Here is a 144,179-nt window from a genome sequence, read left to right as displayed (position 1 = left end):
AGGGAACCACTAGTTACTTAGGAGCTTGCTCACAACCCATGTACGTGTAGGGACATCGTTCGTACCAGAAGAGCACGATCACACCTGGTGTATGTGTATGGGCATTGCTAGCACCAGAAGAGCACTGTCAGATCTAGCATAGTTGATGTTGCAGCACTAGTAACAGAGGAGCATGAACATTTCTGGTGTAACTATGCATTACTAGTGGTACCGGTTGGACTCGATCATCTCTTGTATATGTGCAGTTTACCACTCGTACCAGAGGACAATTGTCATCGTTAGTGTAATTGTAGGGTACCACAGGTACTGAAGCATCATATATGTCTCCACTGTATTCCAGAGGAAAACTGCATTATCGAACCCAAGGATAGGGCACCACCAGTACCAGAGGAACATTTTTACTTCGAGTGTAAATATTGGGTTATCACTGGAACTGGAGGAAGAATGGTACCGTGAAAGTAAGTTTAGTATTGCACTCACATCGGGGTTGTAAGTCCATTTCCAATGTGAGTTGAGGTCACCACTTGTGCTGGAGGAGTATGGTCTCCTCTAATTCATGTGTGGGTCAACCACTCATACTAGAGGAAGGTTTTTTAGTGTAAGTGCAGAGTGCCACTAGGACAGGAGAGGCACGATCACCTCCAGTGTAATTGTGGTTGCTGCACTTGTACTGGAGTAGCACATACAACTTTTGTTTGTGAGGAGGACACAAAAAGACTGCAAGAGATAGAGACAGGTTAGATGAGTGGGCAAAGTGGTGGTAGATGGAGTATAATATAGGGAAGTGATAAGGTATTTACTTTGGCAGTAAGAAAAAAAAGCTGATCTTTTAAAGGTTGAGAAACTTCTAAATGTTGATGTTCAGACTGAGTTGGTTATGATCGTACAAGGAACGCCAACAAAATAGCATGCAGGAAGAGCAAGCAATTAGGAAGGCAAATGGGATGTTGGCCTTTACTGCAAGCAGATCGGAGTACTGTAATAAGGATGCCTTGCTACAATTGTACAGGGCTCTGGTGAGACCACTCCTAGCGTACTTTGCGTAGTTTCAGTCTCTATATCTAAAGGAAAATAGAATGGCTTTGGAAGCAGTTCACCAGATTGGTTTCTGGGATGAATGAGTTGTCCTATAATGAGAGGCTGAGTAAATTGGGCCTATACTCTCTGGAGTTTAGAAGAATGAGAGGCGATCTCATTGAAACAAATAAGAATCTGAAGGGGTTTGTTAGACTAAACGCTGTGAATTGTAATCCTGGGGAATCCAGAACATGTGGGGGCCACAGACTCAGGATAAGGGTTTAGAGCTAGGGTTAAGATTAGGACAGTGCTGAAGAGAGATTTCTTCACTCAAATGGTTGTGAATCATTGGAATTGTGTACTCCAGAGGAATGTGGATGCTCCATCCTTGAAAAAAATATATTTAATGCTGAGATAGACACATTCATAGCCTTTCATGGAATAGAACTATAGAGAGTGGACATAAAAGTGGCGTTGAGGAAAAGGGATCGCATTGAGTAGCAGAGCAGATTTGAGAGACATATGGCCTACTCCTTCTCACATTTCTTATGTTCTTTAGTTCTTATGTAAGTGTAGGGAACCATTAGTAACGGAGGAGCACTGTTACCTCCATTGCAATTATAGATAATCACATATCTTACGTAAGTGTAAGGTTACTACCATTGTACACCTCTACAGTAAATAAAGGGAATTACGAGTATCATACAATGGTTTTTACCTCCATAGTAAGTGTAGGGAACCACTAGTTTGGAGCAGGATGGTGACATTGCCTGCCAGTGTAGATGCTACTAGTATAGAGGAAGATGGACACGTTTACTTTAATCATAGGTGCCATTAGTATGAAAGGAACATGGTCACCTCTCGAGTAAGTGATGTCACACCACTATTACAGGGACATCCTGCTCATCTCAAGCATAATCGAAGGGTACCACTAGTTCTGGAGGTCTATGGCCACCTCTAGTGTGAATGTGGTGTCACTCTAACAAGGATAAGCATGTTTACATGTACTGGTCCCACTAGTCTCAGAAAACTATACTCCCCTGTATTGCTTCAGGACCATTTTTATCACAAATATTACAGGAGTTCTTCTGCTGCCTGATCTACAGGTGTTGAATCAATAGGTTAGAGTGAAGGTCAGCGTCAGAACAATTCATGCAAAGCGAGCGACATTGGCTGGTCCTGTGGGAATAGGACCCACAGTCATTCAATTTGTAAATAATGTTTTAATTCTGTGTTTTTAAAATTGCCTTAGTGTTAATCTTTTCCCTAATTCTGAAATGTCAGAAAACAACTTCCCGAGTTTATTTATGAAATGTTTGCCAACAATGTTAATTATGATTGAAGCTGATTAATTCCATGGAGGATTAAGGCGAATATAAATATAGGTTCCCTTGCACAAGCTCCGAAATGCACCAGTCTTTCAGCTCCTACAGATTCCATCCATTCTCACATAAAATGGGGAAACGAGTTATTCTGCTGATGAAAGACATTTACTACCCCATTCTCGCAGGCTTGGTTGTCCTTGGTGAGCCATTATAAACTATTAGCTTAGATTAGAGATACAGCACTGAAACAGGCCCTTCGGCCCACCGAGTCTGTGCCGAACATCAACCACCCATTTATACTAATCCTACACTAATCCCATATTCCTACCAAACATCCCCACCTGTCCCTATATTTCCCTACCACCTACCGATACTAGTGACAATTTATAATGGCCAATTTACCTATCAACCTGCAAGTCTTTTGGCAGGAAACCGGAGCACCTGGAGAAAACCCACGCAGACACAGGCAGTGTGCAAACTCCACACAGGCAGTACCCAGAATCGAACCCGGGTCGCTGGAGCTGTGAGGCTGCGGTGCTAACCACTGCGCCACTGTGCCGCCCTCATTGTTCGTAATCTGTGTCAACTATCACTTTGTTTATACTGCATGTTGAATAACATGGATGATAATCGAATGAAGGGTAGGTAGTTAGTTTGATCTTCGAGTAGGTTAAAGGGTCGGCACACATCGTGGACCGAAGGGCCTGTACTGCGCTGTACTTTTCTATGTTCCATTTTCTATGACCACTTAATTTGTTTAGTGCATGACGTAGTGTTTGGATTCTTCCTTCTCATTTGCGAGAAAGTCTCTCACTCAGAAGCTTGGGGATAAGTTAATCAATGGTTAATACATTGCATTCTTTTGATCCGAATTGAGTAAAATGCAACAGATATCATGAACTTAGTCAAACATTATTCATCCCTCCACCTACACTGGGAGGTAACCACACAACCCAACCGCCTCCCACCAATCGCAGACAATTCCTTACTCAGGAGTGAAAGAAGGGAATGTAGGATGTGTCGGATTTTTCAGCTGTTATCTTTCAGGATACCAAAACTCAGCTTTCTTACAACAGGATCTCCACAACTGAGGATAATACTTGGATTCACAGTACAGGATATTCCATGCACCTGTTGCAATGTATGGGTTCGGTAAAAATAATACGTCAGAATTCTACTATTTGAACTTCATTAAAGTGCAACTAACTGAGTTGTCAGGGTTTTCTTTTTTGATTTATTGAAGTAGGGACAGGTGCCACAGACTATCCCATTACAAACTGTCAGGATAATTTTTGCGAATTTCTGTAATACCGTTAAGCATTAGTATTCTCATTCTGTTCTTCTACACTGAAGTATATGTCCTGACAGGAGAATCCCTTTTCTAATTTTACATGTTGTCTCTCGTGGTGATTGAACTCCGTGTCACAGTGACGAATTCAATTCATTATCTGGGGCAAAACAGCTGAAATGTCACATTGATCAGTGTCGAGTTCTGACAGTTTCCTCCATTCGAAAACCTATCACGTTACAAGATCCCGGTTATATTTGTCAATGAGGAATGGTGCCTGACAGTGAGACCCACACTGGCAATATTCACACCAAGAGTCCGGAATGTTACCAATATCAACCATCGCAGAACCTGTTTCTGCACCAAGTGAAGCCCATCATTGTTATCTTTGAAACGTAAACTTGAAATGTGCAGATTTGACAGGAATAAGTTATGTTTACTCAATGAATGAAGGGCGAAGAAGGAATGTAATGCTGACATCAAACGTGTGCGACAAAATGGAAGAACAGTGCGCAAAAGAGCTCATCATATCTTCGCATTTCCGAAAGGAAGGAGCTTGTACGGTAGGAAATGAGTTGAAATTGAGCTTCAGATGTGAACAAGCTTTCTGTAATTTTATCCGCATTTTCTAACTAATCTCAAAAGTACTGGCCAGGGAGATTTCAACACATTCTTCAGCTCTTCTCTGTACTTTCTCTGGGTCACGACATAAATACATGGGTTTTGAATGCAACTCAAAAATTTAAGGCAAGTTCCGGTTTCATTGGCGATATATCCAGGGGCTGTGCGGTCACCACGGTAATTATTGGTGTTTGGCAGTCTGGTCGCCACGAAACTCACAGCAACGGTCAACCACAACAGGACAAAACAGCCCGAGACAGTGAACAATAAAATAATGGATTTCCTGCGGTTCTCCATTTCTGAATCACTGCGATTCTCACTCCTGTTACCCCGGAGTTTCCTGCGGGTTCTATTGGCCACTAAAATACGTCCAATGGTTGAACAATTAAATGAGACAATTAAAGTAAAAGGAAGCCAAACGAGCCAGGCGCTGTGAAACCAGACCCACGCTAGACCCAGTGTTGAGGAAAAAAATTCCACTCTTGCCCGACAGCCCCGCTGCACCTTGTTAATTATTTGCTGAGGTTCGAATGCAAATAAAAAGGGAATGTTCTTGAACAAATTCAATAAACAGAACACTGTTATAACCACACCTGCAGTTCTTGCTGTGCAGTATCTTGCTTTAAACTTCTGGAAGCAGACAGCTACAAAACGGTCAAATGTGAAGGAGACTGTGAACCAAACAGACAAATCAAAGGTGATAGTTGTCATGTATATAATAATCCTACACACAGGAGTGTAAGACAGGAATGAAAGTGGAAAGTGATAACTGAAAATACGATACACCATTACATTGATGATCATGACCAGGAGATCTGCTGTTGCCATGGCCACCATATAAACAGAAATACATTTGGAAAGGCCGCAGTTTTGTCGGGAGAGAATCACAATCGCCACCAAGTTCACTGTAAGAAAGGGAAACGAGATAAATAACGTTTTAGTGGCTGTTTGAAATATAAATGGTGATATCTCTTGACAGCATTTTACTCCATACAGTGTGATTATATAAGATTAGCAGTGGAGTAAGTTCCTGGGAAACCTATATTTAAATGAGCTGCTGTCGCGCTCCCTCTGCACGGGTGACACTTGATTCTTTATATGGGACCTTGTAGGAACATTATAACATCAGTAAGGCTGTCAGATTGAAGGAAACAGAGAAAGTGTGGGTACCCTGTTCACGAATTTCCTCCAGTAACCACCGGTTGTGTAATGCTGACATCGGAGAAACATGTTATCTTCTTCAACATGCAGTATAAACAAAGTGATAGTTAACACAGATTACGAACAAATAGTTAATAATGGCTCACCAAGGACACCCAGGGGTGCGAGAATTGGGTAGTAAATGTCTTTCGTCAGCAGAATAGCTGGTTTCCCCATTTTATGTGAGAATGGATGGAATCTGTAGAAGTAGAAAGACTGGTGCACTTCTGAGCTTGTGCAAGGAAACCTATATTTATACACGCCTTAAACCTCCAAGGAGTTAATCAGCTTTAATCATAATTAACATTGGTGGCAGTCATTTCATAAATAAACTCGGTAAGTTGTTTTCTGACATTTCAGAATTAGGGAAAGGGTTAACACTAAGGCAATTTTAAAAACACAGAATTAAAACATTATTTACAAGTTGAATGACTGTGGATCCCATTCCCACAGGACCAGCCAATGTCGCTCGCTTTGCATGAATTGTTCTGACGCTGACCTTCACTCTAACCTATTGATTCAACACCTGCAGATCAGGCAGTAGAAGAACTACTGCAATATTTGTGATAAAAATGGTCCTGCAGCAATGCAGGGGAGTATAGTTTTCTGAGACTAGTGGGACCACTACATGTAAACAGAGGTCTACATGCTTATCCTTGTTAGAGTTACACCACATTCACACTAGAGGTGGCCATAGACCTCCAGAACTAGTGGTACCCTTCGATTATGCTTGAGGTGAGCAGGATGTCTCTGTAATAGTGGTGTGACATCACTTACTCGAGAGGTGACCAAGTTCCTTTCATACTAATGGCATCTATGATTACAGTAAACCTGTCCATCTTCCTCTGAACTAGTAGCCCCTACACTGACAGGAAATGTGACCATCCTGTTCCAATACTAGTGGTTCCCTACATTTACAATGGAGATAAAAACCATTGTATGATACTCTTGATTCCCATTATTTACTGTAGAGGTGGTGAATGGTGGTAACCCTACACTTATGTAAGGTATGTGATTGTCTAAAATTGCAATGGAGGTAACAGTGCTCCTCCATTACTAATGGTTCCCTGCACTTACACAAGAACTAAAGAACATAAGAGATATGATCAGGAGTAGGCCATATGTCTCTCAAATCTGCTCTGCTACTCAATGCGATCACTGCTGATCCTTTTCCTCAACTCCACTTTTATGTCCACTCCCGATAGTTCTATTCCATGAAAGGCTATGAATGTGTCTATCTCAGCATTAAATATATTTTTTAAAGGATGGCGCATCCACATTCCTCTGGAGTACACAATTCCAACGATTCACAACCATTTGAGTGAAGAAATGTCCCTTCAGCACAGTCCTAATCTTAACCCTAACCCTAAACCTTTATCCTGAGACTGTGGACCCACATGTTCTGGATTCCCCAGGATTACAATTCACAGTGTTTAGTCTAATAAACCCCTTCAGATTCTTATTTGTTTCAATGAGATCTCCTCTCATTCTTCTAAACTCCAGAGAGTATAGGCCCAATTTACTCAGCCTCTCATTATAGGACAACTCATTCATCCCAGAAACCAATCTGGTGAACTGCTTCCATAGCAATTATATTTTCTCTTCGATATAGAGACTGAAACTGTGCAAAGTACGCTAGGAGTGGTCTCACCAGAGCCCTGTACAATTGTAACAAGACATCCTTATTACAGTACTCCGATCTCCTTGCAGCCAAGGCCAACATCCCACTTGCCTCTCAATTGCTTGATCTTCCTGCATGCTATTTTGTCAGCGTTCCTTGTACGAGCATACCCAACCCCGTCTGAACATCAACATTTAGAAGTTTCTCAACTTTTAAAATATTACCTTTTTTTTCTTACTACCAAAGTGAATAACCTTACACTTCCCCACATTATACACCATCTACCACCACTTTGCCCACTCACTTAACCTGTCTATATCTCCAGTAGTCTTTTTGTGTCCTCCTCACAAATGAAAGGTGTATTTGCTACTCCAGTACAAGTGCAGCAACCACAATTGCACTGGAGGTGATCTTGCCTCCCCTGTCCTAGTGACACTGTACACTTACACTAAAAAATATTCTTCCAGTATGAGTGGTTGACCTGCACATGAATTGAAGGAGACCATGTTCCTCCAGTACAAGTGTTGTCCTAACTCACACTGGAGACAGATTTCCAACCCCGATGTAAGTGCAAACCTAAACTTACCTTCGAGGTACCATTCTTCCTCCAGTGCCAGTGGTAATCCAACATTTACACGAGAGGTAAAAATGTTCCTCTGGTACTGATGGTGCCCTATCCTTGGGCGAGATAATACAGTTCTCCTATGGAATACAGTGGAGACATATATGCTGCTTCAGTACCTGTGGTACCCTACAATTACACTAACGATGACAATCGTCCTCTGGTACGAGTGGTAAACTGCACAAATACAAGGGATGATCGAGTCCAACCGGTACCACTAGTAATGCATAGTTACACCAGAAATGTTCATGCTCCTCTGTTACTAGTGCTGCAACATCAACTACACTAGATCTGACCGTGCTCTTCTGGTGCTAGCAATGACCATACACATACACCAGGTGTGATCGTGCTCTTCTGGTACGAGTGCTGTTCCTACACATGCACTGGTTGTGAGCAAGCTCCTAAGTAACTAGTGGTTCCCTGCACATGCATTATCAGTGACTGTGCTCCTCTGTTAATAGTGTGCTTGACAAACACATCTGCAGGAAGTGTCACTGGCTGCAGAAGCTTGAACTCCGGGTTTCAGAACTCTAGCGGTTGCTGGAGTCACTGTGGTGCATCCACGAGGCACAGAACGAGGTCTACCTAATCCCATTTGCCAGCACTTGGCCCATGGCCTTGAATGTTATGATGTGCCAAGTGCGCATCCAGGTACTTTTTAACGATGTGAGGCAACCTGCTTCTACAACCCTCCCAGGCAGTGCATTCCAGACCGTCGCCACCCTCTGGGTAAAAAAGTTATTCCTCAAATCCCCCTTAAACCTCCTGCCCCTCACCTTAAACATGTGTCCCCTCGTAACTGACCCTTCAACTGAAGGGACCAGCTGCTCCCTATCCACCCTGTCCATGCCCCTCATAATCTTGTACACCTCGATCAGGTCACCCCTCAGTCTTCTCCGCTCCATAACATTTAGATGCTTAATGAAAGAATTTAAATACATCTTGTGTTAAATGGTAATTTTCCAACTATGTAAACGCTTGTGACGTTAACCTGGTTTCTGTTTGAAAAATTATTTTGAGTGAGTAAGTGCAGAAATAAAACAAGATCAAATAAAGTCCGAACATTCATTTACAATTGAAAATTCCCTGAATAAGTTGCGTTGAATTCTTCATCACTGAAGTTATGACATCTCTGACTGTCCTTTTTGTGCTGTTATCTTCTCTACCATTAGTGAGAGGAATTGAAGTATTGATGCAATTGTCTTTTGAAAATGGAGATTAAATCTGCTTTCACCAAACTGTCAGACAGTGCATTCCAAACCAGAACAACGTGTGGTTGATTATTTCCCCTGATTATCTCCTCGCATCGCTGTCCCATTTTTATTCACCTTCATTCTGTGCTGTCTGGTTCCTGGCCCCTCTCGGCTACTGGAAACAAACTGTCCTCATTTATCCAAACTGAGTGAAAGAATTTCACTCGGTGGGCCGAAGGGCCTGTTTCAGTGCTGTATCTCTAATCTAATCTAATCTAATCTAATTTGAATGCTATTTGCTTCTCCAGGGCAGCTGCAGATTAACTAGTAGCTGCTGAATTTGGACAGTGATGAACAAGTGACAAAAATCCCTCTGAATCCCCCAGGGAAGCAGTGGATAGAAACAGTCAAGATGGAAAGTGAAACAAGTGACACTTTAATGCAGCAGCAAAAACGCATTGCCACATTTTCGAGGTAGTTATTGCTGAAGTTTATGTAAACTGGAGGTGAAAAGTGAAAGACCTTTCATAAAATTTGTGCAAAATGTCTGTTTCTCAACTTTGCAAATCCTTGTGATTTTACAGTGGTAAATGTGGAGAAAATTATTTTGAATGCTTACTGGCTAATGCATAAATGCAACAACATCAAGAAACGAATCGTTTACAGATACAAGTGTAAATATGGGTCAGAATTGTTCTGTGAAATGTCACCAGTTGTAAATGTTTTCTTGGCTGCATCATTTACCTGGCTGCAATTTCAGGAATTGTCATCCAGAGGAACTGAGAAACCGAGGAAAAATTGGCTGTTCCTCAAACTGCAGCAAAAAAGCCTCGCCAGCAAAACTCTTCACCAGAATTTCAAGTTATTGCTGCACTTTCTGTAAAATGGAAATGAATAGTGAAAGGCATTTCATGGAATTTGTCTAAAATGGCCATTTTCCAAACAGGCCGCTCCAGGTTTGACATTGCAGCAGTTTTTCTACATTCAGTTGTTAATGAGGGCTTAGGTGTGGTGGGGGTGGGGAGAGTGTGTAAGAGGAGAGGGAGAGAGAGATAGGGTCCTGAAATGATCCATTTTCAACATTCGCTGGAATATCCCTACCCCATTCCCACACCATTCCCATTGGAGCGCCCAAAATATCACTTCATTGAAGGTTTTTGTGTGCATATGTGTGTGAATGCCATTGCATCCTTCTGGTCTCTGTACAATGAGCTATGTCAACACAGATCCTGGAATTGGAACCTGGACGATTTCCCATCTCAGACTACCCACGAATCAAGCTCCGTTAAATTCTTGACAATCCATCTATGATAATATTGTTCTTTTCCCGAAATGTTTACAATCTTCAAGCGGCAAGGCTGTGACAACAAACTCCACTGGAACACTCTTGCATCATGGGTTTCAAACCCCTTGACGAAGGTTAATGGATTGTGGTCAGTGTATATCAATGTTGTTTTATAATCATGGTGGACATAAAGTTTAACAAGTTTAACAGCTAGCCATAAGCCTTACATTCTCTTTCCTCAGTGGAATACTTGTTTGGTGGTGCTTCAATTCTTTTGAAAAATTACCCTGCTGGCTGTTCTATGCCTGATTCGTCATCTTGTAATCGGACTGCACCGACCCACAGGTCATTAGCATCAATCAATACTTTGAAGGGCTTTGTAAAATTTGAAGCAGCCAACACTGGTTCAGTTTTCAAAACTGCCTTTATCTTTTCAAAGGATGCCTGGCATTCACCTGACCACGCTACCTTGGTTTTCTTTTTCTGTAGCAAATCAGTTAGTAAAGTGGCTACAGTACTGAAATTAGGTGCAAACTTTCTGCAGAAAACACACATCCCCAAAAACCTCATGATTTCACTCTTAGTATTCGGGATAGGAACCTCCACTAAGGCTTGTGCTTTTTCCATTTTTGGCAACACTTGCACCACTGTATGCAAGAGGTAGGTCATGCCTGCTTTTGCGAATTCACTTTTTGCCAGATTTGCCAACGAATTAGCTTCCTTTTTACATACATCGCTTCTAACTGTTTTAAGTGTTCTTTCTGAGTGTTACTGCAGAACCATAACACCATAGGAAAGTTGCAGCACAGAAGGGGACCATTCAGCCCATCGTGTCTGTGCCAACAGAAAAAGAAAAAGACACTAGGATCTCTACCTAATCCTACCTTCCAGCACCCGGTCCATAACCTTGCAGGTTACAGCACTTCAGGTCCATGTCCAGCTAACTTTAAAATGAATTGAGGGTTTCTGACTCCACCACCGGTCGGGCAGTGAATTCCAGGCACCCTCTCGGTGAAAAAGATTTTCCTGATGTCCCCTCCAATCCTTCTACAAATCACCTTAAATCTATGCCCCCCTGGTAGTTGACCTCTACACTAGGTGAAACAGATCCTTCCTGTCTACTCTATCTGGACCCCTTATAATTTGATAAACCTGAATTAAGTCGCCCCTCAGCCTCCTCTGTTCAAGAAAACAACCCGAGCTGATCCAAAATTTCCTCATAGCTGCAACTTTCAAACGCTGACAACATTCTTGTAAATCTCCTCTGTGGTGTCTGCAGAGGAATTCTGTCCTTCCTGTAATGTGGTGACCAGAACTGTATGCAAAACTGCAGCTATCGCATAACCAGAGTTTTATACAGTACCAGCATTACATCCCTGCGTTTGTATTCTGTACCTCGGCCAATAAAGGACAACATCCCATATGCCTCCTTCACCACTCTATCTACCTGTCCTGCCACCTTCAGGGACCTGTGGACATGTACTCCAACATCTCTCGCTTCTTTCAAACCTCTCAATTTCCTGCCGTGTTTGTGTGTTCCCTTGCTTTGTTTGCTCTCCCTAAATGAATTAAATCACACTTTTCCAGATTGAATTCAATTTGCCACTTTGCCACTCAAACCAACCATTTATGTCATTCAAGAGTCTACAGGATTCAACTTCACTATCGACTAGACGACCAATTTTTGTGACATCTGCAAATTTTCCAATAATGTCTCCGACATTTAAGTCCAAATCATTAATATATACCACAGACAGCAAGGGACTCAACACTGAGCCCCATTGAACGCTACTGGAAACCACTTTCCATTCGCAAACATATCCATCGGCCACTACCCTTTGTTTCCTGTCACTGAGCCAATTTTGGATCCAGCTTGCCACATTCCGCTGTATTCCATGGGCTTTCATTTTTCTGACCAGTCTGTCATGTGGGAGCTTGTCAAATGCCTGATTAAAATCCATGTGGACCACATCCACTGCACTACTCTCATCAATCTTCCCTGTTACTTCCTCAAAAAATTCAATCGAGTTAGTAAGACATGACCTTTCCTTAACAAATTCATGCTGACTATACCTGATAAATCTGTGCCTTTCTCCCTGGCATTTTATCCTGTCTCAAAATTGAATCTAATAATTTATCCACCACTGAGGTCAGGCTGACCGGCCTATAATTATTAGGCCTTTCCCTCACACCCTTTTTAACCAATGGTACAACTCTTGCAGACCTCCAATCTTCCAGTGTCTCACCTGTATCCAGTGATGATTTGAAGATGATCCTCAGAGCATCCGTTATTTCCTCGCTGGCTTCTTTTGACAACCTCGGACACAATCCATTCGGCCCTGGTGATTTATCCACTTTCAAGGATGTTCGACCCTCTCGCACTTCCTCCCTCATTATGCTTATCATATCTAATATTTCACACTCCTCCTGGTTAACTACAATGTTTGTGTCATCCAACTCCTTTGCGAAGACAAAGACAAAAGAACTCATTAAGAACACTGCCCACATCATCTGTGTCCACGCATAAGTTCCCTTGGACATCTCTGATAGGCCCTATCCTTTCCTGAGTTATCCTCTTGCACTTAATGCACTGAAAGAACCTCTTTCGGTTTTCTTTGATTTTACCTGCCAATAATTGTTCATGTCCTTCCTTTGCTTTCCTAATTTCTTCTTTTACTTCACCTCTGTACTTTTTTTTTAGAATTAGAATTAGAACATTACAGCGCAGTACAGGCCCTTCGGCCCTCGATGTTGCGCCGACCATCTGACCTACATTATTCCATTTTCATCCATATGTCTATCCAATGACTGCTTAAATGCCCTTAAAGTTGGCGAGTCTACTACTGTTGCAGGCAGGGCATTCCACGCCCCTACTACTCTCTGCGTAAAGAAACTACCTCTGACATCTGTCCTATATCTTTCACCCCTCCACTTAAAGCTATGTCCCCTCGTGTTTGCCATCATCATCCGAGGAAAAAGACTCTCACTATCCACCCTATCTAACCCTCTGATTATCTTATATGTCTCTAGAAAGTCACCTCTCCTCCTTTCTTCAACCCTGTAGATTTTCTACGATATTAAGTTTTTTTGTGACCTCCATAAGCTTTCTTTTTCTGCCTAATCTTATCCTATATGCTTCTACATATGCAGAGGGCTATAGAGTTGGCCGTACCACCCTTTATCTTGTTTGGGACATGCCTATAGATTCTCACTTTTGAATGCCTCCCACTGATTTGCCGCTGATTTTCCTTCAAGTAGCTGTATCCAGTCCACTTTTGCCAGATCACCTGTCAGCTCTGTAAAAGGTCACCAGCTCCAAAATGATAACCCATTACTATTTCATCCATTTGTCCAGCTTCATTATTGAGGACTAAATCTAGAATTGTGCCCCCTCTCGTTGGGCTTGTTACGTGCCAGTTAAAAGATTTCTCTTGAATGCAGTTCAAGAATTTTGTGCCCTCTGTGCCCTTCACACTGTTTGTATTCTAGTCGACATTAGAGTAGTTGAAATCCCCAACTATTATTGCCCTCTTGTTTTTGCTCTCAAATCTGTGCCTACATATTTGTTCTTCTATCTCCCTCTCTCTATTTGGGGGTCTATAGTACACTCCTAATAGTGTGGTTGCCACTTCAGTATTTCTGCGCTCAACCCATATGGCCTCATTGGACGTTTCATTTAGCATATCTTTTTTTTTATTTCCAAAATATACTTTATTCATAAAAATCTGTAAAAATTACATTGCCAAACAGTTTCCAAACAGCACCAAAAAATACAAACATTGCAAGGGAGATCAGTTTCCTTCAATACTGTCATCTGTTTCTTCCCAACCCTTCCGTTTCACAATTGTCATGTCAATTACAGTTTTACATTTACAGCAATTGAGAATATTAACGATACAGTTCGAGGGGTTTCCCAGTGATCCAGCCCCTCAGTCCAGCTTGGTGGGGGAACCTTACACTGTGGTCTTTCCCCATTGAGCCTTTGCTGCGGCTGCCCCAAGCTTTAGTGCATCCCTCAGCACGTAGTCCTGGACCTTGGAATGTGCCAGTCTGCAACATTCGGTGGTGGACAACTCTTTGCGCTGGAAGACCAGCAAGTTTCGGGCAGACCAAAGGGCGTCTTTCACCGAATTGATAGTCCTCCAGCAGCAGTTGATGTTTGTCTCGGTGTGCGTCCCTGGGAACAGCCCGTCGAGCACAGACTCCTGTGTTACAGAGCTGCTTGGGATGAACCTTGACAAAAACCACTGCATCTCTTTCCACACCTGCTTTGCAAAGGCACATTCCAGGAGGAGGTGGGCGACCGTCTCTTCCCCACCACAGCCAACGCGGGGGCACTGTGCGGAGGGGGCGAGACTTCGGGTGTGCATGAAGGATCTGACGGGGAGGGCCCTTCTCACCACCAGCCAAGCTACGTCTTGGTGCTTGTTTGAAAGTTCTGGTGATGAGGCATTCCGCCAAATGACTTTGACGGTCTGCTCGGGGAACCATCCGACAGGATCCACCATTTCCTTTTCCCGTAGGGCCTTGAGGACATTCCGTGCAGACCACTGCCTGATGGACCGGTGGTCAAAGGTGTTTTTCCGCAGAAACTGCTCCACGAAGGATAGGTGGTACGGCGCCGCCCAACTGCATGGTGCGTTCCGCGGCAATGTGACCAGGCCCATCCTTCGCAACACCGGGGACAGATAGAACCTCAGCACGTAGTGACACTTGGAGTTTGCGTACTGGGGATCTACACATAGCTTGATGCAGCCGCACACGAAGGTGGTCATCAGGATGAGGGCCACGTTGGGTACATTTTTCCCGCCCATGTCCAGAGATTTGAACATCGTGTCCCTCCGGACCCGGTCCATTTTAGATCCCCAGACGAAGCGGAAAATGGCTCGGGTGACTGCCACGGCGCAGGAGTGGGGTATGGGCCAGACCTGCGCCACGTAGAGCAACAACGTGAGCGCCTCGCACCTGATGACCAGGTTCTTACCCACAATGGAGAGAGATCGCTGCCCCCACATGCCCAACTTTTGTCGTACCTTGGCTACTCGCTCCTCCCATGTTTTGGTGCACGCCCCGGCACTTCCGAACCATATCCCCAGCACCTTCAGGTAGTCTGACCTGACGGTGAAGGGGACAAAGGATCGGTCAGCCCAGTTCCCAAAGAACATGGCCTCGCTCTTGCCGTGGTTAACTTTGGCTCCCGAGGCCAGTTCGAACTGGTCGCAGATGCTCATCAGTCTGCGCACGGACAGCGGATCCGAGCAGAAGATGGCGACGTCATCCATGTACAGGGAGGTTTTGACCTGAGTGCCTCCGCTGCCTGGGATTGTCACCCCTCTTATGCTCGCATCCTTCCTAATAGACTCAGCAAAGGGTTCAATACAGCAAACAAACAAGACCGGGGACAGAGGACAGCCCTGTCTGACTCCAGATTTGATCGGGAAACTTTCTGATTCCCACCCGTTGATTGACACTGCGCTACTGATGTTTGTGTAGAGCAGTTGGATCCAATTGCAGATTCCCTCCCCAAACCCCATTTTGGAAAGCACGTCCATCATGTAGGTGTGCGATATCCTGTCAAAAGCCTTCTCCTGGTCCAGGCTGATGAGGCAGGTGTCCACCCTCCTGTCCCGTACGTAGGCGATCGTATCCCTGAGTAGCGCGAGACTATCAGAGATCTTCCTGCCGGGTACAGTACAGGTCTGATCGGGGTTTCATTTAGCATATCATTCCTCCTCACAGCTGTTATTGATTCCTTTAACCATTAATGCTACACCACTTCCAAGTTTCCTTCCAAACCACACACCTTTCATTCACTGTTGCTGGGATAAAATACAAGAGCTTCACTGTGAACAGACCGTCGCAAATGGTCAGCAGCTGTTCAAAACCGGGCTCACTACCTGCTCCTCACGGACAATTAAAATGGACAACAAAAGCTGGGTTTTCCAGCCACGCCCATATCTCGTGAATGAATAAATAACGTCTCACCAATTTGTAACAGTAGTGTCTGGTTACTGTTGTGCTGAAAGCTCGACATCCTTTGATGCTGATTTATAATGATAAGTTAATTGTCTGGACAACCTTCGCTACTGAAGTTTGTGAAGTAACTCTACCCATCAGTGTTTTCGTACTCCATTGTTAGAAAAATCTTTTTATATGTGTTAATGCTTATTAAGCTCCTGTGTGCTAAACTTTAACTTGCAGCTCTGATTTGTGACTGCTTAATTTATTTAGTACTTGGGGGAGAGTTTGGATTCTTCCTGTTCATTTGCGAGAAATTCTCTCACTCAGAAGCTTGGGGATAACTTAATCGATGGTTAATAAATTGCATTCTTTTTTATCCCAATTGGGTAAAATGCAACAGAGATCGTGAACTTAGTCAAACATCATTCATCCCTTCACCAACAAAGAACAAAGAAAATTACAGCACAGGAACAGGCCCTTCGGCCCTCCAAGCCTGCGCTGATCCAGATCCTCTATCTAAACATGTCGCCTATTTTCTTAGGGTCTGTATCTCTTTGCTTCCTGCCCATTCATGTATCTGTCCAGATACATCTTAAAAGACGCTATCGTGCCCGCGTCTACCACCTCCAGTGGCAATGCGTTCCAGGCACCCACCACCCTCTGCATAAAGAACTTTCCACGCATATCCCCCCTAAACTTTTCCCCTCACACTTTGAACTCGTGACCCCTCGTAATTGAATCCCCCACTCTGGGAAAAAGCTTCTTGCTATCCACCCTGTCTATACCTCTCATGATTTTGTACACCTCAATCAGGTCCCCCCTCAACCTCCGTCTTTCTAATGAAAATAATCCTAATCTGCTCAACCTCTCTTCATAGCTAGCGCCCTCCATACCAGGCAACATCCTGGTGAACCTCCTCTGCACCCTCTCCAAAGCATCCACATCCTTTTGGTAATGTGGTGACCAGAACTGCACGCAGTATTCCAAATGTGGCCGAACCAAAGTCTTATACAACTGTAACATGACCTGCCAACCCTTGTACTCAATACCCCGTCCAATGAAGGAAAGCATGCCGTATGCCTTCTTGACCACTCTATTGACCTGCGTTGCCACCTTCAGGGAACAATGGACCTGAACACCCAAGTCTCTCTGTACATCAATTTTCCCCAGGACTTTTCCATTTACTGTATAATTCACTCTTGAATTGGATCTTCCAAAATGCATCACCTCGCATTTGCCCTGATTGAACTCCATCTGCCATTATTCTGCCCAACTCTCCAATCTATTTATATTCTGCTGTATTCTCTGACAGTCCCCTTCACTATCTGCTACTCCACCAATCTTAGTGTCGTCTGCAAACTTGCTAATCAGACCACCTATACTTCCCTCCAAATCATTTATGTATATCACAAACAACAGTGGTCCCAGCACGGATCCCTGTGGAACACCACTGGTCACACGTCTCCATTTTGAGAAACTCCCTTCCACTCCTACTCTCTGTCTCCTGTTGCCCAGCCAGTTCTTTATCCATCTAGCTAGTACACCCTGGACCCCATGCGACTTCACTTTCTCCATCAGCCTACCATGGGGAACCTTATCAAACGCCTTACTGAAGTCCATGTATATGACATCTACAGCCCTTCCCTCATCAATCAACTTTGTCACTTCCTCAAAGAATTCTATTAAGTTGGTAAGACATGACCTTCCCTGCACAAAACCATGTTGCCTATCACTGATAAGCCCATTTTCTTCCAAATGGGAATAGATCCTATCCCTCAGTATCTTCTCCAGCAGCTTCCCTGCCACTGACGTCAGGCTCACCGGTCTATAATTACCTGGATTATCCCTGCCACCCTTCTTAAACAAGGGGACAACATTAGCAATTCTCCAGTCCTCCGGGACCTCACCCGTGTTTAAGGATGCTGCAAAGATATCTGTTAAGGCCCCAGCTATTTCCTCTCTCGCTTCCCTCAGTAACCTGGGATAGATCCCATCCGGACCTGGGGACTTGTCCACCTTAATGCCTTTTAGAATACCCAACACTTCCTCCCTCCTTATGCCGACTTGACCTAGAGTAATCAAACATCTGTCCCTAACCTCAACATCCGTCATGTGCCTCTCCTCGGTGAATACCGATGCAAAGTACTCATTTAGAATCTCACCCATTTTCTCTGACTCCACGCATAACTTTCCTACTTTGTCCTTGAGTGGGCCAATCATTTCTCTAGTTACCCTGTTGCTCCTTATATATGAATAAAAGGCTTTGGGATTTTCCTTAACCCTGTTTGCTAAAGATATTTCATGACCCCTTTTCGCCCTCTTAATTCCTCATTTCAGATTGGTCCTACATTCCCGATATTCTTTCAAAGCTTCGTCTTTCTTCAGCCTCCTAGACCTTATGTATGCTTCCTTTTTCCTCTTAGCTAGTCTCACAATTTCACCTGTCATCCATGGTTCCCTAATCTTGCCATTTCTATCCCTCATTTTCACAGGAACATGTCTCTCCTGCACGCTAATCAACGTCTCTTTAAAAGCCTCCCACATATCAAATGTGGATTTACCTTCAAACAGCTGCTCCCAATCGACATTCCCCAGCTCCTGCCGAATTTTGGTATAGTTGGCCTTCCCCCAATTTAGCACTCTTCCTTTGGGACCACTCTCGTCTTTGTCCATGAGTATTCTAAAACTTACGGATTTGTGATCACTATTCCCAAAGTAGTCCCCTACTGAAACTTCAACCACCTGGCCGGGCTCATTCCCCAACACCAGGTCCAGTATGGCCCCTTCCCGAGTTGGGCTATTTACATACTGCTCTAGAAAACCCTCCTGGATGCTCCTTACAAATTCTGCTCCATCTAGACCTCTAACACTAAGTGAATCCCAGTCAATGTTGGGAAAATTAAAATCTCCTATCACCAGAACCCTGTTGCTCCTACATCTTTCCATAATCTGTTTACATATTTGTACCTCTATCTCACGCTCGCTGTTGGGAGGCCTGTAGTACAGCCCCAACATTGTTACCGCACCCTTCCTATTTCTGAGTTCTGCCCATATTGCCTCACTGCTCGAGTTCTCCATCGTGCCCTCCTTCAGCACAGCTGTGATATCCTCTTTGACCAGTACTGCAACTCCTCCACCCCTTTTACCTCCTGGGATATCCTGGGATATTTAGTTGCCAATCATGCCCTTCCCTCAACCAAGTCTCAGTAATAGCAATAACATCATACTCCCAACTACTAATCCAGGCCCTAAGTTCATCTGCCTTACCTACTACTCTTCTTGCATTAAAACAAATGCACCTCAGACCACCAGTCCCTTTGCGTTCATCATCTGCTCCCTGCCTACTCTTCCCCTTAGTCACGCTGACTTCATTATCTAGTTCCTTACAGTCTTTAGTTACTACCTCCTGACTGTCCACTGACCTCATTTGGTTCCCATCCCCCTGCCATATTAGTTTAAACCCTCCCCAACAGCGTTCGCAAAAGCACCCCCAAGGACATTGGTTCCAGTCAGGCCCAGGTGTAGACCATCCAATTTGTAATAGTCCCACCTCCCCCAGAACCGGTCCCAATGTCCCAAAAATCTGAACCCCTCCCTCCTGCACCATCTCTCAAGCCACGCATTCATCCTGACTATTCTTTCATTTCTACTCTGACTATCACGTGGCACTGGTAGCAATCCTGAGATTACTACCTCTGAGGTCCTACTTTTTAAACTTGGCTCCTAACTCCCTAAATTCTGCTTGTAGGACCTCATCCCGTTTTTTACCTATATCATTGGTGCCTATGTGCACAACGACAACTGGCTGTTCACCCTCCCCCTTCAGAATGTTCTGCAGCCGACCTGAGACATCCTTGACCCGTGCACCTGGGAGGCAACATACCATTCGGGAGTCTCGTTTTCGACCACAGAACCGCCTATCTACTGCCCTTACAATCGAATCCCCTATAACTATAGCCCTTCCACTCTTTTTCCCGCCCTTCTGAACAGCAGAGCCAGCCACGGTGCCATGGACCTGGCTACTGCTGCCTATCCCTGGTGAGCCATCTCCCTCAACAGTATCCAAAACGGTATACCTGTTGTGGAGGGAGATGACCGCAGGGGACACCTGCGCTGCCTTCCTGCTCTTTCTCTGCCTTTTGGTCACCCATTCCCTTTCTCCCTCAGCAATCCTAATCTGCGGTGTGACCAATTCACTAAACGTGCTATCCACGACTTCCTCAGCATCGCGCATGCTCCAAAGCGAGTCCATCCGCAGCTCCAGAGCCGTCATGTGGTCTAACATGAGCTGCAGCTGGACACACTTCCTGCATGTGAAGGAGTCAGGGTCATCAGCCGCTGCCCAAATATATAGGACTTACTTACTGTAAACTCACTTACCCAGCTGCCAGCTCGCTCTCCCTGTCGCCGTTGCAAAAAGACTGGAACCTAACCACCTAACCCAACCGCCTCCCACCAATCCCAGACTATTCCTTACTTATGAGTTAAAGGAGGGAATGTAGGATGTGTCTGATGCTTTAGCTGTTATCTTTCAGGTTATCAGAACTTAGCTTTCTTACCACAGGATCTCCACAACTGAGGAGAATACTTGAATTCACAGTACAGGATATTCCATACACCTGTTGCACTGTATGGGTTCGGTAAAAATAATACGACAGAATTCCACTATTTGAACTTCATTAAAGTGTCGTTAACTGAGTTGTCAGGGTTTTCTTTTTTGATATACTGAAGTAGGGACAGGTGCCACAGACTATCCCATTACAAACTGTCAGGATAATTTTTGCGAATTTCTGTAATACCGTTAAGCATTCATATTCTCATTCTGTTCTTCTACACTGAAGTATATGTCCTGACAGGAGTATCCCTTTTCTAATTTCACATGTTGTCTCTCGTGGTGATTGAACTCTGTGTCACAGTGAAGAATTCAATTCAGCACCTGGGGCAAAAGAGGTGAAATGTCACATTGATCAGTGTCGTGTTCTGACAGTTTGCTCCATTCGAAAACTTATCATGTTACAAGATCCTGGTTATATTTGTCAATGAGGAATGGTGCCTGACAGTGAGACCCACACTGGCAATATTCACACCAAGCTTCCGGAATGTTACCAATATCAACCATCGCAGAACCTGTTTCTGCACCAAGTGAAGCCCAAAGATTGTTATCTTTGAAACGTGAACTTGAAATATGCTGATTTTGCAGGAATAAGTTATGTTTACTCACTGACCACCTCCAGGCGCGTATCCATTGTCTCTCGAGATAAGGAGGCCCAAAAGAAAGAAAGAAAAAAAAGAAGAACTCAATGAATGAAGGGTGAAGAAAGAATATAATGTTGACATCAAACGTATGCTACAAAATGGAAGAACAGTTTGCAAAAGAGCTCATCTAATTTTCACATTTCCGAAAAGAAGGAACTTGTACGGTAGGAAATGAGTTGAAATTGAGCTTCAGATGTGAACAAGCTTTATTTAATTTTATCTGCATTTTGAACTAATCTCAAAAGTACTGGCCAGGAAGATTTCAACACATTCTTCAGCTCTTCTCCGAAGTTTCTCTGGGTCGCAACATAAAGGGCGGCACAGTGGCGCAGTGGTTAGCACCGCAGCTTCACAGCTCCAGGGACCCGGGTTCAATTCTGGGTACTGCCTGTGCAGCGTTTGCAAGTTCTCCCTATGACCGCGTGGGTTTTCGCTGGGTGCTTCGGTTTCCACCCACCGCCAAAGACTTGCAGGTGTAGGTAAACTGGCCATTGTAAATTGCCCCTAGTGTAGGTAGGTGGTAAGGAATATGGGATTACTGTAGGGTTAGTATAAATGGGTGGTTGTTGGTCGGCACAGACTCGGTGGGCCGAAGGGCTTGTTTCAGTGCTGTGTCTCTAAGTAAATAAATGTGCAATACAACTCAAAAACTTAAGGAAAGTTCCGGTTTCATCGGCGATATAATCCAGGGGCTGTGAGGTCACCTCGGTAATAATTGGTGTTTGTCAGTCTGGTCGACACGAAACTCACGGCAGCTGTCAACCACAAGAGTATAAATCTGCCCGACACAGTGAACAATAAAATAATGGATTTCCTGCGGTTCTCCATTTCTAAATAACTGTGATTCTCACTCCTGTTACCCCGGAGTTTCCTGCGGGTTCTATTGGCCACTAAAATACATCCAATGGTTGGACAATTAAATGAGACAATTAAAGTAAAAGGAAGCCAAATGACCCAGGCGCTGTGAAACCAGACCCACGCTGTACCGAGTGGTGAGGAAAAAAAATCCACTCTTGCCCGACAGCCCCACTGCACCTTGTTAATTATTTGCTGAGGTTCATATGCAAATAAAAAGGGAATGTTCTTGAACAAACTCAAGACACGACGGGTGTTACACGGGGGTGTCTGTTCACGGAGGAGAAGATACAGGGTGGGAATTAGTGGTGGTGAGGCTTTTCCAGCACAGGGAGGGTATTTAGAAAGGGGGGAGTGTTTACAGTGAGTGCAGGGGGAGAATTAGAGGGTGATATTCACAGAGGGAATTAGATATGTTAAAAATTGAAGGGGTGGGAGAGGATTCTCCAGGTTTAAAATGGGAGCGGGGAGGATTCTCCAGTCTGTTCCAGGGGGTTTAGATGTGAGACTGTTTACTGGGAGGGCGGAGGGCTAATTTCATGGGGGCCTGTCGACAGGAAGGGTATTAGATTAGGGTCTGTTCCAGGGATGGTATTTAGATGAAGGCCCGTTCCCGGTGGGGTGGGAGGAGGTATTTTGATGGGTTGTCTTTGAACGGGGGGAGGGGATAATTAGATGGGGTCTGTTCACAGTGAGGGTATTAGATGGGGGTGGGGGGTGTCTGTTCACAGGGGGATATTTTCCGGGGGGGGGGGGAATAATTTCCAGGGGAGGGAATCATTTGCTGGGGGAAATAATTTGAGGGGGAAATTTTGCGGGGGGGGGGGAATATTTTGCGGGGAGGGGGGTAATTTTTGCGCGGGGGGTAATTTTTGCAGGGGGGGGGGCAATCCAGAAAGAGAGAAAATGCCACAAAGTGAGAGAAATCCAGAGAGAGCCAGAGAAAGTAGAGAAAAGAGAAAAAAAGTCAGAAATAGTCAAAGGACAGAAAGAGACATACAAAAAGAGGAGGGGAAAAAAGTGGAGGGAAAGAACATAGACAGAAAGAAATTGCAGGCAGCAAAGAGGCAGACAGAAAGCCAGTGAGAGAAAGGCACACAGAATCACCGAGAGAGAGAGAGATTGAGAGACAGAAGGACAGAGAAAGCCATTAGACAGAAAGATACAATCACTCAGAGAGAAAGAGAGAGAGAACAGAGAGAGAGAAACACAAAGTGAGGGAGAGAGAGAGATGGGGAAACAGAGAGAGAGAGAAACACACACACACAGACACAGAAACACAGAGAGAGAGAGAAATAGACACACACACACAGAAACAGAGAGAGAGAGAAATACACACACACACACAGAAACACACACACACAGAAACACAGAGAGAGAGAGAGGGAGAAACACACGGAGAGAGAGTGAGAGAGAAACACGAGAGAGCTAGAGATACACGAGAGAGAGAGAGAGAGAAACACAGAAAGAGAGAGAGAGAGAGAGATTCTCTCTTTTTCTCTCCCTCACTGTTTCTCTCTCTCTCTCTCTCTCTGTCATACACACACACACACACTGTAATCTGCTTGCAATTCTCCTGGGCACTGAGACACAGAAACTCACCTTCACAAACCAGCCGCATGGAAAGAAAGAATGGAGTCTGATGTTGTCCTAATATATCCCAGAACCTGTCACTGAAAACACCAGTCCATCCAAAATACAGCTCATCCAACCAACTCTCAGCTTCCTCCATCTGGACCCTCCCTCCCAGGTATGGGACAGTCCAAGCTGTGTTTCTGTGTAAACAGGAAATGGGGGAGAGAGGGATATTCCAGCCATATCCCAAATGGACCATTCCAGACAGAAACCTGTCTGTCACTTTCCCCCACCCCCAAAAAAAACCTCATTAACAGAGCAGAAAAGCTGCTGTAATTTAAAGCCTGGAGGGGCCACTTTGGATAATGACCATTTAACACTAATTGTATTAAATGTCTTTCACTATTCACCTCCAGTTAACAGAAAGTTCAGAAAATAACTGAGAATGTCTCACTGCAGTTACCTTGAGTTTTTGCTGGAGAGGCCGGTTTGACTGCAGTATAAACAGGCAGTTTTAATTCGGATTTTCAATTCCACTGTGTGACAAAGACTGAAACTAGAGACAGGTTAATGGTGCAGCCAAGAGAACTTTTATAACCGGTGACATTTCACACAATAATTCTCACCCATATTTACAGTTATATTTGTCAATGATTTCTTTGTACTGTATTTGCTGCTGTGTTTATGTATTAGCCTGTAATCAATCAAAACAAACCTTCTTAACATTTACCAGTTTAATGTTACAAGGGTTTACAAAGCTGGGAAATGGCCATTTAACACAAATGGTATTAAAGATCTTCCACTTTTCACCTCCAGTTTTCGAAAGTTCACTGATAAAGACCTCCACATTCTGACAAAGAGTTTTCACTGCTCCAATAAAGTGCCCCTTGTTTCCAGGGTCCACACTAACCTATTTCATTGGAACAAACCTAACTGTAACACAATATGTTTCCTTCTTCATCTTGTAAATGTGCATCAGCTCACCCTGAAATCTATCTTTCTCTGAAGTATAGAGTCCTGTCTCTTTCAGTATATCTTAAAACAAAGATGCTCCAAAGTGGAAATCTGTCTCTTTTGCCTATTTATTACACTACCCACTAAAGTTGCATTTTAATCACTCCTAGTCAATTTTAATCACTATAAAATTGTTGGCCATTCCTTGAAACCTCTCCCCTTTCTCTCTCACATACACACACAGTCTTCCTTCGAGACTGGTAAACCTCCTCTGCACTCTCTCCTAGGCCTTGACATCCTTCCTAAAGTGTGGTGCCCAGGATCGAACACAATTATGCAGTTGAGGCCTAACCAGCAGTTTGAATGAGGCGATTGATTTTAATTCCTTGTCTTAATTATGTTTAAAAAAATCATCTGAAGTAACAGGCTTGCTGATGCTCTTTACTCTCATGGCAATGATCTTTAAATTCCTAGTATTTTATGCATTACTGCAAATATCTCCTTCAGTCTGGAGGAGCTCACAGTTGTCTGGTGAGAACACTATGTGTCAATGGAAGGGAATGAGATATAATAAAATAAGGGAGCTCGGTTAGTGGTTACTCTGAGATGGGAAAGGGTCCAGGTTCCAATTCCAGGATCTGTGCTGACAGAGCTGATTGCACAGAGACCAGAAGAATGCAATGGCATTCACACACATATGCACACAAACACACAAAAACCTTCAAAGAAGAGATATTTCGGGCCCTCCAACGGGAATGGTAAGTGAATGGGGTAGGGATATTCCTGTGAATGTTGCAAATGGTTCATTTCAGGACCCTATCACTCTCTCCCTCTCCTCCTGCACAACACCCCCGCCCCCACCCCCCCATCCCCAAGACCTCATTAACAACTGAATGTAGAAAAACTGTTGCAATGTAAAACCTGGAGTGGCCTGTTTGGAAAATGGCCATTTTAGACAAATTGTATTAAATGCCTTTCACTATTCATCTCCATTTGACAGAAAGGGCAGCAATAACTTGAAATTCTGGCAAAGAGTTTTTGCTGGCGAGGCCTGTTTGCTGCAGATTGAGAAACAGCCAATTTTTCTTAGGTTTCTCAGTTACTCTGGGTGACAATCCCTGAAATTACAGCCAGGTAAATGATGCAGCCAAGAAAACGTTTACAACTGGTTACATTTCACAGAACAATTCTGACCCATATTTACACTTGTATCTGAATATGATTCGTTTCTTGATGTTGTTGCATTTTTGCATTAGCCGGTAAGCATTCAAAATAATTTTCTCAACATTTACCACTGTAAAATCACAAGGGTTTACAAAGTTGAAAAACAGCCATTTCGCACAAATGTTATGAAAGGTCTTTCACTTTTCACCTCCAGTTCACATAAAGTTAGCAATAACTACCTCGAGAATCTGGCAATGAGTTTTTGCTGCTGCATTAAAGTGTCACTTGTTTCACTTTCCATCTTGACTGTTTCTATCCTCTGCTTTCCTGGGATATTCAGAGGGATGTTTGTCACTTGTTGTTCTGGTCTGGAATGCACTGTCTGACAGGTTGGTGAAAGCAGATTTAATATCCATTTTCAAAAGACAATTGCATCAATACTTCAATTCCTCTCACTAATAGCAGAGAAGATAACGGCACAAAAAGGAAAGTGAGAGATGTCATAACTTTAGTGATGAAGAATTCAACGCAACTTATTCAGAGAATTTTCAATTGTAAATGAATATTTGGACTTTATTTGATCTTGTTTTATTTCTGCATTAGCGCTTACTCACTCAAAATAATTTTTCAAACAGAAACCAGGATAACGTTACAAGCATTTACATAGCTATAAAATTACCATTTAACACAAGTTGTATTTAAATTCTTTCATTAAGCATTTAAATGTTGCATAAAGTTTCAGATTGAAACAAACATACATTCCTCTAACTTACAGCAAACTTTCAAACACTCATGAACAGAGAATCTCCCCATCAACAATGGCTCAGTACCTCCATCTGCTGGTGTCCCTCTCTCACTGCAGTTACTGCCTCCGCTCACCATCTCCATCTGCTGGTGTCCCTGTCTCACTGCAGTTACTGCCCCGTCTCACCATCTCCATCTGCTGGTACCCCGTCTCACTGCAGTTACTGCCCCTCTCACCATCTCCATCTGCTGGTGTCCCTCTCTTACTGCAGTTACTGCTCCTCTCACCATCACCATCTGCTGGTGTCCCTGTCTCACTGCAGTTACTGCCCCTCTCACCATCCCCATCTGCTGGTGTCCCTCTCTTACTGCAGTTACTGCTCCTCTCACCATCTCCATCTGTTGGTGTCCCTGTCTCACTGCAGTTACTGCCCCTCTCACCATCTCCATCTGCTGGTGTCCCTGTCCCACTGCAGTTACTGCTCCTCTCACCATCACCATCTGTTGGTGTCCCTGTCTCACTGCAGTTACTGCTCCTCTCACTATCTCCATCTGCTGGTGTCCCTCTCTTACTGCAGTTACTGCTCCTCTCACCATCTCCATCTGCTGGTGTTCCTGCCTCACTGCAGTTACTTGAAGCTGTCCAATGGACAAAACAGGCTCTTCAGCAGTTGGACAGTCAATAGTCTAGGTCCAGTTGAAGTGATGCTCTTCTTCTCCCAGCGGTGATTTCAGCAATTACAGTTCAATAGTTAAAGTAATTGATTATTTTCTTTTCAGAAATTAACCTGGCTTGACTTATCAGAATTCGGAGAGTATAATAAATAGGGTTTAAATAAACCGGGGGAGAACTCTCTTTCCTTCAGTACATGCTGGCAGAACAGATATCTGTGTGTCTGTTAACTGTGTCTGACAAAAGCCAGTTTTTTAAGCTAATTTTGCAAAAGGGAATCAGCAACATTGTTTCTTTGTCCTTGTTCTCCAAATGGCTGTTTCTGGGTAACCAGGATGCTTTCTTTGAATCTAGTTAGTTTCCTCTCCGTGTGGTTGCATCCAACGGCAACTAAAATGCATCTTCTTAGCAATTCCTGAAGCTTGTTTGTTCTTAAAGCAGGAATGATCCTTTTACAGCCTTAAAGGCACGCCGAATACTTCCCAGAAAAGACAAAAAAAACTGCAGGATCATAACAATGTAAACAGGTGGAGATGAGAAAAAAGGTAAAAATAAAAATTAAATATGGCTTAATTCGCTTCTTTATAATTAATTAAACAAACCCCAGTCAAAGGAAAGTAATGAGTGGTAGAATTTTTTGTTTATTTATAAGGCGTAACGTTTTTCAGTATTAGAAGGATGTAAGTTAGTAACGTAAGTGGATGGTGAGTAGAGGTATTAATTAAAATAATTAAGAAGATAATTAATTAATTAAGTAAAACACAATCGGGATGGCAGGGCTGGGGATATGTTGCAGCTCTAGTATGTGGGAGCTGCTGGACACGAGTGTGATCCACTGCAACCACAGCTGCAGTAAGTGTCTGCTGCTCGAGGAACTTCACCTCAGATTTGACGAGCTGGAGGCCAAGTGACAACACTGTGATGCATCAGGAAGGGGAAAAGTTACTTGGACACTTTGTTCAAGAAGGCAGTCACACCACTTAGGCTAGGGTTTGGTGATTTGGTCAGTGGTCAGGAACAGGAGGGTGTGACTGCGAGTGGGGCAGGTAAGGGGATTGAGAAGTTTTATGTGGAGGAGCCTCAGCACATGCAATTGTTCAACAAGTTAGAGGTTCTTGCAGTTTGTGTGGAAGAGAGTGGGGACAGGAGGGCGGATGAACAAACTGACATCAGCACCGTGGTGCAGGAGGCCACTCAAATGCAAGGAGTACATAGGAATGCAGTGGTCGTAGGGGACAGGACAGTCAGTGGGATCGACACTGTTCTCTGCACTCAAGTGTGTGACTCCAGATGGCTGTGTTGCTGGAGTTCGGAACATTTGCTCAGGGCTGAAGAGGAACTTGTAGCGGAAGGGAGAGAGTCCAGTTGTTGTGGTCCACCAGGGTACCAACGACGTAGATAGACTAAGATAGTGGTTCTGCTTATAGATTATGAGCAGCAAGGGGCTAAATTAAAAAGCAGAACCACAAAGGTTATCATCTCTAGATTACTATCAAAGGCACCTAAAAATTGGAATTGGATAAATAAGATGAGAGAGTTGAATGCGTGGCTCAAAACTTAGTGCTGGAGAAATGGGTATCGATTCATGGGACACTGGCAGAAGTACTGGGGAAAGACGGAGCTGTGTCTTTGGAATGAGCTTCCCTTGTGCCATTTTGGGATCAGTGTCCTGGCGAGTATTATAAATAAGGCATGAGAGGGCTTTATATAGGGGTGGGGCGGAGCGGGGTGGGGAGAAGAGAGATGTGTTAATGTAATATTCATGGGTGATTTTAATGTACATATAGATTGGACGAATCAGATTGGCAAATGTAGTCTGGAAGTTAAGTTCAAAGAGTATATTTAGTGCAATTTCTGAGAGCAGTAGGTTCTGGTGCCAATCAAGGAACTGGCCATTTTAGACCTGGGAATATGAAATGAGACGGGAGTATTGTCCTATCAGAAGCTGTCCCTCAGGTTTGGTCCACCTGCCAAAGTAGTTTAAACCATCCCCAACAGCACTAGCAAACCTTCCTGCATGGATATTTGTCCCAACCCAATTCAGGTGTAGACCATCTTGCTTGCTCAGGTTCCACTTTCCCCAGAACTGGTCCCAATGTCTCAGAAATCTGAAGCCCTCCCTCCTGCACCATCTCTCCAGCCACACATTCATCTGGTGTATTCTCCTATTTCTATACTCACTAGTACGTGGCCTTGTGAACAATCCAGAGATGACGACCCTTGAAGTCCTCCTTGCTAATCTCTTTCCTAACTCTCTGTATTCAACCTGCAGGACCCCATCCCTCTTCCTATATCGTTGGTACCAACATGGAACACGACCTCTGTCTGTGCACCCTCGCCCTCCAGAATGGCCTGTAGCCGCTCTGTGATATCCATGACCCTTGCAGCAGGGAGGCAACATACCAGCCTGGAATCACGTCTGCGACCACAGAAACACCTATCTGTTCCACTAACTATAGAATCATCTACCACTATTGCTCTCTTGCCTGTTCTAATCGTTCTCTGCACAGCTGAGCCACCCATAATGCTCTGGTCATGACTCTTGCTGCACTCTCCAGTGGAACCCTCTCTTCAATCGGTACTCAGAACTGAATACTGGTTAGGAAGTGGGATGTTCCCTGGGGTCTCCTGCCTTGACCTTCCTGTCTGCCTGGCAGCACCCAATCTCTCTCTCCCTGCAATCTCTTATGCTCTGGGCTGAATACTTCCTGAAATGCACTATCAACATCGTTCTCTGCCTCGTGGATGCACCACAGTGACTCCAGCCACCGCTCGAGTTCTGAAACCTGGCGTTCAAGCTTTTGCAGCCGGTGACACTTCCTGCAGATGTGTTTGTCAAGCACACTGTTAACGGAGGAGCACAGTCACTGATAATGCATGTGTCGGGAACCACTGGTTACTTAAGAGCTTGCTCACAACCAGTGCATGTGTAGGAACATCACTCGTACCAGAAGAGCACGATCACACCTGGTGTATGTGTATGGGCATTGCTAGCACCAGAAGAGCACGGTCAGATCTAGCTTGGTTGATGTTGCAGCACTAGTAACAGAGGAGCATGAACATTTCATGTGTAACTGTGCGTTACTGGTGGTACCGGATGGACACTATCATCTCTTATGTAAGTGCAGTTTACCACTCGTACCAGAGGACAATTGTCATTGTTAGTGTAATTGTAGGGTACCACTAGTACTGAAGCAGTATATATGTCTCCACTGTATTCCAGAGGAAAACTGTATTATCTAGCCCAAGGGTAGGGCACCACCAGTACCAGAGGAACATTTTTACCTCTCGTGTAAATGTTGGATTACCACGGGCACTGGAGGAAGAATGGTCCCTCGAAAGTAAGTTTAGGATTGCACTCACATCGGGGTTGGAAGTCCATCTCCAGTGTGAGTTTAGGTTAACACTTGTACTGGAGGAACATGGTCTCCTCTAATTCATGTGCAGGTCTACCACTCATACTGGAAGAACATTTTTTAGTGTAAGTGTAGAGTGTCACTAGGACAGGAGATGCACGATCACCTCCAGTGCAATTGTGGTTGCTGCACTTGCACTGGAGTAGCAAATACACCTTTCATTTGTGATGAGGACACAAAAAGACTACAAGAGATATAGACAGGTTAAGTGAGTGGGCAAAGTGGTGGTAGATGGAGTATAATGCAGGGAATGGTACGGTTATTTACTTTGGTAGGAAGAAAGAAAAGCTATTTTTTTTAAAGTTGAGAAACTTCTAAATGTTGATGTTCAGACTGAGTTGGGTATGCTCATACAAGGAACGCCAACAAAATAGCATGCAGGAAGAGCAAGCAATTAGGAAGACAAATGGGATGTTGGTCTTTACTGCAAGGAGATCGAGGTACTGTAATAAGGATGTCTTGCTACAATTGTACAGGGCTCTGGTGAGACCACACCGAGCGTACTTTGCACAGTTTCAGTCTCTATATCGAAGAGAAAATATAATTGCTTTGGAAGCAGTTCACCAGATTGGTTTCTGGGATGAATGAGTTGTCCAATGATGAGAGGCTGAGTAAATTGGGCCTATACTCTCTGGAGTTTAGAAGAATGAGCGGCGATCTCATTGAAACAAATAAGAATCTGAAGGGGTTTGTTAGACTAAACGCTGTGAATTGTAATCCTGGGGAATCCAGAATATGTGGGGCCACAGTCTCAGGATAAGGGTTTAGGGTTAGGGTTAAGATTAGGACAGTGCTGAAGGGACATTTCTTCACTCAAAAGGTTGTGAATCGTTGGAGTTGTGTACTCCAGAGGAATGTGGATGCGCCATCCTTGAAAATATATATTTAATGCTGAGATAGACACATTCATAACCTTTCATGGAATAGAATTGTAGGGAGTGGACATAAAAGTGGAGTTGAGGAAAAGGATCAGCAGTGATCGCATTGAGTAACAGAGCAGATTTGAGAGACATATGGCCTACTCCTGATCATATCTCTTATGTTCTTTAGTTCTTGTGTAAGTGCAGGGAACCATTAGTAATGGAGGAGCACTGTTACCTCCATTGCAATTATAGGTAACTACGTACCTTATATGAGTGTAAGGTTACCACCATTGGCCACCTCTACAGTAAATAAAGGGAATTACGTGTATCAGACAATGGTTTTTATCTCCATTGTAAATGTAGGGAACCACTAGTATTGGAACAGGATGGTCACATTTCCTGTCAGTGTAGGTGCTACTAGTTCAGAGGAAGATGGACACGTTTACTGTAATCATAGGTGCCATTAGCCCGAAAGGAACTTGGTCACCTCTAGAGTAAGTGATGTCACACCACTATTACAGGGACATCCTGCTCACCTCAAACATAATTGAAGGGTACCACTAGTTCTGGAGGTCTATGGCAACCTCTAGTGTGAATGTGGTGTAACTCTAACAAGGATAAGCATGTAGACCTCTGTTTACATGTAGTGGTCCCACTAGTCTCAGAAAACTATACTCCCCTGTATTGCTTCAGGACCATTTTTATCACAAATATTGCAGTAATTCTTCTGCTGCCTGATCTGCAGGTGTTGAATCAATAGGTTAGAGTGAAGGTCAGCGTCAGGACAATTCGTGCAAAGCGAGCGACATTGGCTGGTCCTGTGGGAATAGGATCCACAGTCATTCAATTTGTAAATAATGTTTTAATTCTGTGTTTTTAACATTACCTTAGTGTTAACCCTTTCCCTAATTCTGAAATGTCAGAAAGCAACTTACCCAGTTTATTTATGAAATGACTGCCACCAATGTCTCCCCTCAAATCTTTCTACCAATCACTTTAAATCTATGCACCCTCATCACTGACCTCTTTGCTAAAGTAAATAGGCGCTTTACCTTCACTCTCTCCAAGCCCGTCACAACTTTGTACATTTCCATCGGATCTCCCTTCAGCTTTCTCTGTTCCAAGGAGACAATCCCAGCCTATCTAGTTCTTTCCTCATAGCTGCAATTTTCCAGTCCCGGCAACATCCTGATAAATCTCTAAACCCTCTCCAATGCAATTACATCCTTTCTATTGTGAGTGACCATAACTGCACACAGTACTCAAGTTGTGGCACAACCAATGATTTATGCAGTTCCAGCATAACTTCCATGCTCTTATATTCTATATCTCGGCTAATAAAGGAAAGGATTCCATATGCATTCTTAGCGATCTTATTGACCTGTCCTGCTACCTTCAGGGATCTGTGGACATTCACTTCAAGGTCCCTCACTTCCTCTACACTTTTCCCATTAATTATCTATTCCATTGCCTTGTTTGATATCCCCTTCTCCAGGTTGAATTTCATTTGCCGCTTTTCTGCCTATTTGACCAGAACATCAATATCTTCCTGCAGCCTACAGCTATCATCCTCACTATCTACCACACGGCCAACCTTTGTGTCATCTGAAAACTTCTTGATCGTGCCCCAACATTTTTGTCCAAATCATTAATATATACCACAAAAAGCAGGTGAACCATTACTGAGCCGTGTAGAACACGACTGGAAACAGCCCTCCAGTCGCTAGAACACCCGTCAACAATTACCCTTTGTTTCCTGCCACTGAGCCAATTTTACTGCTGAATTTCCCAGGATCCAATGGGATTTTATTTTTTTAACCAGTCTGCCATGTGGGACCTTGTCAAAAATCTTGCTAATATCCATGTAGACCACATGAACCACACTACCCTCATCTATCTTCCTTGTTACTTCTTCAAAAAAGTTGATCAAGTTACTCAGACAAGATCTTCCCTTAACAAATCCATGCTGACTGTCCTTGATTAATCTGTGCCTTTTTAATTGACAGTTCATCCCTGTCTTTCAGAACATATTCCAATAATTTGCCCACTACTGGCCTGTCACTGTTCAGTCTATCCCTCACTCCATTTTTAAACAGAGGCACAATGTTAGCAATCCTCCAATCCTCTGGCAGCACAACTGTATCCAGTGAGGCCTGGAAAATGATGGTCAGACCCTCCGCTATTTCCTCCCTTGCTTCTTTTAATAGCCTGGGGTACTACTCATCTGGCCCTGGTGATTTATCAACTTTCAAGGATGCTAATCCCATTAATACTTCCTCTTTCCCGATGTTTGTCACATCCAATACTTCACACCCCGCTTCCTTAACTACAATACCTGCATCATCCTCCTCTTTTGTGTAGACGCATAGTTTTCGTAAAGAACCATGCCAACATCTTCCGTCTCCATGCATAAGTTACATTTTTGGTCTTATATGGGCCCTACCCTTTCCTTAGTTATCCACTTACTGTTAACGTGTTGAACATTTTTGGGTTCACATTGATTTTATTGCCAATATTCTTTCATGTTCTCTCTTTGCTTTCATAATTTGCTTTTTGATTTCACCCCTCCACTTTCTATAATCCTCTTGGCTTTCTGTAGTAACATTTAGACAACATTATAAGCCTCTTCCTTTTATCTAATAGTATATTTAACTCCTCTTCTTAGCCACAGTTTTTATGCCTTAGGAATGTATATTTCTAGCAAATTATCCATTAATTTTATTACATGCTACCCATTGCTTGCCCATCATCATATCTTTTAATGTAGTTTTCAATCTACCTTTACCAACTCGCCCTTCATACCTGTGTCATTTGCTTTGTTTAGATTTAAGATGCCAGTTTTGGACTTAACTAAATCACTTTCAAACCCAATATAAAATCCTTCTCAAGAAGCCTCTTTACTACAAGTTATCAATTAATTCTTCCTCATTGCACATTTATCGATCCAAAAAGCATGTTCCCTAATCAGTTCATCAACAGACTGATCAAGAAAACTACCTTGTATACATACCATGTACTCATGCTCCACATTATTACTGAATATGGTTTGCCCATTCTGTATGGAGTTTAGAATTCTCCATGATTATTGTATTAGCCCATTTATTATCCCATTCTCTCAGTCGTAGGAATTCCTGGTAATTTATTAAAACAATTATATGTTGAATCAGAACTTGCTGAAACTAAAACCTGCTGCTTGTGTCATTTTGAAGCATTTTTATCTGAATGTCTCCATTACGTAAGGTTAGTGTTTGATGTGGTTCAGTCAGATCTACTGATGGATGGTTGAACCAGTTGTGAACCAGATACATTTGAATCCCTAAGATGGAGGCCAGATCAGAAGGAATTTACTGGGATCCAGGTCATCACTGGGAGAGGGGTAGATCAACAGCAATAGAAATATCATGACAAATGCTGAGCCAATAGTTGGTAATTTAAAATTATGGTAGTAAATGACTCAGGGGTGAGTTTGGTGCAGTGACAGACACAAGAAGTGGTGTTGGAAGTGGGTTGTGAGGGATATGTGGAAGTGATTTTATTGTTTATTGTTGAGACAATAGTAGACAGGCCAGTGAGATGACCAGGTATAGAGGGAAGAAAAGTAACAGCAGGAGGTCATTTAGCCCCTTGAGCCTGTTCTGGAATTCAATGAGGTTGTAGAGGCATTTATGACACAGAAGGAGGCCATTCATCCAGCGAGTCCATGCCAGCTCTCCGCAGAGGGATCCAGTCAGTCTCACTTCCTGGCTCGATCCCTGTAGCCCTGGAAGTCTATCTAATTTAATTTTGAAATTATCTGCTTCCACCATCTTTGTGGGCAGCAGGTTCCAGGTCATTGTGTGAAAATGTTCTTCCTCACATTCCCTCAACATCTCTTGCCCCAAACCTTCAATCTGTATCCCCTAGTCATTGTACCATCAGTTAGTTGGAACAGCTTTTCCTTGTCTAACCTATCTAAGCCTGTCATAAGTACACCTCTATCAAATCTCCCCTCAAACTCCAAGGAGAACAGCCCCAGCTTTCCCAACCTAACCTTGTAACTCAAATCCCTGGAAACTTCTGGTAAATGGCTGATTTACAACCTAGCTCCATATGCCCGCCTTTGCTCATATCCCTTAATACCTTTGGATAACAAAAACATCTCAGTCTCAGTTTTTAAATGGACAACTGATTTGTCCATTTATCATCAATTGCTGTTTGTGGAATGAAGTTCCAAACTTCTGCCACCCTTTGTGTGTAGAAGTGTTCCTTAATTGTAGTCTTGAAAGGTCTGTCTCTAACTTTTAGACCAAGCTCCCTAATCCGAGACTCCCAAACAGCAGAAAAAGTTTTTATCAATCCTATGAGTTCCCCTTTATCTCTTGAAATCTTTGATCAAATCACCCCTTAATCTGCAAAATTCCAGGAAATGCAACCAGTTTGTGTAATCTCTCCTTGCAATTTAAACTTGGACCCAAGGTATAATTCTGGTAAATCTACCCTCCGCTCCCTTCAAGACAAATTTTTCTTTCCTAAGGTGTGGTGCCAGGAACTGCTCACAGTTCTCCAGGTGTCGTCTAATCAGGGCTTTGTATAGCTGAAGCATGATTTCAATCTCACTGTATTCTAGTCCTCATAATATAAAAGGTTAGCATTTGATTAGCTCTTTTCATTCTTTTCTGTACCTGTTTATGATATTTTAACGATCTTTGTCCATAGATCCCAAGTCTCTTTTGGCTTCAACCGTTTCTAGCTATTCTCAATTTATAAAGTATATGTTCTATCCTCTTTAGTCTAAAGTTGGTGACATTGAACACTCCCCTATATTGAAATCCACTTTCCAGAGTTTGTCCATATACTTAATCTATTAATAACTGTTGGTATTTTATAATACTAACAATGCTGATTACAATGCCACCTATCTTTGTGCCATCAACAACATTGGCTGTCGTCGGAATTTGGGGTAACAGTCAATTCACCCTTTAATCCCTCCCTAAATGACACAAACCTTATTGGTGACAGTGGTTATATTTTATTCAGGATAAGTAAGACTTGCTACATGCTAAAGTCTGAGCAGCAGTATCAAACCACAACAGCATTACCATTATGCCCTGTGTAGAAGCACAATGAGGCAGTGTTAATTAGTAATCTCATAGTAAAAGAACTGCTGGGGAAAAAGTGCTCACAATACAGTTGAATTCCATATTAAATTCCATATTCCCCCTGAAGTGAGTGGCTGAGGGAAGGCAGCGGTGAGGCGGGGGGAGCAGACGGGCGTAGCAGGGACCGGCGAAGAGAAGTGTGATGGCAGGAGGGAGTGGGGTAATGTTGGGAGTAAGATGGAAGCGGTAGTTGCAGCCATTGAGGGGGTTTGTGTTTAATTTATTTTTGTGACAAATTGAGCAGCGCCATCTTTTGTACTGGCAGCTGCCTGAGATGGCAGTGACGAGGCTGCATTTGCGCATGTGTCAGTACTGCACCTCCTAGTGGTTGCGTTGTCGGCAAACGCAGCCTAAAAAAAATAGGCTGATCCCTTAGAGGCAGAAACAGGAGAAATTACCCTGGGGAATGAAGAAATGGCAGAGACATTGAACAAATATTTTGTGTCTGTCTTCAGAGTAGAAGACACAAGTTACATACCAGACATAGAGGATAACCAAGGGGCTAATAATAATGAGAATTTAAGGGAATATCAGCACAGAAGTGGTACTGGAGAAATAGAAGGGACTAAAATGTGACAAATCCCCCGGACCTGATGGTTTACATCCCAGGGTTCTAAAACAGAAAGCTCCAGAGATAGTGGATACAGTGGCTATGATCTTCCAAAATTCCTTCGAATTGCCGATGACACCAAGCTTGCAGGTTTAGCAAACAGTGAGGATGATATGGACTGCCTGCAATAGGACATAGATAGGCTGGCAGAATGGACAGAGAGGTGGCAGCTGGAATTTAATATTGGCAAGTGTGAGCTGATGCATTTTGGCAGAATGAATAAGGAGAGGTAATATATACTTAATGACACAGTTCTAAAGCGTGTGCAGGAACAGTGGGACGTGAGAGTGCATGTGCATAGATTTTTAAAGGTGGCAGGACATACTGACAGCGTGGTTATTAAAGCATGTGGGATCTTGGGATTCATAAATGGATGCATTGAGTACAGAAGCAGAGAAGTTATGGTGAACCTTTATAAAGCTGGTTCGGCCCCAACTAGAGAACTGTGTCCAGTTCTAGTCACCACACTTTAGGCAGGATGCGAGGGGCCGTGAGAGGGTGCAGAGGAGATTTACTGGAATGGTTCCAGTGATGGAGAATTTTGTTACAAGGTTAAATGGGAAACGCTTGATTAGTTCCCCTTAGAACAAAGGAGATAGAAGGGAGATTTAATAGAAGCGTATAAGATTATCACAGTCTTAGATAAGTTAAATATGGAAAAGGTGTTCCCATCAACAAATGTTACAAGGACTTGGAGACACAGGTGAGGATCCAGATTTCCACTTTTCTTATTGGGGGAAGTGCTTCCTGACATCACCCTGATCAGCCTAGATCTGATTGTAACTTTATAACGTTGGTCAATAGTAAACTTCAACAGAGATGCAGTAGAGTGTGAAAACAGGTGACCTGCTGTGTGAGAAGTAAAAGATAAACACCTTAGCAGAATCTCAGAGGCTCAGATATAGGTAGTGCCGAGGCAAATTAGCTGGATGTTAAGGCCACATCATTTCTACTTGCTTTTACCAGGTGTTCACATTCGAGCTGATAGGAGTCCGAGTGTGGGAAGTCAGAGATTTTGAGATTCTGACCTGGTTCGGGTGGACAGATCGTTTCCTAATTGGACAATTCAAACAATAGTGAGGTCACGATTGAATGAACTCAGTCTCCAGAGGCTTTTCTATGACCAGAAAATATAAGAAGGGATTCCATGGTCAAAACTCTCTGAAACTATTCCCAAATTTGAAGTTGGTAAGAAGTCCTGAGATGTACTTGTTAAGATAATGTATCATTTAATTCAACATCACACAATAACAATTCTCATCAGTACTGTTACATCATCCAGGAGGCAGTGATACAGAGGTGAAGTTTAATAAAACATTTCCAAGTGGAAGTCATTATACAAATCCAGGTGAGTACAGGTAACAAGTCCGTTCATCGACCCCTCAGTTTCCTCAGGATGTTTCACAGGGTCATTGCACCTTTTCACAATCTCATGGTTTACAGTCTCAGGTGATTCCGTTTGAAAATTCAGTCCACAGTAAGTACACAATGTTTAATTTCCATGGTAACACCAGTACCTGCTCCCATGCTGGTGCCAGAAACACTTTAAATTCAGGATCTTTAAACACTACAAATGCTCACGATCACCCAGACAGAACAGTGGGATTCCCGACTGACACTTTCCCCATTTCTCGCAGTGCTGACCCATCCTGGGTGCATCAGTTTCAGGAACCTCCCCAATAGGATACTGTCTCTGGGTGACCCCAGACACTGGGTATTGGTATCTATTGGATGGTGGGATCTATCCAAGCTGAACAGAGCCTGTCTCCATCCTGAACACACACAGGTTCACTTCCCAGCAGGGTCACTGGGTCCTGATACTGAGTGTGAACCCTGGATAACGTAATTCCCAAACCCAGGGATATTGTGTGTCCCACTGCAGCCCAGACTGAGCCCCACCCTGGACCCTTCCTGTCTGTACATTTCCCCAGTGCCCCATTGGGGAACATTCAGTCCCGGATATCCTGCAGAAACAGCGCTGTGGGGCCGGGCGGCTGAGTCACGTGACCCTGTTGCTGGGCCTCTGATGTCACAATGGGAGATGACACTCGCTCAGCTCGAGCTGGAAACAGTGAAACAGCCAATAGGATTTAAACCTGGAGCGCGGCCAATTAAAGGGGAAGGACAGAAAATTGGCCAAAAATGTTCAGAGAGAGAGAACAGTGATGATTACAAACTGAAATGTTCACACAACCACAAACAGTTTGGGTCTTCTACCCTGCAGTGACTTCAGCTGATTCTTTCCGGTTGAACTGAATTGGTTCCCCCACAACCTGAAACAGATTAAAGATTAAACATGAAATAAACAGATTGAACAATAGTGTAAATAACAGGGAGACTGGGATTAATATTTCAATAATAATTACCGAGATATTACTGATAAGAGTGACTGAATCCCATTTCTATTTTATTTATTACATTAAACATTAACACAAACACTCACTCGATCTGCTCCAGACGTTGACAATTCAGTATGAGGCGGCGGAGAGTGGGGACTGATCGGTCTGTGAAGGAATTTAATCCCAGGTGCAGTAACGTCAGTGACAGGTTTGTACTGAGAGCAGAGGCGAGATACTTGGCACACAAATCTGTGAGACCGACATCCCATAGACTGCAGATCAGTGAAAGAAATAACAGGTATCAGTATAAATCGCCTGGGTTCATTAATAACACTATTACTGATACTAATAATAATGTACAGTGTTCATTAATAACACTATTACTGATACTAATAATAATGTACAGTGTTCATTAATAACACTATTACTGATACTAATAATAATGTACAATGTTCATTAATAACACTATTACTGATACTAATAATAATGTACAGTGTTCATTAATAACACTATTACTGATACTAATAATAATGTACAGTGTTCATTAATAACACTATTACTGATACCAATAATAATGTACAGTGTTCATTAATAACACTATTACTGATATTAATAATAATGTACAGTGTTCATTAATAACACTATTACTGATACTAATAATAATGTACAGTGTTCATTAATAACACTATTACTGATACCAATAATAATGTACAGTGTTCATTAATAACACTATTACTGATACTAATAATAATGTTCAATGTTCATTAATAACACTATTACTGATACCAATAATAATGTATAGTGTTCATTAATAACACTATTACTGATAATAATAATAATGTACAGTGTTCATTAATAACACTATTACTGATACCAATAATAATGTACAGTGTTCATTAATAACACTATTACTGATATTAATAATAATGTACAGTGTTCATTAATAACACTATTACTGATACTAATAATAATGTACAGTGTTCATTAATAACACTATTACTGATACTAATAATAATGTACAATGTTCATTAATAACACTATTACTGATACCAATAATAATGTACAGTGTTCATTAATAACACTATTACTGATACCAATAATAATGTACAGTGTTCATTAATAACACTATTACTGATAATAATAATAATGTACAATGTTCATTAATAACACTATTACTGATACTAATAATAATGTACAGTGTTCATTAATAACACTATTACTGATACTAATAATAATGTACAGTGTTCATTAATAACACTATTACTGATACCAATAATAATGTACAGTGTTCATTAATAACACTATTACTGATACTAATAATAATGTACAGTGTTCATTAATAACACTATTACTGATACTGATAATAATGTACAATGTTCATTAATAACACTATTACTGATACCAATAATAATGTACAGTGTTCATTAATAACACTATTACTGATACCAATAATAATGTACAATGTTCATTAATAACACTATTACTGATACTAATAATAATGTACAGTGTTCATTAATAACACTATTACTGATACTAATAATAATGTACAGTGTTCATTAATAACACTATTACTGATACCGATAATAATGTACAGTGTTCATTAATAACACTATTACTGATACTGATAATAATGTACAGTGTTCATTAATAACACTATTACTGATACTGATAATAATGTACAATGTTCATTAATAACACTATTACTGATACTAATAATAATGTACAGTGTTCATTAATAACACTATTACTGATACTAATAATAATGTACAGTGTTCATTAATAACACTATTACTGATACCAATAATAATGTACAGTGTTCATTAATAACACTATTACTGATACTAATAATAATGTACAGTGTTCATTAATAACACTATTACTGATACCAATAATAATGTACAGTGTTCATTAATAACACTATTACTGATAATAATAATAATGTACAGTGTTCATTAATAACACTATTACTGATACTAATAATAATGTACAGTGTTCATTAATAACACTATTACTGATACCAATAATAATGTACAGTGTTCATTAATAACACTATTACTGATACTAATAATAATGTACAGTGTTCATTAATAACACTATTACTGATACCGATAATAATGTACAGTGTTCATTAATAACACTATTACTGATACTGATAATAATGTACAGTGTTCATTAATAACACTATTACTGATACCGATAATAATGTACACTGTTCATTAATAACACTATTACTGATACCGATAATAATGTACAGTGTTCATTAATAACACTATTACTGATACTGATAATAATGTACAGTGTTCATTAATAACACTATTACTGATACCGATAATAATGTACAGTGTTCATTAATAACACTATTACTGATACTAATAATAATGTACAATGTTCATTAATAACACTATTACTGATACTAATAATAATGTACAGTGTTCATTAATAACACTATTACTGATACTAATAATCATGTACAGTGTTCATTAATAACACTATTACTGATACTAATAATAATGTACAGTGTTCATTAATAACACTATTACTGATACTAATAATAATGTACAATGTTCATTAATAACACTATTACTGATACTAATAATAATGTACAGTGTTCATTAATAACACTATTACTGATACCAATAATAATGTACAGTGTTCATTAATAACACTATTACTGATACTAATAATAATGTACAGTGTTCATTAATAACACTATTACTGATACTAATAATCATGTACAGTGTTCATTAATAACACTATTACTGATACTAATAATCATGTACAGTGTTCATTAATAACACTATTACTGATACTAATAATAATGTACAGTGTTCATTAATAACACTATTACTGATACTAATAATAATGTACAATGTTCATTAATAACACTATTACTGATACCAATAATCATGTACAGTGTTCATTAATAACACTATTACTGATACTAATAATAATGTACAGTGTTCATTAATAACACTATTACTGATACCAATAATAATGTACAGTGTTCATTAATAACACTATTACTGATACTAATAATCATGTACAGTGTTCATTAATAACACTATTACTGATACCAATAATAATGTACAGTGTTCATTAATAACACTATTACTGATACCAATAATAATGTACAGTGTTCATTAATAACACTATTACTGATACTAATAATAATGTACAGTGTTCATTAATAACACTATTACTGATACCAATAATAATGTACAGTGTTCATTAATAACACTATTACTGATACCAATAATAATGTACAGTGTTCATTAATAACACTATTACTGATACTAAAAATAATGTACAGTGTTCATTAATAACACTATTACTGATACTAATAATAATGTACAGTGTTCATTAATAACACTATTACTGATACCAATAATAATGTACAGTGTTCATTAATAACACTATTACTGATACTAATAATAATGTACAGTGTTCATTAATAACACTATTACTGATACTAATAATAATGTACAGTGTTCATTAATAACACTATTACTGATACTAATAATAATGTACAGCGTTCATTAATAACACTATTACTGATACTAATAATAATGTACAGCGTTCATTAATAACACTATTACTGATAATAATAATAATGTACAGTGTTCATTAATAACACTATTACTGATACTAATAATAATGTACAGCGTTCATTAATAACACTATTACTGATACTAATAATAATGTACAGCGTTCATTAATAACACTATTACTGATAATAATAATAATGTACAGTGTTCATTAATAACACTATTACTGATACTAATAATAATGTACAGTGTTCATTAATAACACTATTACTGATACTAATAATAATGTACAGCGTTCATTAATAACACTATTACTGATAATAATAATAATGTACAGCGTTCATTAATAACACTATTACTGATACTAATAATAATGTACAGTGTTCATTAATAACACTATTACTGATACTAATAATAATGTACAGCGTTCATTAATAACACTATTACTGATAATAATAATAATGTACAGTGTTCATTAATAACACTATTACTGATACTAATAATAATGTACAGTGTTCATTAATAACACTATTACTGATACTAATAATAATGTACAGCATTCATTAATAACACTATTACTGATAATAATAATAATGTGCAGTGTTCATTAATAACACTATTACTGATACTAATAATAATGTACAGTGTTCATTAATAACACTATTACTGATACTAATAATAATGTACAGCGTTCATTAATAACACTATTACTGGTAATAATAATAATGTACAGTGTTCATTAATAACACTATTACTGATACTAATAATAATGTACAGCGTTCATTAATAACACTATTACTGATAATAATAATAATGTACAGTGTTCATTAATAACACTATTACTGATACTAATAATAATGTACAGTGTTCATTAATAACACTATTACTGATACCAATAATAATGTACAGTGTTCATTAATAACACTATTACTGATACTAATAATAATGTACAGCGTTCATTAATAACACTATTACTGATAATAATAGTATTGTTCATTGTCCTGTTATTATAAACGTGATCTCACACAGTCTGGTACTTACTGTTCTACTCTGTAAATACTAAGTCCCTGCATTACAAGTACTGTACAGGAGAACAATTATCAGCCCACTGGAGGCCAGTGTGCTGTGGACTTTGCCTACTTAATACCATAAATTTGTAACTGATAATGAAAACATATATAAACTGTGCTCATTTGGTGGAGAAGCACCTGGAATGTCCAGCGTTGGCTCCGCGCATGCATAATAAAGACACCTCTTGACTATTACAACTGGACTCCAGGTGTTGAAATTTTAAAGCAGAGTATTTCTCAGACCTTTCAATACCACACGCTGGAAACATCATTCAGGCCATACGTGCATTTGTTTAGTTTCCATAGTTTCCCTTCTGCATCCGCTGTCTCTTTGGGAAGTTTCAGAAACACACCTCTCTGAAATGTATCGCCCTGCAGAAATACAGCTTTCAGGTCAATTGATCCCCACTCCCATGAATATGTTACCAAAAAAGCGAAAATGATTTTCGGAATTATTGTCCCAGGAGTGTGGGAGCCCACTGCAACTTCTGTATTTCCCAGCCCTTCTACAAAAACCCAAGAAACCTGCCTTGCTTTAGCCTTGTAAGTCCCATCTGCAAGAACCTTTTTAGTACAATTCAACCTATGTGACAAGGCTGCTTGCCCCTTATCTGGTATCACAGAGTAAACTTCAACGGTCTCAAACTATCTAATTCTCTTTGTTCTGCTTCTTTTTTTTTTAGATTAGAGATACAGCACTGAAACAGGCCCTTCGGCCCACCGAGTCTGTGCCGACCATCAACCCCCCATTTATACTAATCCTACACTAATCCCATATTCCTGCCAAACATCCCCACCTGTCCCTATACTTCCCTACCACCTACCTATACTAGTGACAATTTATAATGGTCAATTTACCTATCAACCTGCAAGTCTTTTGGCTTGTGGGAGGAAACCGGAGCACCCAGAGAAAACCCACGCAGACACAGGGAGAACTTGCAAACTCCACACAGGCAGTACCCAGAATCAAACCCGGGTCCCTGGAGCTGTGAGGCTGCAGTGCTAACCACTGCAGGGTTTTTTAACCTCTGACAAGCAGGGTGAGCAAATTGTCTACATTACTTCAAGCCAATATGCTCCTCTACTCTAAAATTCTTATCAACTGATGCTATTGATACTTGTCTAACACTCTGATAAGAAAGAAACAGTTTTTTTTTGAGGGGGCACAATAGTGTTCTGACAGGGTAAACTGCAGATCCACTGACTGTCTGAAAGTAATTGACTTATCACACTCCATGTCAAGTTTCATTTGTGCTTCGCTAGAGACATCAGTACTGATAACATGGCTTGCTCCAGCTATTTTATATGAATTATGACTCTTTTTAGTGACCTCAATGCTCGTCAGCACTAAACCTGAAGCAAGTAGTACTTTTATACTCTTTAACATTGCATCATTTCTCACGAATTAGTGAGTCTGGATAACATTTTAACCAATCTGTTGTACATACTGTTGAAATGCAAGCACTACTAGCATGACACAGTTAAACAAGTCTACGAATAACATATACAGTATAAGACTAAAACTTCTTGTGACCTATACAATTTGCTCGGCTTCATCAAAGTCTTCATCGTCTGCCTCAGAATTCTCTGTCCCATGTGTCATTTTGAGGACTCTGTCTCTACACGTTGTGCAGTTCATGGCATAATGTTACTTGGAGCCACACCTGATGAACCTATTAACTGTTCCTTAACCTTTGCTGGGATTCAGTCTCCTATTATTGCTGTTCCAACTTTGTCTTCGCTATAATAGCCAGATCTACTAAAGGTGCTTTCATCCTCATTCTGATTGTCCATAACAATTCCATTGTACTGACACCTGCATCCAGTATCTGGTCCATTTCGAAATCTGGCAATTATTGTGTCTTCTATTCTTTCTGTAACTGCGAAATGTTCCATTTGCTCCACCAAGGCCCCAGGAATCTTTTCAAGACAGCAGACATCTGATCCAACAGGGAATCTCTCTCTCAGTCCGAGAACTGGAAACCAGTTAGAACCAGGAGCATGCCCCTAGGCTACACCTTGGCACAATCCAGAAATATAAGTGTTAGCACTGAACCAGGGATCTCTAAAGTGAATTTTGTCAATCTTTTAGACAATCTGTTAATGGATATGATATATTCTTCCTTTGAATAACCATCTGTTTTCCAAAATGTATCAAACTCTGACCATGCCTCAAAGGCATTTAATAGATCACCTTACTTGCACATTTCATCCAAGAACTCCAATAGAAGATTCAAACCATCATCAGTTTTTAACTGATGGGGATTCATCTCACAAAGCATTTTACTTCTTACTTTACTTCTGGTCCGAAGCAACGCCAAGGCCATACCTTGTTTCCTTTCTCATCGGGACACAACCCATGTCCACATCTCCACTTCATTCTTCCACTGGTCATTTTTTATACTTATTTGTTTCGTGGGATGGGGCGTCGCTGGCAAAGCCAATATTTGTTGGCCATCCCTAATTGCCCTTGGGAAGGTAGTGGTTAGCTGCCTTCCTGAACCTCTTCAGTCCATCTGGTGTAGGTACATCCACAGTGCCGTTGAAAGGGAATTCCAGTATTTTCACCAAGCAGCAGTGAAGGAACAGCGATATATTCCCAAGTGAGGATGGTGTGTGGCTTGGAGGGGAACTTGCAGATGGTGGCATTCCTACACGTCTGCTGCCCTTGTTCTTCTAGGTGGAAGAGGTCACAGATTTCAAAGGTGCTGTTGAAGGAGACATGGTGAGTTGCTGCAGTGCATCTTGCATCTGGTACACTGCTGCCACTGTTCATCCCTGGCGGACGGAGTGAATGTTTAAAGTGGTAAATGGGGTGCTGATCAAGTGGGCTCCTTTATCCTGGATGGTGTCGAGCTCCCTGGCTGTTGTTGGCGCTGCACCCATCCAGGAAAGTAGAGAATATTCCATCACACTCTTGACTTGTGCCTTGTAGATGGTGGACAGGCTTTGCGGAGTCAGAAGGTGGACTACTTGCTGAAGAATTTCAAGCCTCTGACCTGCTCTTGTGGACACAGTATTTAAACTGCTCCTCCAGTTCAGTTGCTGGTTAATGGTAACCTTTAGGATGTTGATAGTGGGGGACCCAGAGATAGTAATGCAGTTGAATGTCAAGGGGTTATGGTTAAATTCTCTCTTGTTAAAGATGGTCACCGATTGGCAAATGTATTGCATGAATGTTTATTGGCATTTATCAGCCCAAGCTTGGATGTTATCCAGGTTTTGCCGCATGGGGACATGGACTACTTTCAGTTCCTGAGGAATTGAGAATGGCAGATAAACTATAATGTAGGGAAATGTGAAGTTGCTCTCTTTGGTAGTAAGAATAGAAAACAGAATAGTTTTTAAAAGGTATGAAACTTGCAAGCTGGCGGGCAGCCATAAAGACGGGGCTAAAGTGTGGTGAGTCGAAGAGACTTAGTAGTTGGCAGGAAAAAAGACAGAGGCGCAAGGGGAGAGCCAACTGTGTAACAGCCCTGAAAAACAAATTTCTCTGCAGCACCTGTGGAAGAGCCTGTCACTCTAGAATTGGCCTTTATAGCCACTCCAGGCGCTGCTTCACAAACCACTGACCACCTCCAGGCGCTTATCCATTGTCTCTCGAGATAAGGAGACCAAAGAAGAAGAAGAAGAATTTGCAAGTGTTGATGTTCAAAGAGACTTGGGTGTGCTTGAATGCAAAAAGTTAGCACGCAGGTACAGCAAGCAATTGGGAAAGCAATTGGCATGTTGGCATTTATTGCAAGGGGACTGGAGTACAGGAATAAAGAAGTCTTGTTACAATTGTACAAGGTTTTGGTGAGACCACATCTGGAGTACTGTGCACAGTTTTTGTCTCCACATTTAAGAAAGGATATACTTGCACTGGAGGCAGTACAGCGAAGGTTCAATAGATTGTTTGCCTGGGATGATGGAGTTGTCCTATGATGAGAGGTTGAGTAAATTGGGCCCATACTTTCTGGCGTTTAGAAGAATGAGAGGCATCTCATGGAAAATTACGATTCTGAAGGGATTGGATAGAGTAGACACAGAGATTGTCTCCACTAGTTGGGGAATCGAAAACACGGGGGCACAGTGTCAGGATTAGCGGCCGATCATTTAGGACCGTGAAGAAAAAAAATAGTCGACTCAAATGGTTGAGAGTCTTTGGAATTCTGTACCCCAGAGGGTTGTGGATGCTCCATCGTTGAATACATTTAAGGCTGGGATAGACAGATTTTTGGTCTCTCAGGGAATCAAGGGATATGGCGAGTGGGCAGGAAAGTGAAGTTGAAGTCTAAGATTAGCCATGATCGTACTGAATGGTAGAGCAGGCTCGATGGGTCATGTGGTCTACTCCTGCTCCAATTTCTTGTGTTCATGTGACACTGTACATTGTACAATCATCACCGAACATCCTCACTTCTGACTTTATGATGGAAGGAAGGTGACTGATGAAGCAGCTCAAGATGGTACAGCCTAAGACATTACTCTGAGGAGCTCCTGCAGTGATGTCCTGGAACTGAGATTATTGACCTCCAACAACCACAACCACCTTCCTTTGTGCTAAGTTTGACTTCAATGTTATGAAGGTGCTTCCAATTTTAAATATTTTTTGAGGGATGGTGTTCAAAAGACTGTGGAAATACCTGAGGAGATGCTGGACTTGTAATTTGTTTTTTGAAAGTAGGTCACTGGAACGACACTTGTGACTTTGTTTAATAACATTTACTGGAACTCACATGTCTCAAGCTAAGTAAACAACAGAGGCCTTGCTGACTATTGGAGTTGTTTACAGAGAAGTCACATGTCTAGATTTATGGTGGTCAGGAGTTGGTTTCATTTTGAACTGTTTGAATGGACAGTTGGGGTGTCAGCCTTCTAAGAGAGAGAGGTCACCAGTTCACCCTGTTCCACCTCTTTGAGAAATCTGAGAATCCAGTGTGAGAACTGGAGAAACTGATGCAGCATTTCTCCTGAGAAGTTTCTGCAAGACTTTTTCTTCACATCTCCTGAACGAACTGCTTCTGAAAAGATCCCAGTCAAAACTGCATGTGACGAGTGACTCCCGTCTACATGTATCCAGACACCAGTCTAACTGGAACATTCCATATCTTATACTTTTTCTCCAAGAATTAACAAACACTTGTCCAAAGTATTTTTTTTTGTTTTTCTTTTTGAAAAGTTGATCTCTGCAGAGAAAGCATCTTTATTTTTCCTTTAACTGGTGTGTGTGTGTGTGTGTGTCCATGTGTGTTGGGTTATTTCGATGGGAATATATTTGTACGTTCATATTTCAATCTGTGTGTGAAAAAGCTTTGCATCTTTATGAAATGAATCTTGTTTTATAATAAATTAATAATTTTCTTGATTATTAATGAAACTTTATTCAGAAACTAAAATAGATGAAGTTTCTAATTGGCTGTATCGGTAACTGGGTAAAACATTTAAATATATGTTGTGACCTGTGGAGAAGTGGAACTAGAGAAAGACCGTGCACTCCTCCATCCTCGGTCATAACACCAACCAGTGGAGAGTTTTCCCCTGATTTCCACTAACTTCAATTTGCCTGGGGCTCCTTGATGTCACACTCGGTCAAATGCTGTCTGGATATCAAGAACAATCACTTTCACCTCACCTGGTCATATGGTTCAGATTCCGAGAACATCGGAGGGTAATCAAAGTCCAACAATTACACTTGCTTTCGGCCATTTCTGATCATTGCTGCTAGGATTGTACTTTTTTTCATATCTTTTTTTCTGGAACATCTCCTGACAATGCAGAGCATGTGCAGAGCGATCGCCGACGTCATCACTGTGTCCCAACATTCTCCAGCTTGCCAGTATGGGTGTGTGCACGTGTGCGTGAACGTCACCATGTAACGGTGTCAGACGAAATAACGTCAGAGTGTTGCTTCACCCCTCAATGGCCGCAATTGCAATCTCTATCCCTCCAACAGTACCCCGCTCCCTCCCGCCATAGGCGCCTCAGTCACCTCTTTTCTTCCCAGCTCTCTCCCACTGTTCTCTCCTGCGCTCGCCTGCTCGGCGCTCCCGACTCTTTGCCACTCCATCCCGCCTTGCCACTAGCACCTCGCTGGCCCCCCTCCCCACCCCAACCCCCGCCAATTCTCTAGATGGTGAGGTGGGGATTGGGCAGGAGGGAATAGCGAGCAGACGCGTGCGGGAGAGAATAGTGAAATGGAGTGGTGAGCAGTCGGAAGCGGCAGGAAGGTGGGTGTGGGAGGGAGCGGGTAAGAGAAGCGGTGATTGCAGCGGGAGTGGGGTATGGGGGTGTGTGGAGGCGGTGATCACAGTCATTGAGGGGGGCGGAGGGTTTGGGTTAAATTTTTTTGTGTTAGATTGAATAGCCCCATTTTAATACTGATAGCTGCTTGAGAGTCATGGAGTTATACAGCACAGAAACAGACCTTTTGGCCCATCGTGTCTGTGCCAGCCATCAAGCACCTAATTATTCTAATCCCATTTTCCAGCACTTGGCTAGTAGCCTTGTATGCTATGGCGTTTCAAGTGCTCATCTAAATACTTCTTAAATGTTGTGAGGGTTCCTGCCTATAACACCTCGTCAGGCAGTGTGTTCCAGATTCCAACCACCCTCTGGGTGATTTATTTTTCATCATATCCCCGCTAAACATCCTACCCCTGACCTTAAATCTATGCCCCCTACAAAATGACCCCTCCGCTGAGAAAAAGTTTCTTCCTATCTAACCTATCAACGCCCCTCATAATTTTGTAACCTCAATCAGGTCCCCCCTCAGCCTTCTCTGCTCTAAGGAAAACAACCCTAGCCTTTTCAGTCTCTCTGAAATGCTCCAGCCCAGGCAACACCTGGTGAATCTCCTTTGCACCCTCTACAGTGCAATCACATCCTTCCTAGAGTGTGGTGCCACAGTACTCCAGCTGTGGCCTAACTAGTGTTTTATACAACTCCATCATAACCTCCCTGCTCTTATATTCTATGCCTCGGCTGGTAAAGGCAAGTATCCCATATGCCTTCCTAACCACCTTATCTACCTGTGCTGTTGCCTTCAGTGATCTATGGACAAGTACACCAAGGTCCCTCTTACCTTCTGTACTTCCTAGGGACTTACCGTCCATTGCATATTCCCTTGCCTTGTTAGTCCTCCCAAAATGCATCACCTCACATTTATTAGGAATAAATTCCATTTGCCATTGTTCTGCCCATCTTACCAGCCCATCTATATCGTCCTGTAATCTAAGACTTTCCTCCTCACTATTTACAATGCCACAAATTTTCCTGTCCTCTGCCAACTTGCTTATCATGCCTCCTATATTCATGTCTAAATCATTAATGTACACTACAAACAGGAAGGGTCCCAGCACCGATCCCTGTGGTACACCACTGTTCACAGATTCCACTCGCAAAAACAGCCCTCGACCATCACCCTCTGCTTCCTGCCACGAAGCCAATTTTGGATCCACTTTGCCAAATTGCCCTCAATCCCATGGGCTGTTAACATCTTAACCAATCTCCCATTTGGTACCTTATGAAAAGCCTTACTGAAGTCCATGTAGATTACATCAACTGCTTTACCCTCATCGACACATCTAGTGACCGCCTTGGAAAATTCAATAACGTTAGTTCGACACGATCGCCCCTGACAATGCCATGCTGACTATCCCTGATCAATCCCTGCCTCTCCAAGTGGAGATTAATCCTGTCCCTCAGAGGTTTTACCAATAGTTTCCCAACCACTGATGTTAGAATCCCTGACCTGTAATTACCTGGTTTATCCCTTCTACCCATCTTGAATAATGGCACCACATTCGCAGTCCTCCAGTCCTCTGGTACCTCTCCTGTGGCCAGAGAGGATTGTAAAATCTGTGAAAGAGCCCCTGCTATCTTCTCCGTTACGTCACATAACAGCCTGGGATATATCTCATCTGGGCCTGGAGATTTATCCACTTTTATGCCCACTAAAACAGATAACACTTCCTCCCTTTCAATGCTAATATGTTCAAGTATATGACAATCCCCCTCCCTGATCTCTACACCTAAATTGTCCTTCTCTATAGTGAACACAGATGCAAAGTAATCATTTGAAACCCCACTCATGTCCACCGGTTGCACACATACATTGCCACTTTGGTCCCTAATGGGACCTACTCTTTCCCTGGTTATCCTTTTGCCCTTAATATACTTATAAAATGCCTTAGGATTTTCCTTTATCATGTCCACCAGTGTTTTTTCATGTCCACTCTTCGCACTCCTAATTGCTTTTTTTTAGTACCCCCCCCCCCTACACTTTCTATACTCCTCTAGTGCCTCCGCTATTATCAGCGCTCCGAACTGCCATAAGCCTCCTTTTATTCCCTGATCCAATCCTCTATATCCCTTGGCATCCAGGGTTCCCTGAACTTGTTGGTCCTACCCTTCATCTTAATGGGTACATGTTGGCTCTGAGCCCTCACTATTTCCTCTTTGCATGACTCCCACTGGTCTGATGTAGACTTTCCGACAAGTAGCTGCTCCCAGTCTCCCTTGGCCAGATCCTGTTTTACAATATTGAAATCGACCTTCCCCCAATTCAATACCTTTATTTCGGGCCTGTCTTTGTTCTTCTTCCTAACTACCTTAAATCTTACTGAGTTGTGGTCACTATCCCCGAAATGCACCCCCACTGACACTTCTAGCACATGGCCAGCTTCATTCCCGAGGGTTAGGTCCAGTACTGCCCCTTCACTTGTAGGACCTTCTAAGTACTGGCTCAAAAAGCTCTGCTCTATGCATTTTAAGAATTCTGTCCCCTTTAAGCCTTTTACACTAAGAATATCTCAGTTATTACCCTATTATTTTTACACCGCTCTGATATTTGCCTACATATCTGCTCCTCTATCGCTCCCTGACTGTTTGGAGGCCTTTAGGACACATCCAGCCAAGTGATTGCCCCCTTCTTGTTTTTCAATGTACCTATATGGCCTCATTTGAGGAACCTTCTAAAATATCATCCCTTCTTACTGCAGTAATTGACTCCTTGATCAACAGTGTAATGCCACCTCCTCTTTTATCCCCTCCCCTGTCACGCCTGAAGATTCTTTACCCTGGAATATTGAGCTGCCAGTCCAGCCCCTCCCTCAACATTGTCTCTGTGATAGCAACAATATCATAATCCCATGTGCTATTCAGCGCTCTCAATTCATCTGCCTTACTAGTAAGAATCCTTGCATTAAAATAGATGCAATCCAGCCTTGCAATTTTCACTTGTGCCTTAACAGGTCTATACTTGCTCTGCCTTCCAGACTGACACAGTTTCTCTGCACCTCCACTCTGTATCCCATTCTGCTGCCAAATTAGTTTCAACTCCCCCCCCCGCTCCCCGCCCCCCCCCCACCCCCGCCACAATAGCACTAGCAAACCTCCCAGCAAGGATGTTGGTTCCGTTCCGATTCAGGTGCAACCCGTCCAACTTGTACAGATCACACCTTTGCCAGAAACATACCCAGTGATCCAGGAAACTAAAGCCCTCCCTCCTGCACCATCTCTTCAACCACGCATTCATCTCCTATTCCTATACTAACTAGCATGTGGCACCGGGAGTAATCCAGAGATTACAACCTTTGAAGTCCTGCTTTTTAATCTGCTACCTAGCTCCCTAAATTCTTATTTCAGGACCTCATCCCTCTTTCTACCTGTGTCGTCGGTACCAATGCGTACCACGAACTCTGACTGTTCACCCTCCCACTTCAGAATGCCCTGCAGCCACTCAATGATACCCTTGACCCTCGCACCAGGGAGGCAACATACCATCCTAGAGTCACGTTTGTGGCCACAGAGACGCCTATCTGTACCCCTTACGACAGAATACCCTATCACTATAATTCTTCCACTCCTTTTCCTATCTGCTGTGCGGACAGTGACGTTTCAGTCGCTGAGGCTACATTTGCAAATCTGCCCATACTGCGCCACCTAGTGGTTGCATTGACAGCAAACGCAGCCTTATTTTCATAGTCTTGGACCTTCACCTTGAGGCAACCATTTTCTGTTACCATATTCTACTCTGGAAAGGCAGTTGGTGAAGAATATTATTGGAGATAATCTTTACTCAGTCTTCTATTAATTTATAGAGTTAAGCATTACAAGCATACACCTTCCCACTCAATCACAGCACAATTTCAATAAGTGCCTCTTTATATGTGCTCATGTGAAACCCCAGTTAATGCGCTCTACCTGCTCACAATTAAACAAATCAATATACAATTAGCACTTACCGCAATTTCTGAATTTTACAGTCTGGGTTCTTCAGAGCTGCAGACATTAGTCTCAGTCCTGAGTCTCCCAGTGTATTATAACCCAGATCCATAAACGTGAGTGATTGGTTTGTGCTGAGAGCAGAGGCGAGATCATTCATACAAGAAGCTGTGAGGTCGTTATCTTCCAGTCTGGCATCAAAGATGGAGAAATATCAGGAGTCAGAGTAAATTTGCTGTGTTTATTAATAACACTATTACTGATAGTAATAATAATAATGGGCATTGTCAGACATTCAATTTTTATAAATACAATCTTACACAATCTGGTACTTACAGCAGTTCTTGTATTCTGCAGTGCGGGTTCCTCAAAGCTGCAGACAGTAGTTTCACTCCTGAATCTCCCAGTTTATTATCACTCAGGTTCAGAACCATCAGTGACCGGTTTATACTGAGAACAGAGGCAAGAACCTCGGCAGAAGAATCTGTGAGATTGTTTTCTTTCAGCCTGGTATAAAAGATGGAAAAATAACAGGAATCAGAGTAAATCCCGTGTGTTTATTTATAACACCATTACTGATACGAATAACGTGCAGTGCTTAGCAATAGCACTATTTCTGAAACTAATAATAATGCAGTGTTTATAAAAACATAGAAAAATACGGCATGTTTCTGTGCTGTATGAATCTATGACTCTATTAATAATTGTCTAACACTCTGATAAGAAAAAATGTGTTTTGCTAAGGGGATGCAATAATGTCCTGATTGGGCAAACTGTAGATCCACATATTTTCTAAGAGTAATTGCCTTATCACACTGTATGTCAAGTTCCATTTGTTCCTCTTTGATAGAAGGTTTATTCATCCGCACAGATATCTCACGAGAGACATCAGAACTGATAACATGGCTTGCTCCAGCTATTTCACATGGTATTCTGATTCTCCGTACTGTCCACAATGTGTTGTCATCACTAAACCTGAAGCAATTAGTCCTTTTATACACTTAAGCATTGCGTCAATTCTCACAACTTAGTAAACATGGATAACATTTTAACCGATCTGTTCTACACACTGTTGAAGTGCAAGCACTACTAGCACGACACAGTGAAACAGGCCTGTGAGCAACATTCAGTAAAGGACTAAAACTCCTTGTGACATGTACAATTTGTTCGGCTTCATCAAAGTCTTCATCTCAGAATCCTCTGTCCCATGTGTTATTGAGGACTTTGCCTCTACGCTTTGTGCAGATCATGGCATAATGGTATTTGGAGCCACACCAGATGCATCTATTAACTGCTCCTTTGCCATTGCTGGGATTCAGTCACATTTTATTGCTCTTCCAATTTTGTCTTTGCTATAATAGCCGGATCTGACTGTCCATAACCATTCCATTGTACTGACCCCTGTATCCAGTATCTGGTCCATTTCCAAATCTGCCAATCATTCATTCTTCTATTCTTTGTGTTACTGCGAATATCCCATTTGCTCCACCAAGGCCCCAGGAATCTTTTCAAGAGCAGACATCTGATCAAACAGGGAGTCTCTCTCTCTCCAAGAACTGAAGACCAGTTAGAACCAGGAACATGTCCCTATGCTACACCTTGGCACAAGCCAGCAATTTAAGTGCTAGCACTGAACCAGGGATCTCTAAAGTGAATTTTGCCAATCTTTTATACAATCTGTTAAAGTACATGATATATTCTTCCTTTGAATAAACATCTATTTTCCAAAACGTATCAAACTATGACAATGACATTTCATCCAAGAACTCTAATAGAAGATCCAAACCATCATCAGTTTTTAACTGACAGGGAGGCAGCTCACAAAGCATTTTACTTCTTATTTTACTTCTGGTCCGAAGCAACGCCAAGGCCATACCTTGTTTCCTTTCTCGTCGGAACACAACCCATGTCCACATCTCCACTTCATTCTTCCACTGGTCATTTTTTTATACTTATTTGTTTCGTAGATGTGGGCTTCGCTGCAAAGGCCAGCATTTGTTGGCCATCCCTAATTGCCCTTGGGAAGGTGCTGGTGAGCTACCTTCTTGAACCTCTGCAGTCTCTCTGGTGTAGGTACATCCACAATGCTGTTAGAGAGGAAATTCCAGTATTTTGACCCAGGAACAGTGAAGGAACGGCAATATATTCCCAAGTGAGGATGGTGTGTGGCCTGGAGGGGAATTTGCAGATGGCGGTGTTCCCACGCGTCTGTTGCCATTGTCCTTCTCGGTGGGAGAGGTCGTGGGTTTGGAAGATGCTGTTGAAGGAGGCATAGTGACTTGCTTCAGTGCATCTCTACTCCAGAGGGTTGTGGATACTCCATCGTTGAATACATTTAAGGCTGGGATAGACAGATTTTTGGTCTCTCTGAGAATAAAGGGATATGACGGGTCCGTGGGAAAATGAAGTTGAAAATAGGTCACTGTATCAGTAACTGGGTAAAACATTTAAATACATGTTGTGACCTGTGGAGAAGTGGAACTAGAGAAAGACAGTGCACTCCTCCATCCTCGGTCATGACCCGAACCACTGGAGAGTTTTCCACTGATTCCAATAACTTCAATTTGCTTCGGGCTCCTTGATGCCACACCCGGTCAAATGCTCCCTCGATATCAAGGGCAATCACTTTCACCTCACCTGGTCATATGGTTCAGATTCTGAGAACATCAGAGGGTAATCAACGCCCAACAATTTACTCTTGCTTTCTAACATTTCTGATCATTGCTGCTGGGATTGTAGTTTTTTATGGGGTTTTTCCCGGAAAGGCTCCTGACAACGCAGAGCATGTGCAGATCAATCACCGACGTCATCACCAGCTTGCCAGGATGGGCCCCTGCAAGCGCTCGTCAACGTCAGCACGTAATGACGTCAGACGTAAAATTTCAGAGTGTTGCTTCAGCCCTCAATGATCGCGCGATTGCAATCTCCATCCCTCCAACTATACCCCGCTCCCTCCCGCGATCGGAGCCTCAGTCGCCGCTTCTCTTCCCTGTTCACTCCTGTTTTCGTTCCCGCGCCTGTGCACTCGCTGCTCCAAGCTCTTCACCGCAGCATCCCGCCTCGCCGCTGAAACCCCGCTCGCACACATCACGCGCACCGGCTCATCTGCTGCTCCATCCCGCCACACACTTCATGCATCGTCGCTGGCACCTCGCTCGCATACCACACACCCCCTCCAGGCCGCTTCTCCTGGCAGCGACGCGGGGAGAGAGCAGCGGGAGGGAACAGCGAGCATACAGGTGTGGAAGCGGATGGTGAACTGGAGTGGCGAGAGGGGACTTACTCCAGTGTCTGTATTTTACAGTCTGGGCTCATGCCCACAATCTGCATACAATTAAAGATAATTAATATACATTTGGCACTTATCACAGTGCCTGTATTTTACAGTCTGAGTTCTTCAAAGCTGCAGACTGTAGTTTCACACCTGAATCTCCCAGTTTATTATCACTCAGGTACAGAGCTGTCAGTGACTGGTTTATACTGAGAGTGGAGGTGAGATGCTCAAGACAAGAATCTGAGACAGTGTTTACTTGCAGGCTGGGATCAAAGATGGAGAAATAACAGGAATCAGAGTAAATCCCCAGTATTTATTTATAACACCATTATTGGTATGAATAATGTTCAATGCTTAGCATTCACACTAATGATGATACTAATAATAATGTAAAGTGTTTATTAATAATACTGTTATTGATAATAATATACAGTGTCAGCTATCCAGTTATTATAAACACAATCTCACACAATCTGGTACTTACCTCAGTTCTTGTATTTTACAGTCCGGGTTCCTCAAAGCCGCAGACAGTAGTTTCACTCCTGAATCTCCCAGATTATTGAAACCCAGTCTAAACACAAACAGACAGAGAGTGAGAAACAAACTGAATCAAACCCTGGACCTGATATAATTCACTTTCTGTTGAATGTTACAGGAAACACTGAAAAAGACTTGAGAAAATTAATAACCAGATTTTCCCATCACTGACAATGAATCTCACACTGTAGAACTCCTCATATATTCAGGAGCTGTCAATAAACATCAAACAGGGAAGTAACAGAACAGAAGGTAGGTGATTGGTTGGTGAGTATTACAGTGTGTTTTTATCTCTCTAAGTGACAGCATCTGAATTAAACATTGCTTGGGGAAATAAATATACTACTTTATTAGATAAATGTAATACATAAAAGTAGCATTTTTTATTAATTGTTTTAAAAGACCTAATTACATTTATTCAGATTATCAATAAACAAATTAATTATAAAAGACTGGAGATGACAGGGCAGGCTACGTGTTCGGACTGTAGCATGTGGGAGTTTGAGGATAGTGAGACTGTCCCACATTCCCACACCAGCAGGAAATGTCTCCGTCTTCAGTCATTCCAGCTCAGAGTCAATGGGCTGGAATGTGAGTTAGAGACATTCCCAAACATAAGGGAGGGGGTGGAATGTCTTCACAGTTTTATCCAGAAAACAGTCACAGTTCAGAGAAAATCACAGGTTCAAGAAGAAGATGTAACCATTAGGGAGCAGCGTGGTGAGGACTGAGGAGAGATTGAGAAGGAGGTTCCTCAAACACAGGTCCTGTCCAAAAGGTACAATGTACTTGTTACCTGTGAGGACAAGAAGAAAGACTGTGGGGAGGACAGTCACAATGTAGACCAAGGCACTGTGGCTCAGAAGACTGTCCAAGGGGGAAAGAGCAGAATAGAATGTGGTAGTGATAAGGGTTTCTATAATTAGAGGGATGGATAGTGTCCTCTGCAGACATGAATGAGAATCCTGTCGGACGCGTTGTCTACAAGGTGCCAGGGTAAGGGATATCTTATGGTGGCAGGAGAGCAATTTGGAAGGGGAAGGAATAATCCAGTTGTCCTGGTCGATGTTGGAACAAACAACATATGTAGGAACCGGGAGGAGATCCTGCTGAGAGAATATCAGGTGTTAGGAGCTAAACTAAAAAAGCAGGACCTCAAGGGCAATAATTACTGGATTATTTCCCAATCCACATGCAAATTGGCAAAGAAACAGTCAGATCAGGAGATCAGTCAGATTCTGCCAGTTAATTTACATTTTTAAAGAACTCCCCCGCCCCAACACAATGCACCTAATCAAATTCTAATGTCCCTTTCCCACCCCCGAATAATAATTAAATATTTGCCCTTCCCCTCCCCACATAAGACTTACCTTGGGAATATGACCTTCCCCCTCCCGCAAACTGTACAAAATTTAAAGTTCACCCCTTCCCATCATCCTCTGCACCCATTATGTTTATTTGACCCCGACCCCCGCCCCACCCCCCTCACTAAAAATTTTAACTCCTCCCCTCCTCACCAGTGTCAGGCCTTCTTTCCCCAGATGGGGAAGTGAAGACACGGTAATGCCAGCTGCTGCATTGAAGATCACGGTGGGCCGAAAAATCCCAGGTAAGTTTATTTAAATGTATTCATGATGTTCATTGCCAAGCCGTGCCCCGTTGCCCGGGGGAGGGGGGGGCGCCATGGAGCCTCGCTGCCGCCAGGAAAATCAGGCCCAACCCTCCCGATGTGGTGGCCTCTGCCGGAACGATCTTCTGATTCTCCCCCACCAAGGAGCCTGACATCAGAAGCCCAGTAAAATCCAGTCCATGCATTCTGAACATGTCTTTGTATTATTCTCGATAGTTCTTCTTCATCAATTTCTGTAATCTCCTCCAGCCCCACACCTCTGCAAGTTACCTACACTCCTCTAATTCTGGCCTCTGGCACATCCACAGTTTTAATCGCTCCACCATTGATGGCTGTGCCTTCAGTTGTGTAGGCCCCGAGCTCTGGAAGACCCTCCCTGCACTGCTTTCCTCCTTTAAGACTTTTTTAAAAACCTACCTCTTTGACCAAGCTTTTGGTCACCTGATATAATATCCTTATGTAAATAAAAAGAAACACTTGCATTTCTAACGTGCTTTTCACGACCACCGGACGTCTCAAAACACTTTACAGCCAATAAAGTATTTTTGAAGTGTAGTCACTGTTGTAATGTAGGAAGTGTGACAGCTAATTTACACACAGTAAACTCCCACAAACAGCAATGTGATAATGAGCAGACAATCTGTTTCTGTGACATTGATTGAGGGTCAGGATTGGCCAGGACACCAGGGAAAATCCCCCTGCTCTTCTACAAAATAGTGCCATAGAATCTTTTACATCCACCCAAGCTGGTAGATGGGACCTCAGTTTAACATCTCATGTGAAAGACAGTACCTCTGACAATGCAGCGTTCCCTCAGTACTGCATTGCAGTGTCAGTCTTGATTTTTGTGTTCAAGCCCTGGAGTAGAACTTGAATTCAGAACATTGTGAGTCAGAGGCGAGATTGCGACCAACTGAGCCAGAGCTGACACATGCACGTGGTTCACTGTCGTACTTTGTTTTATAATACTCCTGTGAAGTGCGTTGGGTCATTTTATTACATCAAAGGTGCTATATAAATATCAGCTGTTGTTGTTGTCTGCTCCTATCTAATATGGTACTAATTCCTTCTCTAGTACTATCCAATACACTCACTACTTTAGGTACCTTATTCCTCTATTCTACTTCTATATACTAGTGCCCACCCCCTGCCAATTTAGTTTAAACCCTCCACAACCACACTAGTGAACATCTTCACAAGGACATTGGTCCCAGTCCTGTTCGGGTGGAACCAGTCTCTTTTGAATAGGTGCCTCCTGACCCAGAACTGGTCCCAATGCCCCAAGACTCTGAAGAACTCCCTCCTGCACTATGCTTCAAGCCACATATTGATGCTCCCTATCTTCCAATTTCTACTGTCACTGGTGTGTGACACTGGGAGTAATCTAGAGATTATTACCTTCGAGGTCTGATTTTTTAACTTCCGTCCTAGTTCCTGAAAATCTGATCGTAATACCTCAATATCCGCTCTTTCTATGTCGTTGGTACTGATGTGCACCACAACTTCTGGCTCACTTCCTTACCCCTGCAAACTATTCTGCACCCACTCTTTTACCCAGGCCAGAAGGAGGCAACACGCCATGTGGGACTCACAATGAGGGTTACAGAAATGTCTGACTATGGAATCTCCTATAACCACTGCATTTCTACACTTTGCTGTTCCCCCCTGTGCAGTCCCTTGCTCATGGTCTGGACTGCTCTCCAATGTGTTGTCATTATCAGCAGTCTCCAATGGGAGGAGATGTTTCAGGTACAGGTTCAGTCCATTCCAACAAGGGTAAAAGTTAATGGAACCAAAGCCAGGACTCCTGGGATGATGAACGAGGTAGAGAATATACTGAAACAAGAAAAGGGTGTATGATGCATGTCAGCTGCATTCTTCGTGACAGAACCAGGACAAATACAATATGTTGAAAGGGGAAGTGAAGAGCAAAATAAGACTGGCAAAGAGAGAATGTGAGAATAGAATGGCAGTTAATATAAAAGGGAATCCAAAAATCTTCTACTAGCATGTAAATGGTAAGCGGGTAGTCAGAGGCAGGGTGGGGTCTATTAGTAACTAAAAAGGTGATATATGCTTAAAGACACAGGACAAGGTTAAAATACCTAATCAGTACTTTGTATTGGTGTCTGCTAAGGAAGATGATGCTGACAAAATAACAGTAGAAGTGGAGATGCTGGAGGTAATAGACGGGTGAAAATTGCTCGGCCGGATGGACTGGAAAGACTGGCTTTGATTGGAGTGGATAGGTCGTCTGGTCCGGATGGCTTAGATCCCAGGTTGCTCAGGGAAGCGGGATCGAGATTGCAGAAGGGCTTGTCATATTCTTCTAATCTTCCCTAGTGACAAGGGAGGTGCCAGAGGATTGGAAAGTGGCAAATATGACACACTGACTCAAGATAGGGTGCAAGGACATTCGTAGCAACTACCGGACGAACAGTTTCACATCAGTAAAAGCAAAACACTGTGGATGCTGGAAATCTGAAATAAAAACAGAAAGTAGTGGAAATACTCCGCTGATCCGGCAGCATCTGTGGTGAGAGAAACAGATTTAGCATTTCAGATCTGTGACCTTTCATCACAGAGTTACAGAATTGTTTCACTGCAGAAGGAGGCCATTAGGCCCATCATTACTGCACCTGCTCTCTGAAAGAGGAACTCCCTCAGTTCCATTCTCCCATCTTCTCCCCATAACCCTGCACATTCTTCCCTTTCATATAACTGTCCAATTCCCTTTTAAATGCTTCAGTTGAACCTGTCTGCACCACATTCTCAGGCAGTGCATTCCAGACCTTAACCACTCGCTGCATGAAAAAGTGTTTTGTCATGTCACTTTTGCTTCTCTTACCAAATACTTTAAATCTGTGCCCTCTCAGACTCGATCCTTTCACGAGTGGGAACATTTTCTCTCTATCTACACTGTCCAGACCCCTCATGATTTGGAAAACCGCTATCAAATCACCCTCAGCCTTTTTCGCTCCGAGGAAAACAGTTCTAACTTCTCCAGTCCATCTTCATAACTGAAATTCCTCATCCCTGGAATCAGAACTGGCAAAGACTAGAAATGTAATAGGTTTTAAGCAAACAAAGTGGTGTGGGGGTAAAGAGACCAAAAGGGAGATATTGATAGGACAGATGGTCAGAGAGATTATCTGACAAGGAGGTCATGGGCCAAAGGCAAATGTAAAGCAAGTGTGCTAATGATGTGGTGAAAGACAGCATTAGTGCAGACAGAGTGGTAATAACAAAATAATGAATAGCCCTAGTCAAAAGCACAAACATGAAAAAAAAGCAGTGGACAGGCACATGATTAAAAAAAAAACATGATGAAACAAAATAAATTAAAAATAAAAAAGGGCCAGTCATACTCTGAAATTATTGAACTCGATGTTCAGTCCAGTAGGCTTTAGAGTGCTTAATCGGTAAATGAGATACTGTTCCTTGAGCTTGCGGTGATGTTCACTGGAACATTGCAGCAGGCCAAGGACAGAGATGTGGGGATGAGAGCAGGAGCGTGTGATGGAATGGCAAATGTGATGGAAGCTCAGGGTCATGTCTTTGGACTAAGTAGAGGTGTTCTGCAAAGCAGACACCCAATCTACGTTTGGTCTCCCCAATGTAGTGGAGACAGGAAAGTGGAATTGAGCCCGCGATCATCCATGATCATATTGAATGAATATCGATAGGCCATTTGGTTTACTTCTGCTCCTATTTCTTGTGTTCTTGTGCTCTTGAGACTGCATTCTGAGCAGTATACTAAATTGAAAGAAAAGTAAGTAAATCGCTGCATCACCTGAAAGGAGTGTTTGGGGTCTTGGATAGTGAGGAGTGAGGAGGTAAAAGGGCAGGTATGGGGACCTGCATGGGCACTAGTTAGGCCTGTCTTTTTGTCAGATATGTCGAACATTCCTTGTTCCAATCCAACTCAGGCCCCCTCCCCAACTCTTTTCTCCGGTACATTGCTGACGGTATTGGTGCAATTTCCTGCTCCCTCCCTAAACTAGAAAACTTCATCAACTTTGCTTTAAATTTCCACCCTTCACTCACCTTTACATGGTCCTTCTGCAACACTTCTCTTCCCTTCCTCAACTTCCCTGTCTCCATCTCTGGGGATAGGCTGTCCACTAACATTAATTATAAGCCCACCGACTCCCACAGCTATCTCGAATACACTTCGTCATACCCTGCCTCCTGTAAGGACTCCATTCCATTCTCCCAACTTCTCCATCACCAACGCATCTGTTCTGATGATCCAACCTTCCACAACATGACATGTCTTCCATTTTCCTCAATCAAGATTTCGCCCCCCACCAACCCCCGCCCCACTACCTCCCCTACTGTGGTTGACAGGTCCCTCAACCATGTTGGCCCATTTCCTGCACCTCTGCCCTCAACCCTTCCCCTCCCTACCAGAACCATTACAGGGTTCCCCTTGTCCTCACTTTCCACCCCACCAGCCTCCACATCCAAAAGATCATCCTCTGCCATTTCCGCCACGACTAGGGTGATGCCACGACCAAACGCATCTTTCCTCTCCCCTACCCTGTCAGCATTCCAAAGGGAACATTCCCTCTGCGACACCCTGGTCCACTCCTCCATTACCCCCGACACCTCGTCCCCGTCCCATGGCAATCGCAGGAGGTGTAATACCTGCCCTTTTACCTCCTCTCTCCTCACTATCCCAGGCCCCAAACACTCCTTTCAGGTGAAGCAGCGATTTACTTGTACTTCTTTCAATGTAGCATCCTGTATTCGCTGCTCACAATGTGGTCTCCTCTACACTGGAGAGACCAAACACTGATTGGGTGACCGCTTTGCAGAACGCCTCCGCTCAGTCCAAAAGCATGACCCCGAACTTCCAGTTGCTGGCCATTTCAACACACTCCCCCCTGTTCTCATGCTCACATCTCTGTCCTGGGATTGCTGCAGTGTGACAGTGAATATCAACACTAGCTCGAGGAACTGCACCTCATATACCAACGAGGCATCCTACAACCTACTGGACTGAACATTTTTATTTTATTTTGTTTCATTGATTTTTTTAACCATGTGCCTTCCCACTGTCTTTTCATGTTTGTTATTTTGGCTGGAGCTGTTCATCATTCTGTCATTTCACACCCTCTCTGCACTAATGCTTTGACTTTTATCACATCATTAACACTCTATTTGCCTTTGTCTTTGCCCCATGACCTCCTCGTCAGTTATTCTCTGTGACCCTCTGTCCTACCAACACCTCACCTTTGTTCCCTTTTCCCCCACCCCCACTTTATTTGCTCAAAATCTATTACATTTCTAACAATTGCCAGTTCTCTTGAAAGGTTACAGACCTGAAACGTTAAATGTACTTCTCTCTCCACAAATGCTGCCAGACCTGCTCTGGATTTCCAGAACTTTCTGTATTTGTTTCAGTTTAACATCAGTGGTGAGTAAGGTTTCAGAAACAATGATCATGGAGAAAAAATCGGGACTTGGAGAGGTTTGAGTCAATTAAGATAGCAAGCACGGATTTGTAAACAGCATATCATGTTTATCATTTTTTTAAAAATTGTGCATGTGTTGTGGGCGTCACTGAACTGGGCCAGCATCCTGAATTGCCCTCGAGAAGCTGGTGATGAGCTGCCGTTTTGAACAACGGCAGTCCATGTGGGGTGTAGGTGCACCAACAGTGCTATAAGGAAGGCAGTTACAGGATTTTGACCCAGCGACAGTGGAGGAACAGCTATATCGTTCCAAGTCAGGATGGTGTGTGGCTTGGAGGGCAATTTGCAGGTGGTGGGGTTCCTATGCATCTGCTGCCCTTGTCCTTCTAGGTGGTAGAGGCCACGGGTTTATGAGCTTTGGTGCATTGCAACTTGTAGATGGTACTCATTGCTGCCACTGTGCGTCGGTGACGGAGGGATGCCAATCAAGTGGGCTGCTTTGTCCTGGATGGTGTCAAGCTTCTTGAGTGTTGGAGCTGCACCCATCCAGGCAAGCGGAGAGTGTTCCATCACACACCTGACTTGTGCCTTGTTGATGGTGGACAGGCTTTGGGGAATCAGGAGATCGGATACTTGCTGCAGGATTCCAAGTCTCTGACCTGTTCTTATAGCCACGGTATATGTATGGCTACTCCAGTTCAGTTTCTGGTCAATGGTAACCCCCAGGATGTTGGTAGTGGGAGATTCAGCGATCGTAATGCAGTTGAATTTCAAGGGTAGATTGTTAGATTCTCTCTTCTTGGAGATGGCCATTGCCTGGAACTTATGTAGCTCGAACGTTACTTGCCACCTATCAGCCCAAGCCTGGATATTGTCCATGTCTTGCTGCACTTCTACACGGTCTGCTTCAATATCTCAGGAGTCATGAATGGTGCTGAACATTGTGCAATCATCAGCGAACATTCCCACTTCTGATTAAAGGAAGGTCATTGATGAAGCGGCTGGAGATGGTTAGGCCTATGACGCTACTGTGAGGAACTCCTGCAGCAATGTCCTGGAACTGAGATGATTGACCTCCAACAAACACAACCATCTTCCATTACGTTTGGCATGACTCAAACCAGCAAAGAATTTTACCCCAATTCCCACTGACTCCAGTTTTGTTCAGGCTCCTTGATGCCATATTCGGTCAACTGCTGCCTTGATGTCAAGGGCAGTCACTCTCACCTCACCTGTTGAGTTCAGCTCTATTGTCCAATGTTTGAAACAAGGCTCTAATGAGGTCAGGAGTTGGGTGGCCCTGGTGGAACCCAAACTGAGTGGCACTGGGCAGGTTTCTGCTTCGCAAGTGCCACTTGATAGCACTGTTGACGACACCTTCCATCACTTTACTGATGATTGTGAGTAGACTGATTGGGTAGTAATTGTCCGGCTAGGGCTTGTCCTGCTTTTTGTGTACAGGACATACCTGGGCAGTTTTCCACATTTCCAGACAGATGCCAGTATTGTAGCTGTACCGGATCAGCTTGGCTCAATGCACAGTATGTTCTGGAGCACAGGTCTTCAACACTATTGCCGGGATGTTGTCAGGGCCCATAGCCTTGGCAGCATCCAGTGCCTTCAGTCGTTTCTTGATATCACACGGAGTGAATTGAATTAGCTGAAGACTGGCATCTGTGATACTGGGGACTTCAGGAAGATGCAGAGATGGATTATCCACTCGGCACTTCTGACTGAAGATTGTTGCAAATGCTTCTGCCCTATCTTTTGCACTGATATGATGGGCTCCCCCATCATTGAGGATGGGGATATTTGTGGAGCCACCTCCTGCAGTTAGTTGTTTAATTGTCCACCACCATCCACGGCTGGATGTGGCAGGACTGCAGAGCTTAGATCTGATCCGTTGGTTGTGAGATCGCTTAGCTCTGTCTATCGCATGCTACTCACGCAGTTTGGCATGCAAGTAGTCCTGGGTTGTAGCTTCACCAGGTTGACACCTCATTTTAAGGTATGCCTGGTGCTGCTTCTGGCATGCCGCCTGCATTCCTCATTGAACCAGGGTTGGTCTCCCGGCTTGATGGTAATTATAGAGTGGGGGATATGCTGGGTCACGAGGGTTACAGATTGTGGTTGAATACAATTCTGCTGCTGACTCACAAAGCCTCATGGATGCCCAGTTTTGCATTGCAATGTTCGTTCTAAATCTATCCCATTTAGTACAGTGGGGGAGTGCCACACAACACGATGGAGGGTATCGTCAATGTGAAGATGGGAGTTTGTCTTCACAAGGATTGTGCAGTTGTCACTCCTACCAATACTGTCATGGATTGATGCGTTTGTGGTAGACAGATTGGTGAGGATGAGGTCAAGTATGCTTTTCCCTCTTGTTTGTTTCCTCACCACCTGCTGCAGACCTAATATAGCAGCTATGTCCTTTAGGACTCAGCCAGCTCTGGTGCTACCGAGCCCGCCTTGGTGATGGACATTGAAGTCCCCCAACCAGAGTACATTCTGCACTTTTACCACCTCTGTGCTTCCTCCAAGTTCTGTTCAACATGGAGGAGTACTGATTTACCAGCTTTGGGAGGGCAGTATGTGGTATTCAGCAGGGGGTTTCCTTGCCCATGTTTGACCTGATGCCATGAGACTTCATGGGGTCTGGAGCCGTTGTTGAGGACTCCCAGGGCATCTCCATCCCGACTGTATGCCAAAGTGCTGCCACCTCTGTTGGGTCTTTCTTGCCAATGGGACAGGACATACCTGGTGATGGTGGTGTCTGGGATATTGTCTGTAATGAATGATTTCATGAGTTTGAGTATGTCAGGTTGTTGCTTGACTAGCAAGTGGGGCAGCTCTCCCAACTTTTGGGAAAGCTCACAGAAGTTAGTAATGAGGCCTTTGCCAGGTCGACAGGGCTGGGTTTGGTTTGCTGTTGTCCTTTCAGGTGCCTAGGTCGACTGTGCAGTTTCACTCCTTATTGACTTTGTAATCGTTGGATACAAATGAGTGGCTTGATGGGTCATTTAAAAACCTAGGCATTGCTGTAGGTCTGGAGTCACATGTAGACCAGACCAGATAAGGACAGTAGATTACCTTCCCTAAAGGACATTAGTGAAATAGATAGGTTTTAACAACAATCGACAATGGTCTCATGGTCACCACTAGACTAACTTTTAATTCAAGGTTTAATTGAATTCAAACCCATGTTCCCAGAGCAATATCCTAGGTTTGTGTGTTCCTAGTCCAGTGACAATGCCACTACACCACCACCTCCCTTTACTCTAATCTAGTTTTTTTTATGATGAAGTAACAGAGAAGGTTGTTGAAGGGAATTCAGTGGATGTTGTCTATATGGACTTTAAGGAAGCATTTGACAAAGTACCACATAAAAGGCTGGTTAAAAAGATGAATAAGATGGTCAGTGTCAGTTCAGAATGGAAAATAGTGAGAGGCGGTAAATGGTTGTTTCTCAGACTGGAGAATGGTAGACCGTAGTGTTCCTCAAGGGTCAATACTGGGACCTCTGCTTTATTTGATTATATCTAAATGACTTGGATATCGGAATACAGAGTAAAATTACAAAATTTGCCAAACTTGGAGCTGTAGTAAACAGCAAAAATCAAGAGGCAAAAGGGAAGGAGGAACTTAAAACAATCACGACCACGAGAGAAAAACTAATGGGAATTCTAATGGGACTAAAGTCTGATAATTCCCCTGGTCCTGATAGCCTGCATCCAAAGGTCATAAAGTGGCTGCAGAGATAATGGATGCATTGGTTGTAATCTTTTGAAATTCATTAGGTTGTGGAAAGGTATCAGCAGGTTGTAAAACTGCAAATGTAAAACCTCTTTTCAAGAAAGGAGGGAGACAGAAAGCAGGAAACTATATGCCAGTTAGCCTTCCATTTGCTGTTGGGAAAATGCTAGAATCCATTATTAAAGTGGTATTGGCGGGAGATCGAGAAAATCACAATACAAGTAGGCAGAGTCAACATTGCTTTTGTGAAAGGGAAATCGTGTTTGACAAATTTAATAGAGTTCTTTGAGGAAGTAACAAGCAACGTGGATTGTGATCGGCGGTGAGTGGGAAAAAATGGCTGATGGAGTACGATGTTATAACCTGTGAATTTTCCCACTTTGGTAGGAAAAATAAAAAAGCAGATTGTTGTTTAAATGGATAGAAACTACACTCTTATGCGGTACAGAGGTATCTGAGTGTCCTCGTACATGAAACTCAAAACATTAGTCTTCAGGTACAGCAAGTAGTCTGGAAGGCAAATAGAACGTTAGCCTTTATTGCAAGGGGGTGGAGTATAAAAGTAGGAAAGTCTTGCTACAACCGTACAGGGCACTGTTGGACCACACCTAGAGTACTGTGTACAGTTTTGGTAACCTTATCCAAAGAAGGATATGCTTGTATTGGAGGCAGTTCAGAGAAGGCTAGGCTGATTCCTGGGATGAAGTGGTTGCCTTATGAGGAAAGTTTGAGCAGGTTGGGCCTATACACATCGGAGGTTAGAAGAATGACATGTGATCTTATTGAAACATATAAGATTTTGAGGGGGCTTGACAGTACAGGTGCTGAGAGGATGTTTCCCCTCGTGGGGGAATCTAGAACCAGGGACCACAGTTTCATAATTAGGAATTGCCCATTTACGATGGAGATGAGAAGGAATTTCTTTTCTCAGAGGGTTGTAAATGTTTGCAATGATCTATCCCAGAGATCTGTGGAGGCTGAGTCATTGAATATATTGAAGGCTGAGATAGTTTCATGAACTATAGGGGATTAAGGGTCATGGAAGGGGGCGGGGAAACAATGCAGGAAAGTGGAATTAAGGCCACAATCAGATCAGCCATGATCTTATTGAATGGCAGAGCAGGCTGGAGGGGCCAAATGGCCTACACCACCTCCTATTCCTTATGAGGAATATACCAATTGACTACATCAGGACATAGATAGGCTCATAGAATGGGCAGAGAATGGAATTTAATCCAGAGAAGTGTGACATGATGGGATAGGGAGAGGCAGTATAGACCAGGATTGTCCAACCTTTTCACATGGGGGTCCACATTACAATTTTTGTCGCCGGTTTTTCAGTGGGCTTTTAATCATCTCCGAATCTGTCTGAAGTTCAGAAGCTGCTGTTCCCGATGTCAGGATCTGTCAGCTGTGAAACCGACTTGCGATCTTTTTTAGAAGTTGGTCTGACAAAGGGAAATTTCCCATCAGCAGTCACGGACCCCTGGTGAGGATACAGCCCCAATACAGTTTACACCAACCGGCCGGATGGGAACCTTCAGTGGGCCCGATACTGGCTGGTGCGCTGTACGTTGGACAACACTGGTATAGACTAATGGCACAGTTCTAGACTGTGCAGGAAATGTAGGATCTGGGTTCATGTACATGAGCATTTGGATGTGACAGGACATATTGAGAGAGTAGTTAGCAAAGTTTATGGAATGTTTTGCTTCATAAATACTGAATACAAAGGCAGGGAAGTTATATCGAACCTTTATAAAGCTCTAGTTAGGCAACAACTAGATTATTGCTTCCAGTTTTGGTCACCACACTTTTGGAAGGATGCGAAGGTCTTTGAGAGGGTGCAGAGGCAATTTATCAGAATGATTCCAGGGATGAGGGATTTTAGCTCCAAGGTTGAGTTGGAGAAGCTGGGGTTGTGGGGATGTTCTCCTTGCAGCAAAGAAGTTTTACAGGAGATCTGATAGAGGTGTACAAGATTATGGCAGGTTTAGTTAAGATAGACAAAGAAAATCTGTTCCCATTACCTAATGGTACAACGACTAGGACATGGTTGAAGATTTTGAGCAAGAGATACAGGGGGTAAGTGAGGAAGAATTTTTTTCCACAGCGAGTAGTAATGACTTGGAACTCACTGCCTATGAGGGTGGAGGAAGTGAAGACGATCAATGATTTCAAAAGGGAATTTGATACGTACTTGAGGGAAATAAACTAGCAGGGCTACGGGGATAGAGCAGGGGAATGGAACTGACTGAATTGCTATACAGAGAGCTAGCATGGTATCAGGGACTCGAATGGCCTCCTTTTGTGGCATAATGACTCTATAATGAGAATGTGGAACCTGCTCTCACATTAGATGTTTGTGGCGAATAGTTTATATACGTAGAAAGGGAGGCTAGATAAACATATGAGAGAGAAGACAATAGAGAGTTATTCTGATCGAATTAGATGAGGAAAGATGGGAGGAGGCTCGAGTGGAGCATAAATGCCTGCACGGACTGGTTGGGCCGAATGGCCTGTTTCTGTGCTGTATATCCTATGTAATACAGTAGTGTCTGTGTGAAGTCTTTAACTGTCCCTCAGTCTGGTCTCATTACCTGATGATCAGAATTACCCTCCTGGAGCTCAGTGACCAGCCTCGTCATGTTTGGGGAAAATGGTCTCATTTCTGTCACCTCTTAAATCCTGGATTTTATGGGAATGGGGTGATTTCCCCTGAATTAAATGATAAAACGGTGATTTCCTGTACTTTTTACTCTGTACAGTATATCAATCTGTATAATACCTGGGGTGAGTTATATTGTGAAATGGTGCTAACTGCTGCTGTAAAGTCCATTCCCCCAGGATTTTATATAACAAGGAGAATTGATTCTGTCCCGTTGTAAGTTTTAAATGTGCCTGTGCTCCTATTTTACAGGGGAGGGGAGTCTCTCACTTTATTCCCCATTAAACTGGCGCTGCAGTTATTTCAAGTGTAACCAGTCCGACAGTTTTTGGGGAATTTTTATGAGTTCCCTCCCGGATTGCAGCCTCACATACAGGAGATAGATTATGGAAAATTCCCGGGTTGAAGCCATATGTTTTCCCCAGGAGCTGCTGCTGTGCGGCCCCACCGCTGGCCGGTGTGTGTCTGTACTCCGGGGTTAATACCCCACAAATAAGACTATGCAAAACCTTTGTGTCCATTTTGACTCAGCAGTGAGCTTCAAACTCTCCATCATCTCCACCAACAAGCTCACATGTGTTTATATCATTTTTTGAACTTTTCGTCAAAGTTATGGTTGGCAGTGGGAGGAGTCCCATGGAATTTCAGCCCCATTATTAAACTTAAAATCTTCATCTTCAACTTCCAGTTTCATCCAACCTGTCTGAAACTTCTTGCAGCACCCTTCATTCCCCCGATTCTGGCCCCTTCCTTCACTCCACTATTAGTACAAGTGACATCGGGACCTAATTTCTGGAACTGCTTCCGAAATTCCCCATTGTCTATCCATCTTTAAAATACTGCTCAAAACTCATCTTCTTGACCAAAATTTATTAAACATTAGTATATACTGAATTATTTTGTTTTAGTCTAGTACTGGTTAGTCTAGTACTACCACAATCTGGAACCTCATGACCCAGCATATCCCTCACTCTACCAATACCATCAAGCCAAGAGATCAACCATGGTTCAATAAGGAGTGCAGGAGAGCCTGCTGGGAGCAGCACTAGGCATACCTAAAAATGAGGTGACGACCTGGTGAAGCTACAACGCAGGACTGATTGCATTCCAAACAGTGGAAGCAGCATGCAATAGAGAGAGCTAAGCGATCCCAGTAGATAAGATCCAAGCTCTGCTACCACCTCCAGTTGTGAATGGTGGTTGGACGATTATACAACAAATATCTCCATCCTCAATAATGGAGGAGCCCAGAACATCAGTGAAAATAACAAGGCTGAAACACTTGTGACCATCTTCAGCCAGACGTGCCAAGTGGATGATCCATCTCGGCCTTCTTCTGAGGTCCCCAGCATCACGGATGCCAGTCTTCAGTCAATTCGATTCACTCCACATGATATCAAGAAATGGCTGAAGGCACTGGATACAGCTATGGGTCTGTTTAGTTTAGAGATACAGCACTGAAACAGGCCCTTCGGCCCACCGAGTCTGTGCCGACCATCAACCATCCATTTTATATTAATCCTACACTAATCCCATATTCTTACCACATCCCCACCTGTCCCTATATTTCCCTACCACCTACCTATACTAGGGGCAATTTATAACAGCCAATTTGCCTATCAACCTGCAAGTCTTTTGGCGGTGGGAGGAAACCGGAGCACCCGGAGAAAACCCACGCAGACACAGGGAGAACTTGCAAACTCCACACAGGCAGTACCCAGAATTGAACCCGGGTCGCTGGAGCTGTGAGGCTGCAGTGCTAACCACTGCACCACTGTGCCGCCTGACAACATCCTGGCTGTAGTACTGAAGACTTATGCTGCAGAACTATCCGTGCCCCTAGCCAAGCTGTTCCAGTACAGCTACAACACTGACATCTACCCGACAATGTGGAAAGTGGAAAATTGCCCAGGTATGTCCTGGCCACAAAAAGAAGGACAAATCTAATCCAGCCAAGAACCACCCCATCAGTTAATCGCGATTATCCACATAATGATGGAAGGTGTCGCCGACAGTGCTATCAAGCGCCACTTCACTTAAACTGCAACAGCCTGCTCACTGATGCTCAGTTTGGGTTTCGCCAGGGCCACTCGGCTCTTGACCTCATTACAACCTCGGTCCAAACATGAACAAAAGAACTGAACTCAAGACGTGAGGTCAGAGTGATTGCCATTGATATCAAGGCAGCATTTGACAGAGTGTGGCATCAAGGATCTCTAGCCATATTGAAGTCAATGGGAATCGGGGGTGGGGGGGGGGGAACTCTCCACTGGTTGCAGACATACTTAGCAGAAAGGAAGCTGGTTGTGGTTGTTGGAGGCCAATCATCTCAATCTCAGGACATTGCTGCAGGAGTTATTCAGGGTAGTGTCCTAGGGACAACCATCTTCAGCTGCTTCATCAATGGCCTTCCCTCTATCATAAGGTCAGAAGTGGGGATTTTCGCTGATGGTTGTATGATGTTCAGTTCCATTCACAACTCCTCATATACTGAAGCAGTCTGTGTTCATATGCAGCAAGATCTCGACAACATTCAGGCATGGGCTGATAAGTGACAAGTAACATTCGAGCCAAACAAGTGCCAGGCAATGAAGATCTCTGTGATTTGGGCAGCACAGTGGCACAGTGGTTAGCACTGCAGCCTCACAGCTCCAGCGACCTGGGTTTGGTTCTGGGTTCTGCCTGTACATAGTTTGCAAGTTCTCCCTGTGACCGTGTGTGTTTTCACTGGGTGCTCCAGTTTCCTCCCACAGCCAAAGACTTACAGGTCAATAGGTAAATTGGCCATTGTAAATTGCTCCGAGGGTATGTGGTAGAAGAATTGTGGGGAATATGGGATTAATGTAGGATTAGTATAAATTAATGGTTGATGGTCAGCACAGACTCGGTGGGCCGAAGGGCCTGTTTCAGTGCTGTATCTCTCTATGACTCTGTAACACGTTGAATTGGAGCCTTTTTATCAGCAAGTGTACCCTCCCAAATGTCACTCTTTTCTTAATGTTCAGGACTGTGAATAATTCTAAACATTTACAGCGAAAATAATTCCTGTTCCCCAATACTCCCAATCCAGGAAACGTCTCCCTCAACATACACATCCTGCATGGGATTGCATTAAATATCTAACTGTTAATTATTTAAACTTGGGTTTCTGTCCTGTTTCTAGTTAAAATGCTGGATGTGGAAAATATCTGATATCAATTTTCTGTGCTGCTGGTTTATATTTTATATTTGCATTCTGCTGCCCGGTCTTATTAATGATGATTTATTGTAATTAAATTATCAGACCCTTTCAGTGACCTGTATTTACTGATTCCATACAAATTGTAAAATCCCTGATGGTTCACAAGGATTCATTTTAGATTTTCCAGTCCTGATGGTAAAAATAAACAATCCTCTTATTATTTGTCATCGTTGTGTTGAATCTGTTTCTCTCTGGTTTAACTCAACTGTTTCTTTCCTTTCATTACAGAGCAACACAATCTGTGACTGTTCTACAATTCACCCAACAGTTAGAGACAAATAAACAGTTACCTCAACTCCTGGCATTTGTGCAGTACAGGTCCCAGCCGCTGGAGTCCTTCAAACTGAATGATGCACTGCTCGAGATCAATTTTTTTTATGTTATCACAGAGACTAATAACGTGAGACAGGACGGCACAGTCAACTGGGGTCAGTTTCAATCCATTGAATGTAAGCATTTCCATAGATCCCACTGTGTCCTGAATCAATACCTTATTCTGAGACTCAAACAGATAGTGCAATGTGTTCAGGAGGTTCCTTTTACCAGTTTCACTCCCTGTGTTTCCAATCTGTCCTTTAACCTTCTCCTTCACCCAGTCAATCACTCGACAGGTTGTTTGATGAGGAAATGGACCCAGAAATTCCTCCAGGGGTCGAGCTGCCTGTGGGGAGGAGAGACCAGCAACAAAACGCAGAAATATCTCAAATCTTCCATCTTCCTCACTGTGAGCATCACTGAGGAGATTCTGGATGTTCCCGGGAGCTGGAGTCAGGAATTGTGCGAGTGCGGCTGCAAACTCTTGGATGGTGAGGTGCGGGAATGTGTAAACCACATTCTGGACAGAATCATCTGTCTCCAAAAGTTCCATCAGGAATCCAGACAGGAACTGGGAAGGTTGCAGATTGTACTTGATCAAATCTCCATCTCTAAACACAATCTTCTTCCTGGAGACTCCTGTGAAGGCCATCTCACCGATCTTCAGTAACACATCACGGGGGTTTTCAATCTCTCGGCTATGGTTTTTCAGAATGTTGTAAATATAGTAGGAATATAGCTGGGTGATGGTCTTGGGAACTTGCTGCTGTTTCCTGTCTCTTTGTGTAAAGAAGGGACCCAGTGACAGACAGAGGATCCAGCAGTAGGAAGGGTTGTAGCACATGGTGTACAGGATCTCGTTCTCCTCCACGTGTTTGAAAACAGCTGCTGCCACCGTCTGATCTTCAAAAAACTTGTTGAAATATTCCTTCCGTTCATCACCAACAAATCCCAGGATTTCAGCCCAGACACTGATCTCAGCCTTTTCCAATAAATGTAATGCAGTGGGACGACTGGTCACTAACACTGAACATCCTGGGAGCAGCTTGTGTTGTATTAAACTGTACACAATGTCAGACACTTCACACCAGCATTCGGGATCTGTGCATATGTACTGAGGTTCTGTATTTCTCCGATTGTCAGCAAAATCGATCGTGTCCTTGAATTCATCCAAACCATCAAATATAAACAGCAATCCCTCTGGATTCTTCCAGAGCTCTCCCAGAACATTCCCAAAGTATGGATACAGATCCAGTATCAGATTCCTCAGATTTATTCTACAGTTAATAGTGTTCAAATTCCGGAATTTAAAACTGAAAACAAATTGAAAGTTTGGGTATATTTTCCCAGTGGCCCAGTCATAAACAATCTTTTGTACCATTGTTGTTTTTCCAATCCCCGGGACTCCACTCACTGCTGCTGAATTCCCAGATTTGGATTTTCCCCAGGAAAAACTGCTCTGGAATAATTGATCAGTTCGGATTTTTTCCAGTTCTTTCCGGAGATGTTTCTCTCTCCACTCTTCATGGTCTCGGCCTCTTACCAGCAGTTCATGTTCTACAAGTGTCCGATCTCGAACAGTAGAAATGACCGTTAGCTCAGCGTATCGATCAACCAGCTGGAAAATCTTAACCTTCTCCTTTATTAGGATAGTGTTCACTCTCAGTGTTTCAGTTTGTACCCGGAGTGTTTCCTTGTGTTTCTGTTGAATATCTTCAATTAGAACAGACAGAAAGTGGTTTTCAATGTTAGTTGTATCAACACAACAATTTCTCAAAAACTAGGTAGTTTGTAAAGTTAAGGTATGTAAGGCAGCTCTGCCGAGTGGAATGTACAGCTTGTGGCATGTGGGAAGTCATGGATGCACCACATGTCCTAGACAAACACATCTGCAGGAAGTGTCACCTGCTCAAGACGCTTGAACTGCGGGTTTCGAAACTCGGGCAGCAGCTGGAGTCACTGTTGTGCATCCACGGGGTGGAGGACGACATGGATATCATGTTTTGCGAGGTGGTCACACCGCAAGTTAGGAGCATGCAGGCATACAGGGAACGGGTGACCGCCAGGCAGTCTAAACGAACCTGGCAGGTAATTCAGGAGTACCCTGATATGATCTCACTCGCTAATCGGTTTTCTATTTTGGATACTAATGAGGGTTATGGTTCTTCAGAGGAGCATCGTCAGAGCCAAGTTTGTGGCACCACAGGTGGTGAGGAAGAAGAATGGAAGAGCAATAGTGATAGGGGAACTCGTTAGTTCGGAGAACAGACAGTCTTTTCTGCAGCACTAAACGTGACTGTCTGTCGGATTGCGAAGCTAACAAGTTTTGACCTTTTTTTTTGGTTTTTCAGTAGATTTGTTGGGAATTTAGAATAGTGGGAATGGAGGTTAAGGCAGTTGAATGTTCCTCCTGCAGAATGTGGGAGGTAAGGGTCGCCAAGAGTGTCCCTGCTGACTGCATCTGCGGGAAGTGCACACAACTCCAGCTCCTCGAGAACCGCGTTCGGGAACTGGAGCTGGATGAACTTCAGATCATTCGGGAGGCGGAGGGGGTTATTGAGAGGAGTTATAGGGAGGCAGTCACACCTCAGGTAAAAGAAGTAGGTAGATGGGTTACCGTCAGGGGAAGGAGAGGGAACCAGCAGGCAGTGCAGGGATCCCCTGTGGTCGTTTCCCTCAACAACAGGTATACCGTTTTGGATACTGTTGCGGGGGACGACTTACCAGGGGGAAGCAATGGGGTACAGGTCTCTGGCACAGAGTCTGTCCCTGTTGCTCAGAAGGGAAGGGGGAAGAGGAGCAGAGCATTAGTCATTGGGGACTCCATAGTTAGGGGAACAGATAGGAGGTTCTGTGGGAACGAGAGAGACTCACGGTTGGTGTGTTGCCTCCCAGGTGCCAGGGTTCGTGATGTTTCGGATCGTGTTTTTGGGATCCTTAAGGGGGAGGGGGAGCAGACCCAAGTCGTGGTCCACATAGGCACCAACGACATAGGTAGGAAGAGAGATGGGGATTTAAGGCAGAAATTCAGGGAGCTAGGGTGGAAGCTTAGATGAGAACAAACAGAGTTGTTATCTCTGGATTGTTGCCCGTGCCACGTGCTAGCGAAGCGAGGAATAGGGAGAGAGAGGAGTTGAACATGTGGCTGCAGGGATGGTGTAGGAGGGAGGGTTTTGGTTTCCTGGATAATTGGGGCTCTTTCTGGGGTAGGTGGGACCTCTACAAACAGGATGGTCTTCACCTGAACCAGAGGGGTACCAATATCCTGGGGGGGAGATTTGCTCATGCTCTTCGGGGGGGGTTTAAACTAATTCAGCAGGGGAATGGGAACCTAAATTGTAGTTCCAGTGTACAGGATGTTGAGAGTAGTGAGGTAGGGGATAAGGTTACAAGGACGCAAGAGGGCACTGGCAAGCAAGAACTTGGTTTAAAGTGTGTCTACTTCAACGCCAGAAGCATCCAGAATAAGGTGGGTGAGTTTGCAGCATGGGTTGGTACCTGGGATCTCGATGTTGTGGCCATTTCGGAGACATGGGTAGAGCAGGGGCAGGAATGGATGTTGCAGGTTCCGGGATTTAGATGTTTCAGTAAGAACAGAGAAGATGGTAAAAGAGGGGGGGGGGTGTGGCATTGTTAATCAAGGAGGGTATTACAGCGGCAGAAAGGACGTTTGAGGACTCGTCTACTGAGGTAGTATGGGCCGAGGTTAGAAACAGGAGAGGAGAGGTCACCCTGTTGGGAGTTTTCTATAGACCTCCGAATAGTTCCAGAGATGTAGAGGAAAGGATAGCGAAGATGATTCTCGACAGGAGCGTGAGTAACAGGGTAGTTGTTATGGGGGACTTTAACTTTCCAAATATTGACTGGAAATACTATAGTTCGAGTACTTTAGATGGGTCAGTTTTTGTCCAGTGTGTGCAGGAGGGTTTTCTGACACAGTATGTGGACAGGCCAACCAGGGGCGATGCCACATTGGATTTGGTACTGGGTAATGAACCCGGCCAGGTGTTAGATTTAGATGTAGGTGAGCACTTTGGTGATAGTGATCACAATTCGGTTAGGTTTACCTTAGCGATGGGCAGGGACAGGTATATACCGCAGGGCAAGAATTATAGCTGGGGGAAAGGAAATTATGATGCGATTAGGCAACATTTAGGATGCGTAGGATGGGGAAGGAAACTGCAGGGGATGGGCACAATCGAAATGTGGAGCTTATTCAAGGAGCAGCTACTGCGTGTCCTTGATAAGTATGTACCTGTCAGGCAGGGAGGAAGTTGTCGAGCGAGGGAGCCGTGGTTTACTAAAGAAGCTAAAGCGCTTGTCAAGAGGAAGAAGAAGGCTTATGTTAGGATGAGACGTGAAGGCTCAGTTAGGGCGCTTGAGAGTTACAAGCTAGCCAGGAAAGATCTGAAGGGAGAGCTAAGAAGAGCGAGGAGAGGACACGAGAAGTCATTGGTGGATAGGATCAAGGAAAACCCTAAGGCTTTCTATAGGTATATCAGGAATAAAAGAATGACTAGAGTTAGATTAGGCCCAATCAAGGATAGTAGTGGGATGTTGTGTGTGGAATCAGAGGAGATAGGGGAAGCGTTAAATGAATATTTTTCATCAGTATTTACAGTAGAGAAAGAAAATGTTGTCGAGGAGAATACTGAGATACAGACTACTAGGCTAGATGGGATTGAGGTTCACAAGGAGGAGGTGTTAGCAATTTTGGAAAGTGTGAAAATCGATAAGTCCCCTGGGCCAGATGGGATTTATCCTAGGATTCTCTGGGAAGCCAGGGAGGAGATTGCAGAGCCTTTGTCCTTGATCTTTATGTCGTCATTGTCGACAGGAATAGTGCCGGAAGACTGGAGGATAGCAAATGTTGTCCCCTTGTTCAAGAAGGGGAGTAGAGACAGCCCTGGTAATTATAGACCTGTGAGCCTTACTTCGGTTGTGGGTAAAATGTTGGAAAAGGTTATAAGAGATAGGATTTATAATCATCTTGAAAAGAATAAGTTCATTTGCGATAGTCAGCACGGTTTTGTGAAGGGTAGGTCGTGCCTCACAAACCTTATTGAGTTTTTCGAGAAGGTGACCAAACAGGTGGATGAGGGTAAAGCCGTGGATGTGGTGTATATGGATTTCAGTAAGGCGTTTGATAAGGTTCCCCACGATAGGCTATTGCAGCAAATACGGAAGTATGGTATTGAAGGTGATTTAGAGCTTTGGATTAGAAATTGGCTAGCTGAAAGAAGACAGAGGGTGGTGGTTGATGGCAAATGTTCATCCTGGAATTTAGTTACTAGTGGTGTACCGCAAGGATCTATTTTGGGGCCACTGCTGTTTGTCATTTTTATAAATGACCTGGATGAGGGTGTAGAACGGTGGGTTAGTAAATTTGCGGATGACACTAAGGTCGGTGAAGTTGTGGATAGTGCCGAAGGATGTTGTAGGTTACAGAGGGACATAGATAGGCTGCAGAGCTGGGCTGAGAGATGGCAAATGGAGTTTAATGCGGAAAAGTGTGAGGTGATTCACTTTGGAAGGAGTAACAAGAATGCAGAGTACTGGGCTAATGGGAAGATTCTTGGTAGTGTAGATGAGCAGAGAGATCTTGGTGTCCAGGACCATAAATCCCTGAAAGTTGCCACCCAGGTTAATAGGGCTGTTAAGAAGGCATATGGTGTGTTAGCTTTTATTAGTAGGGAGATCGAGTTTCGGAGCCACGAGATCATGCTGCAGCTGTACAAAACTCTGGTGAGGCCGCACCTGGAGTATTGCGTGCAGTTCTGGTCACAGCATTATCGGAAGGATGTGGAAGCTTTGGAAAAGTTGCAGAGGAGATTTACTAGGATGTTGCCTGGTGTGGAGGGAAGGTCTTACGAGGAAAGGCTGAGGGACTTGAGGTTGTTTTCGTTGGAGAGAAGGAGGAGGAGAGGTGACTTAATAGAGACATATAAGATAATCAGAGGGTTAGATAGGGTGGATAGTGAGAGTCTTTTTCCCCGGATGGTGATGACAAACACGAGGGGACATAGCTTTAAGTTGAGGGGTGATAGATATAGGACAGATGTTAGAGGTAGTTTCTTTACTCAGAGAGTAGTAGGGGCGTGGAACGCCCTGCCTGCAACAGTAGTGGACTTGCCAACTTTAAGGGCATTTAAGTGGTCATTGGATAGACATATGGATGAAAATGGAATAGTGTAGGTCAGATGGTTTCACACGTCGGCGCAACATAGAGGGCCGAAGGGCCTGTACTGCGCTGTAATGTTCTATGTTCTATGTGACTCCAGGATGGTGTGTTGCCTCACTGGTGCCAGGGTAAGAGTGTCACGGAGAGGCTGCTGGACATTTTCCTGGGGGAGAGTGAACAGACAGAGGTTGTGGTCCACATTGGCTTCAATGACATTGGGAAGATGGAGGACGAGGTCCTGAAAGCATATCTTATGGAGTTAGGAAGGAAATTAAAAAGTAGGACCTCAACAACAGCAATATCAGGATTGCTCCCAGTCCCACGTGCAAGTGAACATAGGAATGGGAGAACTGAATGATTGAACACGTGGCTGGAGAACTGGGGTAGGAGTGAGGGTGTCAGATTTCTGAGGCATTGGGACCGGTTCTGGGGCAGGTGGGACCTGTGCAAGATGGACAGGTTGCACCGTAACAGAACTGGGACGAATATCCCTGCAGGGCGATTTGCTAGTCTTGTTGTGCAGGGCTTAAACTAAATTGTCGGGGGGTGGGGGATGGTGGGAACCTGAGAGGGAGCTCGGAATGGAGGGAAGCAAAACTGTAACTTCTCTGGGGTGTCGGAACCAGGATCAAGTATTAGAGAGGAATACTAAGGTACACAGAATACTGGGGGAGATAGGTAGCACAAGAGTAGGGAATGGTATGTTATTAGGTGGGGTCAGAGTAAGGGAGAAAATAATAAAGCCTGAATCAGGGTTAATGTGCATATAGGTGAATGCACGGAGTTTGTTTCATAAGATTAGTGAGATACCGGTGCAGATTGCCATGTGGAAATACAATGTTATGGCTATAACAGAGACCTGGCTCAAACAAGGGCAAGACTGGGTGTTAAATATTCCTGGATGCAGGGTGTTCAGGAAAGATAAGAAAGGGAAAATAGGGGAGGGGTGGCGGTATTGATGAAGGAGAGTATTGCAATGTTGGAGAAAAAGGATGTCCCAGAGGGGTCGAGGACAGCATCAGTTTAGCTCGAGCTCAGGAGCAAAGAAGGTGAAGTTACATTGCTCGGTGTTGTCTATCGGCCACCAGCCAGTGGGAAGGATATGGAAGGATTTGCAAGGAAATTACAGAAAAATGCAAAACTTTTAGAGTAGTTGTAATGGGGGACATTAATTATGCAAACAGAGACTGGGATAAAAGGCAGTGAAGGGCAAGAGTTCCTGGAGTTTGTTCAGGAAAGAAATCTGCAAAAGTATGTTGATAGTCCGACGAGAAAGGAGGCACTGCTAGATGTGCTTCTTGGGAATGAGATGGGCCAAGCGAATCAAGTATCAGTCGGAGAGCATTTAGGGGATAGTGATCATTGTGTCATAAGATTTAGGCTGACTATGGAAAAGGACAAAGAGTAATCCGGGGTAACAACTGGGGTTAGGCTAACTTCAATGGGGTAAGAATGGAGCTGGGGCAAATAAATTGGAGTCAAAAACTGGCAGGAAGACTGGTAGATGAGCAAAAGGCTACCTTCAAAGAAGAGATAGTTCAGGTACAGCCAAGGTATGTTCCCTCGAAGGGGAAATGTAGACCAAACAAATCCAGAGGTCCTTGGATGACAAAAGAGGTCGAGGTTAAGATAAAGGTGTGCTTATGAGAGATGCCAGGTAGAAAATACTATGGAGAAGCAGGCTGAATATAGATGGTCCAGAAGAGAAGTGAAAAAGCAAATAAGAGAAGGAAGGAGAAAGCATGAAGAGACTGGCAACTAGCATTCAAGGAAATTCCAAAGCTTTCTAATCGGCACATAAATAGTACAATGGTGCGAAAAGGAGGAGTGGGGACAATTAGGTACCAGAAATGGAATTTACACATGGAGGCAGAGGGCATAGCTGATGTATTAAATGCTTTTTTGAATCTATCCTTACCATGGAAGAAGATGCAACCCTTGCAGTGTTGAAAGAGGAGGTAGGTCAGACACTAGAGGGGTTTAAAATTGATAAAGAGGAAGTATTAGATAGGCTGTCTATACGTAAAGTGGATAAAGCTCCAGGGCTGGATGAGATGCATCCAAGGATACTAAGAGAAGTGAGTGTGGAAATCGCAGAGGCACAGGCCATAATTTTTCAGTCTTCTTTAGAGTCAGGGATGGAACCAGAGGACTGGAGAATTGCAAACGTTACACTCTTGTTCAGAAAAGGGTGTGAAGCCAAGCCCAGCAACTACAGGATAGTCAGTTTAACTTCGGTGGTGGGAACATTTCTAGAAACAATAACGTGGGACAAAATTAATAGTCACATGGACAAATGCGAGTTACTTAAGGAAAGCTTGCTTGGATTTCTTAAGGGAAAAATATGTTTAACTAACTTGCTGGGGTTTTTTGAGGATGTAACAGAGAGGATTGATGAGGGAAATGCTGTTGATGTGGTGCACATGGACTTTAAAAAGGAGTGTGATACAGTGCCACACAACAGACATGTGAGCAAACTTGTAGCTCATGGAATAAAAGGGACGGTAGCAACATGGATACGAAATTAACTGAGTGACAAGAAACAAAAGACTAGTGGTTAATGGATGTTTTTCGGCTGGAGGAAGGCTTGTAGTCGATGTCCCCAGGGATCAGTGTTGGGACCCTTGCTTTTCCTGATATATATTAATGACTTAGACCTTGGTGTACAGGGCACAATTTCAAAGTTTGCAAATGATACAAAGCTTGGAAGCATTGTGAACTGTGAGGAGAATGGTGCAGAACTTCAAAAGGACATAGACAAGTTGGTGGAATGGGCAGACAGGTGGCAGATGAAGTTCAATGCAGAGAAATGTAAAGTGATTCATTTTGGTAGGAAGAACACGGAGAGACAATGTAGAATAAAGGGTACAATTCTAAAGGGGTACAGTAGAAGAGCGACCTGGATGCATATATGCATAAGCCATTGAAGGTGGCAGAAGAGGTTGAGAGAGTGGTTAATAATGCATACAATATCCTGGGATTTATTAATAGGGGCATAGAGTACAAGAGCAAAGAGGTTATGTTGAACTTGTAGATGACGCTAGTTCGGCCTCAATTGGAGTATTGTCACACTTGAGGAAATACTTGAGGGCATTGGAGAGAGTACAGAAAAGATTCAGGAGAATGGTTCCAGTGATGAGGAATTTAAGTTATGAAGATAGATTGGAGAAGTTAGGACTGTTTTCCTTGGGGAAGAGAAGACTGTGAGGTGATTTGATAGAGGTATTCAGAATCATGGGGTCTGGACACAGTAGATAGAGAGAAAGTGTTCCCACTTGTGATAGGATTGAGAACGAGACGGCAAACGTGACATGAGGAAAACCTTTTCACACAACGAGTGGTTAAGGTCTGAAATGTGCTGCCTGACTATGTGGTGGAGGTAGGTTTAATTGAAGCAGTCAAAAGGGAATTAGACAGTTATATGCAAAGGAAGAATGCGCAAGGTTACAGCGAGAAGGCACGGGAATGGGACTGAAGGAGTTGCTTTTTGAGAGCCGGTGCGGACATGATTGGGCCAAATGGCCTCCTTCTGTGCTGTAACAATTCTGTGACTCTGTGATTCAATACCATTTTACTGAATAGATACGTTTAATTCAAAGCTTCAATAGAGGTGTGTAGTAGAATGAAAAGTTAGTTAATGGAAACCTCGCTTGAAAGTGAATACTCTTGAAAAAATTGTCAGATTTATATTTCCTGAGCCTGAAGATTTCTCTGAAGGTGATATTTTCCCTCTGATAGTTAATACTATCTGACTTGCCCCAGACTGTAGACATCTCATTACAAATCCACACATGATCCTAGTTTACAACAGTAGATGTTCTAGTGGATCGATCTTCACAATGGTCAGTGGTGCTGATCTTCTGCAGCAATGGGAAATAGGACATTGGATATCAGTGGGAGAGGAACAGACTGTGAGTGGTCAGCATTTCCACTGTTATTACAGTAGGCCTTGGACAGGTTATCTAGATTATTAACATCGGGTGATGAACAGACTGTGAATGGAGATAAGTTCCACTGGGCACCCTATCAGAACTCTAACTGAGCTTCTGATCCCATATCCTCACCATCACAATAAACACCTGTCCCCACTTCACTTCATTTGCTGCTGGATCCTTCATCAATGGTTTTGTTAACTCCAGACACGACTATTCCAATGATCTCCTGGTCAGCCTCCCACCTTGCATCATCTGAAACTGAGCACCCAGATTTGTATTTTCACTGGGAAAAACTGCTTCGGGACAATTGATAATTTTGGATTTTTGCAGTTCCCATCAGAGAAATTTCTCTTCTTTTTCCTACCATGCTTCTCGTGCAGTAACAGGGCCGCCCCTGCACGGGCAATTGTGGCTGCGGCAGAAAGAGGCCCTTAATTGGATGTTAATTACACAGTTAAGGGCCTCAATTGGCCGTGGGTATGGATGGCAATTCACAGTCCTTCCTGCTCGAGACTGAATTTTAGCAGAGCCGGGATGATGGCAGCAACCACACCGCGCCCTCCCCCACCATCACCACAACCCCGCCCTGCTCAACACCATCCCACTTCATTTTACGCTCTCCCACCTCTATACCCGCCACGGCGGAGAGCATGAAATTCCACCCAATGTTTAAGGTCAATTGCTGTTTGACAACTGGAAAAAGCTACAGATGTAACAGATATTATGCAAGTACAGAGGCAGGGAAAGGCGAGGGAGGAATAAGAACAAAATGGAAGGTCTGTGATAGGTTATGAGGGAAGGGAGATGAAATGACAAAATGGATGATGGTGCAGGCAAAATGAGATAATAATGGGACAAGAAGAAAAGATGAAAGGTCACAAACCTGAAACATTAACTGTGTTTCTCTCTCTGCAGATGCTGCTAGACCTGCTGAGTATTTAAAGCATTTTCTGCTTTTACTTCATATTTCCAGCAACTGCAGTGTATTGCTTTTGAGTGGGTCTAGAACAGGGATGTCCAACCTTTTCAGGCAGAGTGCAGCATTATGATTTTTTCTCGGCCCGGGGTGGCAGTGAGCAAATTTCGAAAGATAATGACTTAAAAAAAATTGTTTACTAATGAAAACGACAACAAATGTGCATTTTTGTGAAGAAGCTTTAAATGAGAAGACTAATTTATTGACTTACTTTCTCGTCACTGTATTGAACACTGATTTCACGACATATCTGGCATGGTTTCTGCTTGCATATGTAGTCAATCTCTGCCCGCACACGTGATGTAGCGATGCAGCGTATTCTAGATAGATATCCATCTGCCAGGAGAAACCGTGATCTCTCTCCCACGTCTCCCCGTGCTGTGTGTGTCTCGTTCTCTCTTCCCACTAGCACCACCAACCACCCTCGCGCCACCCCGCTCACCACCCACAACCCCCCACCCCGCCCCCGCTGCCATCTGCAGGACTAGGCGACACAGAATGAAAGTTTTGCGCAAAAGATGCCGGGGGAATATGAGGAAGCACTTTTTTACACAGCAGGTGGTAATGACCTGAAACTCAATGCCCACAAGGGTGGTGGAAGTGGAGACGATCAATGACTTGAAGAGGAAGTTGGATGGCCACCTGAAAGAAATGGACTTGCATGGATACGGGAATTGAACTAGGCAGTGGGACTGGCTGCATAATTCCGTGGAGTGACGGCATGTACCCTATGGGCCAAATGGTCTCCTTTTGTGTCATAAGTAAATAACTCTTTCACTGTCTCTCCCCCGTTTCTCCTCTCTCTGTCTGTCTCTCTCTCTCTAGCTGCCTGTTTCCTTTGCTGTCTCCTTTTCCCCCCTCTATGCCTCCTTCCCCCCCCAACTCGACCCCACTCTCTCCACCCCCATGTCTCCAATGATCCCCACTCCCGACTCAATGTTCCCCGCTCAGTCTTCCCAGTTCCCCGACTAGTGTTCCCCCACTCTGTTTCTTCCGCCTCTCTCTGTCCCTCTCTCTCTCAGTCCCCCCTCTCTCTGTCTCTCCCCTGTTCTGCCTCTCGCCCTTTCTCTCTCTGTCCCTCTCTTAGATCTCACCTCTATCTCTCTGTTCCCCCACTCTCTCTGTTCCCCCCACCTTTCTTGTTCCCCCCACTCTCTCCCTCTCACACAGTTGCAGAGAGCAGAACACTGAGCAGATGGTTTCTTAGTTCTTTTAATAAAGATCGCTGTCAGTCTCATAGTTGACAGCTGCTGACATCAGGAACAGCCGTTTCCCAACAGACTTGGGGTTTTCCGGTGGGCTTTTCTCACAAAATGTCAGAACTCTCCAGAAAACCTTAAGTCTGTTGGGAAACTACGATTCCTGATGTCAGCAGCTGTCAGCTGTCATACTGACAGCGCAATGGTTTAAAAGGAGATCTGACAACGGAAATTTCACAACTCCAGTCACAGAACCCTGGTGAGGATGAGGAACGGCTCGGGCACAGTTTACATCCGCGGGCTGATGCAAACCTTTGGTGGGCCGGATCTTGGCTCCAGACCGTATGTTGGACAACCCTGATCTCGAGGATGTGTGAATGGGATCAGCAGCATCATTCCCAATAGCTGCTGTCCAGAAAAATGGTGGTGGAGACTTGGAGATGAAATTGTTAAAGTCAGTGTTAAGACTGGGAGGTTGTAAATGTGCCTAATCGAAAGCTGAGGTGCTGTCCCTTGAGCTTCAATTGAGTTTCATTGGAACAGCGTAGGAGCGAGACAGAAAGTTAAGAGTTGGAATGAGGGCGACCATTAAAATGGTAGGCGGCACAGAATTAAAATGATAGGCGACTGGAAGCTCACAGTTACTCTTGCAGCCTGATCAAAGGTGTCCCATAATATGGTCATGCAAACTGCGTTTGGTCTCCCCAGTGTAAAAGTGGCTGCATTGTGAGCAATTGGAAAAAGCACAAGTAAATCACTCTTTCACCTGGAAGGAGTGTTTGGGACGCTGGATGGTGGGAATGGAATCGGTAAAAGGGAAGGTGTTGCATCTCTTGTGCTTGAATGAACTGGTGTCGCAGGAAGGGAAAAGGTTGTTGGGGTGATTAAGGAGTGGATTAGGATGTCGCAGAGGGAATGGTCCCTTCGGAATGCTGAAAAATGGTTAATCTATTAGATGTTTAGTTGAGGAGAATGTGAGGGAGTTTAATATATTTTATTTAGGCAAGAGACTTTGGTATTGAAATGTTTTAATGGAATTCAGAACATTAGTTCAGGAAACAGGCTCACAATTCCCAAAGTAATCAATAACACAGAAAATTGAAAGTTAGAAGTAAGAAGGGAAATCAGGGTAATTTGTTCACCTAAAGGGTAATAGAGCAGGGGGTCAGTTACCAGGGAAGGACACTAAAGGGGCAGTGTAAGTGGGGTCTAGAGACAATTCACGGTCATTGTATGGATACACTGAGTGGAGGGACAGGTTTGTTCATCTCTGGAACAGGAACAGCTTATTTGGGCCAAGAGGCCTTTTCCTGTCTCTAACCATTTCCTGCTATATTGTGTTTCAGGAATCGTGAACACCTATTCAGCAGTTTTACACATACATTCATTGATTGCGGTTTTATAACAATCCTGTTATGTTCCTAATTCGAATTAGAAATGGAACTACTGCCAACCTCACACAGTGTAATGTTAGAGCAGAAAAGATTTGCAATTCACTTGAACTGCTCTACCAAAAATTATACCAATGTTTAATTTTGATCCGAATTTCCTATAATGCAGTTTTATGACATTTAAAAAATATGTTTCTGTTAGTCATTACATTGGGTTCACAAACAACTCCGGAGTTAAAGGATTATTCTTTGAGTAGAATGAGATTCTCTCTTTCACTGTCATTGGTAAGTTAGCCAAGAACTTACTTCCCAGACACCATGAACATTGTTTTTTCTTCACATTTCTCCATGGATTAATGTTCTATTGTGTGAACATCTACACATATTCTCAGATTGGATCAAATACTTTCTGACGTCTCATTCTGTGCTTTTAAATGACAACGTTTTAATGTTTCACATTTCTCCACCTCTTTCCTTACAGTTTGAAAGGAGACAAATCAGAGCCAAGGAACTATAGGCCGATGAGCCTGACAGCCCTTATTGGGAAGATGCGAGATGGGATATGAAGAGATGTCCTTTATTTTTACAGGGAAAGGGAGGGACCAATAGAAATTCATAATAGAGCTTCTGAAAAAATAAACAGCTTCTGCCCAACTAATTTTGCAGAGTTTTTCCTTTGAGGAAGTCACTAGCATGGTGGAGGAGGGAAATCCTGTGCACATTGTCCACTTGGACTTTTAGAAAGTCTTTGATAAGGTTCCTCACACTAGGTTACTTCAGAAGATGGAATCTTGATGTATCAGTAGAAATTTGAAACTTTGGATTAGGAATTGTCTTCAATCCTAAACCAAAATGTTGTAATTAACGGATGTGGTTCAGGTTGAAGACATGTTACAAGTGATCGGTCCTAGACCTGCTAATCTTCACAGTCTCTATTAATGACCTGGAATGGTGTTGAGAGTATGGTAAGTAGGTTTACAGATGACATCAACATCTGTGCAAGGGTTAAGACGGTCGAGGAGGGAAATCAGATCCAAAAACATTGTAGATGTGCTAGGAGAGTGAACTACGCATGGCAAATGGCATTCCATTTAGCTAAATGTAGTGCCACCCATATTGGTCGGGCCAGCAGAGGACACGGGTATCATTTGCAGGGAGAAATACTGAGAGACCACGGGACAGAAGAAAAGATCTTGATGTTATTGCACACAGATCACTGAAGGTTCATGACCAATGCAAATAAATCATAGCTAAAACTATCAAAGTATTGGCCTGCATTCATAGAACCACTCAGTATAAAAGATCAGACACCACTTTGACACTGTACACATCACTGTTCAGAACACATCTGGACACAGTGACAAATGTTGGTCCTCCTGCACAATGGTTGATATAGTGCCATTCAAAAAGTCCTACAGGACAGCTTAGGGAATATGAGCTACTCAGGCAAGCTCAAGAACCTTGGACTACTTATTGTAGAGCAGCACAGACTGACAGGCTACCTGATATAGGTCAATTGAATAACTGAATGGCTGGATAGAATCTCTATTGATAGATTATTCTAGTTCATCAGATTGGGAGGATCATCAAACACACATTTAAACTATGTAAGTGGTTTCATGACCCCTTCCTTAGTTATTTTCCTGGATGTTCGATGGTTCTTCTTTACCAAAGAATGATGAGGCTCTAGAATGTGCTACCAGCTGCTGTGGTGGCTGCTGACTCTCTGTATACCTTCAAGAGGGAGATGGACTGGTTCCTGACTGGGGCAGAGACCTCACAATATAGAAGATAAGTGTCTTTACAGGTAAAATGTGGCCCGCATTATCACCTGGATTGGATTCGATAGGCTGGGGTGGTGGGGGGGTGGGCGTAGGTCAGAGAGGAATATTACCGAGCACTTTTTCCCATATTGGCTCTGGGTGTTTCCAGTTTTTTGCTTGGCTGTTGGGGTGGTGTCTTGTGGGGATAAGGGGTGAGGGAGGGATGAAGTGTTTAGCCATAATGGTCGTTCTTTCGTGGCGTGAGGTAGTTTTGATGGACCATCTGGTCTCTTCCTGTTCATCATTTCGGTGGGACATATTTCTTGGGAACCTTTAACATCTGGGTCAAGGCACTGCTCTTTACTGTGAGCCCAGAGCATCCGTGCAGCACACAGGAGGTTTGTATTAAGATTCACAGCTTATCAGGATCCTGCCAGATGTGTGTAAGATTTCAGAAATAATAATGATCAGCAGCTGGATTAAGTGAAATACAATGTTCACATATTTACAGGATATGACAGAAATCATATGAATTGTAACTTGAATCTATGCAAAATAATTGAGAATTGACAACAAATCCAAACAATGTTCAATCTTGTTTCTCCAGCCTTTGATTTTCTGATTCCCAGATTCTGTCAATCTCTTAAACAAATGGCTACAGTCAATCATTCTGATTCTCGGAAGTAAAATAAACAGTTTGAAATCTCCATGTAATCACTTACCTTTCAGGTCACTGGGTACTTCAGATAAACCTCTTGCGATATCCATAGAATCAAATAAATCACAACCTGTTAAAATCAATTAATTTACATGAAATCAGATTTCTGTAATATTATAGTAAATTCTGCAGTGATTGAATCTGAAGTTGAATTCTGTGTGTGAGTTTACCGTACCGACTTCCTGTATGCCTTTCAGTATTTTATCCAACTTCACAAAGGATTCCGACATCAGCCTTCGGGCCCGAGAGCCTTTCTCCACCACCAGATTTAGGAGAAGTTTGGAACTGTCTGCCCAGTTTCCCTTCTCCACGAGCTCAGTGACTTTCTGTAAAGAATAATAATGAATATATGAATTCTCAGTTTTGAGCACAGAAAGCAGTCACTGGGCCAGGTACTGATCCATTCTGAACATGGGCTGAATATTCTGTAAACATCTTGATTCAGACATTAATGGCAAATAAATGTGATAAAACTAAATTCAAAATCAGAAGTATTGCTCTCGGAGAGTGAGGTATCACTGAGAATCGGCAATAGTTTTAATGTGATTAGTTTGACATGACATCAGATACTGATTGACAATATGATCCACTTGGTTCTCACACTTATTTCCTGCTGTCACACTTTGTGATTCACTCCGAAATAAAGCAGCAGCGAATCAAAACTCAAGGCCAATTTTACTAAACTGAGGAGTGAATAAGCAAACATTTACTGGAAACAACTACTTGAAGGTAAATCAGTGTCAGAGCAGTGGGAGGCTTTCAAAGGGGAGATTCAAGGGTTCAGAGTAAACAAGTTCCCACAAAGAAAAAGGCTGAAATGGCCAAATCTAGAGCCCCATGGATGTCAAGGAACGGACAGGGTAAGATAAGGCAGAAAAGGAAAGCTTATGTCCAACACCGAGAATTCAAAACTATGGAAAGCCAAGAGGAGTACAGAAAGTGGAGGGGTGAAATCAAAAAGGAAATTAGAAAGCAAAGAGAAGCGATGAGAGAATAGTTGCAAGCAAAATCAAGGGGAACCAAAAGATGTTTTATCAATACCTTAAGAATAAGAGGATAACTAAGGAGAGAGTAGGGCCCATAAAAGACCAAAAAGGTAACCTATGTGTAGGGGAAAAAGATATCGGTATGGTTCCTAATGAATGCTTTGTGTCTGTCTTCACAAAAGAGGGGGATGATGCAGCTATTGTAGTTAAGGAAGAAGCGTGTGAAGTATTGGATGTAATAAACATAGAGCGAGAGGAAGTATTAATGGGATTAGCATCCTTGAAAGTTGATAAATAACCAGAACCAGATGAAATGTATCCTAGGCTATTAAAAGAAGCAAGAGAAGACATAGCAGAGTGTCTGACCATCATTTTCCAGTCCTCAATGGATACAGCTGTGGTGCTGGAGGTTTGGAGAACTGCTAACATTGTACCTCTGTTTAAAATGGGAGTGAAGGATAGACCGAGTAATTACAGGTCAGTCAGTCTAACCTCAGCAGTGGGCAAATTATTGTAATATTTTCTGAGAGACAGGATAAACTGTCACTTAGAATGGCACAGGTTAATCAAGGATAGTCAGTGGATTTGTTAAGGGAAGATCTTGGTTGACCAACTTGATCGGAATCTTGGAAGAAGTAACAAGAAAGATAGATGAGGCTAGTACAGTTGATGCGGTCTACATGGATTTTAGCAAGGCTTTTGACAAGGTCAGAAATTACAGACTGGTTAAAAAAATCAAAATGCCATAGGATCCAGGAAAATGCAGCAAGGTGGATACAAAATTGTCTCAGTGGCAGGAAACAAAGGGTAATTGTTGACGGGTGCTTTAGCGACTGGAGGGCTGTTTCCAGTGGAGTTCCACAGGCCTCAGTACTGGGTCCCCTACTTTTTGTATGCATATTAATGATTTGAAGGTAAATGTTGCGGGCATGATCAAGAAGTTTGCAGATGACAGAAAGATTGGTAGTATGGTAGATAGCGAGGAGGGTAGCTGTACGTGCAGGGAGATATTGATGGTCCGGGCAGAAAAGTGGAAAATGGAATACAACTTGGAAAGGTGTGAGGTGATGCATTTGGGGAGGTCAAACAAGGCAAATGAATACTCGGTAAATGGGAAAACACTGAGAAATGTAGAGGAAGTGGGGGACCTTGAAATGAATGTCCACAGATCCCTGAAGGTAGCAGGACAAGTCAATAAGGTGGATAAAAATGCTTATTGAATCCTTTCCTTTATTATCTGAGGTATAGAATACAAGAGCAGGGAGGTTATGGTGGAACTGTACAACACATTGGTTAGGCCACAACTTGAGTACTGTGAGAGTCCCTTCACCTTAGCAGAGAGGTCAGTGACAAGGGGGAATAGATTTAAAGTGATTGGTAGGAAAATTAGAGGGGAGCTGAAGAAAAGATGTTTTCACACAAAGGGTGGTGGGGGTCTGGAACTCACTGCCTGAAATGATAGTTGAGGCAGAAACCTTCAACTCATTTAAAAGGAGTCTGGATATGCGCCTCAGGTGCCATACTCTGCAGGGCTACGAATCAAATGCTGAAAGGCGGGATTCGAATAGGTGGAGCGTTTTTCAGATGGCACAGATGCAATGGGCTAAGTGGCCCCTTTATGTGCCTTAAACATTCTATGATTCTAAGTGATAGGGAAGGGACGTCTCTAAACTGAGGGAAGCAGCGAGAAAACTGTCTGAGAAATTACCACCAACCAATTGAAACAACCACTGATGATTTATCAGTCAGGAGAATCGACCAATAATAATAATACTGAAAATCCAATCACTCCGTATATATTCCCCTCAGTAACTGAAATGTCAGATACTCAATGTTTTGTACACCCACTGCCAGTATGAAACCTCAGTAACTGGGAGAACATATCCAGCAATGGATAGTCAGGACTTCTATCAACAAATTACATTTAATATAGGACTTTTAATGTCGAGAAACAACCCAAGATGTTTCACAGGGACAGAATCAAACAACAGGCCCGAGACAAAGCAGGATAAATTGCCACAGCTGACTAAATGTTAAAAGAAAAGATAATTTTAAGAAGGAGGGGAAGGGGATCGGTTTCAGGAGTGAATTTCAGAGCATGGGGCCCAAGGTAACTGAAAGCTTGGTCACCAGTGGTGGTGTGAAGGAAGGGCTGCACAAGAGGACAGGGTCAGAGTAATAGAAAATTCCAGTAGTATGAGTACTGAAGAAGGTTACAGTGATTGGAAGTATCAAGCCAGCAAGTTATTTAAACAGAAATAGTTTTAAATTGAAGGTTTGAGGGTTGGAAGCCATTCTAGGTATGTGAACACACATGTGATATCAGAAATGAGACCTGGAGGGGACAGGGTACAGGCAGCAGACTCTGAGTAGCTGAAGATTACAGAGTGTATAAGGTGGGAGGTTGGGCAGGAGAACATTGGAATAGTCGTGTCTGGAAGCATGGACGAGGGCTCAGCAGGAGATGGGCTGAAGTAGGGGTAGTGACTGGCAGGGTTACATAGATGGAAGTAGGGGATCATTGTGATGGAGAGAATATCAGATATGGAGTTCAGCTTGAGGGTGGATGCCAAAATCGCAGACAGTCTCAGGCAGTGGCCAGGGAGTGGAATAAAATCAAGAAGTAAAGAGATAGCGTTTGTGGTGGGGATCGCAGATGATGGTGTCAATCTTTCCAATATTGAACAGAAGGAACATGGGGAGTAACATTCCACACCAAGACCACAGGGTCAGGAAGCTGCTGAACCAATGATCACAATTTCCTTGCATTCCCCTCGGGACTAACATTCTACGCCAAGAGCACGTGGATAGAAAATTACAGTGAATGAGTAACATTTCCTGATGTTCTACCTGGGGGGTTTTATTTTCCTAAAATCATTCCTGTGACTGCACTTAAATGATTGTGTATTGTGGCAACCAGAATTATACACAAACGTTAACATTGCTATTGACCAACTAGAATAACTGAGAGAAGGGAGTGGTTGGAATTGAGGAACTATTGTGTAATCTGGGAATGTCCTCACTGGAAAAGAGAATGTTGAGAGGTGATATGATTGCTGTTTCACTTTGTCCAGTACAGTAGAAACAGAGGACACAGCCTGAGCTTCAAGGAGGGTAAATTCACAACTAATCTCTCGTAATAATATTACAGTGAGTGAACAGTCAGTCTGTGGGACACACTCCCTAGGGAGGTTGTAGTTAGTATTGAGTCATTCAAATGTGAATTAGACAGATATATTTCAGAAAATAACATTTTGAGATGCACTGTTAGTGTAATTTAAGATATGACAGTTTTTATTTATTCATTCATGGGATGTGGATGCCTCTGGCCTGGCCAGCATTTATTACCCATGAGAAGGTGGGGGTGAGCTGCCTTCCTGAACCGCTGCAGTCCATGTGGTGAAGGTACACCTACACTGCTGTTAGAGTTCCAGGATTCTGACCCAGTGACGATGAAGGAATGACAATATATTTCCAAGTCAGGATGGTGTGTGACTTGGAGGAGATTTTGCAGGTGGTGATGTTCCCTTGCACTCGTTTCCCTGGTCCTTCTAGAAGGGAGAGGTCACGTGTTGGAAAGGTACTGTCGAAGGAGCTTTGGTGAGTTGCTTCAATGCATTTTGTAGATGGTATACACTGCTGCCACTGTATATTGGTGGTGGAGAGAGTGAATGTTTAAGCTGGGAAATGGGGTGCCAATCAAGCAAGCTGTTTTGTCCTGGATGGTGTCGAGCGTCTTGATATTTGTTGGAGCTGCACACATCCAGGCAAGTGGAGAGTATTTTATCACCCTCCTGACTTGTGCCTTGTTGATGGTGGACTTTGAGCAGTCATGAGGTGAGTCACTCACCGCAGAATTCCCAGCCTCTGACCTGACCATGTTGCCACAGTATTTATACGGTTTGTCCAGTTACGTTTCTGGTCAATGGTAACTCCCAGGATGTTGATAGTGGGGGAATCAGCAATGGTAATGCAATTAAATGACAAGGGGAGACGATTAGAATATCTCCTGTTGGAGATGGCCATTGCTTGTCACTTGTGTGGCAGGAATGTTACCTGCCATTTATCAGCCCAAGCCTGAATGTTGTCCAGATCTTGTTGTATTTCTACACAGACTACATCAGTATCTGAGGAATTGCGGATGGTGCTAAACACTGTGCAATCATCAACGAACATCTCCACTTCTGACCTTATGATTGAAGGAAGGTCATCGCTGAAGCAGCTGAAGATGTTTGGGCCGAGGACACTGCCCTGAGGAACTCCTGCAGTGATGTCCTGGAGCTCAGATGATTAGCCTCCAACAACCACAACCAATTTCCCTTGTGCTAGGTATGACTCCAAACAGTAGAGAGTCCCCCCCCCACCTCTCCGATTCCCATTGGCTTAAATTTTACTAGGGTTCTTTGGTGACATACTTGGTCAAATGTTGCCTTGATGTCAAGGGCAATCACTCTCACCTTTCTTCTGGAATTTAGTTATTTTAGCCAAGGTTGAACCAAAGCCGTAATGAGGACTGGAGCCAAGTGCCCCTGGTGGATGAGCGTCGATGAGCAGGTTATTGGTAAGTTCCACTTGAAAGCACTGTTGGCGCCCCCTTCCATCACTTTGCTGATTGTGAGTGGGCTAATGGGCAGTAACTGGCCAGATTGGATTTGTTCTGCGTTTTGTCGAGCCGGACAGTGGCGCAGTGGTAGCACCGCAGCCTCACAGCTCCAGGGACCTGGGTTCAATTCTGGGTACTGCCTGTGCAGAGTCTGTAAGTTCTCGCTGTGACTGTGTGGTTTTTCGCTGGGTGCTCTGGTTTTCTCCCACCGCCAAAGACTTGCAAGTGATAGGTAAATTGGCCATTGTAAATTGCCCCTAGTGTAGGTAGGTGGCAGGGAATATGGGATTACCGTAGGATTAGTATAAATGGGTGGTTCTTGGTCAGCACAGACTCGAAGGGCCTGTTTCAGTGCTGTATCTCTAAATAAAATAAAATACCTGGGCAATTTTTTCCAATTTGTCAGGTATGATGCCAATGTTGGGACAGCTTCGAGATCTGGTTAATTCTGCAGCACAAGTTTTCAGCAGTGCAGTCAGGATATTGTTGGGGCCCGTAGACTTTGCTGTGTCCAGTGCGCTCAGCCATTCCTTTATCACGTAGGGTGACTCACATTGGCTGAAGACTGACATCTGTGAAGGTGTGGACCTCAGGAGGAGGCCGAGATCCACTCAGCACCTCTGGCTGAAAATGGCTGCAAATGCTTCAACCTTGTCTTTCATGCCCTGGTCTCCGCCATCATTGAGGATGGAAATGTTCGTGGAAGAACCTCTGCAGTTAGTTGTTTAATTGTCCATCACTATATGACTTGGAGTGGCAGTACTGTAAAGTTTTATGATCCGTTGGTTGTGGGATTATTTGACTCTATTTATAGCATGCTGCTTTCTCTGTTCAGCATACATGTATTGATGTGTTGTAACTTCACCAGGTTGGCACCTCATTTTTAGATATGCCTGGTGCTGCTCCTGACACTGTCTCCAGAGTTGGTCCCCTGGCTTGATGCTAATGGCAGAGTGAGGAATACACAAGGCATGAGGTCACAGATTGTGGTGAAATACAATTATGCTGCTGTTCATGGTTCACAGCACCTCATGGATGCTCAGTTTTAGATGGTCGATCTATTCTGTATTATCACATTTAGAATGGTGATACTGCCACACGATATGATGGCGGTGTCTCCAATTCGAAAACGTGACTTCATCTCCATAAGGTGGGGTGATCACTCCTACTATTATGGTCATGGACAAATGCATCTGCAACAGGTAGATGGGTGAAGACAAGTAGATTCTTCCCTCGTGTTGACTCTCTTGACATCTGCTGCAATCCCAGTCTGGCAGACATGTCCTTCAGGATTGGCCAGCTCGGTCAGTAGTGGTTCTACTGAGCCACTCGATAATGGATATTGAAGTTCCCCAGCACTACCCTCTCCACCATCAACCCTCACAAGAGTAAATTCTGTGGCCTTGCTTCCTCCAGGTGACATGGTGGAATACAGATTCATCAACTGAGAGAGGACAATAATCAGCAAGAGGTTTCCTTGTCCATGTCTCACCTCATGCCATGAGATTTCACAAGGTCCAGAATCAAAGCTGGGGACTCTCAGGACCAACCCTGTTTACTGTATATCACTGGGCCACCATCTCCCGTCAGTCTATCTGGTGGGAAAGGACAGACCTGTGAATAGTAATGGAGGGATCTGGGATGTTTATTGATGGTCATATTCACAGAATCATGCCCATGTCAGCCTGTTGTTTGACTAAACTGTGTTACAAATTCTGTCAAATATTGTTACAACTCTTTAGGTGGTATTGAGGAATTTGCGGGGTCGACTGAGTCAATTGCAGCACAGAAGGAGGCTGTTCAGCCCATCAAGTCCATGCGAGCTCTCCATGGAACAATGCAGTCAGTCCCACTCCCCCGCTCGATCTCTGTAGCTCTGCGAGTTTATTTCCTTCACCTGCCCATCCAATTTCCTTCAGAAATCAGTTAACAACTCCATTATCAGTGCAGTATATGACTGCCTGGATGTTAGAAGGTGAGTCAGACCTAGGTTATTTTTCAACCAGAATTTCCAATGTTCCCATGTTGCTGTATTCCATCAGTTCTGTAATGTTAGAATAAATTAATCTCATTCTGTATCCCTCCCACTTACTTGATACTCTTGTCCAGTGAAATGGTCCTCGCCTGTTAATATGAGACTGAGTCCCTCCACTCCTTCTTCAATCACCTGTTCTAGTCTGTCCTGGTAGAATTTCATCAACTTGAACAGCTGGTAATCGTCGTACTTTGTCAGGAATTCAGTGATTGTGGAGTTCGGATCTGTGAACACAAATGGAGAAAATTAAACACATTATTGGTATTCTATCCGGACTGTTACATTTCCTCTGATACCAAACAGCTGAAACCTCCCGTGAGCCACATTAGCAAACAACTTCTGAAAACCCAGAAACACCACATGTATCACATTCCACTGACTTGTATAGTCACTTCTTAAAAACAGGAGCCAAGTTTGTCAAACATGACTGACCTTCAACTTATCAGCTCCAGCTTCCCAGATCTGCACCTGAACCCCACTCCCCAAGCCACCTCCTGTGTCTCTGAATGGTCACTAGTTCAAACTCGAAACAGACTCCAGGAGTTTTTCCACAATCCATGCCACCCCCTCCCCCTCCATCTCATCTCCATTCTTGATAGTCTGTAAAACCAACTGAAAAATGTGTTTTCTTCCTTTTCCGTTCGCGACTCCTCAGGTACTGGAACAGTCCGTGCCCGCAGGCAAGACCTGGACAAATTCAGGCTTGGCATGGGAAGTGGCAAGTAACATTTGTGCCACACAAGTGCCAGGCTATGATCAGCACCAAAGAGAGAACCTAATCATCTCCCTTTGATGATCAATTGCATTATCATCACTGAATCCCTCACCATCAACATCCAAGGGATTTCCATTGACCAGAAACTTAACTGTACCTGACACATAAATACCATGGCTATAAAAACAAATTGCAGGCTGGGAATTCTGCAGCGAGTGACTCATCTCCTGATTCCCCAAAGCCTGTCCACCATCTAAATGGCACAATCAGAACTGTGATGGAATACTCTCCACTTGCCTGGATGGGTGCAGCTCCAACAATACTCAAGAAGCTTGATATCATCCAAGATAAAGCAGTCCACTTGATCGGCACCCCATCTGCGATCTTAAATATTCACTCTCTCTACCATTGGCGTACAGTTGCAGTGGTCTGTACCATAACTCATAAAGGCTTCTTCGACATCGCCTTCCAAACACATAACCTCCACCACCAAGTACAAGGGCAGCAGCCACTTGCACACTTGGAAGTTCCCCTCCAAACCACACACTATGCTCACTTGGAATGATATCGCCATTCTTCCACTGTCACTGGATCAAAATCCTGGAACTCCCTCCCTAACAACAGTGTGGGTGTACACGCACCAGATGGACTGCAAGGTTCAAGGAGGTGGCTCAACAACACCTTCCCAAGGCCAATAAAGTTGATCTTGACATCCATGAACAAATATAAAAGAGGACAGTTGGATGGATACATAAAAATGTGAAAGACTTGAAACAAGAACTTTAAACAGTGAGATGTTGCACAGCAATTTGTTTTTAGAAATATCTTCAGGAATTTACAATCTCACATAATGCCATGAAGATATAGGTGACAGATTTAACGGTTATTTCACAATGTATCCGCTGTTATCACCCCCTCCTCAAAAAGTCCATCTTGACCCCTATTGTCCTTGTAAACTTTTGCCCCATCTCCAGTCTCCCTTTGCTCTCCAAAGTCCTTGAACATGTTGTTGCCTCCCAAATCCATGCCCATCTTTCCCGGAAGTCCATGTTCGAATCCCTCCCATTAAATTTCCAACAGTGCCACAGTACTGAAAGAGCTTTTATCACAATCACAAATAACATCCTCTGTGACTCTGACAGTGGTATATGATTTACTGTAATCCTTCTCAACCTGTCTGCAGCCTTTGACACGGTTGGCCACACCATCATCCTCCATCGGCCAGGCTGGGTGGAAATGTGTCAGTGGTTTTTGGTTTAATTCTTATCTATCAAATCATAGTCAGAGAATCACTGGCATTGGCTTTTCTTCCTGTTCCTACACCATTACCTCTGGAGTCCCCAATGATCTATCATTAGCTCCCTTCTATTTTTCATCAACTTGCTGCCCCTTGGCGACATCATCCGAAAACATAGGATTAGGTTTCACATATACATCGAGAAGTAAATGTTTGGCTAAGACAAATTTGGGTCCATTACAGGCAGAGTCAGGAGAATTTATCATGGGGAATAGAGAAATGGCAGAGAAGCTAAATGATTACTTTCTGTCTGTCTTCACTGAGGAAGATACAAGAAATCTCCCAGAATTAGAGATCCAAGGGATTAGGGGGAATGAGGAATCAAAGGCAATTAGTCTTCATATTAATAAGAAGGTTTCATTGGAGAACTTAATGGGGCTGAAGGGTGATAAGTTCCCAGGACCTGATATTCTACATCCAAGAGTGTTGAAAGAGGTAGCTATGGAGATAGTGGATGCATTGGTGATCATCTTCCAAAATTCTATAGATTCCGGAGCGGTTCCTGCAGATTTGAAAGTCGCAAATGTCATCCCACTATTTAAGGAGGGAGGGAAATAGCAAACAGGGTATTACAGACCTGTTAACCTTACATCAACCATTGGGAAAATGCTAGTATCTATTCTAAATGATGTCAATAGTTGTGTAATAATGATCTGATTGGGCATAGTCAACATGGATTAATGAATGGAAAATCATGTTTGACGAACATGTTGGAGTTTTTTGAGTATGTTGCTAACAGAATAGATAAATGGAGTCGGTGGATGTGGTATACTTGGATTTTCAGAAGGCTTTCGATAAAGTTCCCCACAAGAGATTGGTTAGCAAAATTAAAGCACATGGAATAAGAGGGAATATGGTGGCACGGATTAAACTGGCATAACGCAGAGAGTAGGAATACACGGGTCATTCTCGCATTGGCAGGCCGTGATTAGTGGGGAACCGCAGGGATTAGTGCTTGGGCCCCAGCTGTTCACAATATATATCAATGATTTGGATGTGGGGACCAAATGTAATATTTCCAAGTTCACGGATGACACAAAACTAGGTCGGAATGTGTGGTGAGGAATGTGCAAAGCGGCTTCAAGGGAATTTGGACAGACTTAGTGAGTGGGCAAGAATGTGGCAGATGGAATATAATGTGGAAACATGTGAGATTATCCACTTTAATAGGAAGAATGGACGTGCAGAGTATTTCTTAAATGGTAAAAGATTAGAAAGTGTAGATGTACAAAAGGACCTGGGTGTCCTTGTCAATAAGTCACCGAAAGCTAACATGCAGGTGCAACAAGCAATTAAGAAGGCTAATGGTATGTTATCCTTTATCGCAAGAGGATTTGAGAACAGGAGTAGTGAAGTATTGCTTCAATTGTATCGAACCTTGGTTAGACCGCACTTGGAGTACTGTGTGCAGTTTTGGTCCCCTTACCTTAGGAAGGATATTACTGCCATAGAGGGAGGGCAACAAAGATTAACCAGACTACTTCCCAGGATGGCAGGACTGTCCTATGAAGAGAGATTGGGGAAACTGGGCCTTTAATCGAAGAAGTGTTTCGAAGAATGAGAGGTATGTAATTGAAACCTACAAAACACTTAAAGGGATAGACAGGGTAGATGCAGCTAAGATCTTTCCCCGGTTGGGGAGTCTAGAACCAGGGGACACAATTTCAAAATAAGGGGGAAGCCACTTAGGACAGAGATGAGGAAAAATGTCTTCATTCAGAGGGTTGTAAATCTTTGGAATTCTCTGTCCCAGAGGGATGTGGAAGCTCAGTCATTGAGTATGTTTAAAGCAGAGATTGACAGATTTTTAAATACAAATGACATATGGGATATGGGGAAAATGTGGGAAAGGGGCATTGAAGTGGATAAGTAGCCATGATCATATTGAATGGTGGGCAGGCTTGATGAGCTGAATAGCTACTCCTATGTTCCTGTGCTCCTGTCAATGACACGCAGCTTTACCTTACTAATGTTCCTAAACTCTGTTGCTCCTATCCTAACTTGCACCAAGTCTCATTTCCCCATCACCTGTGGCTGCTGATGTACATTGCCTCCCAGTCTGACAACACCTCAATTTTAAAATCCACATCCTTGCTTTTCCAATCCCTCCACAACCTCCCCCTTCCTATCTCTGTAACCTCCTCTAGTTTACAAGCCTTTGACATCTCTGCACTTCTCCAAATCTGGCACATTGTGCATCCTGATTTTAAATGCTCCATCATGGGAGGATGTGCCTTCAGCTACCAAGGCCTTAAACTGTGGAATTCTCTTCCTAATCCTCTCCACCTCGTTAACACTCTCTCCTCCTTTAAGATTCTCCTTAAAACCGACCTCTTTGACCAGGCTTTGGTCCTGTGCTCTGATATCTCATTCTGTGTCTCAGTGTCATTTTTTGCATTGATAATGCTCTTGTTAAGCAGACTGGAGTGTTTTGCTCAGTGATTCCGTCTCAGATCAATAATATCACCAAACTACAGTTCAAGTTATTCTCCAGCAGTAATTTATAACCAGGTTTGAGACAAAGTAAAAATCACTTCTCTGCTGTTTCACTCGTACTGACACTGGTATAATAAAAACTCAACAACTTACATTTCCACAGCATTTTAAACATTGAAACACATCCCAAGGCACTTCACAGAAGCTGAATCAGACAAAAGATAGACTCTGAATAAAGGGAGGTAGAACCAGCAGTGGACAATATATTGGGCAAAGATCTGAATTATAGGAGAGTCCAGATTGAGAAGAAGGAGGTTGAGAGGTTTAAGGACGGCAATGCCGAGCAGAGAGCTGGGACAACTCAAAGTACAACCAACACAGATGGGTGAGGAGAGGGTGAAATGTAAAAGTGGTCAGAGTTGGAGTAAGAGCGGGGTTCAGTGATTGGAGGGGATTGCAGAGCTGGAGGAGGTTACAGATGGTGGAGGGATTGCAGAGCTGGAGGAGGTTACAGATGGTGGGGGGATTGCAGGGCTAGAGGAGGTTACAGATGGTGGGGGGATTGCAGGGCTGGAGGAGGTTACAGATGGTGGGGGATTGCAGGGCTGGAGGAGGTTACAGATGGTGGGGGATTGCAGGGCTAGAGGAGGTTACAGATGGTGGGGCGATTGCAGGGCTGGAGGAGGTTACAGATGGTGGGGGATTGCAGGGCTAGAGGAGGTTACAGATGGTGGGGCGATTGCAGGGCTGGAGGAGGTTACAGATGGTGGAGGGATTGCAGGGCTGGAGGAGGTTACAGAGACAGGGAGAGATGAGACCATAAAGACGATTAAATGAGGTTGAGAGGTTTAATTTGCAGGTCCTTGGGAACCGGGATTCAATACAGGTTCAGAATGGCAGGGTGATCAGCGAGCAGGGATTTTGATTCACTTGCATTTACGAAAGATGAAAGGAGAACAGTTACTCAGGAAATCGAGGCTACCGGTGATAAAAGTATGGATTCGGGGATCTGCAGCAGATGGGCTGAAGCAGGGTGAAGATGGACAATGTTACAGAGGTGGAAAGAAGTGGTCATTATGATGGAGAGAATATCGTCTCGGAAGCTCAGCCAGGCCTCAAACAGAACACTGAGGTTATGAACAGTCTGGTCCAATCCGAGACATTGTCTGGGACGGGGATAGAGTCACTGACGATGGTACAGAATTCACAGCGGTGGGTGAAGACCATGTCCTCAGTCTTCACAATGTTTAATGCAGGCTGCAGAATGAGAACAAAGCTTCTGATATCAACATAAACATCTCCACCCCAACCAGCCTTCAACATCTCTGCACTTCTCCAAATCTGACCCCGCACCCAGATGCCACTCACACAGCCTCGCGCCTGTACCCCACTCACCCAGCCCCGCAACCTCACCCGACTCACTGAGCTCCACACCTTAACCCACTCACCCAGCCCCACACCCTCACCCCACTCACAGAGCTCCGCACCCATCCCACTCACCCAGCCCCGCATCCCACTCACCCAGCCCCGCACCCCACTCACCTTGCCCTGCACCTTAACCCACTCACCCAGCCCCGCAAACTCACCCGACTCACCGAGCTCCACACCCTAACCCACTCACCCAGCCCCGCACACTCACCCCACTCACCGAGCTCCGCACCCTAACCCACTCACCCAGCCCCGCAACCTCACCCCACTCACCTTGCCCTGCACCTTAACCCACTCACCCAGCCCCGCAACCTCACCCCACTCACCTAGCTCCGCACCCTAACCCACTCACCTTGCCCTGCACCTTAACCCACTCACCCAGCCCCGCGCTGCACCCCACTGGGCTTGATTTAAACCCCTTTCCGGGCTGGGATTGGATGTGGATGGGAGGGTGCTAAAATAGCCCCTCCATCTGGCACACTGGTTCCTCAGCTCCATCCTGGCTTCAGGCCATTTTCGTGGCGATGGGATGGGGGTGAGGGAGGGGGCAGCAGGACTACCCCACCATATGTGACGGTTAGCTGACTAGTTCACGAAGAGCCTATTGCGGGCAATTAAAGGAGGTCAATTGGGATTTTCCATTTGGCCTTCAGATCCTTGCAGGCAGCAGGAGCCAGTTTAACTGCCTGGAGGCAGCCTCCCAGCGGCAGACCGGGAAGGCCAGTACTCCGGGAATGTCTAGAGGCCCACCCTGCCTGCTTGGGTGAAGCAACAGCCACACTCTGCCCAGTAGAGGGGTTCCCCCACTAACAGTGGTGGCTTGGCTGCAAGATCCATTATTTTTAAATTTAAGTTTGGAAAAGTTGAGGATAGAGAGGGTGCCTCCATTTTGAAGCATCATCACCCTCTATTACAGCCTGCTACTCCTTTCAAGCTCGACGGTCTCTGACAGACCCTCCAGCTTCGACAGTCTGTCTGCTGTCATTAATTAGACGGTGAGCCTGCCCTCTCTGGCCATTAACTGTCTGGCACAAACTAGGGCTTGTGACTCCTTCCCCCGTGGGCGGGTTTGGCACACGGAAACAATCCCAACCACTGTTTCCTTCCCCCGGATGGAAAATCCTGCCTATTTCTTTATCCCCCTTACAGTCCCAATACCAGGTATCTACTGGACAGTTCCAGTGCTCAGGGGCTCCGTCCACCTGTCAATATGATGCTCCTCTAGATGATCACTCACTCAGTCCCTGTCCTGTTCCCTCTTCCTATGTGAGCTGCAGCTTCCTGCTCAAGACCTGGATACCTTTATCAGGACAGAAATTATATTTAAAGTATTTTGTGAACCTACCTGTGTCCATTCTCATTCTTGTTGAAGATGTTGGATCTTCTCCCCTGCTTGAACCTTCAGCCATGGTGGTGACAGGCGTTCCCAGATTCTGATATTCTGTAATAAATACAATATTAATAGGAAGGTTACACAGAAATATGAAAATGAGAGGTAGAACAGTGCCTTGTTAAACATGATATCAGTCCCTCCTCCCCCATTAGTACAATAGCTGTTAGCTCTGGGACCGAATAATTCTCGAGCGTTATGATCAACTCTCCACATCAGACATAACACAAACAGCTGCCCAGTGAATTATAGAATTATTTATGACACAGAAGGAGGTAATTCAACCCAATTAGTTCCTGCCAGTTCTCCACGGAACTACCCAGTCAGTCCCACTCCCCTACTTGATCCCCATAGCTCTCAAAGTTTATTTCCCAGAAGTGGCCATTCAATTTCCTCTTGAAGTCATTGGTTGTCTCCGCTTCCACCTCCTCTATTGTGAGCAACGAGTTCCAGGTCATTACCACTCACTGTGTAAAAAAGTTCTTCTTCATATTCCCCTGCATGTCTTGCCCAAAACCTTTAATCTGTGTCCGCCAGTCCTTGTACCATCAGTTAATGGAAACAAATGTTACTTGTCTAACTTATCTAAGCCTATCATAACCTTGGACACTTCTATTAAATCTCCTATCAATCTCCTTTGTTCTAACGAGAACAAACCCAGCTTTTCCAAAATAACCTTGTAACTAAAATCCCTCATCCCTAGGACCATTCTGGTAAATCTCCTCTGCACCCTCACAAGAACCCTCACCTCAGCCAACTCTGCCCACATCCCATGAAAGAAGAAAAAAAAGGTAACACAAGGATAAGGAAAGAGTAATGGTGTAGTGAGTTATTATGCTTACATTAGGTATCAATGTGAGGACACGGAACTTCTTCCTCTATTGCAGCAGTGGGCCAGATTTCTACCACCTGAACCCATTCACAATTTGCCTGGATATCTTCTTGCAGCTTTGTGGATTGAAGATGTTTCTATGCAGACACTGGGTGACTCTTGAGGGGTCCACTATGTCTGTAATTGCCCACAAACTTCATAGAGTCATACAGCACTGTAACAGATCCTTTGGCCCACCAAGACTGTGCTGACCATCAACCACCCATTTAGCCTAAGCCTCCATTAAACCCATTTTCCCTCTTAAATCCCCACCTTCCCTCAAATCTCCTACAGCCTACCTACACTGGGGGTAATTTCTACAATGGCCAATTTACTTATCAACCCACAAGTCTTTGTCATGTGGGAAGATACCAAAGCACCCAGAAGAAACCTACAAAGTCACTGGGCGAACTGACAAACTCCGCACAGGCAGCACACAGAACTGAACCCGGGTTCCTGGAGCTGTGAGGTTATGGTGCTAACCGCTGTGCCACTGGGGTTCACTTGCAGTTGCTCTTAGTCAAAGTGCTCCTCCACATTTAGAGGTCCTGGATGTTATTATTTAGCATTAGCAATGGTGAAGTTGATTTCTATCATTCTGCGAACCTCCAATGAGCAGCACAGGTGATGCTGATAATCTGCTTATTTCATTTTAATGAAAGGGATGGGCACAGTTCTGGCTTTCTTTGTAGCCACATGATTGGGTTGCCATTTAGATCGTGGTGTCGATTCTGTGTAGTAAAAGCAATTACTCCACCATTAGGACTTTTATCTGAAAACCGTGCAGTAATATAAGACAGGGATAGAAAACAAGATATACCACACGGAATTAATATTTTTATCGGTGCTATTTCTTTACTGGTCAATAAGTGAATAGGTTAACTTATGCTGTAATAGTGGAAACGTTCGGAATTGTTTTATTTGAAATGATTTTTATTTCATTAAACTGTTTCTTGGTCAAGCCTTGGATGATTCTCATTTCTTAAATCTCTGGAAGGAGTCGCTACACTTGGACCAGTTCCTGCAGTGGGATCACCAACACTGGTACAAGTTCCTCTGTCCTGATCACCTTCCCTTGCAGCAGGTCCTTGAATCTGACTTTATTCCCTGGTACTGGTTCCTGTGTCCTGATCACCTTCCCTTGTAGCAGGGTGTTGAATCTGACTTTGTTCCCTGGTACTGGTTCCTGTGTTCTGATCACCTTCCCTTGTAGCAGGGTGTTGAATCTGACTTTATTCACTGGTACTGGTTCCTGTGTCCTGATCACCTTCCCTTTCAGCAGGTCCTTGAATCTGACTTTATTCCCTGGTACTGGTTCCTGTGTCCTGATCACCTTCCCTTGTAGCAGGGTGTTGAATCTGACTTTGTTCACTGGTACTGGTTCCTGTGTCCTGATCACCTTCCCTTGTAGCAGGGTGTTGAATCTGACTTTGTTCCCTGGTACTGGTTCCTGTGTTCTGATCACCTTCCCTTGTAGCAGGGTGTTGAATCTGACTTTGTTCCCTGGTACTGGTTCCTGTGTCCTGATCACCTTCCCTTGTAGCAGGGTGTTGAATCTGACTTTGTTCACTGGTACTGGTTCCTGTGTCCTGATCACCTTCCCTTGAGGCAGGGTGTTGAATCTGACTTTGTTCCCTGGTACTGGTTCCCGTGTCCTGATCACCTTCCCTTGTAGCAGGGTGTTGAATCTGACTTTTTCACTGGTACTGGTTCCTGTGTTCTGATCACCTTCCCTTGCAGCAGGGTGTTGAATCTGACTTTTTCACTGGTACTGGTTCCTGTGTCCAGATCACCTTCCCTTGTGGCAGGGTGTTGAATCTGACTTTGTTCACTGGTACTGGTTCCTGTGTCCTGATCACCTTCCCTTGTAGCAGGGTGTTGAATCTGACTTTGTTCCCTGGTACTGGTTCCCGGGTCCTGATCACCTTCCCTTGTAGCAGGGTGTTGAATCTGACTTTGTTCACTGGTACTGGTTCCTGTGTTCTGATCACCTTCCCTTGTAGCAGGGTGTTGAATCTGACTTTTTCACTGGTACTGGTTCCTGTGTCCAGATCACCTTCCCTTGTGGCAGGGTGTTGAATCTGACTTTGTTCCCTGGTACTGGATCCTGTGTCCTGATCACCTTCCCTTGTAGCAGGGTGTTGAATCTGACTTTGTTCCCTGGTACTGGTTCCTGTGTTCTGATCACCTTCCCTTGTAGCAGGGTGTTGAATCTGACTTTGTTCACTGGTACTGGTTCCTGTGTCCTGATCACCTTCCCTTGTAGCAGGGTGTTGAATCTGACTTTGTTCCCTGGTACTGGTTCCTGTGTTCTGATCACCTTCCCTTGTAGCAGGGTGTTGAATCTGACTTTGTTCCCTGGTACTGGTTCCTGTGTTCTGATCACCTTCCCTTGTAGCAGGGTGTTGAATCTGACTTTGTTCCCTGGTACTGGTTCCTGTGTCCTGATCACCTTCCCTTGTAGCAGGGTGTTGAATCTGACTTTGTTCACTGGTACTGGTTCCTGTGTCCTGATCACCTTCCCTTGTAGCAGGGTGTTGAATCTGACTTTGTTCCCTGGTACTGGTTCCTGTGTTCTGATCACCTTCCCTTGTAGCACGGTGTTGAATCTGACTTTGTTCCCTGGTACTGGTTCCTGTGTTCTGATCACCTTCCCTTGTAGCAGGGTGTTGAATCTGACTTTGTTCACTGGTACTGGTTCCTGTGTTCTGATCACCTTCCCTTGTAGCAGGGTGTTGAATCTGACTTTGTTCCCTGGTACTGGTTCCTGTGTTCTGATCACCTTCCCTTGTAGCAGGGTGTTGAATCTGACTTTGTTCCCTGGTACTGGTTCCTGTGTTCTGATCACCTTCCCTTGTGGCAGGGTGTTGAATCTGACTTTGTTCACTAGTACTGGTTCCTGTGTCCTGATCACCTTCCCTTGTAGCAGGGTGTTGAATCTGACTTTTTCACTGGTACTGGTTCCCGGGTCCTGATCACCTTCCCTTGTAGCAGGGTGTTGAATCTGACTTTTTCACTGGTACTGGTTCCCGGGTCCTGATCACCTTCCCTTGTAGCAGGGTGTTGAATCTGACTTTGTTCACTGGTACCGGTTCCTGTGTCCTGATCACCTTCCCTTGTAGCAGGGTGTTGAATCTGACTTTTTCACTGGTACTGGTTCCCGGGTCCTGATCACCTTCCCTTGTAGCAGGGTGTTGAATCTGACTTTGTTCACTGGTACTGGTTCCTGTGTCCTGATCACCTTCCCTTGTAGCAGGGTGTTGAATCTGACTTTTTCACTGGTACTGGTTCCTGTGTCCTGATCACCTTCCCTTGTAGCAGGGTGTTGAATCTGACTTTGTTCCCTGGTACTGGTTCCCGGGTCCTGATCACCTTCCCTTGTAGCAGGGTGTTGAATCTGACTTTTTCACTGGTACTGGTTCCCGGGTCCTGATCACCTTCCCTTGTAGCAGGGTGTTGAATCTGACTTTTTCACTGGTACTGGTTCCTGTGTCCAGATCACCTTCCCTTGTAGCAGGGTGTTGAATCTGACTTTGTTCACTGGTACTGGTTCCTGTGTCCAGATCACCTTCCCTTGTGGCAGGGTGTTGAATCTGACTTTGTTCCCTGGTACTGGTTCCTGTGTCCTGATCACCTTCCCTTGTAGCAGGGTGTTGAATCTGACTTTGTTCCCTGGTACTGGTTCCTGTGTCCTGATCACCTTCCCTTGTAGCAGGGTGTTGAATCTGACTTTGTTCCCTGGTACTGGTTCCTGTGTTCTGATCACCTTCCCTTGTAGCAGGGTGTTGAATCTGACTTTGTTCCCTGGTACTGGTTCCTGTGTCCTGATCACCTTCCCTTGTAGCAGGGTGTTGAATCTGACTTTGTTCCCTGGTACTGGTTCCTGTGTTCTGATCACCTTCCCTTGTAGCAGGGTGTTGAATCTGACTTTGTTCCCTGGTACTGGTTCCTGTGTTCTGATCACCTTCCCTTGTAGCAGGGTGTTGAATCTGACTTTGTTCCCTGGTACTGGTTCCTGTGTTCTGATCACCTTCCCTTGTAGCAGGGTGTTGAATCTGACTTTGTTCCCTGGTACTGGTTCCCGTGTCCTGATCACCTTCCCTTGTAGCAGGGTGTTGAATCTGACTTTGTTCACTGATACTGGTTCCTGTGTCCTGATCACCTTCCCTTGTAGCAGGGTGTTGAATCTGACTTTGTTCACTGGTACTGGTTCCTGTGTTCTGATCACCTTCCCTTGTAGCAGGGTGTTGAATCTGACTTTGTTCCCTGGTACTGGTTCCCGTGTCCTGATCACCTTCCCTTGTAGCAGGGTGTTGAATCTGACTTTATTCACTGGTACTGGTTCCCGGGTCCTGATCACCTTCCCTTGTCGCAGGGTGTTGAATCTGACTTTGTTCACTGGTACTGGTTCCCGGGTCCTGATCACCTTCCCTTGTCGCAGGGTGTTGAACCTGACTTTATTCACTGGTACTGGTTCCCGGGTCCTGATCACCTTCCCTTGTCGCAGGGTGTTGAATCTGACTTTGTTCCCTGGTACTGGTTCCCGTGTCCTGATCACCTTCCCTTGTAGCAGGGTGTTGAATCTGACTTTGTTCCCAGGTACTGGTTCCCGTGTCCTGATCACCTTCCCTTGTAGCAGGGTGTTGAATCTGACTTTGTTCACTGGTACTGGTTCCCGTGTCCTGATCACCTTCCCCTGTAGCAGGGTGTTGAATCTGACTTTGTTCCCTGGTACTGGTTCCCGGGTCCTGATCACCTTCCCTTGTAGCAGGGTGTTGAATCTGACTTTATTCACTGGTACTGGATCCTGTGTCCTGATCACCTTCCCTTGTAGCAGGGTGTTGAATCTGACTTTGTTCCCTGGTACTGGTTCCCGGGTCCTGATCACCTTCCCTTGTAGCAGGGTGTTGAATCTGACTTTATTCACTGGTACTGGATCCTGTGTCCTGATCACCTTCCCTTGTAGCAGGGTGTTGAATCTGACTTTATTCCCTGGTACTGGTTCCCGTGTCCTGATCACCTTCCCTTGTAGCAGGGTGTTGAATCTGACTTTTTCACTGGTACTGGTTCCTGTGTCCTGATCACCTTCCCTTGTGGCAGGGTGTTGAATCTGACTTTGTTCACTGGTACTGGTTCCTGTGTCCTGATCACCTTCCCTTGAGGCAGGGTGTTGAATCTGACTTTGTTCCCTGGTACTGGTTCCCGTGTCCTGATCACCTTCCCTTGTAGCAGGGTGTTGAATCTGACTTTATTCACTGGTACTGGTTCCCGGGTCCTGATCACCTTCCCTTGTAGCAGGGTGTTGAATCTGACTTTATTCACTGGTACTGGTTCCTGTGTCCTGATCACCTTCCCTTGCAGCAGGGTGTTGAATCTGACTTTGTTCACTGGTACTGGTTCCTGTGTCCTGATCACCTTCCCTTGTAGCAGGGTGTTGAATCTGACTTTTTCACTGGTACTGGTTCCTGTGTCCTGATCACCTTCCCTTGTAGCAGGGTGTTGAATCTGACTTTGTTCACTGGTACTGGTTCCTGTGTCCAGATCACCTTCCCTTGTGGCAGGGTGTTGAATCTGACTTTGTTCACTGGTACTGGTTCCTGTGTCCAGATCACCTTCCCTTGTAGCAGGGTGTTGAATCTGACTTTGTTCACTGGTACTGGTTCCTGTGTTCTGATCACCTTCCCTTGTAGCAGGGTGTTGAATCTGACTTTTTCACTGGTACTGGTTCCTGTGTCCAGATCACCTTCCCTTGTGGCAGGGTGTTGAATCTGACTTTGTTCACTGGTACTGGTTCCTGTGTCCTGATCACCTTCCCTTGTGGCAGGGTGTTGAATCTGACTTTGTTCACTGGTACTGGTTCCTGTGTCCAGATCACCTTCCCTTGTGGCAGGGTGTTGAATCTGACTTTGTTCACTGGTACTGGTTCCTGTGTCCTGATCACCTTCCCTTGAGGCAGGGTGTTGAATCTGACTTTGTTCACTGGTACTGGTTCCTGTGTCCTGATCACCTTCCCTTGTAGCAGGGTGTTGAATCTGACTTTGTTCACTGGTACTGGTTCCTGTGTCCTGATCACCTTCCCTTGAGGCAGGGTGTTGAATCTGACTTTGTTCACTGGTATCGGTTCCTGTGTCCTGATCACCTTCCCTTGTAGCAGGGTGTTGAATCTGACTTTGTTCACTGGTACTGGTTCCTGTGTCCAGATCACCTTCCCTTGTGGCAGGGTGTTGAATCTGACTTTGTTCACTGGTACTGGTTCCTGTGTCCAGATCACCTTCCCTTGTGGCAGGGTGTTGAATCTGACTTTGTTCACTGGTACTGGTTCCTGTGTCCTGATCACCTTCCCTTGAGGCAGGGTGTTGAATCTGACTTTGTTCACTGGTATCGGTTCCTGTGTTCTGATCTGCACTGGACTGCTGACTGGGGTTGCATTAGAGTGCCAAAGTGGGAGTTCTGTGACTGAGGAAAACTAAAGGTTAGTTTTATCTTAAGTCTAGTCTTTCTTTTATTTAGCAGATTAACTTAACAGTGGCAGTTTGGGTTGGAGAAGGTGAGGTTTAGACTAGATTTAAATGGAGGTCACTCAGGCTCTGCTTGCAGCTGCACCTTGTTAATTAGATAATTGGATTAAACCAGTTTTCAGGGGTGAGGTTCAGACAGTATAAAAGTGGGCCAATTTACAGTGCTGACCTTGTTTGCACTGGAGTGCTAACTGGGGCTGTATTAGAGTGCTAAAGTGGGAGTTTGTGACAGAGAGAGTCTGGTGAGGAGGGAGCGAGGAGCTCCTTTCGTTTCCTACCTGTCCTCAAAGAGCATGAGGGGAGCCGAGAGTTTCCAAAGAGCACAGCTGACTGGTGAGTAAGTCCGGATGGGTATTTTTCAAACTGGATTGAATTGTAAGTCATTGTTTTAGCAAGACTTAGTTGATTTTTTATTATAATAGTCTTCTAAAGTTTTACATTTAAAGGGTTTAGTCATTCCAGGAGAGCTTAAAGCCGTGGCTTGCTCCTCTTGCTGCACGTGGGAATCTGGGAACATTTCCAATGCCCGGGTCCAGCATGTGTGCAGGAAGCGTATCCAGCTGCAGCTCCTGGAAGCTCGGATTTCGAGCTGGAACGATGGCTGGAAACACTGTGGAGCATCCGTGAGTCTGAGAGCATTGTGAATAGCACGTATAGAGAGGTGGTCACACCGCAGCTGAAGGGACTTGAGGAAGGAAGGGAATGGGTGACCACCAGGCAGTCCAAGTGAAACAGGCAGGTAGTTCAGGAGTCCCCTGGGGTCTCGCTTGAAAATCGGTATTCCATTTTGGAGGCTGCTGAGGCTGGTTCCTCCAGGGAGTGCGGACAGAGCCAAGCTTCTGATACCACAAGCAGCCTGTCTGCACAGAAAGGAGGAAAGAGAGGAAGAGCAATAATAATAGGGGATTCTATAGTCAGGGGAACAGAAAGGCGCTACTGTGGCCGTCAACGTGACTCCAGGATGGTGTGTTGCCTCCCTGGTGCCAGGATCTGGGATGTCACTGAATGGCTGCAGGGCATCCTGAAGGGGGAGGGTGATAAGGCAGAGGTCATGGTACATGTTGGTACCAATGACATAGGTAGAAAGAGGGATGAGGTCTTGCATCAAGAATTCAGGGAGTTAGGCAGTAGACTAAAATGCAGGACCTCTTGGGTTGTAATCTCTGGATTACTCCCAGTGCCACGTGCCAGCGAGTATAGAAATAGGAGAATAGCACAGATTAATGTGTGGCTTAAGAGTTGGTGCAGGAGGGAGAGTTTTAGATTCCTGGACCACTGGGACCGTATCTGGGGAAGGTGGGAACTGTATAAGCGGGACGGTCTACATCTGAACCAGAGGGGGACTAAATTCCATGCTGGCGGGTTTGCTAATGCTGTTGGGAGAGGTTTAAAGTATTTTGGCAGGGGTAGGTGATGCAGACTCCCAGCAGAATAGGGATACAGCTAAACACAGGTAAGCAAACAAGTCAGAGGGAATACAGCAGAAGTAAGTTTCAAGGGAGTAAGACCAGGATGGATGGTCTTTACTTTAATACCAGGAGTATTACAGGTAAAACGGATGAGTTAAGGGCAAGGATTGACACGTGGAATTGTGATATAGTAGCCATCACGGAGACATGGTTGAGGGAGGGGCAGGATTGGCAGCTCAGTATCCCGTGATATAGAATCTTCAGGCGAAACAGGGGAGGGGGAATTGCAATATTAGTCAAGGAGTCAGTTACTGCAGTAAGGAGAGATGATATCTTGGAGGGGGCATCAAATGAAGCTTTATGGGTAGAGTTTCGGAATAAAAAAGGGACAGCCACATTGCTAGGTGTTTATTATAGACCCCCAGATAGTCAGTGGGAAATTGAGGAGCAAATATGGGCGCAATTCGCAGGGGTGTGTAAAAATAATAATAGGGTAATTATATTAGATGATTTCAAATTTCCCAACATTAATTGGGATAGTCATCGTGTTAAGGGCTTAGATGGAGTGGAGTTCTTAAAATGTATACAGGGTAACTTTTTAGCTCAACATCCAGAGGATCCAGAGGGTGAGGCTGCAGTGTTGGACATACTTCTGGGGAATGAAGCCGGACAGGTGGTTGATGAGTTGGTGGGGGAACATTTTGGTGATAGCGACCACAACATGGTACAATTTAAGCTTGTTATGGAGAAAGAAATAGACAAGTTGCAAAAACAAAAAGATTTTGGATCGGGGGAGAGCGAGTTTTAGTGAAATAAGGCAGGATCTGGCCAAGGTAGACTGGAAAGAGTTACTTGTTGGGAAATATATAGAAGAGCAGTGGTAAGCATTCAAAAAGGAAATGGGGAGGGTACAGGCCCAACATGTTCCCTCTAGGATAATAGGTAGGAGCAACAAGCCCAGAGAACCATGGATGACCAGAAACATTCAGGGTACGATGAGAAGGAAAAGAGAGGCATTTAGCAAATACAAGGAGAGCAAATCAACGGAAGCATTAGTGGAGTACAGAAAGTGTAGGATGGAGCTTAAGAAAGCAACTAGGAGAGCAAAGAGGGGATATGAGAAAGCTCTGGCTGGTAAAAGTAGGGAAAATCCCAAGATATTCTATAAGTATATCAATGGGAAGAGGATAACCAGGGAAAGAGTAGGAACCATTCGGGACCAAGGGGCAAATCTGTGGGTGGAGCCAGAGGACATTGGTTACGTGTTGAACAAATACTTCACATCTGTCTTCACTCAAGAGAATGTGGATGTAGATATGGAACTCAGAGACTGAGGTTCTTGAGCAAATTGTCATAGGAAGTGACAAGGTATTGGAGGTTTTGGCAGGCTTAAAAGTGGACAAACCTCCAGGTCTGGACGATTTGTGTCCCAGAATGCTGTGGGAGGCGAGGGTGGAGATTGCAGGGGCTCTGAACTAAATTTTTAATTCCTCTCTGGCCACAGGGGAGGTGACAGAGTCCTGGAGAACAGCTAATCTGGTCCCACTATTTAAGAAAGGTTGCAGAGATAAGCCAGGGAACTACAGACCAGTGAGTCTCACATCAGTGGTAGGGAAACTATAGGAGAAAATTCTGAAAAAGAGGATCTATCTCAGCTTGGAGAGGCAACATTTGATTAGGAATAGTCAGCATGGCTTTGTCAGAGGGAGGTCATGCCTAACAAATTTGATTGAATTTTTTGAGCATGTGACCAGGTGTGTAGATGAGGGTAGTGCAGTTGATGTAGTTTATATGGATTTCAGCAAAGCCTTTGACAGTCTCCCACATGGGAGACTTATTGAGAAAGCAAATGCACATGGGATACAGGGTAACTTGATCCGGTGGAATCAAAATTGGCTTAGCTGCAGGAAACAGAGAGTGATGACGGACGGCTGTTTTAGTGACTGGAAGCCAGTGTCCAGTGGCGTACCACAGGGATCTGTGCTGGCTCCCCAATTGTTTGCCATTTATATAAGCGACATAGATGACTATGTCGGGGGTAGGATCAGTAAGTTTGTGGATGACACAAAGATTGGCCGAGTGGTTAACAGTGAGGTTGAGTGTCTTGGGTTACAGGAAGATATCGACGGGATGGTCAAATGGGCAGAAAGTGGCAGATGGAATTTAACCCTGAGAATTTTGAGGTGATACACTTTGGAAGGAGTAATATGACACGAAAGTATTCAATGAATGGCCTGACACTAGGAAGTTCTGAGGAACAAAGGGACCTTGGCGTGTTTGTCCATAAATCTCTGAAGGCAGAAGGGCAGGTTAATAGTGTGGTGAAAAAGGCATATGGGACACTTGCCTTTATCAATCGAGGCATAGATTACAAAAGCAGGGGGGTTATGTTGGAGTTGTACAGAACTTTGGTAAGGCCACAGGTGGAGTACTGTGTACAATTCTGGTCGCCCCATTATAGGAAGGATGTGATTGCACTGGAGGGGGTGCAGAGATGATTCACCAGGATGTTGCCTGGGATGGAATATTAAAGCTATGAAGAGACGTTGGATAGGCTTATGTTTATGCTGGAGCAGAGAAGACTGAGGGGTGACCTGATCGAGGTGTACAAGATTATGAGGAGCATGGACAGGTGGATAGGGAGCAACTGTTCCCCTGAGATGAAGGGTCAGTTACGAGGGGACACAAGTTTAAGGTGAGGGGCGGGAGGTTTAAGGGGGATTTGAGGAAGAACTTTTTTACCTAGAGGGTGGTGACGGTCTGGAATGCCCTGCCTGGGAGTGTGGTAGAGGCCGGTTGTCTCACATCCTTTAAAAAATACCTGGATGATCACTAGGCACGTCCTAACATTCAAGGCTATGGACCAAGTGCTGGCAAATGGGATGAGGCAGACAGGTCAGGTGTCTTTAATGCATCGGTGCCGACTCGATGGGCCGAAGGGTCTCTTCTGCCCTGTATTATTCTGTGATTTCCTTCCCTTGTAGCAGAGTGTTGAATCTGATTTTGTTCCCTGGTACTGGTTCCTGTGTCCTGATCACCTTCCCTTGTAGCAGGGTGTTGAATCTGATTTTGTTCCCTGGTACTGGTTCCTGTGTCCTGATCACCTTCCCTTGTAGCAGGGTGTTGAATCTGATTTTGTTCCCTGGTACTGGTTCCTGTGTCCTGATCACCTTCCCTTGTAGCAGGGTGTTGAATCTGACTTTGTTCACTGGTACTGGTTCCTGTGTCCTGATCACCTTCCCTTGTAGCAGGGTGTTGAATCTGACTTTGTTCACTGGTACTGGTTCCTGTGTCATGATCACATTCCCTGGTAGCAGGGTAGAACATAGAACATAGAACAGTACAGCACAGTGCAGGCCCTTCGGCCCACGAAGCTATGCCGAACATTTAACCTACTCTAAGATCAAACTACCTACATACCCTTCATTCTACTATCATCCGTGTACCGATCCAAGAGTCGCTTAAATGTCCCTAATCTATCTGCTTCTACTACCACCGCTGGCAGTGCATTCCACGCACCCACCACTCTCTGTGTAAAGAACCTACCTCTGACATCTCCCCGAAACCTTCCTCCAATCACCTTAAAATTATGCCCCCTGGTGATAGCCCTTCCCGCCCTGGGAAAAAGTCTCTGGCTATCCACTCTATCTATGCCTCTCATCATCTTGTACCCCTCTATCAAGTCACCTCTCATCCTTCTTCGCTCCAATGAGAAAAGCCCTAGCTCCCTCAATCTTTCTTCGTAGGACATGCCCTCTAGTCCAGGCAGCATCCTGGTAAATCTCCTCTGCACCCTCTCTAAAGCTTCCACATCCTTCCGATAATGAGGCGACCAGAACTGAACACAATATTCCAAGTGTGGTCTAACCAGGGCTTTATAGAGCTGCAGCATAACCTCGCGGCTCTTAAACTCAATCCCCCAGTTAATGAAAGCCAACACACCATACGCCTTCTTAACAACCCTATCAACTTGGGTGGCAACTTTGAGCGATCTATGGACGTGGACCCCAAGATCCCTCTGTTCCTCCACACTGCCAAGAATCCTGTCTTTAAGCCTGTATTCTGCATTCAAATTCAACCTTCCAAAATGAATCACTTCACACTTTTCCAAGTTGAACTCCATCTGCCATTTCTCAGCCCAGCTCTGCATTCTGTCACTGTCCTGTTGCAACCTACAACAGCCCTCCACACTATCCACAGCTCCAGCAACCTTTGTTTCATCGGCAAACTTACTAACCCAGCCTTCCACTTCCTCATCCAAGTCATTTATAAAAATCACAAAGAGCAGAGGTCCCAGAACAGATCACTGTGGAACACCACTGGTCACTGAGCTCCAGGCTGAATACTTTCCATCTACTACCACCCTCTGTCTTCTATGGGCCAGCCAATTCTGTAACCACACAGCCAAATTTCCCTGTATCCCATGGCTCCTTACTTTCTGAATGAGCCTACCATTGGGAACCTTATCAAACGCCTTGCTAAAATCCACATACACCACATCCACTGCTCTTCCTTCATCAACGTGTTTTGTCACATCCTCAAAGAATTCAATAAGGCTTGTGAAGCATGAGCTGCCCCTCACAAAGTCATGCTGAATGTCTCTAATCAAACTATGCTTTTCCAAATAATCATAAATCCTGTCTCTCCAATAATTTGCCCACCACCGACGTAAGACTAACTGGTCTGTAATTCCCAGGGTTATCCCTATTCCCTTTCTTGAACAAGGGAATAACATTTGCCACCCTCCAATCATCTGGTACTACTCCAGTGGACAGTGAGGACGCAAAGATCATTGCCAAAGGCGCGGCAATCTCTTCCCTCGTTTCCCGTAAAAACCTTTGGTATATCCCGTCTGGCCCCGGGGACTTATCTATCCTCATGTCTTTCAAAATGTCCAGCACATCCTCCTTCTGAACATCAACCTGTTCGAGCATATCAACCTGTTCGAGCATATCAACCTGTTCGAGCATATCAACCTGTTCGAGCATATCAGCCTGTTTCACGCTGTCCTCACAAACGACAAGGTCCCTCTCACTGGTGAATACTGAAGCAAAGTATTCATTAAGGTCCATCTATACAACATCAACCCACTACCCTCATTAACCCACTCCATTACTTCATTGAAGAAGTTGATGAATTTAGGCAAGCTCATTTTGCCTTTAACAGATCCGGACTGACTTTCATTTATTGGCCCATATGTTTCCAAGTGCCAATTAATGTTATTCCAGATTATTGTTTCCAAAAGTTTCCCCACCATTGACATTCGGCTGGTTGACCTGTTGCTGGCAGGTGTATCCCTCTTCCCTTTTTTGAACAGGGATGTAACATCTGCAATCGTCCAGTCCTCTGGCACCACCCCTCATCTGAGGAGGATTGGAAGATTGTGGCCACAGGGTCCACAATTTCCACCCTTCCTTCCCTCAGTAATTCAGGATACATCCCAATGAGGCCTGATGAATTTTCTACTTTAAAGGACTGCCAAGCTTTTAAGTACATTCCCTTTGTCTATTTTCATCTTATTCAATATCACTACGAACAAGACCAGGACAACATCCAGGCTTGGGCTGATAAGTGGCAAGTAACATTCGCGCCACCCAAGTGCCAGGCAATGACCATCTCCAAAAAGAGAGAATCTAACCATCTCCCCTTGACATTCAACGGCATTACTATCGCTGAATCCCCCACTATCAACATCCTAGGGGCTACCATTGACCAGAAACTGAACTGGAGTAGCCATATAAATACCATGGCTACAAGAGCAAGCCAGAGGCTAGGAATCCTGAGGCGGGTAACTCACCTCCTGACTCCCCAAAGCCTGTCCACCATCTACAAGGCACAAGTCAGGAGTGTGATGGAATACTCTCCACTTGCCTGGATGGGTGCAGCTCCAACAACACTCAAGAAGCTCGACACCATCCAGGACAAAGCAGCCTGCTTGATTGGCACTCCATCTACAAACATTCACTCCCTTCACCACCGATGCACAGTGGCAGCAGTGTGTACCATCTACAAGATGCACTGCAGCAATGCACCAAGGCTCCTTAGACAGCACCTTCCAAACACGCGACCTCTACCAACTAGAAGGACAAGAGCAGCAAATGCATGGGAACACCACCACCTGCAAGTTCCCCTCCAAGTCACACACCATCCTGACTTGGAACTATATCACCGTTCCTTCACTGTCGCTGGATCAAAATCCTGGAATTCCCTTCCTAACAGCACTGTGGGCCTACCTACCCCAAATAGACTGCAGCGGTTCAAGAAGGCAGCTCACCACCACCTTCTGAACAGCAATTAGGGATGGGCAATGGATGCTGGCCTGGCCAGTGACGCCCACATCCCATGAATGAATAATCAAAAAAACTGCTGCCTCCTCCTTCCATGCTGCATTGACAGCATCCTCTTCCCTAGTAAAAGCACATGCAAATTACTCATTTAGTATCTCATCCATGCCCTCTGCCTCCATAAATTCTCATTTTTTGGTCCCGAATCAGGTCCACTATTCCTTTTGACTACCCTTTCATCATTATGTATTTATAAAACAATTCTGGATTCCCTTTTATGTTAGCTGCTAATCTATTCTCATATGCTGTCTTGGCCCCTCATATTCCCTTTAAGATCTCCTTTGCATTTTCTACATTCAGATTTGTTCTCTACTGTAGTACGAACTTTACAATTCCCATGTACCATTTCTTTCTGTCTCATTTTAACCTGTATATCGTTTATCACCCAGGCTGCTCTCGGTGTGAATGCCGTTCCTTCCTTCTTCCTGTGCTCCAATAGGAATGTGTCTACTCTGGATGAAGCATCTCCTATTTGAAGTCCTCCCATTTTTCATTATTGTTTTGACGACCACTTTTTGATTCCAATCCATCTGAGCCAGATCCCTTTTCAACTCAGTAAAGTGAGTCCTCTTGTACTGAAGTATTTTTATGCTTGGTTGTACCTTGTCCTTTTCCATTACTATTATTATTCGAAGCTGGATGAGATTATGATCATGGTTCCACAAATGCTCTCCCACTAAAACATGCTACAGTTCTCCACTTTATTCCCCAGAGGGAATCTTGAAATTTCTCTATCCCAGAGGGTTGTGGATGTTTCCTCATTAAGAATATTTAAATCCGAGATAGATTTTTGATCTCTCAGGGAATCGAGGGATATGGCGAGTGGGCGGGAAAGTGGAGTTGAGGCAGAAGATCAGCCATGATCGTACTGAATACTGGAGCAGACTCCAGGAGCCTCCTGCTCCTATTTCTTATGTTCTTACCTTAATCAAGCAAGATTCAACAATACGTTCTTCCTTGTTGGGCTGGAAACACTGATAAAGGAAGTTCTCTTGTATACATGTCAGGAATTTCTCCCACTCTTTGTAGGTTACACTGTTATTATCCCAGTTTATATTAGGATGATTGAAATTTCCCTTCATCACTACACTGCAGTTCTTTCATTTTCCTATAACTTGCCTGCTCAATCACTTTTCCATTATTTGGTGGCCTATATTACTCAGTAATGCAATAGCTCCTCTATTGTTGCTTAATTGTAATCAAATTCATTATCGTCATAGAGTTATACAGCACAGAAACAGGCCCTTCGGCCCATCGTGTCCATGCCAGCCATCAAGCACCTAACTATTCTAATCCCATTTTCCAGCACTTGGCCCGTAGCATTGTAGGCTATGGTATTTCACATGCTCATCTAAATACTTCTTAAATGTTGAGGGTTCCTGCCTCTACCACCCCTTCAGGCAGTGTGTTCCAGATTCCAACCCCTTGGGTGAAAAACGTTTTACTCAAATCCCTCTAAACCTCCTGCCCCTTACCTTAAATCTATGCCCCCTGGTTATTGACCCCTCTGCTAAGGGAAAAAGTTTCTTCCTATCTACCCTATCAATGCCCCTCATAATTTTGCATACCTTTATCATGTCCCCCCTCAGCCTTCTCTGCTCTAAGTAAAAAACCGTCGCCTTTTCAGTCTCTCTTCATAGCTGAAATGCTCCAGCCCAGGCAACATCCTGGTGAATCTCCTCTGCACCCTCTCCAGTGTAATCACATCGTTCCTATAGTGTGACGAGCAGAACTGTACACAGTATTCCAACTGTGGCCAAACTTGCGTTTTATACAGCTCTATCATAACCTGCCTGCCCTTATATTCTATGCCTCAGCTAATAAAGGCAAGTATTCCATATGGCTTCCTAACCAACTTATCTATCTGTGCTGCTGCCTTCAGTGATCTATGGACAAGTTCACCAAGCTCCACACACAGATTGCCACTAATTGGTCCCTAATAGGCCCTACTCTGTCCCTGGTTATCCTCTTGCCCTTAATATCCTTTATCTTGCCTGCCAGTGTTTTCTCATGCTCGCTCTTCGCTCTCCAAATTCCCTTATTAAGTACTCCCTACACTTTCTCAAATCCCTATTTCTCAGGCCTACGCTGTTTTCAGCCCTCTGAACTGCCATAAGGCTCCTATTTTTCTTTATCCAATCCTCCATATCCCTTGACATCCAGGGTTCCCTGGACTTGTTGGCCCTACCCTTCACCTTTACCAGAACATGTTGGCCCTGACCTCTCATTCATTCCTCTTTGAATGACTGTCATTGGTCTGATGTCAACTTTTCGATTAGTAACTGCTCCCTGTTCACTTTCGCCAGATCCTGTTTTATCATATTGAAATCCGCCTTCTCCCAATTCAGTACTTTTATTTCTAGTCCATCTTTGTCCCTTTCCATAACTACTTTATATCTTGCAGATTTACGGTCACTATCCCCGAAATGCTCCCCCACCGACACTTCTACCACTTGTCCAGCTTCATTTCCTAAGATTAGGTCCAGTACCGCCCCTTCTCTTGCAGGACTTCTTATATCTTTATTACTTTTTTGCTCTTCTCAACTCAACAACATCAACCCTCTCCAGAGCTACAATAGACTTTTTTAAAATTAATGCTGCAAATACATCCCTTCTTCTTAATTTTCCCGAATACCTTGCAGTCAGGAATATTAAGTTCCAAATTGCTCCTTTATGGAGTATCGGAGATTGCCATTGGATCATTCTTCCATGTGGTGACTTGCACTTGCAGCTCACCGACCTTATTTACCATGCCACATGTATTCAGCTATCTGCACTCCAAACACATCCCAGACTGCTTCACATTCGGCTGCTGTCCAATCCCTTGTATTATTGCACGATTCTTAACATTAGTGCTATTTGCCTTTCCCAGTCCTCTGTGCATTCGTTTCCCCTCACAACATTTTGTTCTGGTGCCCACCCCATTGCCTAATTAATTTAAATCCTCCCCCAAAGTACCAGTGAACTATACAGTGAGGACATTGATGCCAGCTCTCTTCAGGTGTAACCGCTCCATCTTCTACAAGTCTATTCTGCATCAGACGTATCCCATTACCTCCAGAATCTAAAACTCTCTCGTGCACCATTTCGCCGGACACACATTAACCTGTAGTACTGTGGTCAGTTCTGGGAACCACTTTTTAGGAAGGATATATTGGAGGGAGTGCAGTGCAGATTCACTACAGTGATACATGAAATTCAAGGGTTAAAGTTCAAGGAGAGATTCCAGAGTTCGGGTTGCATTCCCTGGGATTAAGAAGGTGATTTGAGTGAAGCTTTCAACACATTGTGGGATCGGTTAGGGTAAATAGAAATAAGCCATTTCTGCTGGTTGGAGAATTTGGGGTGAGGGGAGATAGTCTACAAATTAGAGAATCAGGTGTGGAAACATTTGTAAGTGTGAAGGGCGGTAGAAAATTCGAACTCTCCGCTGCAAGCACCAATTGATGCTGGGCCAAATGCTAAATTTACACCTCACGTTAATAGATTTCTCTTCTCTAAACATTTAAAGGGATATCAGGAAAAGGTGGCTATATGGATTGAGGTGAAAGATTAGCTGAAACTGACATCCCAATAAAGATTTTTTTAAATCACCGGGTTACACACTGTCTGATCTCACTGGGTCCATCTTCCCCGGGTTACACACTGTCTGATCTCACTGGGCCCATCCTCCCCAGGTTACACACTGTCTGATCTCACTGGGCCCATCCTCCCCAGGTTACACACTGTCTGATCTCACTGGGTCCATCCTCCCCGGGTTATTCACTGTCTGATCTCACTGGGCCCATCATCTCCAGGTTACACACTGTCTCATCTCACTGGGTCCACCCTCCCCGGGTTACACACTGTCTGATCTCACTGGGTCCATCCTCCCCGGGTTACACACTGTCTGATCTCACTGGGCCCATCCTCCCCGGGTTACACACTGTCTGATCTCACTGGGCCCATCCTCCCCGGGTGACACACTGTCTGATCTCACTGGGTCCATCCTCCCCGGGTTACACGCTGTCTGATCTCACTGGGTCCATCCTCCCCGGGTTACACACTGTCTGATCACACTGGGTCCATCCTCCCCGGGTTATTCACTGTCTGATCTCACTGGGCCCATCCTCCCCAGGTTACACACTGTCTGATCTCACTGGGTCCACCCTCCCCGGGTTACACACTGTCTGATCTCACTGGGTCCACCCTCCCCGGGTTATACACTGTCTGATCTCACTGGGTCCATCCTCCCCGGGTTATTCACTGTCTGATCTCACTGGGCCCATCATCTCCAGGTTACACACTGTCTGATCACACTGGGTCCATCCTCCCCGGGTTACACACTGTCTGATCACACTGGGTCCATCCTCCCCGGGTTACACACTGTCTGATCTCACTAGCTCCATCCTCCCTGGGTTACACACTGTCTGATCTCACTGGGCCCATCCTCCCCAGGTTACACACTGTCTGATCTCACTGGGTCCATCCTCCCCGGGTTACACACTGTCTGATCTCACTGGGTCCATCCTCCCCGGGTTACACACTGTCTGATCTCACTGGGTCCATCCTCCCTGGGTTACACACTGTCTGATCTCACTGAATCCATCCTTCCTGGGTTACACACTGTCTGATCTCACTGGGTCCATCCTCTCCAGGTTACACACTGTCTGATCTCACTGGGTCCATCCTCCCCGGGTTACACGCTGTCTGATCACACTGGGTCCATCCTCCCCGGGTTACACACTGTCTAATCACACTGGGTCCATCCTCCCCGGGTTACACACTGTCTGATTACACTGGGTTCATCCTCCCCGGGTTACACACTGTCTGATCTCACTGGGTCCATCCTCTCCGGGTTACTCAATGTCTGGTCACACTGGGTCCATCCTCCCCGGGTTACACGCTGTCTGATCTCACTGGGTCCATCCTCCCCGGGTTACACACTGTCTGATCACACTGGGTCCATCCTCCCCGGGTTATTCACTGTCTGATCTCACTGGGCCCATCCTCCCCAGGTTACACACTGTCTGATCTCACTGGGTCCACCCTCCCCGGGTTACACACTGTCTGATCTCACTGGGTCCATCCTCCCCGGGTTACGCACTGTCTGATCACACTGGGTCCATCCTCCCCGGGTTATTCACTGTCTGATCTCACTGGGCCCATCATCTCCAGGTTACACACTGTCTGATCTCACTGGGTCCACCCTCCCCGGGTTACACACTGTCTGATCTCACTAGCTCTATCCTCCCTGGGTTACACACTGTCTGATCTCACTGGGCCCATCCTCCCCAGGTTACACACTGTCTGATCTCACTGGGTCCATCCTCCCCGGGTTACACACTGTCTGATCTCACTGGGTCCATCCTCCCTGGGTTACACACTGTCTGATCTCACTGAATCCATCCTTGTTGGGTTACACACTGTCTGATCTCACTGGGTCCATCCTCTCCAGGTTACACACTGTCTGATCTCACTGGGTCCATCCTCCCCGGGTTACACGCTGTCTGATCACACTGGGTCCATCCTCCCCGGGTTACACACTGTCTGATCACACTGGGTCCATCCTCCCCGGGTTACACACTGTCTGATCACACTGGGTTCATCCTCCCCGGGTTACACACTGTCTGATCTCACTGGGTCCATCCTCTCCGGGTTACTCAATGTCTGGTCACACTGGGTCCATCCTCCCCGGGTTACACACTGTCTGATCACACTGGGTCTATCTTCCCCGGGTTACACACTGTCTGATCTCACTGGGTCCATCCTCCCAGGGTTACACACTGTCTGATCTCACTAGGTCCATCCTCCCCGGGTTATTCACTGTCTGATCACACTGGGTCCATCCTCCCCAGGTTATACACTGTCTGATACCACTGGGTCAATCCTCCCTGGGTTACACACTGTCTGATCACACTGGGTCAATCCTCCCTGGGTTACACGCTGTCTGATCACACTGGGTCCATCCTCCAAGGGTTACATACTGTCTGATCTCAGTGGGTCCATCCTCCCTGGGTGACACGTTGTGTGATCACACTGGGTCCATTCTCCCCGGGTTACACACTGTCTGATCACACTGGGTCAATCCTCCCTGGGTTACACACTGTCTGATCACACTGGGTCAATCCTCCCTGGGTTACACGCTGTCTGATCACACTGGGTCCATCCTCCAAGGGTTACATACTGTCTGATCTCAGTGGGTCCATCCTCCCTGGGTGACACGTTGTGTGATCACACTGGGTCCATTCTCCCCGGGTTACACACTGTCTGATCACACTGGGTCAATCCTCCCTGGGTTACACGCTGTCTGATCTCAGTGGGTCCATCCTCCCCGGGTTACACGCTATCTGATCTCACTGGGTCAATCCTCCCTGGGTTACACACTGTCTGATCACACTGGGTCCATCCTCCACGGGTTACATACTGTCTGATCTCAGTGGGTCCATCCTCCCTGGGTTACACGTTGTGTGATCTCACTGGGTCCATCCTCCCCGGGTTACACGCTGTTTGATCTCAGTGGGTCCATCCTCCCCGGGTTACACGCTATCTGATCTCACTGGGTCAATCCTCCCTGGGTTACACGCTGTCTGATCACACTGGGTCCATTCTCCCTGGGTTACACACTGTCTCATCTCAGTCGGTCCATCATCCCCTTTACACAGTTGACTCTGCTGAAAACCAGACTTCTGTAATTTCTGTATTTGAAAAGGAGAATCTACTGTTGATGTTAGGTTCCCATTAAATTTTATTGATTTTGTGATGGATCACCAAGAATCAACTTATTCAGAGATGTCTTGCTCGGCGAAGTAATCAAAGAGGAAATTTATATTGTGGAGGTCTGAGAGATCCATCCCTTTGCAGCTGAAAAGAGTTTGAGACTTTTAATAACAAATATTTTGCCATTAAAGAGAAATGTGTAATGTCAAAGTGTGGTGTGAGGTTTTCAATATTTTAATATACAAATAAAATACCATGCTTGGTAATCTGCGGTATCAGCGACTGACAAAGTACTACTTCGTTAATGGGGATTACTTTTAATTTAGTTGTTACAAAAAGTCTTAGAACGTGAAATTCTGTCATTTAATTCTTTAAATTGGTCTGGGTGCTTAAATGTCGTATTTTTAACATTAAAAGTCTCACTAAGGTTGTAATTGTCACTTTTTAAACAGTGAGGTGATGCAAAGCGTTGAAATGTGGAATATCTTAAATGGTTTTGCAATCTCTGAAAACACAAATAATGTGTAAGTGTACATCGACAATTGTATACAATCATAATTCTCCAACTACATGTGTGTCACACTGTGTGTCTTCCCTCACCCGTGTGTTCAATTAAAACTATCAGTCAGCGTGCTTTTCTTTACCCACTGTGGAAAGGTAAAAATGTTTCTGTCACATCAGTAATTTCTCCAAACTATAGCTGAAGTTATCTTCCAGCAATAATTTATAAGCAAATTTGGCACCTTGTAAAATTCAGTTACCTACTTTTTCATTCACTCACAATGGGATAATAAACACACAACAACAAATTATATTTTCACAGCACTTTAAACATCGGAAAGCATCCCAAAGCACTTCACAGAAACCAAATCCGACAAAAGATGGGCGCTGAATAAAGGATGTAGAACGAGGTGTGGACAAAAGATTGGTCAAGTTAGTCGCTATTAAGAAGTGTCCAAATCGAGGAGAGGGGGGTGTAGAGGTTTAGGTGGGAATTGGAGAGCAGAGATCCAGGCCAGCAGAAGGTGTGAGCACCATAGTTGGGGCGAAGAGAGGGTGAAATGCACAAGAGACCAGACTTAGAGGAATGGAGTGTTCTCAGAGGGTGTCTTGTTGGGCTGGAGGAGGAAGGAGACCATTAATGCAGTTAAACAGAAGGATTGAAACTTGTTATGTAACTACTAATGCAAAAGCAAAATAGTGCAGATGCTGGAAATCTGAAATAAAAGCAGTTTCTGTTTTTGTATATAAAGATTAGTAATGAGACCTCCTACCTAGTAATTTGGGCATGTTAATTATTTGAAGTTTAATCATCAGGATCCGACTATCTGTGTGAAAAGTGGTTTTCAGCCCTGAAACGCTTGGCATCTAAACATTCCTGAAGTTTGTTTATCTCTGACATCTGTTTTTATTCAGTAAGTTTGACAAATGATCTCATTAACATGAACTTATTTCAGTAAAAACACAAATCCCTGCTCCATTCTCAGCTCATTCACATCCATTCCTAACTGTCTGAAACTGACAAACTGACATTGCTGCATTAAACAATAATTCATTGTAATAATGAATTGGGAACAAGTTCTCTCTCGGAAGTTACTCCTATTCTGTGACTGGATTGTGTTCATTCCGGCCTCAAGTAACTATAGGTTGATTTTCCAGGTGCTTGGCAGAGAGGGATAATTTGTCAGTGCAAATGTGTTAATAGTTTACTGAGCTGAACTTTGTGTTTGGTCTGAACTTCTGATCCCGCCTTTGATCAGTTAAATTAAAATGTACCGGGTAAGGAACAGTTCAGCGAGTCAAAATGATAAAATAAAATGTACCAAGTTGGAAGGACAAGGTTCCCAACACTGTCTGTCTGAACTGTGAACGACAACAGTAGGAAGGAGGTGCCTCTGGACCAGAATGGGGTAAATCCCCAGAGCTTTTTTTTCCCACTTTCTGATTCACAACCATTTTTCAAATGTGCCTGTGAAGAGACTTCTGGAGCCCAGGAGGGTTTAACCCTGATATCCCTTGTTTAAAATGTGCTGCCTCAGTCACAGTGTAAGCCCACAGCTGCAGAGTAACTGGAGCCCCGACAGCCGGGCAACATAACAGGTTTTACAGAGGAAGAAACAAGAGAGAAATGAAAGAGTAAAGACACAAATGAGGCTTTGCTGCTACATGAACCTCACCTTGATGAAGCAGGGAGTTTATATCTCTTTATTTACATGTGGATGTTGCAAGCTCTATCCTAGTTATATTGAAATAACCAATCAGGCAGAAGTTCCTTGTTTGATTTTAACAAATTACAAGTTGGGAATTTGATCTGATCCTTATTCTGTGAGATTCCGAGTTCCAGCCTCAGCGTGAAAGATGCTTCCTGCCCTCAGGATGGATTTCAACTCAACTATTCCTCATTTGGTTCAGAACAGGGAAAGGTCTTTCTAGTGAAACCGAATTCAATCAGTCAGACAACTTGTGGCCAATTCAGCTGTGAACAACCTCAGTTATAATTTATTTTATCTCTTCTTCCAGGGAAATGCAATGAAACAGACAAATAGTGAGAAATAAATTGTTACTTTCTATCTGGGAGATTGTCTGTTAAAATTCTTATTGAATTCCTAAGGATTGCAGATTGAGCCAGGAATCAGTGTCTTGTCTGTGAGCTGAGGGAAAGGCTGTTTCTGTACATGAGCACATTAACCATTTAACTGCTGAATTAAACAATCCCAGAGCATAAGAACATCAGAAATAGGAGCAGGAATAGGAGTAGGTTATTTGGCCCCTGGAGCCTGTTCCACCAATCAGTAAGATCAGACTTGATCTGATTGCGACATTAACTTCACTTTCCTGCTGGTCCTCCATAACTCTCGACTCACTTGTAGATCAAAAATCAGTCTAACTCAGCCATGAATATATTCAGTGACCCAGCCTCCGCTGCTCTCTGGGGTAGAGAATTCTAAAGATGAACAACCCTCAGAGAAGAAATTGCTCCTCATCTCCGTCTTAAATGGGAAAGCACTTATTTTTAAACTGTGTCCCCTAGTTCCAGATATCACAAGACGGGAAACATCTGAAATCTAAAATACATGCAAGATTCACTCAATCCTGTGTGTTTTGAGACAGAAATTGATCTCACTTCACAATCCATGTCACGGCCTCATGCTGGATAATTGTCTCGGTGGTCAGACTCTGCCAGTCTCAGTCTCACCATTTCCTGCCTCACACTGTAACCTTTGTGTACTGTCTACAGGACCAGTGTTTCTCAGAGTAAATTGGACTTTCTCTTACCTTTCTCCCCAGTTGATCTGTGACAGCTCTTTGAATGGGAAGGGTTCTCTCTGGTTGGTGCTCTCACAATCCTGTGCTGGTTCACCTGCTGTTGTTCCTCAGTCTACAATCCCTGTTTACTTCCAGCTGTGACCTTTCTCATCACTTCATCGTTCACCAGCAGATCTAATTATGGCAGGGCAGAAAAGGAGAACAATATTGCTTCCTTCAAGATAAATGTAATGTTCATTTGTTCTATAATGTTTAATAATAAAGGTAACAAACTTAAATACAATAAATATTGAATTGAATAAACAGTCTCAAGTATCTGTGCTCCAACATTCCATGTCCCTTTAAAACCACAGCCACAACATGTGAGAAATTAATTCTTCAGTTCCTGATAAGAGGAGGTCGTGCATTCCACGTGTCTCAATAGTCAGTCCATAGGTAGAGGCAGTTCATTCTCCATGACTTAAGGTTCAGTCCCCAGTTAGTAACAGTTCATTCCCCATGTCTCGATCTTCAGTCCCTGGTTAGATACAGTTTGTTCCACATGTCCATGTCTTCAGTTCCCACTTAATGCATGTAGTGAATGAGTAAAGTTAGATGGCAAAGGCTATTAACTTTCTTTTCTTTCACAATGAATCGTAATTTACATGCACAACTGGACAATATATATTTACATGTCTGTAATAAAATATCTGAGTGAAAATTAGAATCAGTAACTGAATGATTTACAGTGGACTGTGTAATTAAATACAGTCTACTCTTAGTTTGAAGAGAAATCAAATCGCTATCTCTAGCAATACGAACAGCACTTGGCGAACTGGAGTTTGGGGGCTTATCGGGATCACTCTGAGGATGCAGCGGTTGTGACTGGGGTGGTGGAGCCTTATTGGGATCACTCGCGGGATGCAGCGGGTGTGACTGGGGAGTTGGAGCCTGCGGGTTTAGAGTCATGGAGAGATACAGCACTGAAACAGGCCCTTCGACCCACCAAGTCTGTGCTGACCATCAACCACCCATTTATACTAATCCTACATTAATCCCATATTCCCTAGCACATCTCTACTTTCCCTCAATTCTCCTACCACCTCCCTACACTAGGGGCAATTTACAATGGACAATTTACCTATCAACCAGCAAGTCTGTGGGAGGAAACCAGAGCACTCAACAGAAACCCACGCAGTCACAGAGAGAGCTTGCAAAGTCCGCTCAGGTAGTACCCAGAACCGAACCCAGATCACTGGAGCTGTGCGGCTGTGGGGCTAACCACTGCACCACTGTGCCACCCTTCAACGGATTCCTTCCAAGAACTCCAATAAATTGGTTAAACATGATTTTCCTTTCACAAAACCATGCTGACTATTCCTGATTACCTTGAGTTGATCTAAATGCCCAGCTATAACCTCCTTAATGATCGATTCTAACACCTTTCCCATGACAGATGTCAAACTAACTGGCCTATATTTACCTGTTTTCTGCCTCCCCCCACTTCTTGAATAGAGGGGTTATATTTGCTACTTTCCAGTCCGTTGGAACCTTTCCAGAATCTAGCGAATTTTGAAAATTTAACACCATGCATCTGCTACCTTATTAGCCACCTGTTATAAGACGATGAATGGATGAAGTCCATAAGGACTCAGCGACTTGTCAGCCCACAGCTCCATCTGCTTGCTCAGTGATTGTAATTTCACCAAGTTCCCCTCTTCCTTCCAACTCCTGATTTACATCTATTACTGGAATGTTTTTGTATTCTCTTCTGTAGTGGAATTTAATCTTGAGAGGTGTGAGGTGATGCATTTTGGGAGAACTAACAAGGCAAGGGAATATACAATGGATGGCAGGACCCGAGGAAGTACAGAGGGACAGATGGACCTTGGTGTACTTGTCCATAGATCACTGAAGGCAGCAGCACAGTTAGATAAGGTGGTTAGGAAGGCATATGGGATACTTGCCTTTATTAGCCGAGGCACAGAATATAACTGCAGGGAGGTTATGATGGAGCTGTATAAAATTCTAGTTAGGCCACAGCTGGAATACTGTGTACAGTTCTGGTCGCCACACTATAGGAAGGATGTGATTGCACTGGAAAGGGTGCAGAGGAGATTCACCACGATGTTGCCTGGGCTGGAGCATTTCAGCTATGAAGAGAGACTGAAAAGTCTAGGGTTGTTTTCCTTAGAGCAGAGAAGGCTGATGGGGAACCTGATTGAGGTATACAAAATTATGAGGGACATAGATAGGATAGATAGGAAGAAACTTTTTCCCTTAGTGGAGGTGTCAATAAACAAGGGGCATAGATTTAAGGTAAGGGGCAGGAGGTTTAGAGGGTATCTGAGGAAACATTTTTCACCCAGAGGGTGGTTGGAATCTGCCTGAAGGGGTGTTAGAGGCAGAAACCCTCGCAACATTTAAGAAGTATTTAGATGAGCACTTGAAACACCATGGCATACAAGGCTACGGTCCAAGAGCTGGAAAATGGGATTAGAATAGATAGGTGCTTGATGGCCAGTGTGGACACGGTGGGCCAAAGGGCCTGTTTCTGTGCTGTATAACTATGACTCAAAGAGAAGCAAAGTAGTAGGAAAAGTTTATCGGGATGGCTCTCGGGATGCAGCAGGTGTGACTGGGGAATTGGATCCTGCGGGTTTATCGGGATCGCTCTCGGGATGCAGCAGGTGTGACTGGGGAATTGGATCCTGCGGGTTTATCGGGATCGCTCTCGGGATGCAGCAGGTGTGACTGGGGAATTGGATCCTGCGGGTTTATCGGGATCGCTCTCGGGATGCAGCAGGTGTGACTGGGGAATTGGATCCTGCGGGTTTATCGGGATCGCTCTCGGGATGCAGCAGGTGTGACTGGGGAATTGGATCCTGCGGGTTTATCGGGATCGCTCTCGGGATGCAGCAGGTGTGACTGGGGAATTGGATCCTGCGGGTTTATCGGGATCGCTCTCGGGATGCAGCAGGTGTGACTGGGGAATTGGATCCTGCGGGTTTATCGGGATCGCTCTCGGGATGCAGCAGGTGTGACTGAGGAATTGGATCCTGCGGGTTTATCGGGATCACTCTCGGGATGCAGCAGGTGTGACTGAGGAATTGGAGTTTGAAGATTAAATAGTGTAATAAATTATTTATGAAGTACAGAATCTCTTCAATCTTTGGGAGTTTATATAAACGGGGTCAGTATAGATCAATAAGTTACTGACTGATTCCATCTACAGAAACCTTCTTTACTGTTCCATGATGAATTATTTGGAGATAAGTTCCGGGACATTTCATTTACCTAAACAGATATTTAACTGAAGCTGTGTACAATTGGTGACTGAGGTGGAGCATGCTCACTGTCACTACTGAGCCAGAACTCTGCATCAATTAATGACCCTCAGTTAGTCCGCTCCTCCTATTGCCTCCGATCAGGAGATTGACAGCTCCTCCCATCAATCTGTAAACATGGAGCACAAAGCCCCGCTCACACATTTGATCAGCACTGAGTTACATAGTTCTTATTTTATTCTTTCATGGATTGCAGTCATCGCGGTCATGGCCAGCATTTATTTCACATCCCTAATTGCCCTTGAGAAGAAGGTAGTGAGCCGCCTTTATAAACCCATGCAGGCCATGTGGTGTAGGTCCACGCACAGTGCTGTGAGGCAGAGAGTTCCAGGATGCTGACGCTGCGACAGTGAAGGAATGGTGATATTATTCCAAGTTATAATGATGTGTGACTTGGAGGGACACTTTCAGATGGTGGTGTTCCCATGCATCTGCTGCCCTTGGCCTTGTAGATGGTAGAGGTAATGGGTCTGGAAGGTACTGTCAAAGAAGCCTTGGCAAGTTGCTGCACTGCATCTTGTCGATGGTACACACTGCTGCAAATGTGTGCCAGTGGTGGAGGGAGTGAATGCTTAAGGTTGTGGATGGGGTGCTGATGAATCAGGTTGCTTTGTCCTGTCTGCTGTCGAGCTTTTTGGGTGTTGTTGGAGCTGCACTCAGATTAGCTTAATATCTGTTATCGGGAAAATGTTTGAAGCTATTATTAAAAATGTTATAGCAGGGCACTTAGCAACATTCAAGGTAATCAGGCAGAGTCAAGCTGGCATGGTGAAAGGGAAATCATGTTTAACCAATTTACTGGAGCTCATTGAAGAGGTAACATGTGGATAAAGGGGAACCAGTGGATGTACTGTGATTAGATTTTCCAGAAGGCATTTGATCAGGTGCTACTTCAACAGTTATTGCAGAAAATAAAAGCTCATGGTGTGGGGTGGGGGTTGGGGGTTAACATATTGGCATGGATAGAAGATTGGCTAGCTAACAGAAAACAGAGAGTAGGCAGAAATTGGTCATTGTCTGGTTGGCAAGATGTAACGAGTGGTGTGCCACAGGGATCTGTGCACGGGCCTCAACGTTTTACAATTTATATAAATGACTTGCATGAAGGGACCGAAGGTACGGTTGTCAAATTTGCTGATGACACAAAGATAGGTAGGAAAATAAGTTGTGAAGACGAAATTAGGAGGCTACAAAGGGATATTGATGGTTACGTGACTGGCTAAAGATCTGACAAATGGAGTATAATGTGGGAAAATGTGTAATTGTCCACTTTCGCAGGAAGAATAAAAACAAATCATATTATCTCGATGGTGAGAGATTGCAGAGCTCTGAGATTCAGAGGGATCTGGATGTCCTAGTGCATGAATTGCAAAAGGTTAGTATGCAGGTAGAGCAGGTACTTAGGAAAGCTAATATAATGGTATCATTTATTGCGAGTGGAACTGAATACAAAAGGTAGAGAGGTTATACTAAAGTTACACAGGGCATTGTTGAGACCACATCTGGAGTACTGTGTACAGTATTTGGCTCCTTATTTAAGAAAGGATGGAAATGCATTGGAAGCATTTCACAAGAGGTGTACCCGACTAATACCTGGAATGGGCGGGTTGCCTTTTGAGAAAAGGGTGAACAGGCTAGACTGGAGTTTGGAAGAGTAAAGGACGACTTGATTGAAACATATAAGATTCTGAGGGGTCTTGACAGGGTAGAGGTAGGAAGGATGTTTCCTCTTGTGGAAGAATCTAGAACTAAGGGTCACTGTTTAGAAATAAGAGGTCACCCATTTAAGACAGAGATGAGGAGAGGGTTGTGAATCTTTGGAACTCTCTTCCTCAAAAGGCAGTGGAAGCAGTGTCTTTGAATATTTTTAAGACAGAGGTAGATAGATTCTTGATAAGCAAAGGAGTGAAAGGTTATCGGTGGTAAACGGGATTGCGGAGTTGAGGTTACAATCAGATCAGCCATGATCTTGTTGAATGGCAGAGCAGGGTCGAAGGGCCATGTGACCTACTCCTGCTCTTATTTCATATGTTTGTATATTTATCCCGGTGGGGAATGCAGCAATAGTAATGCCATTAAATGTCAGGGGGAGATGGTTAGTTTTTCTCTTCCTGAAGATGCTGCTTGCCTGGCACTTGTGTGGTGTGAACGCTACTTGTTCTATGTTCTATGTACTTGCCACTTACCAGCTCAAACCTGAATGTTGTGCAGGTCGTTCTGCAGTTTGAGAGAGATGCAGCTGCTTACAGAACACCTGGGCAGGTTCAACCATTATCGCCCATAGTTCAACTCGAGGGTCACAGTACTAAGCTGTTAACTGTTTCATTCTTCATAGATGCTGCCGGACCTACTGAGTTTTTCCAACATTTTCTGGTTATTATTCTGTTTAAATAATCACTAGCAGAACGGCCAGGCTCAAACACAGTCTGGCTTCCTTGAACACCCTACATTTCCTGAACACACGCACTGTTCCTCCCTGCTGGTAATCCAGTCATTTCCAGTGACATAATCAAAAACAGAAAATGTTGGAAATTCTCAGCATGTCAGACAACATCTGTGGAGAGAACAGCAGAGTTAATGTTTCATCAGAATCCAATTCACATGAAGTATTAATAAACTAAATCTCACAAAGTCTTGGTAAAAGATGTAAGTGTGAAGGACCATCCACAGGGAGAAGAGAGGTAGAGAGGAGGAAAGCTTTCGGAAGGGAATTCCGGAGTTTAGGAGCTAGGCAGCTGAATACACTGCCCCAATGGTGAAAATCTGGTATGCAACATAATTTAAGAAGTGCAGGCATCTCAGAGGATTGTAGGGCTGGAGGAGATTACAGTGATAGAGAGGGGTGAGACCATGGAGGGAGTTAAATCAAAAAGATAATTTTGAATCACAGTTTTGCTGGACAGGGAGACAATGTCGGTCAGTGAGCACAGGGTTGATTGGTGAACGGGACAAGCTGTGCATTAAAATACAGACAAGAGAGTTTTGGATGAGCTGAAGATTATGGAGGGTCAAGCTGGGATTCTGACCAGGAGACCACTGAAATACTTGAGTCGAGAAGTAACAAGAATAAGGATGAATGTTTCAGCAGCAGATGAGCTAAAGCAGGAGCAGAGGTCACCGATATTGAGGAGGTGAAAATAAGCTGTCATGGTGATGCAGAGTATGTGTGGTCAGAAGCTCAGTTCAGGGTCAAAATGGACTCTGAGGTTGGAAACAGTTCGACTCGGCCTCAGACAGTTGTTGAGGAGCGGGATGTTGCCAGTGACCAGAGAACAGAATTTACATCAGTGGTCGAAGACAATGGTTTAGGTCTCCCCAATATTTATTGAATTCAGGTAAATTTGTGCTCATTAAATACTGGATGTCAGACAAGCCATGTGAAAAATCTATGGCTGGAGTGAGAAGAGAAACCTTTGACGATGAGTGAAGATGATTCTCTGGCTACTATTGTTCCGAGAGCATTGGAACCAGGAGCGGATCATCCCACCCAGTTAGACAACAGAGGAGAGGCATTGTAGGAGGATGGTGTAGTTAACCATGTCAAAATCTGCAGACTGGTCGTGAAGGAACTTCAAACAAACACAGTCACAAAGGATATCATTTGTAACTTTAATAAGGGCCTGTATCAGTGCTGTGGTTTGGGCAGAAACCTGACTGGCGGTCGCTCAAACCTGGTGTTCCTGGAAAGATGGACATACATTGTAGATGTGACAACACGTTCATGAGATTGACAGGAAAGAGAGTTTGGAGATAGGATGGTAGTTTGCAACGACAGAGGGATCAAGGGTGTTTCTGTTGATGAGTGGGTAATGACAACAGAAGCGGAGGAGGACAGTTCCTGAAGAGAGGAAGCCATTAACAATATCAACTAACATGGGGACTAGGAAGGGAAGGGGGTGGTAATTTAAATATAATGGTAGGATTATTTAAATAATTACAGAAGTAGCTGCAGGCTCATAGGCTCATCTGAATCCCAGATGGAAAATATGAGGGGAAAACTGTATAAAAATTGATGTATCCATTTCTCTACAGTAAAGCATAATGATTGTTCTCATATAATTGCTGGTCTGGTCACTATCCTGATTCCGGCCCGAGAGTCGCCGGATAAGTCAGTGTTGTGGGTTCTGCAGGTAATGAACATACCCTGGGTAAAGATCAGTTGCACAATGCAGTCATAAACACAATCTTCATCCTGATCAGTCCAGTCCTCCCCCCACCCTATTCTCTGGCACAGGGCTGAATCTGAATCGCACACTGTCTCATTCAGATTGGATTGTCCTAATCCTTTAACCAGTTATTAAAATTAATTGCATATACAATGACTAAACTGACCCCAAACTGTTCAGAAGATCCCACACTGAAACCAGGTTCTGTAGCTGGAATCAAATCTTTATCCTGAATTCGGTATAAACGGGCAGAGATAGCAAGGGACAAAGATTGTGGTTAGTTTATTGGGATCACACTTCATAGAGAAGGGTAAAGTGAACCATCTGATTGAACACGTTATTTATTTGGAATTATCTTCCCTTTAGATCATGAGATGTTTCTTGGAGCCGATTCTAATTTACCAATAAAGCAAGATAGAATCCCAGCTGCATTAATCTCAGTATCAGGCTTTTTACAATGTTCCCCTGATCTGGATTGCCATGGAGTACTTCAATCCCCTTCTCCATCATTACAGTTAGTTTATAAAGCTGGTCAGTTATTAGCTAGAGAACAATGATCATAAAATCGAAGAGACAATCTCCAGTTAATAAGTAATAGTGTTGGCCCTGATCAGGATGTTCACACCCACCATTATCAGGTTCCATGTTTCACTTACTGGAAATTAATCTGCAAATGTGTATAGTAAACAAGCAAAACCTTTGGATGGTTAACTTTTATTGGTGGTATTGCAAATTTACCTTTTCATTTCATTTAAATAAAGATTTGGCAGTAGATTCAATTAATTCTGAGACTGAAAAACTGAAATGTTCATGAATTTCAGAATTATAATTTCCATTTAGTATTGCTGAAAATAGAGACATGTTGTCGAAGCTTTTCATCTTGCACTCATCAGGAAAACAGGGTCAAAATCCTGGAACTCCCTTCCTAACAGCACTGTGGGTGTACCTACCCAACATGGACTGCACCATCTCAAGGGCAATTAGGGATGTGCATTAAATGCTGGCCTGGCCAGTGACGCCTACATCCCATGAATGAATTAAAAAAAAATTCAAAAGAATACCAATGTAAGGGAAAGCAGCAACTTTACACTGTATGGCAAGACAGTGCTGATTGATTGGTAGAGGCGTTGCCGCGGAGAATGCAGCAGTTTATGGTGACTGACAGTTAACTGATAAGCTTTGATTGAAATTTAAACCAGGCAGCTTGACTCTGATTGGTCAATGCATTGCCCTGATGGATGAACCAGCGAATGGCTGTCGCTTATTTTGTTTAGCTGAAACAGGATCAATGTGTGTATGTGTTCTTTCTGTCTGCAAAGAATAGGCCCCTGTGCATTGATATGCGTTTTTATCCAGTGCATGCAAATGTCCCACACTGCAAGCACGACTTACAATCTTAAGTTCGTTGTCAGCATAATTCTTAGCACACTGAGCATTATTTAGCAAATGGTGTCTAATCACGGAATCACATCTAATGTGAGACACTTTGTTTTGAGTTTTGAATGCACGGGCTGGTTGGGTATGGCCTGTACCTTGCCCTTTGTGAACAGTGGAAGGGACATGTTGTTTGATAAGATCTGCCAGTCTTTGCGACGTAAGACCGATATACCTAGCATCACACTGGCATTGAATTTCACATATCACATTACTCATTTGTGTGATAGGCAGGTGAAGATAGATGTTTCACGTTGCTACTCTGCAGTAGCAACACGTGTGGTGTTCACCACTAACAGGATGCTGCCATCAAGCCGAAAAGACGTCCTGTTTCTCCTGATTTTACCTTCCCGCCTCACCTACAACAATCTTAATTCCTCTCCTTTCCTCTTGCATGGTTGCTGATTCTGCCCCTGTATCCGTTTGCTCTCCAACTCTTTATTTGATTCCCTTTCCACCTTTTCCAAGTCGGATCACTATCCCTGCTTCCCTCTCCATCTTGCTGCATGTTGGATTTCCCATCCATTGCAAAGGATTCATCAAAGCTATTCAAAGTCTCCACCAAATGTACTTACTGGTTGGGAAAATGATACCTACAATACTGGACGAGCAATTGGTTAATATTCCTCTTCAATATTACTTTCTTTTTTGCTTACATGACTTTTTTTTACTTATCACTCGACTCCTCCGTTTGTATCTATCTTCTCTGTCCTCACCGTCCTGGGTTGTGACTACATTCCACCAGTAGCAGCTGAAGAGCTGAACATCATAACAAGCTGTCCGAGCAAAGCAATTCCAAAGCATCTCACACTGGCATAATGGACAATATACACTGACTCCCACAGCTACCTCGACTACACTTCTTCACACCCTACCTCCTGTAAGGACTCCATTCCATTCTCCCAGTTTCTCCGTCTCCGACGCATCTGCTCTGATGATGCTACCTTCCATGACGGTGCTTCTGATATGACCTCCTTTTTCCTCAACCGAGGATTTCCCCCCACTGTGGTTGACAGGGCCCTCAACCGTGTCCGACCCATTCCCCGCACCTCTACCCTCACCCCTTCCCCTCCCTCCCAGAACCGTGACAGGGTTCCCCTTGTCCTCACTTTTCATCCCACCAGCCTCCATATCCAAAGGATCATCCTCCGCCATTTTCGCCACCTCCAGCGTGATGCCACTACCAGTCGCATCTTCCCCTCCCTTCCCCTGTCAGCATTCCGAAGGGATCGTTCCCTCCGCGACACCCTGGTCCACTCCTCCATTACCCCCACCACCTCGTCCCCATCCCAGGGCACCTTCCCTTGCAATCGCAGGAGGTGTAATACCTGTCCCTGTACCTCCTCTCTCCTCACTATCCCAGGCCCCAAACACTCCTTTCAGGTGAAGCAGCGATTTACTTGTACTTCTTTCAATGTAGTATACTGTATTCGCTGCTCACAGTGTGGTCTCCTCTACATTGGGGAGACCAAGCGCAGACTTATTGACCGCTTTGCGGAACATCTCCGCTCAGTCCGCAAGCAGGACCCTGAGCTTCCGGTTGCTTGCCATTTCAACACTCCCCCCTGCTCTCATGCTCACATCTCTGTCCTGGGATTGCTGCAGTGTTCCAGTGAACATCAACGCAAGCTCGAGGAACAGCATCTCATCTACCGATTAGGCACACTACAGCCTGCCGGTCTGAACATTGAGTTCAATAATTTCAGAGCATGACAGCCCCCCACTTTACTTTCATTTTTAGTCATTTTTAGTTATTTTTTCTTCCTTTTTTTTTGGCATTCCTTTTTACATTTTTTACAATCTTTTTTTGTATTTATTTCAGTTCATCTTAGTTTGTTCAGTTTGCTCACCCACTGTTTTTTTCAGGTTGTTTTTCTTCAGGTTTGCACTTGCTGATGTTCAATATTCAGTATATTCACACCTAATCTGTACTAATGCTTTGTCTTTCAACACACCATTAACATATTGTTTGCCTTTGCTCCGTGACCTTTTGGTCAGCTATGTGGCCTGGTCCAATCTGCACCTTCTCCTTTGTTATCTCTTGCCCAACCCCCACCTCACTTGTTTATAATCTGTGACTTTTCTAATATTTGTCAGTTCCGAAGAAGGGTCACTGATCCGAAACGTTAACTCTGCTTCTCTTTCCACAGATGCTGCCAGACCTGCTGAGTGAATCCAGCATTTCTTGTTTTTGTTTCAGATTTCCAGCATCCGCAGTATTTTGCTTTTATATTAATATAAAATATTGACCAGCTGTATCTTATCCACAAAGTCAAAACTACAGAGGAGGTTTACCAGGATGTTGTCTTGTCTGGAGGGTATTAGCTATGAGGAGAGGTTGGATTAACTCGGATTGTTTTCACTGGAACGATGGAGGTGGAGGGGCGACATGATAGAGGTTTACAAAGTTATGAGTGGCATGGACAGAGTGGATAGTCAGAAGCTTTTTCCCAGGGTGGAAGAGTCAGTTTCTAGGGGACATAGGTTTAAGATGAGAGGGGCAAAGTTTAGAGGGGATGTGCGAGGCAAGTTCTTTACACAGAGGGTGGTGAGTGCCTGGAACTTGCTGCCGGGGGAGGTGGTGGAAGCAGGTACCATAGAGACGTTTAAGAGACGTCTTGACAAATACATGAATAGGATGGGAATAGAGGGATACGGTCCCCGGAAGTGCAGAAGATGTTATTTTAGGCAAGCATCAAGATCGTCGCAGGCTTGGAGAGCCGACTGGCCTGTTCCTGTGCTGGACTGTTCTTTGTTCTTATCACCCAATCAGCCATCTCACAATGATCAGTAAAGTGATAGATGAACTCATCAATAGTGCCTTTAAATGTCAGCATTGACCCAACAATAACCTGGTTATGGGTGTTCAGTTCGTATTGCACCTGAAATCTTCAGACTCAGACTTATTCACAAATGCAAGAGTTAAATTCCAGAGAAATGGTGATTGCAACTCCCCTCAACAAGGCAGCATTTGACTCACTTTGGTACCGAAGAACCCGAACATCCTGAACTCTATATGGATTAAAGAGTTCCCCCAACCACAATCCCGTAACCACCCACCTCTCCACTCCCACTACCCCATACCCCCTCCCCCAAACTCAGGGCTGGAAACTTTGAATTTCGGTGATAGTTAGGGGTTATGTTGAAGAGTCCCAGACTCTAACTTTATCGCCATTTCCATTTCATACACTAGACATACATTTAATTGTTATTTACAACAATACAATGTTAGCTTGCGAGATAATATTTGGAAGTTTTTTATTAAACAGTGCTGCTTCCAGTAAGTTAATTTCTGAATAAAACAATTCTTTCCAACTCGATCCATTGTGGATATTTCAACTAATCAATAACATTGAACAACTACGCAGAGAAAAGGCGACGAGTCCATTCGAGTACATAAAAAGACTATAATTGTGTTCAGTAAATTCCCGGTCCTCACCTTGTGTTGTGTCTCCTGATCTCCTGATCCAGAGTGTCTGGTGGGTTCGAGTTATGTGTTCTGCACACACCCTAATTAAAGATTAATTCCACATTCCAGTCAGAAAGATGACCTTCAGACTTTTCATTACAACACAACACGCCCTGTTCTTTGGAGCAAGGAGAATCTGAATCCTACACGGTCTCAGTCAAATTCGAACTGAATTACTGAGCTTTTATCTAATGTCATGGATTCTATGTATGGTAACAATGACTAACTTCCACCTCAA

The 144,179-nt window shown here is 44.0% G+C and overlaps 2 protein-coding genes across 2 annotated transcripts; both read right to left on the bottom strand.

The window, feature by feature from the left end:
• Window positions 1–4,245: 4,245 nt before the first annotated feature.
• On the bottom strand, window positions 4,246–5,628 carry LOC137345164 (probable G-protein coupled receptor 139). The gene is made up of 2 exons (XM_068008631.1): window positions 5,559–5,628; window positions 4,246–5,156 (listed from the first exon to the last, which is right to left on the bottom strand). The coding sequence occupies exons 1-2, from the start codon at window positions 5,626–5,628 to the stop codon at window positions 4,246–4,248; spliced, it is 981 nt and encodes a 326-aa protein (XP_067864732.1).
• A 33,036-nt stretch (window positions 5,629–38,664) lies between these two features.
• Window positions 38,665–143,967, bottom strand: LOC137385155 (NACHT, LRR and PYD domains-containing protein 3-like). Its single transcript, XM_068060100.1, has 12 exons — window positions 143,912–143,967; window positions 131,556–131,720; window positions 106,394–106,489; window positions 99,230–99,396; window positions 91,724–91,874; window positions 91,553–91,618; window positions 75,361–77,098; window positions 58,303–58,389; window positions 54,881–55,051; window positions 54,565–54,735; window positions 39,825–39,992; window positions 38,665–39,654 (listed from the first exon to the last, which is right to left on the bottom strand). Exons 3-12 carry the CDS (start codon window positions 106,455–106,457, stop codon window positions 39,567–39,569), a joined length of 2,871 nt encoding a protein of 956 aa, XP_067916201.1. The 5' UTR covers window positions 106,458–106,489; window positions 131,556–131,720; window positions 143,912–143,967; the 3' UTR covers window positions 38,665–39,566.
• Between the last annotated feature and the right edge of the window lie 212 nt (window positions 143,968–144,179).

The sequence above is a fragment of the Heterodontus francisci genome, chromosome 28, assembly GCF_036365525.1.
Source record: "Heterodontus francisci isolate sHetFra1 chromosome 28, sHetFra1.hap1, whole genome shotgun sequence".
Taxonomy (NCBI): Eukaryota; Metazoa; Chordata; class Chondrichthyes; order Heterodontiformes; family Heterodontidae; genus Heterodontus; species Heterodontus francisci.
Note: the sequence above shows the minus strand (reverse complement) of the source record. Positions and strands in the feature narration are given on the sequence as shown.

Excerpts from the sequence above, each read along its gene's own strand:
- LOC137345164 (XM_068008631.1), bottom strand. The coding sequence starts at position 5,628 with ATGGGGAAACCAGCTATTCTGCTGACGAAAGACATTTACTACCCAATT. Across the intron at positions 5,157-5,558 it reads CGCACCCCTGGGTGTCCTTG|TGAACTTGGTGGCGATTGTG; the intron begins GTGAGCCATTAT and ends CCTTTCTTACAG.
- LOC137385155 (XM_068060100.1), bottom strand. The coding sequence starts at position 106,457 with ATGGCTGAAGGTTCAAGCAGGGGAGAAGATCCAACATCTTCAACAAGA. Across the intron at positions 91,875-99,229 it reads TCACTGGACAAGAGTATCAA|AAAGTCACTGAGCTCGTGGA; the intron begins GTAAGTGGGAGG and ends TATTCTTTACAG. Across the intron at positions 55,052-58,302 it reads TGTAAAATACAAGAACTGAG|GCTGAAAGAAAACAATCTCA; the intron begins GTAAGTACCAGA and ends CTTTTATACCAG.